We start from the raw sequence: 129,278 nt of genomic DNA, 5'->3' as shown, positions 1-129,278 counted from the left end.
GGCTACATGACGATGATTCTCGTACATCCGATACCACAATCACCTTGGTTATGCAAAATGTACAATAATTAATTATCAGTACATTTTGCATAACCAAGATGATTCTTGTTCATCCCACATCACATTATCAAATATAAACGCACTGTCCAGTACGACGTCGTCGATGTCCAACCAAGTTTTCCTTCATATCAGTGAGTGTGAGCTGGGAGCTGGGAGCTGAGCCAATAGCAACAGCCTGTGGCCGGTGGCCTACTTGCTACATGCAGCTGTGTAAACCTCGTTTCCGTTTTGGTTACCATTTTAACACGAGATTTCAAAATGTGTACTACGACAGAACTGGGCAATGCATCATGGGCGTTTTAGTTGTAACTGATTGGGGGACTCTAGCAAAACTTAATGTAATCATACAGACTATTGTAACATTAAATAAGGGTTTTTATGGTCTTTTATTATTTTTATTGTAACTTTTAAAAGTTCCTTTATAAGTCTTTGCGCAACCTATTATTAATACCAATACACACGGATGTAAAAGCATAAACGGTATGGACCATATACAATTTTTTTAAATACCTCGAGTATATTATCTTTGACTATTTCAGTATCCAATAGTCAATGATATTGACATTGACATTATATACTAATCACCGTAACGGTTGGTTTTGATGGTTCAATTTAAATCTTTGTATTACATGTTCATTATCTTACGAGTGACGTCATTTGTTTATGTTTATGAATTATGATCCATACCATTTCTGCCCTAATATTCGTGGATATTACCGATTGAAATGGAGACATGACTTCTAATACGCAAAGGACTTTTTAATCGGGAATAAAAATCAACCTACCCAGGCTATAGAGGGTTGGTAATATTTTAATTTATGGATATAAAACTAGACACCCATTTCCATTTTAAAGACATCCTGGTGGAAAATTGACGTCTGAGGCGTTTGGGCAAAAATCGGGAAAGTGTTGAAAAATATTTGCATACAGTAGTTTATTTGTGCCATCAACGGAGCCATTCTATAAATAAAATTTGAGTTTATAAATACAACATGCTTTCAAGTAATTAATTTCGTCAATGCCAACGTTTTCCTACGGCGATACACCTCTACACCTCCATCACACACTTCACCGGTCAAAGCACTTCAAAAGCACGCAAAAATAACCCCATTGACATCACTGGAGGCATCGCGGTGGAAAATTGACATAGGACCACAATGGGGCAATTAGGGGGCGGTAGGGAAATTTGCTGACGGGAGAGTGTGGGTTGGCAACCCTACAGTGGGAGGCGGGAGTCAGTCCGGGCGCTGAGGAGCTCAACAAGTGTTACAGTGGATCAGCGTTTCAGCGTTCAGCGCGTTGTGTGAGGTCAATAGTGTTAGCAGAGTTGAGTTGAGCTGTGAGTGTAGTGACAGTAGTGTGATGTGATAGTGTGAGCTAATGGGGCGACCCTAGGACCATGGGCTGCGGCCAGAGTCAGATAGGAATCATCTATCCCAGGAAATCGAAAAACAAGGAGGGAACCAAGATAAATGGTAAGTGACAGATTAGTTGTGACGCCGACACTCAGTGTTCTAATGAGAAGATATGAGTAATGATTGTAAAATGACAGTTTCTGTTACTGAGTAATCAGCTGATTTTTACCCAGAACCATTTGTTAAAATAACCAATGACTATTAAATCTCTATTACATTGTTGATAGCTACATTGTTAGATTTCCCCTTATTTTCGACGGCGAGACATTTTTATGCGAGAAAAAAATGTACAGTGTGTACTAAAATAACACTTTTATGGAAAGCGGCCCAAAACTCAAATGTGTTGTGTGTCGAGAATCTAAGACGCCCCTTGAATAATATATATTCATATTTACCCCTCCCTAATACATACCGGTACATTTATAACATTTATTTACATTTATCATTTTATTACATTTATATTTATTTATTGTAAGTGAACGTTGTTCAATTTCTCATGTAGGTATCAGATGATAGGTAAAATACCCATTTTACTGTAGACAAACTGCACAGGTGACAGACCTACTCCTTTGATTTTAATTTATTCAGCATCTAAAATTAGTTATTTAATCTTTAATCATGGATATAGCTAGTCACTCAATTCCTATTTTAACGTCACATTGACTTTAAATAATGCAAGTTGAATTATCCTATTGCAAAATGCGAAGATTTGTTTACAGTACGCGTGTTTGGCGTGCTAATTTCGACCACGTTCCTTTTTAGGGCTGTTTTTACAATATCTGCTTAACTTCCTGGTTACAATACCGTACGTAAAGCAATAGTTTATAATTAGACATTATTTTCGATTATTTGGTTGACATAATTTTAGTTTGTTGTTGTTTAGTTAGTGGTTATTTAGTTTGTACAGTAAAAAGTTGTTTGGCTGTTTACTTTGCAGTAGTTGTTTAGTTTTAGTTGGTTGACATTTTTTCACCAATTGCTAACACTGGGTAAGCAACAAGAAATAAGTCGTAAACAACAAGAAATAAGTCGTTAAAAAAACGGCGCCTAAAGATGATAAGGAGGACGAATGTTCAACCAATAGTTGGACCCAGTTTCCGAATGAAAACCAAAGCCAAAGAAACATCTTAGACAGTAACAGACTAGCCATTGCATTTCCTTCCTGCTTTCATATTTAGGGTAAAATACGTACACAAATTACGTCGATGTCTTTGAAAGTTATTAAAAGTAATTAATGTTAAGTGAACAGATTGAAATAGTTCGCTTGGAACTAACTACAGTATCAAATCCAACCATCAAAGTCAGCCCTAGTTGTGATAAGGGTTTGTAGCCTAACGGTGTACTACACCAATTATTAGCGTTATCACTACTATGCTGCGACCTTGTTTTGTGATAACTGGCAACTCACAAACTTGTGTCGATCATTCTCGCTGTCTAATGTGTGACTAAGACATGTCAAGGTTTTACGAAGAACATCTCAACATCGATTAGGATAATATTTAGGAGCTTGTTCATCTACCGCCCAGAAAACCAAAGTTATAGAAAACTTTCAGAACAACAAGAATAGTTGTTGTGAGGGGGTTTACTTTAGCGACACAAAATGTGTATCCTCTTCATAAATATGCACTATCCATTATGGGTGTCCATTTGTCTTTTCCGGGTGCTGGGGTGTCTAGGGGCTATTTCGTAGCCCCCAGACACCCCAGTAAAATACGAAAACCCCCCATAAAAGAGGGGGGATCCGGAAAATTTTTTAAATTTAGGTACACATTTGTCGATTTTACACATTTTTGTATCAACAATTTGTATATACAATATGTCAATACATTTTTTAAAAGTTTTTACAATTTTAAAACATATTGCTGTGGTACTCCAAGTGTTACTTGGCCTCCTCAACACAACGCCTCAATTTCATCTCTTGCCTCTTCCTTCCACTTCCCAGACTCCTTTTCCACTTGGTCCCACCATTTGTGGTTGACGTGGGGTCTTCGAACTGGCAACGTTGCAAAGTGGTGTTGTAACAGCTGTTTTGTTTGGAAGCAGCTAATGCTAATGGTATTTAGTGTATTTACGAAAGCTTGGTTACTGAACTATGACAATATTGACTCCGCGTAAAAATGTACAGATATAGATTTTAATTCATATTTGTTTCGGTTTTCAAATCTGTATGTTTTATTTTAAATATTTTAATAAATTTATGTTCATAAATTTAAATTTAAATCAATGAAGTGCGAATTGATGAGCTGATGTCACCTGTCTGCCATGTTATCTTATGGGACGTCCGTCACTGAACAACACCACTTGCGATGTTGCCAATTCTACCAGGCCGCGGCCTGTAGTTAAAGGCGGCCGTGGCTTTACCCCACTTGCTTGAAATGCACTCGCTAAAGGAGAAGATGAATAATTTCATTGCAGCATCTCTTTGGGGCTGCCCAAATTATAATTATTTCAGAAAAACACTCCTTTAAGAAACATTTAGAAAGAATGGCAACAACCTACAAGAAGCCCTAAAATCTGGAAATAATCGCATTTACAAGGAAATAAACAATTATTTGAAGGAAATAGGAAAAGCAATTTAAAAGAACAATGAAACACAAACACAGTTAGAATCACATTTATGTTGTCCACTCTTGGGTTTCTTAATCCGTGGCCCTGTTCCCCTCTTCTGCTTCTGGGTAGTTAGGTATGCCTGATGGGCCAATGGCAAAGAAGATAACCTATTTCTGCCATCCTTAAGAATCCCTTGAACCTTTAGATCATCCTATCTTTAAAAACATAATTAGGCACATTAACAAAAACAATGACAAAATATCAACATAAATCATTGATTGTGCACATTCATGTCCAATAACAATTTGTAAACTAACAAATAACCTTAATTGCAGGATGAATAATTGGAAGCAACCACAACTCAGTGTACATCGAGGCTGCCTATTAAACCGAAGCCTGCTAAGCAAACTAGAGGAAAAAAAAAACAACTTTGTTTATTTACATCGGTGACTTGGTGTGTTTTTGTACGTTTATCGTCGTTTTTAGTGGTAAAAGTAAAAATCAAATCACGTAAAAATGGACAGTAGTGATATACGTAATGCACTAAAAGAAGATAGGCCTATAAGTGAAAGTGATGTTGAAGGACTGGTTGATGTTGATGATCCGGAAGAAGTAGGCAGTGACATTGATGTGAATTATCCTTCAGATTCTGAGCTATCTTTGCTAGACTTTTCGTCAGGGAGTGGTGAAGAGGAGTATATTGTGCCCGATTTTAACTTTTTAGAGACGTCAGATACTGACGAAAATCTTGAAACAGAAAATGAACAACAAGACCCTAATGCAGGTAGGCCTAGGCTAATACCGGTACAGCAAAACATAGAACCTTGGATTAGGGTATATCCCCCCGAACCTCCGAAAGATGTCAGACCTCAGTTTCAAGTTAGGGCTACAGGACCCAAAGATTTACCTCCCAGAAATTCTTCCCCTATCAATTATTTGAACCTATTTTTGACAGCTGCCTTTTGGAATATCATTACTAAAGAGACAAATGCCTATGCTCAAACAGTAGATGAAAATAGAGATCATTTGAGTCCACAATCTAGGTTCAAAAAATGGTCCAATGTTTCCATTCAGGAAATGAAAAAGTTTTTTGCCATTCTAATCAATATGGGAATGACTGTTAGGAAAAACATCAAATCATATTGGGACACTAGAAAAACAGAACATATAGCATTTTATTCAAACACCATGGCGATAAATAGGTTTTTACTCATAAGCAGCTTCTTGCGTTTGACATCGGCCCGCGCTGTTGTGAGGGGTCAGCCTGGACATGACCATTGGATAAAAGTAAGGTGGTTGTTAGATCATCTGAATTCATGTTTCAAAAAACACTTTGTACCAAAACAGGAACTCTCCATCAACGAAAGTGTAGTAGGAACAAAGAACCAATGCATATTCATTCAATATAGGCCTATGCCGAATAAGAAACACAAACAATACAGAATTAAAAAGTTCGAACTTTGCGATAGTGCAACCAATTATGTTATGCACATAGAACTATGTGGAACTGATTACCTTGCTGAAGCTAATCTTGATAAAGAATTATTTACTGAGAGGGTAGTAAAGAACTTGATTGAAAAATCTTCATTGTTTGACAAAGGATATCATGTATTTGTGACAGACAATTTTTATACACAAATTCCATTGGCCGAAAACCTTCTTGAACGACAAACATTCATCACCGGAACCATAAACAAAAAGTCAAAATTTTTATCAAAAGGAATTAAAAATTACAACTTAGGAGAAAGGGAAACAGTATACTTTAGAAAGGGAAATCTGTTATTGGTTGGTTACCGTCAGAAACTGAGTAGGAAAATAGTGTATTTGATATCAACAGCATACCATGCAGAAGATCAAATTGTTACAAGTAAAAAGGGACTGAGAGGCATGAAACCGGTTTTGATTCACCATTACAACCAGTTTATGGGTGGTGTAGATGTAAACGATAAATCTGTGTACCATATGTTTTGCAACCGCACCACTTCCAAGTACTGGAAGAAGCTGTTCTTCAATTTTATTGATATTGCGCTCGTAAATGCTTACATTCTATACAAAGAGAACACTGACAAACCTGTATCAAGAAGAGATTTCCACATATCTATTGTAGAATCCCTCGTAGGCGAAGCAACCTGCGATGCCTTACCTGGACCAGTTCCTGGACCCCAGGGGGATTGCGGTGACCACCGACTAGAAAAACTGCATCAAGGAAAACTAAGATTGTGTATCGTTTGTGGTCACACCAAAACCAGAGGCAGAGGCAGGTCTTCATATTGGTGCCCCGGATGTAATGTGGGTGTTCACAAAGAGTGCTTCCACAAAATGCAGCACTTTTGGAGGCATAACAGTGGCAGAAAAAGGGCCAGAGTGACCCTAGACCAAAGTAGCGGAGAGGACTCTGATTAGGCCCATGTGTTAATTCTTCTGTACATAATATTTCTTTTCATAAGTGTTATTTTTTATTTACTAGTGTTGAAAACTATTGACAGCAACAACTTTGCAAGTTTTTTGTCTGACTTTTGTGACTTTATGTAAATATATTTTGGATACTTTGTAATTTATCAAGTTCAGCAAACTTCTTCAAGTTCTTCGAATTCTTCAAGTTCGGCACAGGATTCTGGCCCCATAATCAAGGTAAAACCATGCTGTATTTTTCTCATTTACTAGTAGGCTGATTTTGTACTAACTGTAAATAAAATTTCATACAACATGAAATACTCTGGTTGGTATATGTGTTTTTATGAAAGGTGTTGAGTCATTGGGCGATTTCGGTATTTTCTTTCAAACGCTCAAAACATGTTTTTCACTCATAACTTATTTATTTGATAACTTACCTCACTATATGATTATATATTTGTAATCCTCATTAAATTTAGAACAAAGTGGCTATTTTCAAATATTTATAGGCCTATAATTTATACAATTTCATTGAGCGCAAACTTATTTTTTTTTTTCAATTTTTCCAAAATAATTTTTTTTTACCTAAAAAATTTTTTTGAAACAAATATTCCATATGTTTTATGTATGATATTGAAGCCCATGATTTTCCAAACAAAATGGTATATAGAACATTAGAATTAACATTGTTTTAAGCTTCTCAGATCCGTTTTAATAAAACCTTGCAAATGCGCCAAAAATAGGTGGACATTAAGGCCTAAACTATGGACACTCGGAGGGCTATAAAACAGTATAATAAACAGTGTTTTTAAGCTTCTCAGATCCGTTTTAATAAAACCTTGCAAATTCGCAATAAATAGGCAAACATTAAGGCCTATACTATGGACACATGGAGGGTTAAAAAATTATAAAATTGAACTTGAGGCATTTATAATTTTATTTTATAAACAGAACTACAGCGCTGTTTACGGAGGAATTTTGAACTAAACTATGATGTCATCGATGCCTCATTCATACCTCCCCTAAATCAGACCCGAAAGATCATCTCTATCCTTATCGATTCTGATTCCTTTTCTTCATAACAATCACAACACAAACTCAACAAATTCAAAACAATTTAATTTCAATAATTTTGTGACTGAAATTTAGTTTAATTTCTCTTAAATATACTGTATTCCGAAATTCTGGTATCGAATTGTAATTACCGTAAGTTGATTGTTCTCAAAAACGCTCACAAACAATAAACTAGGCCTATAGTTAATCTACCTAATGATTTTTCCACTTTTTCTTTGGGACCTAATTCGTAGCTGATGTATTGATATTGAATTTCTGTAGACCAAGAACTGTAGTTTAAGAAGTTGAATCTATAAATAGGTATTTGTAGAAGAAGTGCTTAAATATATTTGATCTCTCAGGCTTGTGAACCAGCAGCAAATCTAGCTTTAGAAGATGTCAACAAGGCTAAAGATTTACTGCCAGGATACAAGCTCAAGCTGCACTGGAATGATAGTGAGGTGAGGAAATCGGCTAAACTAAGTTAATATAGTACTAGTGGAACCCCGTCGAAATCGACGGTTAATCTTGAGGTTTTATGTAAATTCAGCTAACTGCGTTGGATAGAGTGAAGTCATTAAAATCTTAGTTATATGAAGGGAGGATAAGCAATAATAAGTAGGCCTATGACGATTGTGTTCCCTAAAAAACGTGATTAATGAATTTGTTTAACACAATATTTCCTACCTTTCTTTTTATCGGCTTTAGGTTGCCCAAAAGGTTTTTTAGGAGTCTTATAATTGTTTGTTCATGAGTTTGTTTCATACCAAAGCCACTTTCACTATATGGGAGAATGAGTTCATATAATTAGTCTATCATGTTACGGAAAGAGTCAATATTTATTACTAACCACTAATTCCATCTGCTTTTGGAAAATCATTCAGGTTGTATCCGGATTTATCTTAAAAGATGTAAATCTTCATCTTTTTTTTATAAAAATATCTGATTCTCCAGAAAGCAGTAACATTCTTACTTCGATCTCAGCAATTTTAAATCCTTCTCTTGCCACATCGACCCATGTATGTAATCATCCTGTTCTTACTTGATAATTCATTAACTTATGGGGTAGTTTTGCCTTGGCCATATAGATCACATAAAGCTGTGCATGTATTTCGTGGATTGGAATGAACCATAATTGTAGGAAATTTTATCACAAATCTTGAACATTTGCGGAACCAAATCCATAACCTAGTCCAGCATTGGTAACAAATTATGCAAATGCGATGAGATGTGATGACACTGTTGTGTTTCCGAATGTTTTGTATGTAGTGAGGTTAAGATGCGTTGTTCAACCTAGCTACATGTGTACATCAAAGCAAAAACTGTGTACACATTTTTTTTAAATACCTGAATTGACATTAGTTCACCTACTTTACCAAAACCATAGACTCCGTAGTTAGTCTATTCCAAAACTTGAACACAGCTCTCATCCTCAACGTACTCATCTATGACACAATTTTCAACCCGATTATCAAAAACTGTTATACCAATAAATGAATCTCAGGTGTTCTTTCTTGAATTTAAAAATAAATGGTGATTGAAAGTAGGAAAAAAGGGAAGTGCCAACCTTACAATATGTATAAGCTACACACACTTATGCATACTATACACACAATATGGATAAGTCACACTTATTTCATAATTTAAAATTTTCTAAGAGCAATAAAGCATAGATTTTTGAACAAAACATTTCAAACGTATCATAAATTCATCATTTTGTTGAAACTATAAAAAACTTGCCATGCAGTGGAGAATCCATTTAAAATCATAAATAGTAATGTAAACATTTAATTTTGACAGTTTCAGTAGACCTTTGAATACAATTTTAATATTAACAGCTGGTTCATTAAAAGTAGTGTAAAATTATCCATATGGTTGAAATGTAAACAAAATTGCAGAGTGAACTTTAAAGGCCTCTGGGGCAGAGCCCCAAGGAAATTTACATCGTTTCTCTTTTGAGGGCTCACCTACAGACTAATACCTTTCTTTAGACACCCCTACCAAGTTTCTACGCCCAGCCGTGTTCTCAAATTAGCTGTGACAAAAACCTCGTTTTCCTCCATAAGAATAACATGGGATGGGAATTTAAAGGCCACTGGGGCAGAGCCCCGAGGGAATTCTTCATGTTTCTCTTTTGATGGCTCATCTACAGACCAGGACCTTTCTTTAGACACCTCTACCGAGTTTCTACGCCCAGCCGTTCTCTCAAAATAGCTGTTACAAAGAAAAACAGTTTCAAATTAATATATAGATTCCAAATCACCTTAATTATAAAGTTAGTTATAACATTTTTGTAATTGTTATACTTTATACTTTCTTATGAAATGGCGACCATACAATGTAGGTATTTTAAGCCAAGTATGAATGGAGATGAGTGGCGCGATCTTGTAGTCTTGTTAGTGACTAAGGCCGACATTGTTGGAGAAACCATATCCGTCTGGTGACTCCACTCCACCACCCTTTTGAGAATAAAATATGGGCCTAAGCTTAACTCAATAATGTATAAGACAGCTCTATATGCATCCAAATTAGTAATTAAATCTTTGTTATTTAAGTATCATTATAATTGACATACAGTAATGGATTTCAACTTCACAGGCAATGGCTTTCATCCGGGTATATTTCCGCAGAGAACCTGCGATATACTTACCGGATTTAACAAGTTATCAATATTTTCAGTTTTGATTCGGTTCGATATTAATACCGCATTAAATTTAATTTTACCATGAATAAGTTAAAAAGAATAACAAAAACATCAATAAAGTAGGCTAGGCTAGTTGGTTTATTTTATCCTTGGTAAGTTATTAAACTGTGTACGACTAAAAATTGAAGAAACTATAGTAGGCCTAATATTTGTTACTTACTATATTATGGTAAACTTAATTCATTGTTTGTTTTGTTAACATTAATTATAAAATAATTTATATATTTTTTGTTTTAAAAATAACTTAGGTAGGTACTTAGGCTAACTTAGTCTATTAATATATAAAAAAATCATAAGTTTACCTCAATTTGATAAAAAAATATAATAGGCCCTAGGTTCTTTAAAAGCCATCGATCATATTCAACCGAATCAAAATCATTTGATAATATCAATATTTAGGTAAGTTAAAAGCTAAAACCGATAATATCTCACAGGGGTAATTCTGAGCAATTACTTGGTCGACCCCAATTTTTTTCAATACTTTACTATGGTTATCAGGATGTTCTGCCCCGCAAGGTTAAGTTAGGTTAGGTTAGATTACGTTAGGTTGTGAATTAACCTAACCAAACATAACGTTACTGTGGCAACTGGCCTTAGAGATGTATGTGAAACTAAAAAAACATAATTCAGCCCCGGAAAGTTAATATATGTTATATAAAAATAAAAATTACGTCAGTAATCGCCGGGTTCAACGTCCTCATCCCAGTCTGCGGCAACTGGATCAGTGTTCTGTTGTGATGGTTCCCCGTTGTAAACTTCACGGATAGCCCGAAAAAAATGGTGTAGACTCAATTCTATTCCAACTTTTCCTGATCTTCACTTAGAACCGTGAAATTAAGTAACGTGTTATCACACCCGTCACATAGAAAAGGATTATCGGAGGAACCACTAGCCATAGCCATAACGGTACTGTCATAACTGGCCTTCTGCGCATCTCCCGCAAGCCACTGTTATCGCTTGAAATTTGAAAGTTCTTATCGCTCTGCAACCTGTACGATGGCCTTGCGGGGCTTAAATTATATGTTTCTTGTTTTCTAAGAACATCCTGATCACGTAGTGAAGTATAAAAAAATTGGGGTTGACCAAGTAATTGCTCAGAATTACCCTCACAGGTTTTCTGTGAAACTGAAGTCCTTTGCCAAAACAATCCAGTAATCCAATGCTCTATTTCAAGTCAAAATCTAGGATTTGTGTATAATTGACCACTAAAGGATCCCTTAACCCTATATATATCTGTCAATGTTGTATAGAGGATAGGGTCTAATTAATCAATTAAATGTACCTAACACCTCAAATGTCAAATCTTACCAATTAATTGCCATTGCTCTTCTTACGGTAATTGATTTAAGACATTTGACATGATGATGAAAAGTCTGTTTTTCCTTACAGTGTGACCCAGGCCTGGGGGCCTCAGTCATGTACAACTTGTTGTACAACAAACCGCAGAAGCTCATGTTACTGGCCGGCTGCAGCACAACATGCACTACGGTCGCAGAGGCCGCAAAGATGTGGAATCTTGTGGTGGTAAGTATTAGTGACTAATAAAATTAAAAAAAACCTGGATGAAGCGCTTTGAGGCTTTGGCCCATTCCTTATGCATAAAAGTCTGCATACACCGGAGCGGTGGCAGTATCTGCAAGTTTTTTTCATTTCCCCCATCCACCATCACCGCCGCGGCGGTATCGCTGGGGCGTTCACACCAGAGCGATTCCGCACCGCAGTGGTGACAGCAGTCTACAGTAATTTATCGTCCTCATTTATGACTGTGCAGTCAACAAGTGCGGTGTGTTGTTAGTTATAAATTTGTTTTCATCAGATAATGGGGAAGAAATCTTGCTATTGTTTGCTGTAGCTGAGGACAACGATCGCAAAAATAAGGAGTGGGTACATGACATCAACAAAAGGAGATTTGAGCATTGTGAATACCATACATTGATGCCTAAACTTAGAAAAGACAAGAAACCCAAATGCCAGGCTCGTCGCACAGGCTCTTCTGTCACCGCTGGGTGGTGAAATGGAACATGCTGTATCTCAGCGGTACCGTGGTACAGGTGGTAAACCGCACCGCTCGCACCGATCCTGTGTGGCATTTACTTCCATTGTACTAAATAACCGTGCGAATATCGCACCGCTACCGCTCTTCTGTTCCGCTCCGGTGTGTGCACCCCTTAAGATAGCAGAGAGTAAGCACAGTTAATTCTGTGCTTGAGAAACCTACCATAGTCCTGAAGGAGTAGAGTTATATACCAATTTTTTCTGATTAGCGATGGTTCAGTGGAGAGTGGGATCCAGAAGTTGGTTCAGAAATTTGAACATGTACATCATCCCTATATCTTTTTGATTCCAAATCTCCACTTCTTCCTTCACACACCTAAAGAACAAATAAAGTATCTGATACTTCAATATCCCGGTAATGTGTGTAATTATTCTAATTGGGTGACGATTGACTGACCACGACATTTTTCATGAACAAAAGGTCTCTGTTTGATATCGATCATTCCCTATTTACAATATTCACCAAGTACAAAACACCTTAACCAACCCATTGTTTGTTGCAGTTATGCTATGGAGCCAGTTCCCCAGCGTTGTCGGATCGTAACAGGTTCCCGACGCTGTTCAGAACTCACCCGTCGGCCACTGTACACAACCCTACACGCATCAAACTCATGGAGAAGTTTGGATGGTCCAGAGTGGCTATACTGCAACAGGCCGAGGAGGTCTTCATCTCGGTGAGTCTTCTTTTAACTTCTTTTAACTGTCTTCGCCAGTGGCACTCCGAAAATGGTTAAGGGGAACTGGTCAAAATTTCTGATCTTTTTTGTAACAATTTGTGAAAATTAAAATTGGCTAGGATAATAATTTAAGTATGAATTAATGAATTAGGCTAATGAATGAAATAATCAATGTTTATTTTACACAAATTTATTTTTTAGAAAACCAGCAGACATAGGCAAGCGCTGCCTGTGCGTCTGCTGGGTTGCTACCCTATTAAAAAAAAGTAAACAAAATCATATGAATAAACTGAACGTTGCCTAAACGAAACACCTAATCAGACCTCATTTTTTTAAAGTCAACCCCATTAAAATATTATATATATTTTTAAGAGGTTAATGAGATCTTTTAACCTTAAATTGAATTTTCCCTTCCACATGTGCGTGAAGCGTCCAAGCAATGCAAGGGATTTAAGCATATTCTGTCATAAATCTTACAAGCAGTAAGAAACATTCTTTTTAGAATACATTTTTATGTACAATCCAAGAGGAAAATAATTCCAAACAGTTTAACAATGTTTATATTTTCAGACCGTGGAGGACCTGGAAGCCCGTTGTAAGGAGAGTGGTATAGAGATTGTGACTCGTCAGAGTTTTCTGAGTGATCCAACTGACGCAGTCCGCAACCTGAGACGACAAGACGCTCGTATTATCGTGGGGTTGTTCTACGTTGTGGCAGCCAGGCGGGTTCTATGCGAGATGTTCAAGCAACAGCTCTACGGCAAATCTTATGTCTGGTTCTTTATAGGTGAGCATATGTTTAATTTTACAATAGTGCTTAGTTGTTAAAAAAAAGATTTTGATCCCATAATGTGATTGTTTTTTAATAATCCTATCTTAAAAACTAGGTCATCTGTTCATTTGCAAACTTTTAGAAAAACAAACATAGTCTCAAACATCATAGTTTAGCCTGTATGGAAAACCTGGATCAAAAGAGTTGATTATTCAAGAATCAAGAATTTATTTGACCATTCAATAGTTACATGCTATCAGTCTCGTCAAAGATTCTTAGTTCAGTACTGGAGAGTAGTTTATTTTTGTATCTTAATTGTCTTATCTGTGCAAGTAGAATTTTTCAACTTGTATTGTTTGTAAGAGAACAGTCCAAAACCTGGTCTGGTAACCTTAGATCAGATTTGAAGGCGGCCATAACCTCTCGGCTTTTGAAGGCGGCCATAACCACTCGGCTTACCCACACAATTTTTGAAGTAATTGAGTAGTGATGCTTCTAAGCTTAAATTACTACTGACAAACAATGTATGTGTCCTAAAAATGTTCTCTGACCTAAAAACTAGCTTGAGAATAATTAAGTTGAAGTTTTTTTTTTTAACTACAAGAGACTTACACTAAAACAATTCACCCCCTTCTTAGGGATGCTGAGACGTTTGGTCAGCATGGGACACAGGGTTTATGGTGTATTTAGACATGTTGAAAAGAACAATAATGAAATATCAGTACTCTGACCAAAGTAGAGATAATTTTTACTGTTGCTTCGAAAATGAGATGACCACAGTTAATGTGTAGAAACCACCAAATGCCCAGCGATACAGATCTTTTCCCACGGATTAAAACTTCATTTTATTTTGAGATATTTAAATTCACAGGCTGGTACGAGGACAACTGGTTCGAGGTGCAGATGGAGAAAGAACATATAGAGTGTAGCAAGGAGGATATGAGACGAGCAGCCGAGGGTCATATCACCACAGAGGCGCTCATGTGGAACCAGAACAATCAACGGACCATATCCGGCATGGTAGGTCGCCAGCAGAACGTTACCACACCAAAGTGTATACTTCGTTCACAAATTTAGGCGGTTTGAGGGCAAGCGATTCCATCCTCTGCATCTCATCCTAACTTGGAAATAAAAGCTGACAGCTGATAAGCTGGTAAATACCGGGTGCGGCAAAAGTCAGTATACCGCTGCAGGCCGGTGAGCGTCATTGTTTATCTCTCGCGCTATTATTATCTCAGTGTTATTCCTTATCTAATCTGACGTCTAGTCGTGGTTGATTTTGTCTTTGTTTATTCTTTATCGATGAATGTTTGTTTTGTTAGTATGCCACTAAGTGACAGTGAAGTTAAGTTGGTGAGTGTAGTGCTTGTATTATTAACTTCTATTATTGGTGTTTTTAATCATGAATCGTAAACTAACTTTAGAGCAACGAGTTTTTCTTTTAAAAATTGGTGGAAATTCGATCGTGATTATACGGATGTTAGATGTGTTTTTAGAGTTGGAAAACAGTCCCACTTTTGAACAGTTGCGTCGTCGTTCGATTATTTGCCAGCAAGACGGAGCACCTCCACACTATGGAATAAATGTTCGAGCATTTTTAAATGATAACTTCGATGAATGAATAGGACGTAGAGGAACTATTGAGTGGCCTGCTAGGTCCCCAGACCTAACTCCGTGTGATTTCAGTATGTGGGGTTTGTTAAAAGAACATGTGTTTTCGGAGAAACCTCAATGTTTAGAACATTTAAAAGAATTAATAACAAAACATTTTGATGTTTTATTCACACCACAACTATGCAACAAAATCTGTAAGTCAGTGTTGAAAAGGTGCTACAAGTGTATAGACAATGATGGTGGTCACTTTGAGCAGCTTCTCTAACAGGTATATTAAAATTATACTTTTATAGTTATGTTTAATGCTAGCTACAGTTTAACTGCTTTTTCGGTATACTGACTTTTGCCGCACCCTGTATATTAAGCTAAAAAAAGTGGAAACCCTGCAAACCTTCCCCTTAAACCACCTAAATTTTGTGAATGGACTATAGGCTACCATTGACGATTGATACCATTGACTTTTAGATACTAAAATAGACATCTCATCTATATGGACCAGCTGTGGATGGTTTTTATTAAACAATAACATAGCTGAATTAGCCACTCATAGAGTATGCTATGTGCAACAGTCCACTATTCTATTCGCTCTTATTTTTCTTACTTGATGTTCGACATGCTATAGTTTAGAATAAGCTATAACTAAGTAAATTTAGATTCTAAAAATTTCTACAGCTACAATATGGGACAGGAACGTCTACTTTTATTCATAATTTAACATTTGTTCCAGACCTCGGAAGATTTCAGAGTGCGCTTGAATGATGTTCTGCGGAAGGGAGGATATGATATTGACAACCTAAGGTATCCAGAGGGATATCAAGAAGCCCCCTTGGCTTACGACGCTGTGTGGTCAGTAGCGTTAGGTAAGTTTGTGCGTTGACCATGAATACTGCTTGTCATCCTATTGTAAAATTGTCATAACAGATGATTGCTGAATGAAAACATTCAGAATTTCTTGTATTTGTGACTTTACATGATCAGAAATCAGGAATCAAATCATATCAAATAATCATATGATCATATCAAATTATCTTGCATTTTTTTCCAGTGGTTATTCAATCACTGATAGAAGAAAAAGTTCTCTTCTCGACCATCAAGACCTTCTATATTCTCAAATAAATTTGAATCTCCACATACATACATTTACATACATTCTGCCACTGTGATTAGATTTTTCTATGAGCTTTTTAAGGGTGTTTTAAGGCTAAGTTACCTGGTTAGTAATCTAATTGCTTAGTGGAATTTACCCCTTCAATAGACCAAACATTTAGAAAATTATAACTCTTTAGAATAATTATTTTAATTTAGATTTTGTGTTTCATGAGGTTGTTACATTTCAGCTTTTAATAAAACAATGCAGAGATTGAGCAGAGTTGGGAAAACTCTGAAGAACTTTACGTACACTGATAAAGAGACTGCTGATGACATTTATTCTGCCATCAACTCAACTCAATTCCTTGGCGTATCTGTGAGTATTTATTTGATATATCGTATATAACAGATTCAATAAATTTGTAATGTAAGACCCAATTTCAAGATTTGAATCATTGATGTTTTTATTTTTTTGTTACCTTGATCCTGATGTTAGTTCTTATGTCTTTGAGCATTTTAAAGTGGTATCGGTAGCAACATCTTCTGGGTAATTGATAATATTGCTCTCCTTATGCAACGTAATGTACATATTTAATATTGGGGTAGTGTGTGTGTGTGATTCATCGTTTCACGGCTATTGCAAAGAGGTTTAATTTATGGAGTTGATTTTATTGATGTCCACCATCAACTATGTTTGCTATCAAGTAGGTTAATTAATTGTTAGTTTGAATTAGAGTTGATCTAGAGCTAAATATTTATGACTTTTCAGGATAAAAAAGTCTTCTGCTATTCGGTTAGAATTCTTTATAGGTATGTCAGAATTTTAAAAGTTATCTGACAATGGCTCCCGGCATCTGCCGATTGCTCCCAAAGTCTACCTATCACACCTGACTTCAACCGGTTGCACCTGATCTTGAATGATCGCTCTATACATCTGCCGATCACTCCTGATGACAACTGATTGAATACGACAACGATAAATGGAAACGAGAGACGTGCATAGATTTGGCTACTGTACTCTCAATTCCTTCTGACTTTTGACTAGAGCAATTAACATTTTTTTAATCATCCAAAGCTAGCCCCCCTGCACATATCTTCTGATCAGAAGGCTTTGATAGTAGAGTCAAAACACATTTACAGCAATGATAATTCAATTTTTTTACAGGGTTACGTGGCCTTCAGTTCCCAAGGTGACAGAATTGCTCTTACCCAGATAGAGCAAGTGATCAACGGAACTTACGTCAAGCTTGGCTACTACGACACTCAGGCAGACAATCTCACCTGGTTCAACCGAGAAAAGTGGAAAGGTCAGTGAGTTTAGTCCGACCAGCTGAACACTAAATATTACCTTTGAAAGATTGAGGTGTAATAATTTTACTAGTTTTTTGTTGAAAATGTAGATGCCAAATCGATAATGTGATAATTATGAGGAAATAGCGGGTGGTTCCAAGAAGTAATGCTTTAAAGTTAGTTTGGTCAAAAACATGACTTGTAGAGTAATAAAAACAATTGAATACTTATAAACTTCAATCTTAATAGAATGCATAATTACTAAAATTCAGGAGCAACTGAGAATTTTTGTAGCAATTTCAAATTCTTCTACTTAAAACAAGATGAACAGGATACTAGCAGATTTATTCTCTCTGACAACTTTTGGCAGCACTTGTGACTTTGTTGAAAAACAGAACACACAACTAAATTGTCTTCGCTATTTCCAGAATCACCAGTTACCAATATCTCTCACCGTAAACATACATCAGCTATTTGTTGTTTACTGTAGAATAAAGTACTATCAGTATAGTACTTACACTACAGTACTACTGTACTATACTATACTGCACAGTACAGTTACTGTGCTATTGAACATCTCTAACAAATACCTTATGTTGCAAAATCTAAATACAGCCGAGATAAATTTCTGGTAATTCCACTTAGCTAGGTCATCAGTAAGCTTTGCATTAGTCAAATCCTGATGTATCAGAAGAGAAGAGTGATAACAAATTGTTGATTTTAAATTATTAAAGTTATCTTTTTGCTTACCTGTTGCTGCATTTACTTAGAAACATAGATCATTCTAATCAATGACATACTGTACTTGTACACACAGAAATTGAACACAACCCCAAATATTGTATGGTTTTATTGTTGTCATGATTGTCGCTTATGACTATGTCCTATGTTGTATATGGCTACTTTTGCAGGTGGGAAGGTTCCCCAGGATAGAACAATAGTCAGGAGGGTCCTCAGAACCATATCGGTACCACTGTTTATCTGTATGTGGGCAATCTCTAGCATCGGAATTGTTGCTGCGATATGCCTCATCATCTTCAACATCTGCTATAGACATCGCAGGTGTGTTTGGTATAGTCAGCTGATTCATATTTTATCCCTAGAATATAGGCTAGGCATATTAGGAATATAAGTGACAGTTAGCGGAAAGTTTAGGTACAGTCCTAATCATCACTTTTCTTTATGTTTTTTGGGTCGCTGAACACGAATATGAGGTTTGCTGACAGATATTTTGCCCGGAACATTGGTTATTTTGTGAAAAACCTTAAAATTTGGGCACTTTTTTTTGTTTTTTCGGGAAAATCTCGTTAAGTATGGGTTTTTGAGAAAATCCTACTTTGTAAAATTAAAGATGACAAAATTTACTACAAGTTTCCTATATAATGTTTGTTTCTACGACGAACCGTTTCGCCACTAGAGCACACTAAAATAGGCCAGAAGTACAACAAATTAAAAACATTGCTAAATGCTACCGTGTTAAATTACGTTTCCATGGAAACAACCCATGTTACGATAATTTTAACCATTTATTCATGATAACAAACTGAAACACACTTAAAATACCCCCGCCGCAGCAAACCTGCAGACTAAGCGAATTTCTATTTCCCTGATTCGATTTACACTAAAATGTCTCCTTAAAATATCACATTTATTCCCTATTTAAATAAAAGTTTAATGAGTGTTTAATGAGGTTTGCTGCAACAGGGAGGGTAAAAAGGTGTTTTTTGTAAAATGTAATAATTTAGTATGAAATGAATGCATTTTCCAAATTTGATCAAAATTTGTTCATAAACAAGCAAACTACAACAGTCTACTTAGTCTCCATAAGAATAAAATGGTCATTTTAAATTTACAGATTTTTGGAATTTTCTCCGTAACCATTAGGAGCATAACAACGCTTTAATATACTAAACTATTGGTTTTTTTAAGCTCTACAAAATGGTATGAAAAGAAATCGCTAAATTTTAAGATTATAGGGTAAAAAATAGGAAAAACCAATTTTTACTCCATAAATCCCTGTTCCCATAGTACGATCATGCTGGGCAAAACCAAAAATGATAATAAACCCTAACCGTTTTGCAAAGGTTTTACATTGGGTTTCCATGGAAACAACCCATGTTACGATAATTTGAACTATTTATTCATGATAATGAACTGAAACACACTTGATAAATCTATGCCAAGATGTATGACTGACTGCTGGAACATTTCCCGTTCCCACAAAACCCCCATTTATTTTCTCAGCACAGGGATGTTGCTGGCCACAGGGTTGACTGCTATAGTGATTGAGAAAAAAGGATGAAATAAATTAGAAGAGTTGTAGATAACTTTTAACTTTGGTAACATCAAATTCAGGCGAGTAGACCGTGTCCAGCCACTTGCCATAGTAAATAACGCGATGAAAGTAGAGAATTCTTACCCGTAAACCACAACACATTGTTTCAACCTATCAGCATCGCTAAGAATTCTGATGAAGAACTAAAACACTTCTTGTCCTACGAAATGGGTCCAGACTCTTTCTCGTTGTTTGTTAATAATATTTTGCACAAAGAACCAAATCAAATCTTTAAAAGCCTAAAGCCCCTGTCCCCATTGAAATCAAGCACTTCCATGGTCAAGTGCAGTATGTTATTGATGGTGGGTTCCTACTACACAAAAGTTATGGCCAGAGCATCAACCTTTCAACCATAAAAAAACCAAGCATCAACCAAGAAAAACTTAATTGACAACATACTCACCACTCCTTGTCTTGCTATAAAGAAGAAAACTGTAGTAGGGAAAGCCGAGAATATTCAAAGATAAACTTGGTCCTCAGTTTCTTACCCTTGAGGAAGCCTTAGAAGCGAATGAGGATGTGGAAGAAGATGTTTTTTCTCTCATCTTGGGCCAATAAACAAAATGGATGGAATGCCAAACTTCAACCAAGTGACCAAAAACACCATCCGTTCAAATTCATATATGTGTCCGTTAGGGCGAAAACTCGAGCAAAAATCATCCGATTATGATGAAAATTGGGACAAACGTGTACCTACTACTACTGTCTATTCGAACGAGTTCGCGAACCAGCATGATCGGACTATATGGGAACAGGGATTTATGGGGTAAAAATTGGGTTTTCCTATTTTTGACCCTATAAACTTAAAATTTAGCGATTTCTTTTCATACCATTTTGTAGAGCTTAAAAAAACCAATAGTTTATTATATTAAAGCGTTGTTATGCTCCTAATGGTTACGGAGAAAATTCCAAAAATCTGTAAATTTAAAATGACCATTTTATTCTTATGGAGACTAAGTAGACTGTTGTAGTTTGCTTGTTTATGAACAAATTTTGATCAAATTTGGAAAATGCATTCATTTCATACTAAATTATTACATTTTACAAAAAAACACCTTTTTACCCTCCCTGTTGCAGCAAACCTAAGTACTCGTTAAACTTTTATTTAAATAGGGAATAAATGTGATATTTCTAAGGAGACATTTTAGTGTAAATCCAATCAGGGAAATGGAAATTCGCTTAGTCTGCAGGTTTGCTGCGGCGGGGGTATTTTTAAGTGTGTTTCAGTTTGTTATCATGAATAAATGGTTAAAATTATCGTAACATGGGTTGTTTCCATGGAAACGTAATGTAAAACGGCAGCATTTAGCAATGTTTTTAATTTGTTGTACTTCTGGCCTTTTTTAGTGTGCTCTAGTGGCGAAAAGGTTCGTCGTAGAAACAAACATTATATAGGAAACTTGTAGTAAATTTTGTCATCTTTAATTTTACAAAGTAGGATTTTCTCAAAAACCCATACTTACCGAGATTTGCCCGAAAAACCAAAATTTAGGACTGTACAAAGGATGTGTAGGATTAGGACTGTACCTAAACTTTCTGCTAACTTTCCTAATATGCCTAGACTAATACTGATATTATGACACAGGGGCAAAGGTGCTGGACCTTCATTGCTATCTCCCAAAATCAGGAAATACTAGCTTACAAATCCAAAGCAAAACAATGTTGTTAGCTAGAGTCCTGATGCTTTAAAACAACCATTGAGCTGGGAAAACACTATGTTGATTCTAAGTCACAATAAATCCCAATGACACTAAACCGTTTATTCAGCAATACTGAAGTGCATATTAGCTGATAATGAAGTAGAGTAAGCGAGCTGCCAACATTTGAGCTTGATTTGTCCCTTCACAGTGAACCACTGTAGTTTTAATTTGCGTTAAAAAAAACCTCCTATAGTTGTAAACAGGTAAAACAAACCTCTAAAAATGTTATGGTTTCCAAATCAAATGGAAACCCTACCATAGACCTCATTGAAATGTCTTCATCAAGTATTTGTCGTCTTCTGTTCACAGGGTGATCCAATCTTCCCATCCTGTTTGCAACACCATCATGCTTGTGGGAGTCATAATCTGTCTCTCGTCCGTGTTCTTGCTTGGACTTGACGGCCATTTTGTCTCTCCACTGGTCTACCCTCTCGTCTGCCAGGCTCGCGTATGGTTCCTCTCGCTTGGATTCACTCTCGCGTATGGAGCCATGTTCAGCAAGGTGTGGCGAGTGCATCGTCTCACTACCAAGGCGAAGTCCGACACTCTGGTAAGCATGTTTGACTTTTGGAATTTTTATTAGAAGTGTTTGGATGGGAAACAAACGTATTCCTTACTGTGTTGAATATTTTTGCAATGAGATGAGAACGAGAGTTAGTAGAGAAAATCTAATTAATGTGATTAATGAGATTAAATGAGAAATATAAATATTGTGGGACTGTTAATTAAGAGTTGCTCATATAGCCTAAGTAGAAAAAATTCACTGTCTAAGACAGCACACCTTTTTTTGTTCCTTAAAGGCGGGGACACACTTGTCATACACCCTTCCGATCCGACTCCGATCATACTGTGGTACGACTGTCGGAGAGGGGAATGGTACTTAACATTGAACGCGGTTGTTTACACCTCTCCGACACGCGTCACGTCATACTTCGATCCTACTCCGATTTTGACTCCGATCACGCACCGACACTGCAGTCTATTCGTTTGTCGGATGCAGGATGGGTTGTTTCTGAAAAATAACCTTTATTCTTAAGGTTTAGGAACAATGGTTTAAGATAAATATATGCCGATGCTTGATTTGAAATCTGTGCGTGCATACCTTCAATTTGAGACCTCAATCATGAAAATCGGACGGGTAGAAGAGCTAAACAAACTTGAGAGAGAAAAACCTATAATATAATGGGCACTTCTGCTTTCCTTCCATGCAGAATGGACCCAAATTCTCCGTTTTCCACTGCCCTCCAGAGATGTCTGACTTTCTTCCTCTTCATCTAGACAAACCGCCACCATGGCTAAATCCTGAATACCAAAGTTTTTGAACATAGGTACAGTATTTATCACCTTCTGCACGTGGTTTACGTTTACGAATCAGACTGGCGAGTGTTGATCTACCCGGTGGAGGAAATCGGAGATGGGTCGCCAGTTCGGAAGCGTGTATGACATGTGTGTTCACCCCCTCCGATCCCGCACCGATCCTTCTGGAATCCCGCAAATCGGATCGTAGTAGGATCGGTAGGGTGTATGACAAGTGTGTCCCCGCCTTAAATGTGAACAGCTGTTTCACTTTCAGCCCTATATATCAATGAGGTTAAAACACGATAAATATTTTTTTATCTCAAGTTGTACGTTAGATGATGCCCCTGAAATGTAGGGGCGTTCCAGTTATTTACTTCTATGGAATAAAATTATTGCTGTTGTAGATGGTGAAAAATATTAAATTCCATAAATACATTTTCATCCAAGAATGATTTTTTTCAGTAGCAAAGCTTAAAACTCCATTGTAACTTTGAACAATGTCAGTTTAGGATAGTTGAATTAATTTGCACAAAAGATAGATGCAAACAAAAGTTAATTTGGTTATTAATTTAATTTTTATAACTTTTTGGTAGCAGGACATACAATTTTTATTAGATTTACCTTTGTTGTTGTTGCCTGAGCTCTTGGTGGTTAGATGTTTGTGTCTCCCTGTACACTTAGCTGCCTTATGTAACATTTTCAACTTTTTGGAAATGGGATAGAAAAATATATTCAATTTTTGTGGAAGATGGTGGTTAAATTGTGGCAACTAACGTTACTGACAAAGTGACTAATATTAATATTACTACTATAACATTATAGAATATCTTATAGCATGAAAAAAGCAATCCTGAAATTACTCATGTGGTTTTAGGCTTTGAACAAATCTCTCTCAAAAATTATAAGTAGAAACGGAAAACTGAAGTTTGTGGTGAGTGAGTGTAAAAAGCATTTTTTTTCAATCTACAAATCACATTGTATCAATTTTTTTGATGAACCGCTTGGCTGGAATACTTGAGATATTACACAATGTATATAACACACATAGGTAAGAAATATGCTTTAGAGGTGTTAGTTTTTACTTTATTCATATAAAAACTGAAAGTGCATGGTTTATTGGTTTATGAAAAAAAAACTTAATATTTTATTCAGGATAAGCTGTTTTCCATTTTTTTCACCAACACTTTCAGCCTTCACTGCTAATGAAATAAGTTACACATTTCGTTCACATTCACATTTTTTAAGCAAATTGTATGAGTATATTTTTAGTATTTACATTTTAAAGTTTAAGCTGCCTTGATTGAATTCCCGATAGCACAATATGTAAACATTATTAAGATATTTGAATTAACATTTAATGTTTTGCCTTTTTCGTAAGGATTAAAAATACACTTAAAATATTATTATAACTAAATAATACTCATATTAAGAAAGAATATCTAGGGCTAACTCATTACCTCTTTTGTTTTTATTGACAGTTGTGAAATAAAATATTCTGAAGATGATATAAATATTCTCTTAACGTGTTTCTCTCTTTACCATCCATACACAATTCTTTATAACCTGGGATTTTGTTGAAATCAGTTTTTAAAACCTTAATTTCATAGAATGAAGTAGAAAGTAATGAAAAGTGGGCTGACATAGCTCAGTATATTAACCAATACTCAAATACTTTATTTAAAACATCAAACATCCCTGTAACCAACTACAGTAGACCCCCTCTTAACCGACCCTAATGGGACCGGACCTAGGTCGGATGACTCAAAAGGTCGGTTAAAACAGGCAATCCCTTAAATCATAACATAATGAAGTGCTATACATTTAGAATTATATAATCATTATTTTGAAGTCATACTTGCATTATTTATAAAATAAACTACTCTTTATCTCCTTTTTTTCGTCTTGATAGAAAAGTCACAAATAAACACAAAACACGGTTAAGTCAAATAGGCCTACTTTTAGTGGAATAGATTATAGTACTAGGCATAGAGTCAATAAAAATTCTTATTTTAATTACTTTAGGACTGTAATGTATTAATTGATGCTTTCCAAATCCATCGTAATACAGTACAGAACCTTTTGTCGAAATTAAAGATACAAGCAACCATTTTGTTACGAGACAGTATGTTCATTTATAGCCTCTCACTGGAGGCTCAGAGGCACAAAAACTATCTTGACCTTGGGGTTGTTAACCCCTCTTCCCTGCCCTCCCTACAAATTGCGTTGTTTGTTTACTCAAGTGATAAGATAATCAGTTCTCAAAATGGTAACCACAGATAACAAATCAGATCATATCTGCCCGCGCTACAAACAATGAAGACAAACTGACAATATGCTATATTTTTTGTGATCCATACAAAATAACTTATTCGTAGTCACATCCTGTGGAGTGGAGATAAGCGTATGGTTCGGTTCTCATCGCCCAGTGTGGGAGCGGAAATGCCGAGGTTCCTAGAAAGCGGCAGTTAAACTGAACTGCTCTCAAAGCAAGGTCGGTTAAAACAAACTGTAATATTTTACGATCGAAGGCGGATAATCCGATTATCGGTTAATACGAGGTCGGTTAAGAGAGGGTCTACTGTAGTTTGAACTAAAAGCTGAAGCCTTAACTATGGATAGAACTAAACATTCCATTCTCATGTTAGCGATATCCCCATGTAGGAAATAAGCTATTACTGAGTAGGTGTCATGGTAAGACCTGGTCCAGGGAACGATTTACTTTTAGTTTTGAGATCTCCAGAGGCCAAAGGCACCACCCTTTCAAATTCATAGGCCTATATGTATATGAGTCCATAACTGGAGCATAAATGATTTGATTTTGATGAGATTTGTTACAAACTTATGTTTATTTTGAAAGACGAAAGTGTTTGGCAACCAACATGATTGAACTAAGGGAAGTCCTTTAAAGGGGAACATTTTTTTCCCATATTTACACCACCAAAAAAATAAATTTTGCAATTCCTTTCTTCATTTTTAAGAACTTAAATAAACAAATAATTGACTATATAGGATATACTGATTTAAATGACTGATTTCCTTAAAATACGCCAACTTTTTAACTAAGCCAAAAAAGGACTACTTTATTACATCCATCTCAGTGAATGGATTATTCAACTATGTTCTGTTTCAATACAAAATGGCTGCAGCTGCTCCACAGATGTTATGTCTATTTCAGTACCTAAAAACCAATGCCTGAAGGCTAATTTTGCTATAGTCCGTTCACAAAATCTACACAGTTTGAGAAGAAGTTCCACTACTTATTTTGCTAAGTAATACTGTATAATGTAGCCAATCAACTTCAGCTCTTTAGCTATTGTTTTAAAGGTAGGCCTAGGATCGAGTGAGAGGATATTTTTCTTCCTCCAAAACCAACTGAATTTTGCGAACGTAGTATATTGGCATCACACTAAACAGAATAAATCATAATAAAGTAAATTTGTATGCAAGTAAGAAAGAGGCATTAAAAATACTAATCAAAATTTTAATGGTTTACAGTAACATTAAATCTAATTTTTTGGTGGATACAGACATAATTGTCAGTTAATCGTAAAATTTGTTGGAAGTTAAAATATAGTTTAGTTACCCAACAGATTTTACAAAACTACAACTACGTCCATCAGAAAAATTTTATAAGTAACAACCAAACTGCACCAGATGTCTCATTTTATGTCTGGGTATATTATTTTCTTTCATTAATAGAAAAAGATTGAACCGTGGAAGCTGTACACGATGGTGGGAGGTTTGCTCGTCATAGACCTTGTGTTCCTCCTCGCCTGGCAGATCTATGACCCGATGCAGCGGAGAATCGAAGTGTTTCCTCTGGAAGATCCGGTCAACACTGACGACGACATCAAGATCCGCCCGGAACTAGAACATTGCGAGAGCGACAGCAACAATGTGTGGCTTGGTAGGTGTTTGGTTGGTCGTTGCCATATCTAGTTTGTGTGTTAACCTAAAAATTATTCAACGGATCACTGATTGGACCTTTTTTTGTCCTAGGACGCTAGGTGCTTCATAGTCACACTCATGTTTCCGAAAAAGATGGCTTAGTAAAGTATATTGAGGAAGACAACGTCATTATGAATAATTGGTTGTATAAAGCGATTGGGTAGGACACTGTTTTATATTGTAAAATGTAGGGAAAAAAATTGTTTCTCCGTGTCATTTTCTCTCAGCCAATAAAAATGTCTATTCTTTTACTTAAAAGTGGAGCCAAGTCAACCTTTTTTTAAAAAAATATCTAGTTTAGCTAATTTTTTTGCTAACGTGGTTGTGAGAAGTGACAGGGAATGGAGGACCACAAAAGTCATCTATTTGCTAATAAGTTAAAACTTTTAGGAGCTGAAGATTTAGTTATGAATTTATATTTAGGGCATAAACCTGTGTCAACAACGTATTTACCATCACAATGTTTGCTTGCAGGTCTAGTCTATGGCTACAAAGGTCTAGTGTTGGTGTTTGGACTGTTCCTGGCCTATGAGACTCGCAGCATCAAGGTGAAGCAGATCAACGACAGTCGCTACGTCGGGATGTCCATCTACAACGTGGTGGTTCTCTGTCTCATCACAGCACCCGTCACTATGGTCATCGCCTCACAGCAAGACGCTAGTTTTGCCTTTGTTGCCCTGGCTCTGATTTTCTGCTGCTTTCTATCAATGGCCCTGATTTTCGTACCAAAGGTGTGTGAATTTTGTTTTCTGTTCTATGAGGTTTTCAAAGTGCGTCTCGTGAGTTGGAATTGGACGTCCCACTCGCCCCAAAAATAAAAAAAATGTCAAAATGCTAAAATACAGAACATAAAGTAGTTTTTACCACACAACAAATTTAATTTTCTTGGCTGAAGGTTTGTGGACTCTTCTCAGTTTTGGACGACTCCTGAAATCCCATATATAGGCCTATGCTATTTATTGGCTATCCATATAACAAATTATTCATGTTGGATTGATGTGTATGTCTTTTCCAGGTTATTGAGATCATTCGCCACCCGAGAGACAAAGCAGAGTCCAAATACAATCCAGACGTTGGTGTTTCCAAAGAAGATGAAGACAGATATCAAAAACTCCTCATTGAAAATGACGAACTGCAAAAGTTAATATCTCAGGTAAATCAATTATTTAAACTGTTGTGAACTGTAGTTATTGAATAAAAAGCATCCCCTTTGAGCTCTAAGATCTGATAGTGGAAAATAAAAAAAGTGACATAACCAAATTTCTACATCTGCTACGACCTCGGAGTCAACCTTAGAACTTTAAATTACTATGCTTTTGATTTTAGTTGACCAGTGTTGTTAGAGTAGTAGATCATCATGTCTAATCATGTCTGTTTGGAGAGAGGTTGTCTAGTGTAGAGTGCTTGATCGTGGAGGTCCTGGGCTCAAATCCGGACAATCATCATTTATCCATGTGATAATTCAAAGGTTCCTACATATCTATTCCACAATATCTAGGGGAAAAAACTGTATAATAAACATATCTCTAGCCCTGATAATAAACTGCCTGATAATATTAAATCATTAGAATCTTTTGAAAAATACAAAAAAAAGTTACCAAATTGCTGCTTAATAAAGGGTATTACAAAGTTAATGATTTTTTAAATGATGTATATATTTGATTTTTTAGCATATTGTATAGTTATTAGAGTTTTATGTATTTTAATTGTCCATGACCATTTCACCTGTTTCCCAGCTATGCTGGATCTGTAAAACGTTGTGTGAAAATAAATGATTGACTTGACTTGACTTGACAAAGGCAAAAATGTGGTTCGGATTCCACTATAAACTTTAGATCCCTTAGTTACCATTATAGCTGTATCCTATACTCTAATACGAGCAATGTTTGCTTGTATGTATGCTTGCTTGCTTGCTTGCTTGCTTGCTTGCTTGCAGAAAGATCTCAAAAACGGCTCCGACGATTTTCTTCAAATCTTGTAAATAGTTTATTTTTGGCCTAAAAAAACAAGTGTCATGCAGTTAGAACTGCCAACAAAAATCTAATTACGTAGAAAAACAAAACTGAAAGTCACATTTTTTTAACATTAGTCTTATGGGTTGCTAAGTAACCATGTTGGTTGAATTAAATAACAAGGAAAAGGTAAACAAAAGACTTGAAGTTGTAGCACGTGTTCATAATAAACCAACTACCCACAGTAATCAATCAATCAATCAATCAATCAATCAAATCACTTTATTTGTCCTTGTACATGTCATTACAAGAAATGGCGTCAAATATAAAACTAAAAAAACAATACAATTATAAATTAAAAAAAAAAAAACTATCACTACTGCTTCATAATTTTGTTGTATTCATAAAATTCCTCTATTGAGTACATGGGTTTGTTGATCAAATATATTTTCAATTTACATTTTAGTTTGTTATTGTTTTTTTCTGATCTTAGTTCATTCGGAAGTGCTTTAAAGAATTTATTGCCAATGTATGTCGTCTTTTTTTTAAAAAATTCCAATCTATGTTTTTCAAAATGTTTTTCGGTCTGTCTTCTTGTATTATATTGATGACCTATTGGTTGTACATAAGTTTTTGTTATAAAAAATAAGATACATTCAAAAATATACAGACCATACACAGTTAAAATTTTAAGATTTTTGAAGTGTTCTCTTGCGGAGTCATCATCTTCAAGTTTGAGCATACATCTAATTGCTTTTTTCTGTAGGTTTAGAATTGTATTCAGATTATTTATTGTTGTTGCACCATACAAGCCAATTCCATAAGAAATATTAGAGTGAATCAGAGCAAAATATATTTGTTTTAGTACAGGCAATGAGCATAGGCTGGCCATACGCCTTAAGGCGAATAAACCGGAGTTAATTTTTCTTGATATATGTTCGACATGTTTGTCCCAGCATAGGTTTTCATCAATATATAGACCTAAAAATTTAGCCTCATTCACTTGTTCAATAATTTCATCTTCAATCATTATATTTGGAGATATTTTTTTACGATTTTGCTTTGTGGAAAATGTAATAAATTTAGTTTTATTTGGATTTAACAAAAGACTATTATTATTGAAGTATTGCTTTATATTAGCTAGTTCTATAAAACTTAAATATTCAATTTCATTTTGGTTCTTTGCTGAGATTTTTAAATTTGCGTCGTCTGCATATAAACATAAATTACTATGGGGAACAGTCTGTAGCACTTCAGGAAGTCCGGTTATGTAACATAAGAACAGCAAAGGACCCAGAATCGATCCCTGTGGGACGCCACATGAGACCAAACATAAGTCCGATGCTGCGCCCGTGATCCTATTTGAAATGGTTTGGTTAATTTCAACATACTGATATCGGTCGGAAAGGTATGACTTAAACCAATTGTATGCAACTCCCTTGACACCAAAGTTCAATAATTTATCAAGTAATAGATGATGATTTACGCTTTCAAAAGCTTTTGTTAAATCCATAAATATGCCCACTACGTTCTCCCCTTTATCTATGGACTCTATGATGGATTCAATAAAAGGAACGGCTGCAGTGAAAACCGATTTTCCGGGCCGAAAACCGTGCTGGGACATATCTAGAATGTTTGAATTTTCTAAGAATTGGGATAATCTTCTGTACACAACTTTTTCATAAATTTTTGAAAAGGATGGCAGAATCGAAATTGGACGATAATTGGACATGTCTTTTGTAGAATCTTTTTTATGTATAGGTACAACTTTGGATAGGCTATTTTTAATTTTTTTGGAAAAATGCCAGATATTAAAGAAGAGTTAACCAGATGAACTAAGATTTTACATAGGTGTATTTTTGCAGATTTTATTATAGTTACAGGAATTTCATCAAACCCATATGATTGCTTATTTTTTAAAGAATCTAATATTTTAATAATTTCGTTTTCATCTGTGGGCTCACAGCGAAAAGTCTGATTATGAGGAGAGAAACTACTTGAAAGACTATTTTTCTGTACACTAGGTTCTATATCTGGTTTTGTTTGAAGATCTTTTATACAGTTTATAAAATAATTGTTTAACAAATTACTTATAACTAAAACATCAGATACATTCTTATTATCTACAGTCAATTCTAGATTTTGTTTGTTTTTGGGCAGAACTCCAACCTCAGTATTTACTATTTTCCAAGTTGTTTTAATGACATTTTCTGATTCATTTATCTGCTTATTATAAAAATTGGTTTTTGAATCTTTTAACATTTTCCTATATAACTTATTTTTCTCTTTAACACATTTCTTCAATTCTTTATTTTTTGTTACTCTAGCTTCTTTTTCTAAGTCAATAATATTGTTTCTTTGCTGTTTTATTTCTTCTGTGACCCAGGATTTTTGTTTATAATTTATCCTTTTAACTTTTTTAGGAAAAGCTAAGTTAAAATGATACATAAAAATATTGAGAAACTTATCATATTTGTCCTCCACACATGAAAAATAAACTTCATTCCAGTTTTCACTTTTAAGTGATTCAAGAAATAGGTTTACATTATCTTTTGAAAAGCATCTCTTATATTTTGTTTTATTTCCACCTTCCCAATGAGGTATATCAAATAAAAAATCTAAAATTTGACCATCCTGGTCAGAGAGATAAGTGATCACACCTTCTACTTTAGTTTGTGCTTTTGAAATAGATGTAAGGAAATTATCAATACATGTTTGACTTTTTTCACTTATTCTTGTGGGAAATGTAACTAAGTGAGACATACCATGACTACTCAACATATTGCATAGTGCTTTACAATCTTTTTCGTTATTAATAATATTTATATTTAGATCCCCAGCAATTATGAGATTACTACAAATAGGAAGTAGATTCATTATTAACTCGTTTAAAAGCTCTATAAATTCAAAAGGATTTGTGCTCGGGGAGCGATATATGCCTACTAGTACAAACATATTTTTATTAACTATGAATTTCACAGCACAAAACTCAAATTTTTTATCTACTCCTAGATTATGAATTTTGATTTCTACCACCTGCTTCCACTCAATAGATTTACTAGACAAAATAACGACACCTCCTTTTGTGGTGGTCTCTCTACAATAATAAGAATTGACACTAAAATTTTTTATATTAAGTCTGGCCATTTCATCATTTTTTAAATTATGTTCAGTTAATACTACGATATGGGGTTTTATTTCATCTAAAACTATTTCCAGCGAGTCAATCCGTGAAATTAAATTTTCAATATTCTGATGAAATATTCTTATATTTGAAATATTTTTACTTTTATTTTTTGAAGTTGATGGGAATTGACCTAAGTTGGAGTTTTTTCCATTTCTCCAAAACCGTTTAAAGAAGCAGGAGGTATGACATTATCGTTTTCCTTACAACTATCACTCTTTCCACTAATTTCTTCATCTTCCGTGTTATCACCGCTAGACACATTCAGCACTTCATCACTAGACACAGGGGTTGATCGGGTCGACAGCGGTGGATATTCCTCCATAGACATCAGGTTGGTTGTTATTGTGGAGTCAGGTTGATGAGGAGCTCCTATACTGGCTTCCATGGAGAGCTGTGAGGCTACCCCAGAGTCACTGGAACCAAGGGATGTCGGAGTCATGCTGTCCTCTCTAGTCAGGGGTGTAGCTGTTGTTAGGCTACTTGTCGCATCTGCCAGTTGAACATTTAGCAATGGGTCTTTGTGTTCATGGAAACTACTTTTTGAGTAGTATTCACTATAAAGCTTATTTACCAAAATCCTGTTAATGTAATTAATAAATGTAGTGTGTGAAAGTCCATTACGGAGGTTTTTCTTGGAGGTATCATCATAGGTCACAACAAGAACATCTGCTCCAGTGTATGATTTAAACTTTAATATATTTTCTACGAATTGGATTGGATGCACTCGGTCCCTAAGGCAACCCATGGCGGGACAGACTAGCATTCCCAGATTACGAGCTTTAAAATCTTTCATCAGATTAGTGAAAGCCATATCGTATGTATCCTTATAGTCTGAGAAATTGTTAGCATTTAGGTAGTATAGAGGTTTAGTCACCAGGCCATATACACTTGCTCCAGATGTTGTTTTCTGATAGGTTAAATGATCACTGCAATAATCTGTGCTTTTTGGCTTCCCAAATTTATCTCTAAATCTTGTTGCTACTCCTTGGGACATTTGCTTACTACTGTCCAGGTCGGCTGAGATGCAGTGTGCAAAAGCCACCTGCGCATCATTGCGGTACTGCTCTATGACCTCACTCATGTCTGCCACCTCTATGATCTGCACTGTTTTATGTGCAGAGACAATGGTTCTTCGCTTGTTAAATTCAAGGTTCAAGACATAATCTGCAATTCTGCGACTTAAAACTTGTTTACCTAGTTTGTTCAGGTGTTGGCCGTGCAAAGTAAAAAACCCCCTTTTGAAATCGCTTATATTAATCATATTGATATTTTGCTGTTTCAATTTATAATTTAATCTGTATATTTTTTTGTTGATTATATTATCCCATGCAAGGTCATGGCGATGTACTTGGGACACAAAGACAACATTGGTGTGTTCATTTGCTGACTTGAGATTCTTGTATAATTCAGGTATACAATCTTCAGGGTCTTGTCCAGTGTGACAAGTTTTACTGATGTCATTGGCTCCTGCTATTACCACTACTGTGTCATCTTTGGAGAAACCGTTTATTGTTTTCTTAGCCTCATTTATAACGTGGTTGGCTGTAGCCCCAGGACTACAATACACGAAAGTGTCTGTATTCCTTGGTAATAGGGATTGTATCAGACTGCTCAGATCTTTGCCATGGCTATCGGCAAACACATAGACTTTATTTTTGGTGCTATTATCGGTTAGTTTGCTTGTTTCTTGATGAGGTCTACTTTGCCCCCTCACAGGATTTGGTTTGGTGAGTTTTCCAACAGACCCTTGCTTTTTACTTCCTTGTTGTTTACTTTGATGTTTTTTTGAAATATTTGCTGTACAGTGTTCTTCATTATATTTTGTTATTATTGTCTCAGATTCATGAGGGGTTAAAGGTTTGAAACGATTAGACAGAGCAATTGCAAGTATTGCAAGTATACTAGCAAGTTAATTGCAAGTATACTAGCAAATTACAAATACAGTACAAAAGGAAAAACATCACTTGTTAATATTGAGCAAAGATTATACCAAAGATTGATTATACTTAAGATTACTCGAGACATTGTAGTCAAGGGTAGCAGTGCGAAGTCTAGGATCTGTTTATGACGAATACATTAAGGTATCTGCAATCCTAAAATGCTATGGGAAGGGAAGGAAACAGGTCCGTGACGTAGGAAGTAGTAAAGGCAATCATAAAATGCTATGGGAATAGAGGGAAACAGGTCCGTGACGTAGGAAGTGATGAAGGAAGTAGTAAATGCGAGCAGTCCGGAGTGTGGGGACTGTTTATGACGATAAGATTAGGGTATCTGCAATCCTAAAATGCTATGGGAAGGGAGGGAAACAGGTCCGTGACGTAGGAAGTGGTGAAGGAAGTAGTCAAGGCGAGCTGTCCGGAGTGTGGGAACTGTTTATGACGATTAGATAAGGGTATGGGCTATCCTAAAATGCTATGGGAAGGGAGGGAAACAGGTCCGTGACGTAGGAAGTGGTGACGGAAGTAGTCAAGGCGAGTTGTCCGGAGTGTGGGAACTGTTTATGACGATTAGATTAAGGTATCTGCAATCTTTAAATGCAATGGGAAGGGAGGGAAACAGGTCCGCGACGTAGGATGTGGTGAAGGAAGTAGTCAAGGCGAGCTGTCCGGAGTGTGGGAACTGTTTATGACGATTAGATTAATGTATCTGCAATCTTTAAATGCAATGGGAAGGGAGGGAAACATGTCTGCGACGTAGGAAGTGGTGAAGGAAGTAGTAAAGGCGATTAGTATGGAGTGTGGGAACTGTTTATGACGATTAGATTAACGTATCTGCAATTCTGAAATGCTATGGGAAGGGAGAAAAACAGGTCCGCTACGTTGGAAGTGGTGAAGGAAGTAGTCAAGGCGAGCTGTCCGGAGTGTGGGAACTGTTAATAACGATTAGATTAAGGTATCTACAATCTTAAAGTGCTATGGGAATGGAGGGAAACAGGTCCATGACAAGGAAATGGTGTAGGACGTTGTAAAGGCGAGCCGTGTGGAGTTTGGGAACAGATTTATGTATCTCCGATACTAAGACTGCTTTCAGAGTGAACTAATGATTTTCTCCGAGCAAAGCTCGGTCCCCAGGTACTGGGCTATTAATTAACAGCTGTGTCTAAAGAATATGTTTCTGTTTTAAAATTTAAATTATAATTGAATGTTGTGTTTAATCTTTATAGTCATTTTAATAACTTGTTACTGTTGATATTTAAATTTTAATACTTGTTATACTCATATTAAGTAGTTTTAGGTAAAATATTACAGTATTACTTGTATCGATCTTGTTACAGTTTTCTTTGCTCAACTATTTTTATGTTTCAATTTATAAGTTTATACTCATGTTATGTAATTGTTAAGTTTGTTGGTTCAAGCTTTGTTACTGTTTAGGAAGTGAAAACTATTAAATAATGGCTGACTCAACGAGATGCATGTAAAAGACATTTAAGTGAAGCGCCACTCATCCTACACTCATCTCCATTCATACTTGGCTTAAAATACCTACTTTGTATGGTTGCCATTTCATTAAAAAGTAATTAAGTACTACTATTCATATCACTATTCGTATCACTATTCAAACTTATAGTGAAAGCTTTAATCCGTGGTATGTAGATCTAATCTAATTTAATTCCCAGAAAGAAGAGAAGATCCGCCTACTGAAGCAGAGACTTACGGAGAAGGAGAAGGGCGGCGGAGGTGGAGGCGGAACTTTACCCGAGCAGACAGCCGGACTCCTGACGGTAAATAAAGACACTTTGATAGTAGCTGACTTCATCACAGACGCAGGAACGTCAGACTCAGCGTTTGGTGGAGGAGTATCCGTGTACACCCGTTCTTCCCGGGCCAGCGCCAGCGACTTTGAGTTTTCCGAATCTTACCTTTAACAATCTCCAGACCAAGCCATATTGTAGCCTCCTTTGATGTAGTAACGCTCCACTTCATTCTAAAAATGTTTCCCACTGTTTATGTTACGGGTTGAGGTAGAGTCGTAATGTAGCAGATTTTTTGTAGCACATCGGGTTGTGTGAGCTGAACAAATGAAGAGGGACCAATACAAGCCGAAATCTAGTGAAATGATATGCAGCAATCTACTTGTTATTTGTGTTTAGATGAATTAAAAACAATGTTTTTTTGTTTTACTTTTAAATTTGCTTATCTCTATATTTATCATATTTTATTATCACTTTTTTATCATAGGGTTTGAACACTACAAACAAGCAGTAATTTACTAATACTAGTCGACTTAACTTATCTTTATTTTTTACTAAGCACTAATTGATTACAACATTACCACTATAATAAATTAACAACTAACTATATTTATTTACACTTATAAAATGAATTCTCTGACCTTTGTAACAATAAAAATAAACAAATTCCTTTCAACAACCAAGGCATGAAGTTTTGAATTATTTATCAAGTAATATAATTACACTGTGTTTTCTTTTTTCACTGTTATTTTAATTATGTCTTGTTTTGTGGCTAGTCATCAAACATCTTGAAAACATAAAATAAATGACATAATTGTTTTATTTAAGTAAATCGCTGTTGTTGGTTTTTATCTATAAAAATATTTAACTACAGATTGGCTAAATAATTTAAGAGGCAATATTAAAAGGCACAAGAAATTAACACCACTCTTTTTTAACAGATAAAATACTGAAGGATTATATTAATTAAAACTGTTTGTAAACATTGGCTTGAAATGCAATCATTTCCACCCGCAAAAAAAATTATTTAAATTAATTTAGGAATGCAATTAAGAATTGTTACATAGTTATCTTTTAGAACTTACTTGTAGTCCATCACCATCCAATATTTTGGATAATATATGTTAGGAATCTACTGAACACTATGTCATGTTTTGAACCAAACATGCGACCAAACTTTATATATTTCAATAACTAAATGTAAAAAATAGTCTAAAATAGTCCAGCAAAGTATAAGACAATCAGGTTTACGAGTGTTTGTGGTTTTTTCGTTCAAGCAGAATTAACCTTGTGTTACATTTTTCTTGCTCAAGCAATCCGTTAACTACCAGATTTGTAAAAGAACACCTCAAATTGATCATAAAGTTTCAAATATTCCCATTTTCTCAAACACCCTTTCTACTTCTCCTGAATTGTTCCAGTTCTAAAAGTCTCTTGTACCAAAAGAAAGCACAAAACTGTTGAAGTTTCATATCTTTAAAAAAATTTAAATACGCAGGGAAGTTCAAGAAAGCTTTGAAACTTGTTTTTATAACCCCAATTTCATTTGGTGGGTGTTCTTTATGACACTGCAAAGTTTTGTTTGGAGCAGCATAAAGTTTTAAAATAGCGTTTCTATTATTTTCACATTACCTTAGCCCTTCTTTTCCAATCTCAGATTACATTGTTTCCTAAGTCAAACAATTTAACAGTCTTATTGTTATGATTGGTTCCAACAATCTAAAAATGAAATACAGTAAGACTCTGCTTATCCATTATCATGGTGGTAGGAGTTACCAAAATAACTATTTTTCTGGTAATTAATACTTGTTGAAAAAAGGTTGATCTTTAGGAGAAAACATTGTTTATTGCCCTTTTTCATTCTAGTAGTAAGTTACGTTAAGTTGAGTTTGAAATATGGTCTTAATGTGGTAAGATATTGGTAGTCTTGACTATCATAAGTCTTGACTCACGAATCTTATGAGTACAGACAGGCGGCCTAGGGGTTTGTCTCGACTTTCCCGCTATGGTATAGTCATGTTACACAAATTTTTTTATCTTCCGTTCGTATCAATCTAGGTTAAGTCTAGTTAATCGGATTTTCTCTGTAATCAGAAGTGTACTTAATAAAACAATGCTACAACAGAGAAGTAAGGAACAGAGGATACACTGCATAAGTGGTGTCTAGCACTAGTGCTGGTGACTAGGACAAAGTCCCGCACAACCCCCTCGCCTTCTTGTACTACAACGCTCATGGCGGAGAAGACCCTGAGCCGTATGCGATAGGAATTTCCGCAAAGTGCTCGCCATTCAGGTTCTTCATTGCTTGTCACAATTACATTTCCGCCTCAACATATCAGTACTAAAAGTGAACATACGGTTGTCCCATAATCTTGTTTCCTCTGTACCGTACTTCTCTGTGGCTACAATTTATTCCTACATTTTTAATAAGTGAATTTCCTCTACATTGAATTCAAGCTTCCTTTTCTCAACACGATTTCACAGATACAATGGTGCTTCTTTGTAATTTGTTACATTTATAAAAAAATGTTTTTGAATGTGAAAATGGTGTTGATCTCTTGCCTCACTTATTCTAATAAACAAAATTTATTATCTTAAACTACACAAGTCTTAACAAACTGTCAAAATATCTTAATTCTCTCAAACTAAATATAAATGTTGTTAAATTCTTTATTGTAAATAATGGTTCTTGCACTTGATTACTAACATGCACAAGTATATGCTGCTCAAACTTTTCATAAATATAATTGTAAATTTACAATTTCTTAATTGTTTCTACACTATTTTTGGTACAATTAACCTCTGCTTTAAGCTGACTCCATTTTACTTTAGTAATCATTGATGGATTTTGTAATAATATATATTTAATTGAAGCGTAAACATATTCAAAATTATGGATTGTTAAATTATTTTTCATTTGAGTGTGATTATTAAAGTAATGGTGAAATATAGATTTTTTCAACTTGGGGGTATAACATGTATTTAATAGAAACCAGGTTTTTAAATTCAATAATTTTGTCAATTGGGTAATTACATATCATACAGAATATTTTAATAGAGAACTACATAATTAATTTCAATAGATATAAAACTTTATATTTCTGAACATAGTATTTTATCACAAAATATCATAGCACTCACATTGTACAGCTAAACTTTTAAGGTAATAATGCACAAAACTATTAACTCTACTAACATTAACCCACATAAGAGATTTTAAACTGGTTTGATATTTTATTCTTGATTTGTGTTAATAAAATACATAATTTACCATTCAATATGTATTTAAAATGTTAAATATTTTCTATCCTTAATTTTTACATGTTTTCGAGGCTATTGACTCACAGCAGTGGTGGTTTTACAAATATTTCAAACTATAAACTTTTAAAACTGTTTAAACACATTCCGATTAGAACCAAGAGCAAGTTGGTTTCTTCCTTAAAGACAAACTTGTTTTCCTCTTTGACCCAGGCTAGGTTACAAATAAAATATAATCAACGATTTGTGTTATAGTGAGTGGTGCATGGAAATTTGTTCTAGTTTAAGAATTTAAATCTCGTTATAACAATGTGCCGATGTAGTGTTCTTTTCTCGGTTGTTTTGTTGTCTCAATTCTGTATCTTGTTGAAAAATGGAAAAAAATGACGGGGTCGTATATTGTTGTAACGAGATTTAGTAATCTTGTATTTTTCCTCCGTTCATACAATTCCTGTAGAGAACAAAATTACCGAACTTGTTTGTAATTATTTATCGATATTGGTTACCTTCTGTCGTAAATTTCAAGCAAAAAATGTTACTAGAAAGATTTAAAAATTGTCCGTCAAAAAAATTGGTATGTATGGAGGACTTTTAGAGATTTTTTAGTTTTGGGAAGCGAAATTGGTTGATTTTTGTCGTGATTGACGTTTTTTTTTTGTCATCAGGAGGGGGAGGGTGGAGATGCTGTGCTCTAAGTTCTACGTCTCGAATTTTCACCTCGAATTTTTCCCTCGACTGAAGATACAGAATTGACTCCAACAAAATTGATGTTGAAACATGATCTGTTGAAGTTTCAACATTCAGTTGTGGTTGTTTAAATCCGTAGCCTTATGGAATAGATTGTTTAGGGAATTTTTTTAGAGTTACAAATTATTTATGAACTGTTGTGGAATAGATTTTTTAAGTATTGTTTATACTGTACAAGATACAACTGTGTTTTTTCTTATTTTTTAAAATTTACAATAGGTTTTATTTGCTGGAATTGTAATACACAAAATGTTAAAAAGCCTCTGATTGTTAAAAACACTAAGGTTAAGTTTAAACTATTCATTGAAATTCTAAGGTGTATAGTATAAATAAATAGATAAAAGTTTACAAGAAACAAATTTTAAAAATTATTGTGCTTTTGTTAAAAGAGTACTTTTAACAAATAAATTAGACTAGGCCTACTCAAAACAATCAATTGTTTACTCAATTTTTTTCCAAAATATATTTTATCAAAAAATATATTAGTTTGTTAGTAGGATGTTGTATTATTTGTGCCAATTTTGTAGCATACTTGTTTTTGTATGTAGATGGATTGAGTAGTGTTGTTCTTATGTAGAAGATATGTTGCCAATAGTTGATATTCTAGATTCTTTTGTACTTGTTATAAATACCTGTTTATTTAAATAATATTTGTAAATAATTCATTGGGAATAAAAGATATTTTACCGAGACTTGTATTTTTCATACTCCATAGGCCTAATTTAGGTCTACATATTTCATTTATTTTGTGCAATTCCCTTTTTGTGGTTAAGGTCGTATTCCCTGGGTGCAAAATTTGGAAGCACAAAACTAATAAAAAAGTGTTTTCAAATTTTAAGAAACATTGCTTATTATAATTTGTTGGCAAGTATATGGGACAGTTTGTTAACACTTCACTCATGCTTGCTGAGTTTTCGCTCGATCCTTTGTCATTTTAATCTTGAGCCTAATATGTTTGTTAGGCGAGAATTGGTGCTATTGAGTACACCTGCGAACTCGCTTTACGATTTACAGGTCCTACTAGTTTATTATAACTGAGAATAAAGGTTAAAAAATTCAACTAAAATAAATTTCAGCCAAGTTAACTCCAGGCACAAGTCAAGTAAAATTGTTGGTAAGTAGTACTGTACTCCATCCTTCAATATATACCCAAAATATTACTGTAAACTGAAAGATGTATTTAGATGTATCAGTAAATACATTTGGATTTGTCATGAACATAATTCAGATCTGAATAAGAGCTATTATGGTTTTTGATTTGCTCAGAATACAGCAATAGTAGTGGTCAATCATGCTACAAACATAAAATTATAATCACAAACAGTACACCTTAAATTACAAAAATACCCCCGGCGCAGCAAACCTGCAGACTTAGCGAATTTTTATTTGCCTGATTGGATTTACACTAAAATGTCTCCTTAAAAATATCACATTTATTCCCTATTTAAAAAGAATTAGTTAAATGAGTACTTAGGTTTGCTACAACAGGGAGGGTTAAAAAGTTTTTTTTTAATGTAAAATGTTAAAAGGTACTGTAGTTTAGTAAGAAATTAATGTATTTTCCAAATTTGATCAAAATATGTTCATAAACAAGCAAACTACAACAGTTGACTTATTCTCCATAAGAATAACATGGGAATTTAAAATTAACATTTTTTTTTAAATTTTCTCCATAACAATTAGGTGCATAATAACGCTTCAATATACTAAATTATTTGTTTTTTTAAGCTCTACAAAATGGTTTAGAAAGAAATTGTGAAATTTTGTGTTTTTAGGGTCAAAAATGGGAAAAACCTATTTTTACCCCATAAAACCCCCCATAAACCCCCGTTAACGTAGTCCGATCATGCTGGTTTGCAGACTCATTCAAGTTTATCCTGCCTTACACCTTCAAACCAAATTTTACTAAAATCGGACAAAAATTACTCAAGTTATCGTGCGGATTGAGACACACATATATATATATATATATATCTATATATAGATATATAAAAATTTGAACGAATGGTGTTTCTGGCCTCTGGGGACATCAAAATGAAAAAGTAAATCGGTCACGGGCCTAGGTCTTACCATGAGACCTATGGTAATAGCTACTTCCCTATAGGGAAATTCGCTAACACAAAACAAACAAAAAAATATGAAAATGAATCCATTATATAGCACCTTTAAACTTAGTTCATCTACAAATTAGGTTTTATGAATGGCTGTATATTTTAGGAGAAATAAAAATAATACTTGAAACAAAATTTTAGAGGCACATTTTCCTAATAACTTTTTAAAAAAATAGATTAATTTTCAAATTTCCATAATTTATTTCACTTGCCCATAGGAACACTTTCTTTGAAAAATTACAACGTGTAAATATTTGTTGTTGTAATCTATATATCTAATTCTGTAAGCCCAAAATTTTACAATGAAATTGTGCGCGAACGGGAGGCCGTAGAAAGCTGGGAGGGGTCTCATTTTAAAGGTCTGGGCATGAAGTTTTGGGGAAAATTATTCATTTTTCTTAATAATGCACCAAAAGGTTATTATGGAATAAAAAATTCAAATTTAAAAAGCATAGGAATCCAGTTAATTACGGCTTTGTTTACTTTAAATCATGTGGTTTATCTTTATTTAAAAGCATATGGTAATATGCAATATGTATACGATTATAAAGCTGAAATATACTTTTTCCCAATTTAAGGGTCTGGATTAGTTAATAGAGTACGATTGGTTGTGTTAGGTATGTCTGAAAAAAGTGTAAACGTAGAACTAATTACTGGAGTAGGCAAAGGGATCATATTTTTCATGCCAAAAATTAAACTAACATCTACAGAGCCTAATATGCCATTTAAGTTTACAAGGATTCAATCCCACTTCGATTAGCTTTCGCTATTACTTATTATTAAAGCGCAAGGCCAAACCTTCACAAGTTTGCATTTATTTGAAGTGTTTGCCCATGGTCAACTTTATGTTGCTTTTAACCGCGTAAAGCGACCAGATGATGTTAAAATAATACTAGAATCAAATAAAGATCAAGGAATCGACCTAAATGGGTACTATACAACAAAATGTTGTTTTCAGAGAGATTTTGTTATAGAATTAGGATTTTACAATTTGGAGGATGACATTATATCTATGTGTTTTATTAAAGAAAGTTTATATTATAAACACTCCGCATAAACGGTAAAATTTTAAAATTAAAATTAAAATTCAAATTTTTATTTTAAACAGAGCAGACATCAAAATGCATTATGCAGGTATGTAATAACTGTTATAGATATTGTAATAAACAAAAATGTTTTAAATGATGATTCAAGGTAGGGTAACCCATTAGACTAATAAATTGTACAAAATAATAACTAGAATATATATATAGGGGCTATTGCCCCTACAAGCCACTAGTTTAACTTGTAATTTAACCGTGCAAAAACAGACACAAATACAAGAACAAGCATCTGAGATGGCTGCCTTCCAAAAGTACGCTTCTTGGATAATGTTGGTCTGGTGACTTTACATACACTAAACCGACTTCTGCCGCTATCTATTTACTTTCGGTACATTTAATTTTCTCTCAAACTTGGTTGTATTTCTGTCTAACTTTGTCCTCAATAACTTTTCAGCAAAATGTATTCTAGATGAAATTCATTTAGTATCACTGTTTCTCAAAGCCATCCTGGATTCTGGCCAATCTGAAGATAAACGAAAAACGAGGGGAAAATATTTTATACAGCTCTAGTTCCAGGGGTTGACTGGTTCTTAGGGTTATAGTGGAGAACCTCTGCACTGGAGGTCATGGGTTAAAATTCAATCAATCACCAGCAATAGTTTTTATGTAAGTTATAAAGCTGTGTATCTAAGAGGACAAGGAAATAATAAAAGAAAAGTTTTAAATTGAGGAGAAATGTCTGTGTTCTTGAGAACTCCTTCCTCTTAGAGTCCCACAATAAGGATACATACTTTAAGTCAGCGACCGATAAGATATAAGAAGACCGAATTTCCAGTTCAAAGTCTTCTGGTAAACATAAAACAACGCTGTTGTATTCATGGTTTTGTATTCCGTTGTAATTTTTTAAGATTGTTAAAAACCCTATGATTCATTTACAGTTACAATGAAGACTTTTACATAAGATTTTCATAAATGTCTTCGCTTGAGCCCCTCCAAGTCGTCAGCACTGCCACTGAAAGAATGTACTTTCATATCCTCTTTTCAACATGATTTCTAGTAAAATGTGAAATTATTATGTAAATTTACCAATCACTATGACAGCATGGAATTGTTTTTACAGTAAGTACGATACATCCGGTTCAGCATCACCAGCCGATGCCAGAATTTAAAAAAAAATTTTAAATTCGGTTGCCAGAATTTTACCGAATCACGGCACCATGTTTGATTTGCGTTCATGCAATATACAATAAAGTATTTTATTTATTCGATTTATTCATATCAACGGATACACCATTTAAAAAATAATATGTGTTTTAAGCACATGAGCAGAATGAAAAGATACAATAATTGCATTGGAAATAACAAGATAAGTACAACCATTGAACAAAACAGCATTGCAACAAAAAATAATAACAAGACAGCAACGTAAGAACAATAACATATAATGACATTAACAAAGTATTGTACAGATAATAACAAAACATATTTAATATTAATTTGAATTTCAGAAAAAGCATGTAGATTTTGAAAATACAACAGGTGCGTATTTTAACCCAAATATGAGTGAAGGATGAGTGTAGAATGGTGTGTGATGACCTGTGTAGCTTTTTGTTACTAAGATCAGCGATTTCATTAGTCAGGATGAACTAATCATATATAAAGTCATATATAAAGCCAAAAGTACCCATGAACTTTTGAGAAAACTACAAGTCACACCCCCATAATCTATATACTTAAAATGTTCGTCATGACGAGAAACCTTGCGCAAAATTATCCATTATTTCATAAATTGCCCTTTAAGGTCGTAATTCCTTTCTAAAGGGAACTTTTCATATACCTGATGTTAAAAATATCTCAGCTGTACTTATTTGTTTGTTATTCTTTCAATTTATTACCTTATTAAAATCAGGTGTGATTATTTGTTTCTTTTACTGTATTTTGTTTATTTCAGGTTAACTTAACCAATCAATAGTTTTATTAATACTTATGATGTCAAACGGGGCGAAGCCCGTGGGTAACAGCTAGTTTATTTAAAGCCCATGATCAGGAACAGCTGGGTCCAGTTTCGAACCATCAAAAAGCTACTGACTTTTCTCAGGATCGAGCCGGCGACCTATTACTAGGCGAGCACTATAACCACTCAGCTACCCAGCCAATCATAAACTAAGAATAAAAATATTTGTGTTTGAAATATTTCATCTTCGTTGCAGTTAACGGTTGGAAAAATTTATGAAATTGTAAGACTTTATAAACTATGATGACAATAACTTCTACGTGAAACATTAACAACAATAAATCTATGAACGAATAACAAGAATGAAATAGATTTTGGAACAAAACAAACATACATCAGCTAAAAAACAGGCATAACAAAGATAATGTTGGCATAGAGTATTCTCCAACATCAAACATAACCAGCAAACGAGAGGAATTCATAATATTAATTGTACATTATTCTCGTGCATCCGATACCACAATATGATAATTATTATGTACTATTGCAACACCAAGATGATTCTTGTTCATCCGACATCACATTCACTATCGACATATAAACGCACTGTCGTGGTCGTCCAGTATGATGTCCGTCTTCATATCAGTGGGATGGGAGCTGAGCCAATAGCAACAGCCTGTGGCCGGTGGCCTACTTGCTACATGCAGCTGTGTAAACCTCGTTTCCGTTTTGGTTACCATTTTAACACGAGATTTAAAAATGTGTACTACAACGGAACTGGGCAATGCATCGTGGGCGTTTTAGTTGTAACTGATTGGGGGACTCTAGCAAAACTTAATGTAATCATACAGACTATTGTAACATCAAAATAATGTTTTTTTTATTTAATTTTTATTGTAACTTTTAAAAGTTCCTTAATAAGTCTTTGCGCAACCTATTATTAATACCAATACACACGGATATAAAAGCAGAAACGGTATGGACCATGTACAATTTGTTTAAATACCTCGAGTATATTATCTTTGACTATTTCAGTATCCAATAGTCAATGATATTGACATTATATACTAATCAACGTAACGGTTGGTTTTGATGGTCCAATTTAAATCTTAGTAGGTATATTACATGTTCATTAGTTCATTATCTTACGAGTTACGTCATTTGTTTATGTTTATGAATTATGATCCATACCGTTTCTGTCCTAATATTCGTGGATATTACCGATTGAAATGGAGACACTACTTTTCTGATACTCTGAACATGGCACAAAGGACTTTTAATAGGGAATAAAAATCAACCTACCCAGGCTATAGAGGGTTGGTAATATTTTAATTTATGGATATAAAACTAGACACCCCATTTCCATTTTAAAGACATCCTGGTGGAAAATTGACGTCTGGGGTGTTTGGGCCAAAATCGGGTGGAAAGTGTTGAAAACATTTACATACAGTAGTTTATTTGTGCCATCAACTGAGCCATTTTATAAATCAAATTTGAGTTTATAAATACAACATGCTTTCAAGTAATTAATTTCGTCAATGCCAACGTTTTCCTACGGCGACACACCTCTACACCTCCATCACACACTTCACCGGTCAAAGCACTACAAAAGCACGCAAAAATAACCCCATTGAGATCACTGGAGGCATCGCGGTGGAAAATTGACATAGGACCACAATGGGGCAATTAGGGGGCGGTAGGGAAATTTGCTGCCGGGAGAGTGTGGGTTGGCAACCCTACAGTGGGAGGCGGGAGTCAGTCCGGGCGCTGAGGAGCTCAACAAGTGTTACAGTGGATCAGCGTTTCAGCGTTCAGCGCGTTGTGTGAGGTCAATAGTGTTAGCAGAGTTGAGTTGAGCAGTGAGTGCAGTGACAGTAGTGTGATGTGATAGTGTGAGCCAATGGGGCGACCCTAGGACCATGGGCTGCGGCCAGAGTCAGATAGGAATCATCTATCCCAGGAAATCGAAAAACAAGGAGGGAACCAAGAGAAATGGTAAGTGACAGATTAGTTGTGACGCCGACACTCAGTGTTCTAATGAGAAGTAATGAGTAATGATTGTAAAATGACAGTTTCTGTTACTGAGTAATCAGCTGATTTTTACCCAGAACCATTCGTTCAAATAACCAATGACTATTAAATCTCTATTACATTGTTGATAGCTACATTGTTAGTTTTCCCTTTATTTTCGTCAGCGAGACATTTTTATGCGGGAAAAAATGTACAGTGTGTACTGAAATAACACTTTTATGGAAAGCGGCCCAAAACTCAAATGTGTTGTGTGCCGAGAATCTAAGACGTTCCTTGAATAATATATATTCATATTTACCCCTCCCTAACACATTTATAGTTAGTGAACGTTGTTCAATTTCTCATGTAGGTATCAGATGATAAGTAAAATACCCATTTCACTGTAGACAGACTGCACAGGTGACAGACCTACTCCTTTGAAGTTATTCAGCATCTAAAATTATGTATTTAATCTTTAATCATGGATATAGTAATTCAATTCCTATTTTAACGTCGCATTGACTTTAAATAATGCAAGTTGAATTATCATATTGCAAAATCCGAAGATTTGTTTACAGTATGCGTGTTTGGCGTGCTAATTTCGACCACGTTCCTTTGTAGGGCTGTTTTTACAATATCTGCTTAAACTTTTTCGTTACAATACGGTACGTAAAGCAATAGTTTATAATTAGAAATTATTTCCGTTTATTTGGTTGACATAATTTTAGTTTGTTGTTTAGTTATTGGTTATTTGGTTAGTACAGTAAAAAGTTGTTTGGCTGTTTACTTTGCAGTAGTTGTTTAGTTTTAGTTGATTGACATTTTTTCACCAATTGCTAATACTGGTTAAACAACAAGAAATAAGTCGTAAACAACAAGAAATAAGACGTTAAAAAAATGGTACCTAAAGATGATAAGGAGGACGAATGTTCAACCAATGGTTGGACCCAGTTTCCGAATGAAAACCAAAGCCAAAGAAACATCTTAGACAGTAACAGAACCAAACAGACGACCCATTCCATTTCCTTCCTGCTTTCATATTTAGGGTAAAATACGTACACAAATTACGTCGATGTATTTTAAAGTTAAAAGTAATTAATGTTAAGTGAACATCTGATTGAAATCGTTCGCTTGAAACTAACTACAGTATCAAATCCAACCATCAAAGTCAGCCCTAGTTGTGATAAGGGTTTGTAACCTAACGGTGTACTACACCAATTATTAGCGTTATCACTACTATGCTGTGACCTTGTTTTGTGATAACTGGCAACTCACAAACTTGTGTCGAACATTCTCGCTGTCTAATGTGTGACTAAGACATGTCAAGGTTTTACGAAGAACATCTCAACATCGATTAGGATAATATTTAGGAGCTTGTTCATCTACCGCCCAGAAAACCAAAGTTATAGAAAACTTTCAGAACGAAATAGTTATTTGTGTAACTAGTGGTGAAAGTGGCACTTTGCTGCACACGAGAGCAATGTTTACGAGAGGAATGATCTCGAGTGCAGCAAAGGCCTTTTTCACTCGTGTTACACATTATATTTTTCCTACAGTCACTATAAAGCATATAAATAATTAGTCTTTCAAACACTATACAACACGTTTTTAGGTTCAGCTGGCAACACAAATGGTGCCCTAGAGAAAGTAGTACCCGCGGTCCGTATCACTCCGCTATTTTTCCTCGGCAAGAAATGTGCTCGGGGTTTTGAGAATATAGTTCCGTATGTTTTTGTAATTTGAAGTGGTTTCCGCGCCTTAAAAAAATGCTTTAAAGGTATTTTCTTGTTTATTAAGATCGTAGGAATGTTTTAAAAATGTTTAAAAGAAAAGTCCAGAAAGTTCAGAAATACCGAAACTTTAAACACGAAATGACAGGTTAAATCGTAGTTATAATAGTCAATCAGCTGCTCATAGTATAATTATCTTTAAGTGTTGCCAACCTATTTCCAAGCGTACACGGATTACTTGCATAATAGAACCACGCTGTTTTGTGTTGTTTCGTTGGAATCCTGATGTGCGGCAAAGTATAAACCTTACGACAAAGTATAAACCGCACGGCAAAGTATAAATATACAGCAATTAGCAGCTTTCTGTACTATAAACAGTACAAGGAAGCCAACTTTGTCGGGTGACTGTAGGAAAAGAATATTTGTTGTGAGGGAGTTTACTTTAGCGACACAAAATGTGTATCCTCTTCATAAATATGTACTATTCATTTATGGGTCTCCATCTCTCTTTTCCGGGTGCTGGGGTGTCTAGGGGCTATTTCGTAGCCCCCAGACACCCCAGTAAAATACGAAAACCCCCCATAAAAGAGGGGGGATCCGGAAATTTTTTAAAATTTAGGTACACAATTATCGATTTTACACATTTTTGTATCTACAATTTGTCAATACATTTTTTAAAAGTTTTTAAAATTTTAAAACATATCGCTGCGGTACCCCAAGTATTACTTGGCCTCCGCAACACAACGCCTCAATTTCATCTCTTGTCTCTTCTTTCCACTTCCCAGACTCCTTAGGTCCTTTTCCACTTGGTCCTACTATTTGTGTTTGACTTGGGGTCTCAAAGGGGGGGGGGGCATGACAGCTACATGACGGGTCTTCTTCTATTTCCCATTCCAACAACATTAGTTAGGGACCTTAGTGAGTTTACCCGTTGAGTATGGGGTTCTTAACGGTCGACCCCAAAGCAGAGCTACAGACTACATCGTGGTATTTCTATGAATTAATTTATTAATTTAATTTTCATTGGTGTTCATTGGTGATAAAAACACATAAACTAAAGCCAAATTGGACATTCCTACAAATGGGTCGACCGATTATGTTTCACATTAATTACGTTATGGTCTCTTTAACTATGAACAAAATGGTACAAACCCCAATTTTGTAAAAATTACGGTTAAATGGTTTTTGCAACCTTTGTGATCTACCCCCATAAAATATCATAGTTACAGTACTTCCAAGGTTGTTGACAAACTAACGAAAAAAGTATGTGTAACCGTTTACACCGATACCGTTTTAATTCATAATATTTCTTGTTAAAATTGACCTCTTCCAAACTAAAACAAGTAAACATGTTAAGCATTTAACTGAATGTATATCACGTTAAAAACCTTTAATCAAAACTAATTTGGAAATATAGGGGATTTAGTTTAAATTTAATATTATAAAAATGCCACTATGGCTTGAGAGTAAAATTGCCAAAACGCCCAGGGTTATTCATTTATCAACAATTAATTTATTGGTGTTTAACAACATGTTGAGAAACATAAATTACAAACTTTTGCCGATAATTTGATTAACGGCACCCTCTTTCCAATTCGTTTGTTTAACAGGAACTTCGAAAAGATTTTCAGAGTTAATAAAATTGCATTCGGAAAGTTTAAATGGTGTTTTAACAAATCCAAAAAGCATTGATTGAACATCTTATTTCAAACTAAAACCAGGCTATAAGTTTTTTTTTTCTAAATTGATGGTGTTTGGGTTGTAGAAAGTAGTAAGAAACCCATAAGTTAGTTTATAATGCTTCGAAAATGATTTTTTTAAAAATAAGTTTATATGATTAACTGCGGGAATTAATATTTGTTCTATGCCAATACTTCATAAATATCGGTAATGTATCTAGCATTATTTTACGTTTAAAAAAATTGATACTATTGTATTTTTCAAACGTATTTCCAATCTCTGAAATTCGAAAACAAAGCTGAACTTTTCTGAAAAATCCGCTGACGGATTTGATCAAATATTTACAGAAAGAAAGGTTCCCGTTAAATCTATACGTTTAATACTGGGACTGATTTTGTGATTGCATCTGTTCCAAGGTACAGTTTTTAATTGATAGAATTTTAGTTATTTTATGAATATCATTATGTATACTGTTTAACTTAATACAAATTATTTCCATTAGCGAGGCAGGGGAAGAAATCTAAAACTGTAATTTTGAATTTTGGTAGGGTAGATTTTTAAGTAAATTTACTTTCATAAATGTTATTGTAACAACAAGGCACCGGTATCAGATTTATTTATATATTTCATACTCCTTTTATGTATTTTTACAATGTAAAACGAATTCAAGCAAATTTTGGGGGAAATGGGTGAAACCATGTGAAACTACAGATTTAACACCCTGTAAAGTAGTTTTGATCAAGATAATTTTGAAATAAAATTGCTCAACAAAAAATAGGAAAAAAAACAAATAAATATACCAAATATAGCCAATTAAACAAATAAATTAATACATTTGATGGAAAAGCCATATTGAGTCAAGTAATTTGTGCCAATCCTTTGTAATTTTATCTTTAACAAACGAGAATGGTGTGGTAGGAACCAAATAATCCTTTACTAGCCTACTCATTTTTTAATGAATACAAATCCGACCGGATTGTTAAAGTAGAACGCGTCCATATTCACACGGCCTGGCCAATCGACACAAGTTCACACTGATATAGTTAGCAGAAGAAAGTGCTAACTAGAAGTGCTAAGTAAAGAGAAGGAAGGAATTCCTCCACATTAATATTAAATTTATATTCATCATAATGTTGTATGCATGAGTTTTTGTTTTGTTGTCAGTTGCTGTGTATGAATAATATTTCGTACCTAGGGACGAAAATGAGGGTTTGCCGGCTCGAGATAGTTGGAAAACCATTTCGGTCCGTGGTACGAACGCTATTTTTCACCACAGTCTACCCTATTACCACTTTTCACCACAATAATAATGCACACTGATAGTCAACACAACTACAACTTTAAGGTTATGTGAAGAAATAATTTGAGGAATTAGCAAAAATAATAATAAATAGTTGCTAGGTAGCGGTAACAATAAAACAATTAATTATATTGCAATGCTATGAATACTGATTGTGTATTTAATATGCATTCATGTTTAAGAAAGTAAGCGGGAAGCTGATTTTGCGGCTCTTGGGATGTAAAAACCTGCTCGGTCCCCAAATGAAGATGACAGCTGGCATGGCCAGCAAAACGTAACTTTCAGCCAATTAACGTATGTAAAAAAGCTAAAAACATTATGGTGTGGTGACAATTTTATTTTTGTGTTAATATTTCCTTTTCCATGCATTCCTATTTATTAAATTTATATTCGTTTCCAAACAGTTTGGATCAGGTGTAACTATATCAAACATTAATTCAACTACTCTCACACAGAATATTTAACTATAACCTGGTCGAGTTATTGTGTTTTTACATGTAAATACCCATCATGTTCGTCAGATGACATGTAACAATCAATCAAGCTCATGTAACATGTAGCCTGTGTGGACTCATCACGTGTCGCTATGTAGCTGTAAATAACATCATCCAGATATAGATACCTCGTGTATACAAAGTTAGTTGTCATGGTGGATGGAAAATACATACGTGTGCTATTAATTCCCCCCATAAGGTGACGTCACTTTGATTGCAAACACCATTTTACCATTTAGAACATTTTTAAAACCCATAACAATCAAATCAACACAACCATATACTTATATGGCAATACAATCAGCTGATTTGTTGTTTGAATTCTGGGTGACGTCATCATATGACGGGAATATCACACCTATGTATTTTCCTTCCACCATGGTTAGTTGTAATGGGCAAGTTGTAACAAGAACAATATAGTTTAAGTTCACTACAAGAGTGTTCTTGCATTCCTTAAAATTACGATGGATGTACCGGTTAGGTTTGTTTCGAAATAGTTTATAGTGGGTTAATTGATGAAAAATTCTAGATTGTTGTCGACTTTGGATACTGTGTGTTGAAATTTCGTCATATCGTATTATGTTTATCTATGGTAAAATCTAAGTTTGATGTGTTGTAGACTTTTTTAAGAGCTCTGAATTCGACTTAATGTTTACCTCTTTGTTAGGGTCGATTTTTGCACGACTCATTTATAAAATCACAGCACAAAAATTGGTTTACTGGGACCTGATTAAAAATAAACTACAAACTAATATTATTAGTAAATCAGCTGATCGCCCAATGCAAATCTAATGGAAATTACAAATTACAAGTAACAGCTTGTAACTTTTAGTTTATTATGAAACAGGCCCCAGATAGATTATTTTGCTTCATAATAATGTAGTCGAAAATAAAACAATAGTTAGTACCTTTAAAGTATCAAGCTACAAAAGAGTGGATATAAACATACCTAGAAATTGCCTCCTGATACTATACCATAAAGTGACATGGTCATGTAACATATGTGAGTGCATGTGCATAATATGGTTGTGAGTATATCGGTTATTTATCAACGATATCCTTCTAAGAAGTACGATTTTGTTCGCATTATTTATATTCTAAACATATGATTTATGATAAAAAGAAAAAAAATACGCTGTAAAACTCACAAGTAGAAAGAAAGTTTTGTACAAATAAGTGTGATAATGTTTTCGTCATTCGGAAAACAAGCTATAAAATAAAGTGGATTACTTAGCAAATATACTTTCACAACAATTCAGTTTTGTTTTTGGAGGCTGGACATTGTATATTCAAATGAAAAGACTGGCAAAGTTATATGAAGTAACATTGAGTTTGCCAAGTTTTAACGAAATCCGACTTGTTTTTGTGTATGAAGACTTGAATTTAACACAATTCTTTGTAATATCCTGAGTTTATGATTAAGTTGACCCTACTTTTCATACTAGTCCTAAAATTAGAACAGTTTCCCCATAAATTGAAATGATTATATTTTTCGATCAGTATTCAACATTATAGAAATATCAAACTAAAGATTAATAATAATATGTAAGAATAATAAAATTTTAAATTTAAATTTTATAGTGCACCTGATGTTTACATTGAAAATAGGGAGTTTATATTTAAAAAGTCTAAAATCAAATTTAACGTTTTGTAAAGTTATTTTTTATATGTAGGCCTATATATACAACAGATTGTTAAAAATATGAATTTGACTTTTAACTTGGTGTGTATTTCCACTATTATGTTAAAACATCTAGATGGGAAATGTTAATATACACCAAATTCCAACTACGAAACTTTCAAAATATCTTAGCATACGGGATCTAAAACTACAGTAATAGAAAGCCCCATCGTTTAAGAAAATTCTTAATCAAATCAAAATTAGATAATAATATAATATTATATTATTAGGGGGTAAAGTGACCCTTTACGACCCGAGCTAAAGTTTTTAAAGCTAAAGTCGATTAAAGTTTTTTTCCAACTCAGTTTGGTAATTAATTATGCAATATTACGAAACATATTTATATTGCATCACACGGGCAAAAATAGATTTCAAACCCTCTCTAAAGGTATTGTTTAGTGTTCACATATGTTACAAATTTGGCGAGGGCGTTTAATTTATTTCAAATTTCAACCCTTGCTCATTTTCCGACCTTGGCTTTGCCCTAGGGAGCAAAAATGTCAAAACACATTGACATGTTAATTAATGAAAAAAATTTGCTTTTGGTCTAGCTCCAACACATTTTTTAGATTTTAAAATATTAACATGTGCTTTTTGGATATTTTTTTGTTGTTTATGGGTTTTGTTCATGTTTAAGAAATATATAACTGTTGTACTCAATTCTACTCAATCTCTGTCTCTTGACTATTTTTAGTGGTGTTTTCCTCTGTCAAAGTATCCATCAAAGTTTTCCTCTCTTTTCACTCTAACTGTTCATAATAACTCTAAATTTCAAACCCGAAGACACCTCAAGATTTTTTCGAAGAAGAAAATATTTAAAGGTAAACACTTTTCCTAAACACATATCATTTGGAACAACAATGGCACAACCCAAGCCTGATGGTAAATTCTATTCTTAAATCTCTTATAGTTATCTATCTAATCATTTCATAACAAAAATTTGAAAACTTTATATAATTGGTTGAGCATACTCCGACTTATACTAGTATTTTTTTGTTTACTGACTAGCCTTTATGGTGGTTATGCGTATGTATACCGGTTCTTAAAAACTAACCGAGTTCGTCTAGTACACAAATAAATTAAACGCCCTCGCCAAATTCGTAACATGACTTAATGCAATGTGAACACTGAACAATATGAACAATACCTTTAGAGAGCGATTAAAGTTCAAAATAGCTTGCTTGCAACATCGGCCAGCCACTGACCTGTTTCAGGTGTTTACTAATAAGTGGAAGCCTGCCTCTTTGAGGTGAAGCTTTCAAACTACGCAGCCACAAAATAGCTCAAAGTTCCTAATCCACCTAAAATCACCAAGGTAGTGGTAAACGTTAACTTTAGTTACATTCTTTTACTAAAATGGGTTGAAAAAGAGTTTAGTGTGTTTTTACATTGGTTTTTTTAGTGTTAAAGATTTTTTTTCTTAACGAATTCTTTGTGCAATTTAAAGTTTTGTTTTGGAGAACGTAAATGATCTTTTTTAATTAGAAACGAGGCCAATAGTTGGATACTAAAATTTGGTGTGTGAATTGAAAAACTTTCTTACGGTAGTGATTGCAACAAAATTCAGGAATATATTACTCATGGGATGCTAATAGTAAAAAACAGCTTTTAGCTCTTTAATAACACATACTCTGATTTACTGAACTACCTTTAAGGATAGAATCAGACCAGACCATACTATAAATTTACCATAAAATGTAATAATACACTTTCTGTGTGTGAATGCTCAGCAGCCTAATCTTTAGTTTTGAGTTTCTAATTTACTCATTAAATAAAAAAACCGTAGATTTTTGTTTTTCAGATTTATCCGGTTAGTCTCTTTATTCTTGGCTATATCCGCCAACTATTTCGGCATATTACTTAATCAACTCCAGAGTCATCATGATTTGCATTTGTTTGAGAAAAAACAAAAAAAATTCAACCTGTTAGACCTTCCACAGACAATACTCAAACAATTTCGTTTACAAAACGTTCAACAACAATACAAACAGCTGATCTATGAGTATTTACATCCAGTGTTACCAACTCACTTTCACACCCTTTTTGAATTTTACGTGCTCAATATTTTACGTTAAAAATCTCGCCTACGAAAAAGTTAATTAAGTACAGCAAGCTGTAAAAGTGCAGGAAATAGCTAATTTAAAATCAGTGTTAAAATTACACCTTTATAAGTAGCTAGGAGGAAATAAATTGCTTGATTTTGATGCTTTAAATTAAAAAACAAGATAATAAACTCGTTTTCTAAAGATAAATATCTTGTCATCTTTACCATCAATATAACCAGATTTCTTAGTAAGATAAGTTTGTAATTGAAATCAGCCTTCAGAGCATCTGTTTAGTAATCTGAAGTTTATCACATTCAACCAATTATGTTTCTAGCTCATAGTTTTGTGGTTCTGTTTGGAGAATCAACAAACACGATGATTCAAGGTAGCCTTTGAACTACTTGTGCAAATAAGCAGCTCCAGCCTGAGAAACATGGAATAGTCAATGAGGTGGAATCTTTACTCAAAGGATGTACAAAGTAGTCTTTGCTATATGAGGTGTTGGGCACAGTAATTTAATATTTCTGAAACCCTGTAATTATAGAACTTTGAGCCTATATAAGGAAAAACCATCCATTTAAATTAATTTATATCTATGTATAATATGTATGTACAATATGTATGTATATGTGTGTCCGTTTGATCAATTACTTAAATAAATAATTTATAAATAAAAATACTTTTTAGTGGGGCACATGCTGATTTACAATTAACTTCACCTATTGAACTATTATGATCTATTGCATGCGCCCCACGTTTTTCGTTCTAAATCTTACAAGTATTTATTCTCTCAACATTTTATAAATTATTTTATACTTTTTAGTGCGTTTAAAAACGTGTTAGTTTTAAAAAGTATTTTTATTTATAAATTATTATCTAGTTTTTAGTCTTTAATGTGTAAATAAGTTAAATCTATTTTATATAGCCTCTTAATGCATAACCAAAACCCAAAACCATATTATCTGTAATCAGATGTTTTATCTTTACTTTGAAATGATTGTTTTATATTTTTAGAATATCTCAGAAGCAGAACCTGTACCTCTTAACCTCTGCTCTTCTAACTGTCATATTTAAGTATTTACAGCTGACTTAAATTGATTTATATGTTTACATTCTTTTAAAATGTAAACATGGAAAATTTGGAAGCCAAAGGGGCGTAGCCCAAGGGAAATATGAAAATTAAATGATATAATATTTGGTTGTCATCCATTTATGAGCTATGTTTCAAATTTCAAGTCTCTAGCTCATCGGGAAGTATCAAAATTTGCAAGAAAGCGATTTAATAAAAACAAGCCCATGGGGCGTAACCCAAGGGAAATATGAAAATTAAATGATATAATATTGCATTATCTTCCATTTGTGAGCTATGTTTCAAGTTTCAAGTCTCTAGCTCGTCGGGAAGTTAGTATAAAATTGATTTCAAAATTTGTACCGGACAAGAAAGTGAGCTAATAAAAACGTTCTAAAATGGTATGGTCCGATTTCGATGAAATTTTTGTTTACTGAGTTTATTTGGACGAGTTTGCATGATCGAACTATAAAAACGAGTTTTTTAGGGGTAGAAAAAAGGTTTTCTGATTGTTGACTCTCAAAAGCATAAAATTTACTAACATCCCTCCAAACTAATTTTTAGAATTTAAAATAAAAGTTGTTAGTATCTTATAGGGGAGCGAGCTAGTGTAGTGGTAGAGCATGGGATTTCGGATCCTGAGGTCCCGGGTTAAAATCCCGCCAAATTACCAATGGATTTCATCTAAGTGATGATGCCGCAACCCCTAGGTTTAGCCTGAAGTAATGTGAAATACAATCACGGGCTCGTGCCTAGCGTCCTAGGACAAAAAGTATCTTGAATTGTTTTCTCCCCTTGTAGCTGCAGGAGCAATCCTAAGCATGCAATAAATCAAAATTTATTTAAAAAGGGAATAACTCCGACATTCTATATTAGTTTCTTGGAAAACAATTTAGGCATATGAAAATTCTCTTTGCTGTGGCGGGGGTATTCTATTGCATACTAAAAGTTATTGCCTTTGACTACAGAGAAGCTTTTCTCTATTGTAAAAAGTTTTAATTGAGTTTTTATATTTTTGTTATCGTATTTGGATACTGAAGCTGACTTACGATGTACACAGACAAGTTTTAGCAATTTCTGTAAGGTACCCAAAAGAACATTACTAAAAATGAGCCTATCATAAACCGCGATACCATCGTACTTATAGTTCTATTTTATCCTTCAACTTCCTTACCATCGCTGATGGCGATAAGGCATCAAATTTGCAACAAGTGACAATTTTATTTTTGCACTATTTTAAGTCGGTATAAGGAAGAAAGAAGAAACAACATTGTAGCTCTTTGAGCCAAGTTTCTGCCATATGTACCATATACAACATAAACTAGATACAATTTCTTGGAAGTTTCAACTGTTCAACTAAACGTTGAGAAAGTAAATGTCAGAACTGACATATTTGTTTTACAAAACGATGGAAAATGTTTTACCCTCGCCTTCCTTTGCTGAACTTATCTCGCTTCTGATTCGCGAACGTCTTCTCTATGTAAACGAATGCGGTGCAATATGAATAAAACACTGTTTCGGTTACGTTTGATATGACAGAGAAACATGGAATTGACGAAACATGGAGCAACTTTGGAAGAATTGCGAGTGTGTTGTGATTATTAAAAAACAAGTAGCCTATGTTGATTTAAATTTATTACAGTGAGGGGACCCATGTGGAAATTTGTCATTTTATCAGTTCAAAACTTAATTCCAAGGTAAAACTAATAATGCAATACCACATTACTTTTCAAAGATCCAGATCTACAACGCAAAGACTGAAGAGAGGTTGCAATTAATTATCAACAAAGTAGCCTATTTAAAATCCATTCGTATAACCGGTTTAGTCTATCTCTTGTTTACAATCTGAGTTTTAAACATTCACCTGAAGGAACAGCTGTTAGATTACAATTCTTATAAGAAAGCTGGTCAGCAACACTGGATTCTTGAACTCTATAAATAATTTAAGCCCAAGGGGGCAAAGCCCTAAAAAAAATTACCTTTTCGTTACCATTTGCCGGGCGATGGATTACGAGCTTTAAAATGACACATCAATCGTGAAAATCGGGCAATAAAGACAGCTGGTAAAGAGATGTTTCAGAGAAAACCCTTATTTTAAAAATATACAGTAGACTATTGTAATGTAGCCTATAATATTACATGTATTATAGCAATTTTACCCTGCGGTAAGAGTCAATTCAAGTGGTTCATAGTCCTAAGTCCTACACTGGGCCTAAAGAATATGTTTTATTTGGGTTTTTAAAGTTCATAATAGGGTGCATTTCTATTTGAGTTATCGAACTTTTCCTACTTTAAGTGTTTTTAATACAAAAACAGGAGGTACATTTACCTTCCGAAATGTACTATTACTTTTGACTACCAATAAAACATCCAATAGTCAATGCTATTACATTAAAATTAGTAAATATTCTTAAATCTCACTCAAGCTATAGGTACTAATGGTGTTTTTGCACTATGCAAAATGTCAAAGTCAACCACTTTACTAATTCCACAGAGTGTGGCAATGAAGTTTAACCTTCATTCTGTGTTCATACTGAATGAAGACACTCTGATCCGTTGACATTATGATGAAGTAAAGGTTCGCGATATGACAAGACTGCTTGACAATTAGGCGGGATTAACTGCCAAGAACTCATTAAGCTCACTTTGTCTTCTTTACAAAACAATGTAAAGTCATACCTGAACTCTTCTACAGATTATCTTAAGGGGACAGAACATTTGGAGATATGTGTTTGTTTGAAATACATTGAAAATATTATATGCTTAATGTAAATTTGTGTACACATTTTATATTGTTTGTGGCTGAACTGGTATGCTCGTGTATCCTGAATTGTGATATCAAAAATTGTAAATTTTCGTTTGATTTAAGTGAGTGGACCTAGTGGTTCGGATCCCACATTCAGAAAGCACACCTAATAGCTGAATGGCAACAGTGCTTGAGTTATCAAATGGTTGACACCATCAAAAGCTACTGACTTTACTCAGGATCAAATCGGTGACAAATTATTACTCCTTGTTATTAAATTGTGTAATATTTTTAGACGTGAAAGTTAATTTCTACCGTGGAAAGTCCCGTATTGTTGGAAGTTAATAATTGTTTTCCATCACGATGTTAAAGGCGAAGGCGGGGCTGTTACATTTCGAGCAAGTGAAGGAGATAATCATCTGTTCACAGACCGAGTAACATCAAACACCCGACTCTGAGCTTGGAAAATGCTGCCCTTAGTGTTTTAAAATCTAATACATTTATTAGTTAGTATAGTTTGTTTTCCTAATTAAATACTCTTAAGTTTTAGTCATTTTGTGCCTGGATAAAGTTTGTCTGAATTTTGTTCAGTATTCGTACAAAGATTTTCTGTTAAAGCTAACTGTATATTTGTGACAAGGGTGGTTTTATGTAACACCTAATACAAGTGTATATTCTTGTATGGTCTGGTAAGTGATTTACAAAAACTTAGGTGACTTATGTAAAATTGTACGATACGTGTGTAAAATGGACGATGTTGGTTTGTTAGGTAATGTAATCCATTTTAATCTGGTCTACGAATCTTTTGTACTTATTTGTACTTATAGCTTCGACTATTAGACATTCCATTCCTAGGTGGCGTTCCCATCTCAACGATTGATTGATTGATTGATTGATATGATAAACTTGTCGCCAGTTTTAAAATAAAATTCGTCGTAGTTGGTGTGATCCACCGACAGATTGCGCTGATCTAAATCACTGATTTCTGTCATTCTGTCGAATTCACGAAGTTTTTTTACGAAGTCAAACTGATGGAAAGACTTATTATGTTCTATAGTTTATGAACCATAAACTATGTCAGAAAAAAAATAAGGTAGAACATTCGGTGAGTGGGTCACACAACTACATTCTTTTTAACAATAAAAAAAATGGCTACAGCTGGTCTATTTAGATGGGATATCTACTTCATAACCTAATAGCATAGACAAAAAGATTCAATATAGACTGTCAGTCGTGCTGTCGTTACCATGGTTACCATAGGTTCTGGCGCACACCGCTGGGAGTGCTGTGTTGTTACGTAACTACATGGCGCTTCCAGTGGTGTGCGCCAGAACCTATGGTAACCGCAGCACAGCTGACGGCCTACATTTAATTATTTTTGTCTATGCTAATAGTCAATGCTTATAGGGTACACTTACGATGTCTATGGGTTATAGGGTTAGAGCGCAGGCCACATTTTTTAGGGATTCAAACACTGCTAAACACCAATGGGTTTTATCTATGTAGTAATGAACATCATCAACATGAGACATGGGCTGTTTCATACAAAACTATTCTAAATTTGAATTTGTCTGAGTTCTAAGGTAGTTCCAATATATCTTAAGAATCGACAAATAACTATCTGTTTTGGAGTGCTACCGAAAAAATCTGATATGTTTCGTACACTGAAACAAAAAGTTGTATGACATTATGTTGCGATTCTAACTAGTATAAGTTCTGTCTGTGTGAAATATTATGACAGATGTTAACGTGTGGGAGAGTAATTTGGAACTCAAAACATCCAACTTGTAAAGTTTGCGGAAACAACAATAACGCCGTTCCCTCGAGAACTTGGTACCATCGCTGTTACTTTAATTAAATACATATTACCGAGAGACATGTGGGTTTCCTTTGCGATAAATTTAATACTTTACCCAATGTAAAACATTTGACGGATGTTAAAATTTTTGAAAATGAAAATAATTAACGTACTGTCACTGGTTATTGGAGGAGCGCGCTGGTCTAGTGGATAGAGCGCAGGACTTCGGTGCCTGAGGTCCCGGGTCCAAATCCTGCCAAATCACCAATGGATTTTATCTAAGTGATAATGTCGCAACCACTAGGTGTAGCCTGAAGTACTGTGAAAACAATCCCGGGCTCGTGCATAGCGTCCTAGGAAAAAAATTACGAATCGATGAATTCGGTACCGTATGGAAAGTTATTAAAATATTAGTTGTACCACCTTTAAGCAAATTACATTTTTCCTCATTTATTCATTGACCATAACACAATTAACTAAACTGTGCCAAAATTCTAAAGACTATATGTACTGTCAGAAGAGGATACAGAGTAGGTGTAACATCGGCAAGACGTAAATGAAGTATCTGGAAGCAAATTAACGTTGTCAGAGTAATATTAGGTTACATGCACAGTGAAATTTCCTTCCTCTTGTCTTTGATTCGTCCACTTTCATTACAAAACAAAGAGTCACTAAGTTCCTGAGAAACGAATAATTAAAAGTGTTAAACCTGAACAGCAGTTTGGAATGTGTTCATGCAAGTGCAGATTAAAGTGAGATGAGCATTGAAGTTAAACTTCGTTTATTTGTCATAAATTAATTCTTACTCATGAAATTATTTGTAAATGAGTTTATTCTTAATGAGCTTTCTGAGTACAGTTTCAATAGTCAAATAAAAATATCATTTACTTCGCCAAAAATATTTACAAAATAACTTGTACATAATTTTAACTATGTACAAAATATATAAAAAAATAACAGTTTTATGAAAAAGCTTTTTACATTAGTCTTAGCGAAATATCTTCCACAAAGAAGAAATACTCCTGTGGAAGAGAGTCTTTGTTTTTTTAAGATTTTTGAAAACATTTAGAGATGAAAAAGGATTTTAGAACAATTTAAAGTGACGCTGACAGGATATTTATGTCAAAACCTTAGAATAATTTAGAAACATTTTATATATAAACTTTATGTTTGTCCTGAAAATCATATTTCAAGCTGGAAAGTAGCCTATATAGTATATTAAAAGAATGGCAAGAAAAACACATGTATTGGCAATTTATTGGCCATAACATGCACTATGCCCAATAACTTTCTTGAAGCGAATGGACAATAACCAATGGAAGTTTGCTAAGTACATACTGTACGGATATAGGTTGTATTAAAGACAAAAAGAATTAAATATAGACCGTCAGCTGTACTGCAGTTACCATGGTTACAATAGGTTCTGGCGGACACCGCAGGAAGCGCCATGTATTTACGCCTCGCGCTACGTAACTACACGGCGCTCCAAGCCTGCTTTTAAAAAAGAAAATAATTCAGTGTATCAAAGTGTTTTTGTACGGTTATTAGTTACGGATAAAAAAAAAATGTAATTTTGAAATTCCCGTGTTATTCTTATGGAGAATATTGTAACAAGTTGTAGTTTGCTTGGTTATGGATATATTTAGATCAAACATGGCAAGTTTATTTATTTTATACTAAACTACTAATATTTTACCAAAAAACATACTTAATTAGTTTCACTGTAGCAGCAAACCTAGGTACTCGTTAAACCTAATATTATTTAAATATATTTAATTAAAAATCAATTCAGGCAAATGGCAATTTGCATAAATGGCAGGTTTGCTGTGGTGGGGGTGTTGTTTAGTACAAGTTTACCGAAAATTAGTCTAAAACCGTTGATGCTACTTCTGGTAAATCTATTATGAGTTCAGAGTTAGTTTGTAAACAGGGGTCGAAACTAAGCTTGGTCTGTAAACACAATTTCTAATTATAGCTCCTAAGATTATCTCTTGGTACAGACCTATTAGTTATTGAATTACCAGACATACTTTTGGGCCAGATTAAGTTTAATTATTGCCTGAGTACCTAAGTTTTAGTGCTCAGCTTCCAAACTGGAGGTTTTTAGTTCAATCCCCAACCTAATTTAATCCAGACCCAGGTTATATTCGTCATTCAAAAATAATTATGATGCTATCAAGGTGTGTGATAGAAATCAGACCAGGGTATAGGACCTTTCCCTTTAATAAACCTTTAAAAAATCTCTATTAGGTTAATTTAGGTATTTAGGTATTTTTAGGCAATTGAATTGCTAACACCTTGAACGATGTTGCTGCACTTTCAACCAATACCACCACCAAAGCACTTATGAATTGTTTACATTTAATACTCAATGTACAATTTAAACCAAGGTGGGAGAAGTGCCGTTTCGAGACATTAATATAACATTTTCGACGGAGGCAGTAAGCCTTGCCTCTTGTGTTGTTAATATTACATGAGGGACTTTTGTCGGATTTTCTAACCTTTTCGTGATTTATTTAACATTTTATGGGTTAAGAAATTTGAATATGTAAATTTTTTGTTTTATGAATGAAATGGACAATTGTTAAATTTTATTTTAAGAGTTTGACGTTATACAGGTGTTTAAGATTACATAGTTTGATTTTGAGAACTCTTACGGTTTAGAATAGTACGAGCATAGATGAAGTAATACGAGCAAGTAACAATAGAACATTTATAAATTCGAGTAAGTAACAATAGAACATTTATAGGTTCGAGTAAGTAACAACAGAACATTTATAGTTTCGAGTAAGTAACAATAGAATATTTATAGGTTGGAGTAAGTAACAATAGAACATTTTTAGGTTCGAGTAAGTAACAATAGCGCATTAATAGGTTCGAGTAAGTAACAATAGAACATTTATAGGTTCGAGTAAGTAACAATAGAACATTTATAGGTTCGAGTAAGTAACAATAGAACATTTATAGGTTCAAGTAAGTAACAACAGAACATTTATAGGTTCGAGTAAGTAACAACAGAACATTTATAGGTTCGAGTAAGTAACAATAGAACAATTATAGGTTCGAGTGAGTAACAATAGAACATTTATAGGTTAGTTAGGGTGTGTAATTTTTCGAAAGTTAAAGTTTTTTTATCTTTTATTTGCATTTTAGAAGACTGGCAACATAGTGACAATGTGCTCGGTTTCCAGTGTTCATTCAGTCCTAATCCTGGGAATATCCAGGTTCTCGTACCATTGTTGAAGGTCAAATAATCTCATAATCCGCCACCATTGTTGAGCTAATGAGAGAGAGCGTGTACACACTTTGTCTCTTTCTAGACAATAAATTTGTAATTAGCTTTCTTCCAGCTTAGTCGAAATTTGGTAAAATTATAGTTATATTGTAACTACAGAGTTTAATCTTGTTCAGTTTATGCCAACGTTTACATCCATCTATTACTCCAGGTATACAAAAGGCCAAAATAACTGAACGATTTTTTTGTTTAAATCACTTTGTAAACTATTGTTTTTCACAGATAACCTATTTTCGGTTTTCACTGATGAAATAGTTATTTGTGTAACTAGTGGTGAAAGTGGCACTTTGCTGCACACGAGAGCAATGTTTACGCACGAGCCGCAGGCGAGTGTGGAATGATCTCGAGTGCAGCAAAGGCCTTTTTCACTCGTGTTACACATTATATTTTTCCTACAGTCACTATAAAGCATATAAATAATTAGTCTTTCAAACACTATACAACACGTTTTTAGGTTCAGCTGGCAACACAAATGGTGCCTTGAGAAAGTAGTACCCGCGGTCCGTATCACTCCGCTATTTTTCCTCGGCAAGAAATGTGCTCCGCGTTTTGAGAATATAGTTCCGTATGTTTTTGTAATTTGAAGTGGTTTCCGCCAATAAAAAAAATGCTTTAAAGGTATTTTCTTGTTTATGAAGATCGTAGGAATGTTTTAAAAACGTTTAAAAGAAAAGTTCAGAAAGTTCAGAAATACCGAAACTATAAACACTAAATGACAGGTTAAATCGTAGTTATAATAGTCAATCAGCTGCTCATAGTATTATTATCTTTAAGTGTTGCCAACCTAGGAAGCCAACTTTGTCGGGTGACTGTAGGAAAAATATTTTCTTTCGGTGATTGTTGAGATACAAAGTGAAATTTTAGTTAATTTTAATTGTTGGGTTTTATAACATATTTTTCCTACAGTCACCCGACAAAGTTGGCTTCCTTGTACTGTTTATAGTACAGAAAGCTGCTAATTGCTGCATATTTATACTTTGCCGTACGGTTTATACTTTGCCGTACGGTTTATACTTTGCCGCACATCAGGATTCCAACGAAACAACACAAAAAAGCGTGGTTCTATTATGCACGTAATACCTGTACGCTTGGAAATAGGTTGGTAACACTTAAAGATAATAATACTATGAGCAGCTGATTGACTATTATAACTACGATTTAACCTGTCATTTCGTGTTTATAGTTTCGGTATTTCTGAACTTTCTGGTCGTTTCTTTTACACGTTTTTAAAACATTCCTACGATCTTAATAAACAAGAAAATACCTTTAAAGTATATTTTTAGGCGCGGAAATCACTTCAAATTACAAAAACATACGGAACTATATTCTCAAAACGCGGAGCACATTTCTTGCCGAGGAAAAATAGCGGAGTGATACGGACCGCGGGTACTACTTTCTCAAGGCACCATTTGTGTTGCCAGCTGAACCTAAAAACGTGTTGTATAGTGTTTGAAAGACTAATTATTTATATGCTTTATAGTGACTGTAGGAAAAATATAATGTGTAACACGAGTGAAAAAGGCCTTTGCTGCACTCGAGATCATTCCACACTCGCCTGCGGCTCGTGCGTAAACATTGCTCTCGTGTGCAGCAAAGTGCCACTTTCACCACTAGTTACACAAATAACTATTTACGTTTAATCAATTTTGATATTAAGACGCAGTAATTAAAAACTCGTTTTCTCAAGACGAATGATTTAAAATGTACATTTTGATATAGTGAGTAAATTAAAATAGGCCTAATACTAGCAATTAAACAAAATCACTGTCAAATTTATTGTCTTTGTTGCGAGTATTACATGAAATGAATATTAAGGGGACATTAATATTAAGAACTGAGGTACAATTGGGTTGGCATTTCATTAGCACACGATAGAAATCATTTCAAGACTCAATCAAGCCAATTATGTAAATTAATATGATTTCCAATACAGTTATTATCACGCTCTACCTCTGGTTTACATCTAGTCTGTTTCTGTTATGTATTTTTAGATCAAGGAGATCATCTAAATCCATCTGTTTAGTTGATGTAATTTGTATGATTATTGAATATTTTTATTTGTTTTAATATATTTTATGATTACTGTATTTCATAATTATTTAGCCTAATAGTTCGTAATCAAAGTAATACAACGAAATGCAATTTGCATATGGATTGATAGCATTTTATGACATACTAAGACATTCTTTTTATCATATTAAATATACATTTTTGGAATGATTTTTAGATTTCAAAGATAAATTATTAGTATTATTACTTTAAATGTAAAGTTCGCACTCGATTATCCAACACTCTGGGCAACCCGACGCCGCGTTAAATCAGTCATCGGCGGAGGTGTGATCTTAAGTTTTATTTATGTTTTTTTATTTAAAAATGTTTTTTTTATTGATGTTTAAAAAGGTTAAGATGTACTCATTATCGCCAAAAGGCTACAATAAGGGATTGTAAGTTGATGATTATCGGTTTCTACGTAAATTTGAGCTTACATGATTTAATTTGATTATTTTATCAAACTGCTTTAATTTTAAGAAATTTTACGTGATCGTTGGACTATAGAGAATCTAATGGTTCTTTGTAACAAAATAAGAAATAAAGTTACGATGTATTTAAACAAAAAATGAATACAATTTTGATAATTTTTAACTTGTTAGTTCGAAAGATATTTTTCTTTAAGAAACTTATCGTGGTGATGTATTTTGTTTGTAAAAAAATCGTTTTGTACATTATTTCCCTAGCCTTATTGCGTAACACAGTTGAGGACTTAAGATCTAATAAACCATCTTTCACTTGATGATGGAATGAGATCTTATCCTCTCTACTCTGCATTTTACATTATTACTTTTCTGTCTCTTCGGGACATACTTTCCATGTGGCAATTTATTTTCAAAAATACATTTTAAGCGAGAATTCTTCTTCCGTTAGTATTAAGTATTTTTAAAAGGTCATCACAATTTGGCTACACTCATGTATTTAAGATTATTTTCAACTTAAAATGTATTGATAGTAATGATGGGATGATGTATCATTAAATACAGTTAAACTACCATGTAAGTACACATCAATCAAATTTGAGAAACACTTATAAACCTATATCTTACAGCAGATTTCCCCCTGAATTTGCGAATGTATTTGTCAACGTATTTAGTGTTAGCTTTCTATACACATAACTTTGCCATCAACCGAGAATTCTTGTCCTAAACGAACAAATACAGGAAATGTTTAAAATTGGGAAGAACATTATGTATAACGAATAAAATAACCTTTGTCTCAATTTGTTAAGGGTTTTGATTAAACAAACAACGTTTATACGAAGTTCTTTAGGAAACAGCAATTGTTCCCGCTTAAAACTTAACAAGTTGGAGGATGTTCTGAGCTGTGAAGTTATCTTGCACACTTCCACATTTGTGATAGAATCAGTGTATAAAACACTAGCAAAATTTGCTCTAACTACAATATAAATATTGAAGTTTTAGATCCAATTTAAGTGATTTAGTTTCCGTGATAACAAACAGAAAAATATTACTTGTATTAAAAAGCTTTCCTATGCAGAAGATTTTATCCCTGACAAAAAAGTAGGCCTATTCTTTTTTTTAAAATAAAAAAAATAAAAAATTCTAAAAACATTCAATAAAAAAATGTAGGTCTATTCTTTACTTAAAAATTAAAAAATCAAAAATTCTAAAAACTTACATAATCTAACAACATTCAATTTTATTTGAAGCATTTCTATATGCAAGTGTATGTTATAAATTGTTCAGTAATTATTTTATAATTAAAATCCTTTAATTTTCCTTTAAAACTTATTGTTTCCAGATGTTTATATAAATATTAATTACCAGAAGTTTAATGGTTAGGTAGCTAAGTGGTTATAGTGTTCACACAACTATCAAATGTTTCGATCCTGAGTAAAGTCAGTAGCTTTTTTGATGTTTCAAAACAGTACCCAGCTGTTCCTTACCATCGGGCTTTAAATACTGGTGGTCATGACTAATGAAACAGATAACCTCACTCCATTTTACATTCATCCTTCACTCATACTTGGGTTAAAATACGCACCTATGTGGCGCCCCATATCAATGATTGATAATTGATTGTTTATTTATTAGTTTGTTCTCACGTATTAACAGTCAACTAAATAGATTAACACACATAAATAATAGCAAGGAATTCACTATTTTAAAAAAGTTGTAAAATACTCTGAAATTCTGTTTAGAGTACTGTCATTATTATAACAGCCTCACACGACACATAATTGTTTATAAAAACCAAATCTGTAAGAACTAATACGTTTGAAAGTGCTATATATTATGTTTATACTTTTATATTTCTGTAATTATACTACCTATTCAAATTTTAGTATAAGCATACACTTCACTAGTCTAGATTATTACTTCACCAAATATCAGTATCACTGGAAACATTGACCTTAGCGTGTTTTTAACAATCACTAACATTGATTGTACGTTGTGTGTGTTTTGTACCAGCATTACGCACATACCACGAGGGAATGACCTACTTTGTATCCTATAATTGACCCTAGCTTACATATAGAAGGAGTGAAGACGTCAAAATTGAGTTTCAGTCATTTTTCAAATATTTTCTCAATTATAGAACCACAATGGAAACCACAAGTAAAACCTTTTTCTGTCCTGAACGGAAATTTAGCAGTAGAATCGAGATTTTGAAGAATTACCACGGCGTTGGTGCAATTCTAGTATAAGCGATTATTTTTGGTCAATTATTTTTTTTACAATGTACTGAAGTAAGTTAGAATACAGTTAGAAGTTAGAAGTGAGAATACATGATCACAGTGTACATAGTTTTGTGAAAGCGTTATGCACACTTAAATTTAAATAAGATTCAGAACTCAATGCACTCAGAGAAAGAAAATCAGAGGCAGAATCGAAATTTCAGATTTGACCAAATACTGCTCTTCCATTTGTTATCGGTTGATTGACATCCCTTAGCCTGTCGACGCCCTAGATGACCTAGGCCGAGTAAACGACGAACAACATTCGATCAAATCTTCATTCATACATTAAATACAATTTGATTTGCCTTTCTTTAATTGTATTGGAATATATTTCTATTATTTAATTTTTCGCAAAAAAACATTCAAATAAACCTTAAAAGTTTGACTTCCCAAAGAGCACATTCCTCTTTCCATTTGTATTTTAGGAAGATACTAAAAATAAATAATAGTTTAATAATGACGATAAGTTAACAATATGATTTATCATTGACTATACACCTCTACAGAGAGATGTATAGTAGAGTTGTATACTTGTATAGCCAATGGTTTTATCAGCCAGATAGAGATGTATTAATTGCCGTGGTATTCTAGACGCTGGCTTAAATTTCCTGATTGATAGCTTCACTTGAGATGTATGGATCATGTCTACATGATACTAACTACTAAGTTATCTTAGCTGAAGGAGTTATATTTCAAACAGTAGTCAAATCCGAAAGTATCGTTGTTGGAACGTTTTTTTTATCACACAATCGATATATTTTTTCGTAAGGTTTGTAATAGTAGCCTACGCAACGATCGCGAACAATATTTACGTGAGTTGCGTCGTTAGTTTTAATTACTAAAAATCACTACTCATAACTTCTAAGAGAGGTTATGTTTTTGTTTATAACCTCTAATTGCCACTGACATTGAGGCAACGAAACATTGTATCAAACACTAATTGCACCAATCAACAATTAAATTGGCCTGAACAGCTGATATTGTACCCGAAACTAGTCATCCATTGACTAAAATAAGACTGAAGACGGACCAAGGAACGTAACCTATTATATATTCGAATATAGTCTTGGTGGCAAAGATGTTTAAATTCGAATCATTACAATTTTGCTTCTCCTCTCTCAATCCTTGAACCTCATTGGTCCGTTATCCATGTTGTTATGAGTAAAACCATAGATAAAACATACTCCCTTAAACATACTCCCTTAGTAGATTTCTCATCCTAATGGAACAGCTGAAGACAATTTTATTGTTAGTTCTGTACGGTTTATGTTAGAGGTCGTGTTTTGTTTACAATTTGTTTCCCGTTAATACAGTCATTTAAAACCTCGTTTAACCAAATGATACGATCTAATCATAAACAATAAATTGTCCCCTAGTTATTTAACCAAACAGTAAAGCACAAATCAAGAAATTAGCCCTAAAATAATATAAACAAAATTTCGTCGACACTAGCGCCCAGTGTGGCGTACATGAACTAGACATGAAAAACGAGCTTCAAAATTTACAATGGGATGAGAAGTCTACTTGTGTTGGTTAGTCTATGGTAAAACTGTGATGTTATGAAAGTAAACAATGCTGTTATGAGATACTTTTCAATCCTAAGAACTGAACTGAAATGGCTAATTTAAAAAACGGCCGCAGGTAAAAACATTAAGCAAATAGTTTTGCAGTTCCTGTACTCAACAGAACAAATAAGGTTATTCGGTTTGATCCAATCCATTTTATGAACTTTCTTTACATACACACTTTTACGTGATGCCATGTTGTTGGGAAATGTGGGCAAACAATTTCCATAAGTAAATATTGTCACAGAAGTACCAATAAGGCTAATGGTTCGAAATTGTGTACATATTACTGTTGTGTGACATGCTCGTAACCAGTATATCGCAACTTCCAAGTCTGGTCATTGACTTTAGATTGTACAAGATCACTATTTATTCTTGCAAAATTTTACGAATATCCTGATTTGTAGTCGAATATGAATATCAAATATTGTAGTGAATATTGTAGTTAATATTGTAGTGAATATTGTAGTGAATATCCTGTAGTTGACAAAATCTTTATCTTTTATTTTAAAATGAGTTTAAAGTGTACGATTTACATTTTCACGATATAAGTCAAGCAAAAATGTTTATATAAAAAATTATATAAAAAAGGTTAGATTGTTCATACGACCGAAATAGTTTGAAGTAGATAAAGTAGCAAGTAATAAATAGTTGGGATGACAATTAAATACCAGATACTGACTAGAAATTACTTTAAAATATTTAACTAATCCATAACGCTCTAACTAAAACATTAAGATTTAAGTTTCAACATTTAAAAATAAGAAAAATAAAATTTTCTATCTACAAAAATCTTCTAGCCTAATTTCTAGTCTAATTTTCTAGCACGTCACCCTCCTTTCATTCTAATCTTACGACAAATAAATGTACACAATGGTAAGTAAAGGTTGTATTCCTCATTTAAAGTTTGTTGTAACTCACCTATAAAATAAAATGTAAGAACAAAGAAAGTGACATATTTATATTCCATAATGGTGTTTTGTCATTACATCAAGGTGCAATTATATTCTACCCTAGGCTAACCGATGTCATTTTGAATGAATAAACCTCTGCTAACTGTTCATCGCACTGTGTACCACTCATAGTTATTTTTAACATTAAATTAACTGTAAATATTTTTTTTTCTGGGTAACAACGGGGTTGTAATCCAAACCCACATGACTCAAAATTGATAATTGGTTTTCACCATACTCTGATGTTTAAGCTGTTTTACATCCGTTAATTGGTGGCTGAAAGTAAAGTTTTGCTGGCCATGCCAGCTGTCATCGTCATTTGGGGACCGAGCAGGTTTTTACATCCCTAGGGCCGTAAAATCAGCTGCCCGCTTACTTTCTTAAAACATTATTACATTACAAAATCAGTGTAGCATTGCAATAGAATTGTTTTACTGTCACTGCTGCCTAGCAACTGTTTATTATTATTTTTGCTCATTCCTCAAATTATTTCTTCACAAGTTGTAGTTGTGTTGACTATCAGTGTGCATTATTATTGTGGTGAATAGTGGTAATAGGGTATAGTGTGTTGAAAAATAGCGTTCGTATCACGGACCGAAATGGTTTTCGACCCTGGGTATGAAATATTAACAGCTATATTTTACGCATAGACAATGGCGGTTAATATAGGTTTATTTCCTGCGGATCACTCTTTTATTTTAAAGTGTTTTAAGTTAAAATTTAGTGCTGCAATTGTTCTGTTGTAAAAATAAAATTAAGTACAATATTGCAATGTTGAATTGAGTTTTTATTTTAAATCTGTTTGGTAATATTTATTGAACATTTGTGCTAAAATTACTGTGACAATAAACATGATTTGATTTGACTACTCGAATCGACAAACGTAAAACAAGCTATATAATAATTTAAAAACGACAGTTGCTGTGAAGGATCGTTACTGTTTCCGTTTGTAGTTCACGTTCAATGCAATGCATCAGCAAACATTGGTTCAAAGTAACCATTCATTAGGAAATTGATAGGGTTATCGTCTGTTGTCTTCCGATCTGGAATAGACTCTTGTAAAGTATAGATTTAGGTACCCATGGTTAAAGAGGAATTGTTATATGTATTCAACACTATATGTATATTCAACATATGTATATTCTATATGTATACTATATGTATATATATATATGTACTATATATGTATACCATATGTATATTCAACACTAAATAACGTAATTGGCTAGATATATTAATCGAACACAGTAAACCTAACTTTTAATTACAATTGATAATAATTGTTATTATAAGGTAAAAAGTGGTCTATTTTGAAATAACATTTTTGATGAAAGATAATAATAGTAATCTATAAACTTAATACGGAGAAATTTCCCTGTTACGTCCCTTTCCAGCTGCCCAACATAACAGATTTTTACGATTGAGGTGTCATTTTAAAGCGTATGATATGGTATGATCTAGTGCACCTGCGAATTTTAATCAAAAAATTATTTTTCTATTAAGGCTTCACCCCCCTCACGTTTAATTAATTTCTAGAGTATATTTTCAAAGATCCAGCTACGCTAACCTTCTTTCTTTATAACGGTTCAAACGAAAATTGTAACAGCTGTTTCTTCAGTTGAATATTTAACCACAGATTGTAAAACAAGAGACTAAACATTTTATAATTATGTATTTTTAAAAAGTTACTTTTATGACAACTGTGACCTGATGGAGGTAGGAAAATCACTCTTTATAGTGTAGATCTAAAATAAACTAATGTATTGTAAATTATTAGTTATACGTACCTAATAAGTGTCTTAAAAAACAGGATCTTTAAAAGGTAAATCGATACTGTACTGGACTAATTTTGCCTCAGAAATAAGTTTTGTATCCTAAACTGAGCATTTTGCGCTCAGGTCCCCTCGAATATTAGGAATTTATACGAATAACTAGCATTAGCTTTTGAAAACTAAGTCAAATAGTAGTTTTCATCTTTAGGAGCGAAAGTGGCTCTTTTTGGTTCACAATCGTGTTTTACAAGCGAGGAAATACGATTAAGTACCAAAAAGACACTTTCGCCCCGTGTGATGAACCACTATTTTCATAATTCTGTGGAAATAACCTCATAATTGTTACAAAATTAGACCGCATAATTTGAGGTTATACAAAATCATAATCAATGTTTACATTTCGGTTGTTTACAAACATAATTTAAATATCGTTGTGTAATCCATTCATCTCCATGGTGATTAGCAGCGTTTTCATAATGCACTGATAAAAGTTTGAGGTTAGCGAATCGAAAAATTTACCTTGTTTATTCTGTTCCCCATTTGAAGTTACCCAAAAATCATGATTTTGCGGACGATTTAGAGAACTAAAAACGGCTGTTTTCCGGACAGTATGATAAAAAAGAAATTGCCTATTGTGTATTTTTCTGCAGTTAACACACGTTATTATTTTCTATATTCAACAAGTAAGGTCAAGGTTCCTCCCTTTTTAAAAAACGGGTCTCTCCTCTCTGAGATGTAGTGATACATATGAAAAAAACAATATTCAACCCTTGTAATCTACGATGTTTATACTATTTTGATTATACAGAGAGATAAGGAAAATAAATAATAATAAGTGAAATTATTTATGATAAAAATCAAAGCAAAAATATTTTCAAATTAACGGTTACAGGTTGACATAATACGTTAGTCATGCGATATGCTCATATAGATGATCAGATAAATATTACAACCGCTTTCTCATCAACCTGTATTGTTGAAACAATCAATCGATTATTGGGGATGGCTTTTTGACTTTTTAAGTATAATTGACATTGGTCTGTAATTCAATAGGTAAATATACATATTTTGTAGTTCTTACAATCGACATTGAATATTAGACTGTTTATACTATCGTATGAAGCATGATTTGATTTTGTATTTATGTTGGTGACAAATTAATCCACAGCTTTTGGGCAAGATTTTTTGATTTGTGATTTTTTATGAGGGTAGAATGTGAATTTTCAATTAGTGAAACTGTACTGTTTCTAATAAATACTACAAGAGTATAAAAAATACATACTGTAAATGTATTGTTCAAAATTGTATCGATTACTACGAGCATTGCTTGGATATTTTTAAAGAGATGTATTTAAGTTATTTTTTTTATTTTCTATTAGACCCAAAAAGCGTAGAACGTGATTTCAAATAATGTTATAATTCCAATGTTGTAATATGCAATAATTTCAAATTCGCACTGTTTAAAATATATTTAAATTAAGTAAATCTTCTATTGATTATTTTGAGGATCGAGTGTAAATGTTAAATCAGTGATATTTTATTGTTTTATTCTATTAATTGAATACAACGATCGTAGAAATTCTTATTTAAGTTATAGATTTGTGTTTTATAAAATATTATACTTGAAAGTGGAAAAAACTTGTTTAAATATACTACTAGGTGATACAATAGTTAAACGCGTTCTTCTATCATGTTTTTTTAGTTTTCTATTTCTATTGATATTGCTGTTTAACGCATTCTATTGGAGAACACGATTATAGAACCTGGCATTGTTATTAAGGGATAATTGAATGTTTAAGATTGCCCGTTTCTAGTGTAGAAGGTGTGATTTCAATTGGTGTTACAGTGTAGCGAGTGCCATTTTGTGAGTTTATTCACGAGTTTAGACATTACAAGTCAAACAGAGAGGAGAAAACTCCATCGTCTCAACCCACGCAACACCTTCAGTCTGACACTAACAGTAAAACTGGATATTTTATAAAATAAATAACACTCGGGTTTATCAATAAAAATATAAGATATGCAACAATTATAACTTGAAAACAAATCATGATATACATTACTATTACTACTAATTGAGATGACATTGAGATTGAGGTTGGAGGGAGCGAGCTGGTCTAGTGGTTAGAGCGCGGGACTCCGGTTCCAAGGGTCCCGGGTTCAAATCCTGCCAAATCACCAATGGATTTTATCTAAGTAATAAAGCCATAACACCTAGGTCTAGCCTAAAGTAATATGAAAAACAATTCCGGGCTCGTGCCTAGCGTCCTAGGAAAAAAATAATAATAAACAAACAAAAAACTACTAATTGAGATGGGGACGCCACATAGTGAGTGAACCCACATGAGTGAAGGATGAGTGTAGAATGTTGAGATGAACACATAGATCATCTCAACATTACATTACAAAGCTACATAAGCATTGTTACTGACTACGATCAGCTGTTTCATCAGTCAGGACCATTTATTTAAAACCTAATAATCAGGAAAAGCTGGGTCTAGTTTCGAACCTTCTTAAAGCTACTGCCTTTCTCAGAACCGAATCTGCGACCAAAAATTGATTGTTATGCGAAAACAGCTACAAAGGCAGTAATGGCACATTCAAAAATATTGCCTTAATCAGTGAGAAATCTATGCAATCCGTTTGAAGTAAAATAGACAGTATTAAAGCGAAAGTATAGACAGACCAAAATAAAATAAAATACAAAATACGTAAAAAATCATCACATCCCGGATATACATTGACAAAACGAAATACAAAATACCGATAAAAAGTACTATAATGCCCAACAAAATTTGAATACTACAAATATTATCATCTGATCCAATTGCTACTCACCAATAAGACCTGATATGGTATCTAAATGCCATAGCACGTCCCTACCATACTGGTTCGGAATTGAAAAAAAATGAACACTTACTTATAATCTATTCGTCTTCATATTTAAATTAGCCTAAGATGTCCTCCCACTTGAACCTAATGATATATAGATACAGTATTCCCAGTAAAAACGAAATACAAATGAAAGAAAAAGATGTAAAATATGTCTTTTATATTGAAGAGAGGGAAATATCCAAATCAAGTATGGGATCAAGGTGCCTGAAGGGGATATGTAGATTTGTATTTATTACTGAGACACCTCTGGGGTGGATAGCGATTTACGTTAAAGATAAAATATTTAAAGGTAATTTGTAGGGTTGGTATATATCTGGATATAACGAGCAATTGATTGCAATTAACTGCAATAGTTTGTAGTCTTACAAACATTTAGATTAACGTCCATACTGTGAAAAGTTCTTAAGAATAAGATACTAAAATCATATCGAATTTAGGTTCAATTAACTAGTTTTTCAGCCTTAACTTTAAAATCAAAACTACGCTATTGGAATTTAGGTTTTATAGGTTCCTTAAAGTTGCAATGTTATTTAATGGATATATGCGTAGAAGAGATAAGTGGAGATGAAGTTATTGAAAAGTGACAAATATGTTTAATAAGTGATTGTCTGTAATCATGATTTATTTTAATTGACTTTCGACTCACTCTAGTTTTGTTATTGTCCCCTGAAATGTATTTATTGTATACTTTGGTGATAACATAGCTTTACAACACTACTCTCTAAATATAGTTAAATTACCATCAAATACACATCTGCAATCACATGCTATTGCTAAATTATTTTGTAATTTGAATTAATTTGTTAAATTATTCTATTACAAGGTAAGTGTAATATTTTTTTTGTAGCCGTGAATAAATACGTCGCGTCTGGATTAAACTGAATAATTGCCTCTATTTGTGATTGGCTTCATAACCTGAATATCCGATGGCTCGTGTGCTAAATATCGCAATCAACACATATCGCTAAATGATTGTGTGTATAACATGGGAGATGTATACGATTGGATGAGGAACTATGTGGAAAGACCATAAAAGTAATATTTGTAATGATTGATATTTTGAGTGGCATTATAAGCTGAGTGTTTTTACATAAATTGTATGTTTAACATATAACAAGGTGGGAGACGTATTAAGGTTGGCTGTAGAACTAGAATGACGTAGTAATAAGTATTACATGATTCTTATTTTATACGATTAACATGAGCTGAGTGATTTTACATATATTATTATGTTTACAACCCGATTGGGAGTGTCATGTACAAGTACACTCTGACGATGATTGATTGTAGCACCTCTCTGTCACGTATTTGTGTTCTAAAATTGGCTTGTTGCTGAATTCGCTACTACGACGTTTATGTTTACACAAAGAAACTAACCTATAAAGTCATTGTAGTTTTCATCAATTTACATGATGTTTTAGAAGTATGTACTCTATGTTACTCTTTTCCAATTCCACATTGAAAAATTAAAATAAAAAGCCTATCCTGTAAGAGTGGATCAATCTGTTAGAATCAAGAATGTTTAAAAAACGTAGTCTACATCGGGGAAGTGAATCTTATGAATTTGCAATTTTTCCATGCTTGGTAAACTTATGGTTAGTTAGTTACAAAGTAATAGTTATTTGTGTAACTAGTGTGCGAAGTGGCACTTTGCATTCGCTTTGCTTATTATATTTTCCTACAGTTACTATGAAGTATATAAATAATTATTCTTTCGAACACTATACAATACGTTTTTAGGTTAAGTTAAATCTAAGCATTGTACGAAATGGGAAACGCTGCATCAGCTGATCGTATTCGTAGTATCTTTAAGTGTTACCAAACTCATTTTCAAGCGTTCACGTATTACGTTTCTAATAAAATCACACAGTTTTGTATTGTTTGGTTGGAATACTGGAATGCGGAAAAAAAGATTGCGACAAAAGTAAATAAATGCAGAAATTAGCTACTTGGCTTGCTATAATCAGTGCAAAGAAGCCCACTTTGTCAGGTAACTGTAGGAAATAATATTAGTCACGGAGAAAAAAATCGTTATGAAGCGAGTTTTGGTCTAAGCACATATAATAGAACACAAAGATTTTAATTTTATTCTGGTTTAAGTAAATTTCTAATTCATCGCCATTTCTCATGATCGTTTTGCAGGCTTTCATAAACACGACTATTACCCTGACGCTTGAGAATTGCCATTGACAATATTATAAACCAGTACTCTCCCACCCATATGGATCACTCAGGGACAAGTTTTCAAATCAAAATAGAATATAGTCCAATAGTTCTCTTCACTAGTGAGCTACTATCAAAATAAAATTATTCTTCTTAGTTTTTGATAGTATGATAGATTGTATCGTTTAGCAAATAATGTGGTTTTCTCTATGAATTGTTTCAGTCCCTTTAATTACACTCGGTGAAAAGTTGTTGTGAACCATATAGATCGGTAATCAACAAAATCATGCCCTGTTGAAGGCTCAGGTCAACTCTTAATTTTGTTCTCAAACTGGATACAATTCAACTTGAATGTCTGGTCACTTAAGTATTTGAAGGCATTACGTACATCAACATTGAAGAAGAAAGTAGTAATTAATGTTATTCTCAATATTTTGGAATAACGTATGTAATTTAATATCGTGTGACATTGGAGACAACAAAAGTGTGCTTTCCAGTCGATAGAAGTACTAAACTTTTGTAGCTTAAGGACTTTTTGTCTTGAACAATAACAAGCCCCTTTTAAACTACTTATCCCTTAAATCCAGAGGGGGTTTATTGAGTTCTTGTTTGGCCAAATACTGCAAATGTTGGTAAATTCAACGTTGCTATATCTATTTAGGTAGAGCAAGTTGGTCTAGTGGTAGAGCGCTGGGCTTCGTGCCCGAGGTCCCGAGTTCAAATCCCGCAAATCATTAATGGATTTATCCATGTGATATTTTGACCCGTAGCCATTTAGTCATAGGCTAAAGTGTGCAACGCGGTTTTTGAGCATTCTAAGATGTAAATAAAGCTAAAAACTATTTAAACACAGTTTGTCTTCCGGATAGTACGAGTAGTTGGAATTTGGGAATAAAACACCTCAGGCACGATTGAAGGTATAAAACTCCTATTGTATTGTCCACCACTGATACAGACAGTAGTTTGATAAGGAGATACTAAGCAATGACCACGTCTGGGCTTGACAGATGATTTAGCTTAGAATATTGAACCGAGTTAGATAGTTACGATCCTATTGCACAACTAATAACACACAACAGTTTGAATGCCGTTACCATTTAAAGAATTATACATTTTCTGTTGCACTATATAAAAAAATCTTGAGGGCCAAAAAGTAAATTCAGTGCATCCCAGTGTTTTCAGTGATAGTTACTTCATTTTTTAAACTATTATAATCTCAGTTTGTCAAATTCCAAATTCTATTTAATCAAACGCATACACAATTAATTATTTAGAATTGGTATATTTTGTTTGATCTAATGAAACTTTTGACATAGGTAGTGCAACAACATAAATTTATTATTTTTGCCTAATTATGCTGACATTTGTTCTTTAAATTATCGTAAAACAATGACTTTATAGAAGATTAATATAAAATACTGTTCACAATGCCTCAAGCGAAATTGTTTTTATTCCGCACTGAGACAGTGTAAATTATGTCTGAGTTTTTAAATTATGTAGGTACTAAAATTTAAAAAACACACAATTTTACCGGGTGAAAAAAGTATGAAAATAAAACATGCCTGTGTATGAGAAATTTTCAAAATCTGTTTTAAATTAACTTTACATTTTGAATGTAGTTTACAAGCGTGTTAACTACTACATAAAGTAATTAATTTTGATAAAACAAAATATGTTCTTTGCGTAAGATAATATAGTTAACGAAACCATGGTTTACAATCCATGTTCTTAATTAAAATTGTCCAATACCAATATTTTCCAAATTTGTTGTTACGTTACATTTAATTAAAACCTTAACAAACTGTAAACATGTTTCCCTTTCATGTTTTTAGTCACTGCGGGTGGAAAGATTATTTTCTTTTGGGTTTGGCATTTAGAGCTTGGACTTCTAAATTGCAATCAATTCAGTTTGCAATGAAAGGAACTGTCTCTAAAACTATTGTGATGGTAAATGACGGTAAGCAAAATTATTTTTGTAAGTTAGTCTTCTATAGGATAAGGGTAACATATTTTAATTGGAATGAAAATTTTACTACAAATGAGCAAAGTATCACTTTTCTTAAAATGGGAGAAAAATGTAAAAAATTCTGGGTAAAAATCACCTTAATGACTGACTTTACACTATGTTTTGTCTACAGATGATAGAAAAACTAAACTTAACCAAAAACAAAAAACTATTTGTGCTTAATAAATTAACATAGAGGTTAGTATTTTTGTGGCGACGTGATAAACAAAGTCATCGCTAACCTCAACATTCAGCCAATAAAAATACCTATTAATCATATTCATGACTTTAACTTTGTTCTAAAGAAAAACTTTGTTTTTATGGTTATCATTAATGAATTAATTTAATCTAGCTTACTTCCGTTTGGTTGTTACAAAATTGAAGTTATCCAACCTATTTTTTTAGGTGTAATTTTGGTAGGAAAAAAATAGAGAGCAAAGTAAAATTGTAACTTAGCCGACTACTTTACCTCACTCCGGGTGATAAATGAACAAAACAATGCCAGGAAAGTGAGAATAGTAACATATTGAGAAATCAAACAATTATTTTGCAAACTTATTTTAGTGGATAAAACACAACGTCATGTAACAACTTCAGACAAAACAAATTAATTAATTCGTTAATCCAATTTACTGATTTTAATTATTTTTTAATGTGTGGAGTACAGTTTTAATGTGTTGTAAAATCACGTTCCTTTTAAATATACTAATATTTGTAAATGATTTAATATTGTTGATTGTGCTATATACAGTGAAAGGATAGACCAATATAAAAAAGCACATGTCTTAGGGGAATGACGATAACTCTTTAAAAGACAAAATTGGATAAATGTAAGAATAGGTTAAAATTTCTGTGAATTTTAACTAAAAATCACGTTTGACTTAAATGAACAAATCACATTAAAATATAATGATGGAATATTTTATTTTATGAATCGTTTTACTGGTTGTAAACGGTTATATTTGAGATGTATACGGTATAATTCATCGTAGTGACAAATTAGAACGTATTAAATTAAAGAGTGGATCTACTCTTTAATCTATAGTAAAACTAAACAATATGATTTAATTGTCTTTCTGCTGTGATTTAATTATCTCTATTTCTTTAAGTTTGAAGTCAACAGAGTTTATCGGAATGTCAAAAAATAAAGACAGATTTATCTTGACATTCAAGTTGTATTGCTTCAAACAATAGGACACCTTTCCTTTGTTCGCCTTCTCTCTTATATGCTTGAAGATGTCACATTATTTGATACACTCCAGATGCTTTGTTGAACCAAAAATTACATCAACAATGTGGGTTCGGATCCTGATCACTACCATAATAGCTATTTACCTTACAAGTGTAGTAAGAGCGTTTTTACATCACGCAGGTGAAGGTTGTGCAACGAGCGGAAGCGAGTTGCATAATTTACCTAAGTGATGTAAACACGCTCTTGCGTAACGTGTAACGTACAAGATTTTACCTGACCCGACAATATTTTTCATTATCCATTTCACTGATCTTCTATCAGTAACGTTCTTTTAGTAACAAAATTGTAAAAGCTAGGTTAGGAAAATACTTTTAAGCATAACAATAACATTCAAGCGCACAGCTGATTTCTAGCGTTGAACGTCGTTGGCTCCATAGAGTTATATTTTTTCCTACAGTCACCCGACAAAGTTGGCTTCCTTGTACTGTTTATAGTACAGAAAGCTGCTAATTGGTGCATATTTATACTTTGCTGTACGGTTTATACTTTGCCGTACGGTTTATACTTTGCCGCACATCAGGATTCCAACGAAACAACACAAAACAGCGTGGTTCTATTATGCACGTAATCCGTGTACGCTTGGAAATAGGTTGGCAACACTTTAAGATAATAATACCATGAGCAGCTGATTGACTATTATAACTACGATTTAACCTGTCATTTCGTGTTTATAGTTTCGGTATTTCTGAACTTTCTGGACTTTTCTTTTCAACGTTTTTAAAACATTCCTACGATCTTAATAAACAAGAAAATACCTTTAAAGCATTCTTTTTAGGCGCGGAAACCACTTCAAATTACAAAAACATACGGAACTATATTCTCAAATCGCGGAGCACATTACTTGCCGAGGAAAAATAGCGGAGTGATACGGACCGCGGGTACTACTTTCTCTAGGGCACCATTTGTGTTGCCAGCTGAACCTAAAAGCGTGTTGTATAGTGTTTGAAAGACTAATTATTTATATGCTTTATAGTGACTGTAGGAAAAATATAATGTGTAACACGAGTGAAAAAGGCCTTGCTGCACTCGAGATCATTCCGCACTCGCCTGCGGCTCGTGCGTAAACATTGCTCTCGTGTGCAGCAAAGTGCCACTTTCACCACTAGTTACACAAATAACTATTTAAGTTAAGCACTCAATGTTATTTAAATGGGTTTCTTTACATCACCGAGTGAGTTTTTGATACTTTACATCACTCGAGAAGTAAGGAAGTTGTATACATCACGCTTGGGATAGGGAAGTTTAACATGGCGGGTTAGGTAAACATTTTATCAGTCCAGCTCACCTTCGTACTGTACCGGCTTACCCCTTGCTTTGCTGTATAGTTCCACCATTATAAAATCAATTGTTCCACGCACGGGCAGTTAGTCTATGTGGATGGGCAAATGCAAGGTTAAAAGAGGTCGCCAAACTCTTAAAAAAAACTTTTAAATTATATGGCAAGGTCCGTCGTGCGGGGGACACTGCAATTAGTATGAAAGATAAAAAAAATGGCAATTGCATGAAAATAATATTCAAAATATTAGCGGTTTGGACCATGTGATATCCTATCCCATGCAACGTACGAGGGGATTTATATAATTAGGGGTTTTTCATTAAACATTGTAATTCAGAACACTTGCTTGAAATTCATATTTTTTATGGACTTAATTGTTACTATTCTGAGATAATGTATAAAATTTTAAATGCAAATCTATTTTTACTTTTTCAAATAATACAGTTTGTGGAAAATTTAAATTTTTTACATTTTCAACCTCTACACTTCAAGCATTTAATTTTATTTTTAGATAGTTCATTTTAAAACAAAAAAAATTGTTGATTTCCTCATGCTTAAAGTCTAAACATGTACTTGTCATGTGTACTGTGTAGTTTTAAGTTTTACCAATCTAAAGGGAGAGAATAGTGGGGTTTCTGTGAACGGTTTAGTTAGAGTTGAACGCCCCCCTCTCTCCATCCCTCTAGACGTCACTAATGTTAAATGTCCTCTGTGGCAGACAACCCCCCCCCCCTCCTTCGGTCTGTCTCTCCCAGTTACAGGGTGTACACAAAACATAAGTACAATTCCCTGCTTAAGCTATACTGTTACTTTTGAAAGAAGTATTCTGTCTGTGTTAGTTGTATTGGTCATTCTACAGGGTGAATAAAAAGTCAAGACCCCCCCCCTCTAATATTTTTCCAGGTAAATATATACAGAGATATCCTTTTGGTGGTCAAGCAATCTTAGCAGGAAGTTTTATTTTATTATTTTGAAATTTTTGAGTGTCACCCCAAAAGGGGGGATTCGGGGGCAACTCAAATATTTTAAATGTAAACCCCCTTCAAGTGACACCTCATTTTGAAGTGTTTACAATAACTTAAAGAATGGTGAAAACTAGAGGTCGCTATCCCTTCTCAATCCAAAACGGTAGCCCGTCAAATGTTGTGGAAAATCAATGGTAAAATTGTTAATATTGGCTGCCATTTTGGATAGAGAAGAGATAACGAGCTCTGGTTTTCACCATTCTTTAATTTTTTGTAAACACTTCAAAATGAGGTGTCACTTAAAGGGGGTTTACATTTAAAATATTTTAGTTGCCCCCCGAATCCCCCCTTTTGGGGTGACACTCAAAAATTTCAAAATGATAATATAAAACTTCCTGCTAAGATTGCTCGACCACTAAAAGGATATCTCTGTATATATTTACCTGGAAAAATATTAGAGGGGGGTCATATTGTCATATTGTCTTGACTTTTTATTCACCCTGTATAGTTAGGTTTTACTCATAGTTGTTGCCGAGCTTGTTAATCAAAAATGGTTCTGTGGCCTGAAAAAAATATTTTGACTGACATTTAATGAACAAGGTAAAAAATAAGTAGTTGTGATTTATTTCCATTGGGTTATTTAAAAGTCAGAATCTACCGTATTAAACACTACGGTAAATACTAAGAGACAAATATAGGACATTTCTCCAGGATTTCAACAAAAAAACAAAAAAAAACAAAATGAATTTCATATCACCCATGGATTGAGGGAATTGGAATTAAGATGGAATCATCGTAGTGAAAGACGTCCATTCTTGTCCCTCTTAGTTCATCAACTGAGATGTTTGCCCGTTATTTTATGTCCTATATTCGTCCTATAAGAATAAATCACACAGGGTGGAGTCGGGAAAACAAGGAAGCATATAGAACAATCCCAAACATTAAATCTGTCAATTTTATGACACCGAATCTATTCATATGAATAATAGGTATAAATTTTGAGTAAAATTATGCTACACATTATAATACGGCCAATACAATCAATTATCTAAAAAGCTAAGAAACTAAATCTTTCTTTGAAAAATATCATTATGACTAACTATTGTCATTGACTATATATACCTACTGTAGGTATATATAGTCAATGCTATTGTGTACAGTTGTAGTAATAATTTGTGGACACCCTGTATACTACCATTACCACGACATATAACCCAATATTGCTACGCTACGAATACTGTGTGTTATTTCTTCAGTCATAATTTATCTTTCTTTATTTCAATAATTCAATAACTCATTTATTTAGCTAGATAACATTACAAATGCGGTTCATGGTGTCTCTGAAAGTCAACTTAAACATTGTAATACATTGAAACACAGATAGCCTGTCCTACTATCGTGCTATAACGAATTACCTTCCAGAACTGAATATTAACACGACATGTGGAATGGATCATCAACAATATCGTCAGAACTGTTGATTCGTCAAACAATAGGTTGTGTGGTTGTCTTCATCGGGCTTCAACAGAGCACACAAAAACTGCTGCCATTGTTATTCGAACTTGATTAAGTCAGAACAAATTTCTACCACATTTTTTTGCATCAAAATTCTTTATTCGTTTATGTATTCTTTTAAATATTTGAGAAACATTAGCATATTTAATGTTATGTAAATAAACTAGAAAGCAATTGTTAACCGCGTTTTTGTAGGTGGATACTGCTTTAGTTGTGGACAATTTTATATTAAATACATTGTTTAAGTTTATTTCGGGCTCAGTTATGTTTGTAAACTTAATCCTAATACACTGTGTTGGTTACGTATAATTGTATCACTGGAACTGTTTTACATAAGATTTTATGGATACCATCAATAAAATGCCGGCTACTTGTAATAATTTAATAACATTCTGTTTGTATCCTTGTAATTTATTGTCCCTAATCCCTAGCCATAGTTGCCACTTATAGTTGGTCTAGTAGTTGTGATAAGATTGTATTATGAAAACATACTGTTCCTCACAAAACCGTTTCTGGCTGGAAAGAAAACAAATTAAATATTTTCTCGATATAGAATTAGCGAAAAGCTTACTGTACCGGTTCTATGTCTATAAATCTGCAAAATATTTCATTGCAGTGTGTTAAAGAAATTGGTCAGATGAAAATTGTATTTTTTCAAATTAAAGTAACCATAAAAATATTTTGTAGCGCTAGAAATCGCTAAATTAAACTATTGATCATGTACAAGCCATTTGTCATCTGCTGGTAATTAATTTTACTTGCCTTGTAATACCCGGGCTTAGGAAACATGAAAAGTAATAAATTATACTTCAAACACTGCATTAGAGTAATTAGTTTAATAATTAGTAGCGAAGCACTATTTTCATTATTAATCAATATTAATTCAAATTAGTATTATTACTAATTAGTAGTAGTATTTTAAAATCTTCAAACAATAGAAATATTACTTTTTCAACAATTTAGCTAAATATTGCACTAAACTAAAATCCAGATAATTGATTTTCAAAATAAGTAAACCCCGGAGAACCCCCGTCCGAAGCTCCGTAACTGAGGCCATTTACCGGTTTTTAATACTCATCCTTTACTCCAATTTAAGTTTAAATACGCATAATTGTGTCCCTATTTAAGCTGAATGATAATCAAAGTTAGTAGTGTTAGCCAGTTCGCAAAACTTTTAACTAAGTTACCTTATGTTTTGTTGTTTGTCTTGAGTTCTTGCAGTTCAATTGATAATGTATTTCGCCACAGGGTGTAGCATCTTCTGAGTTGCACTAAATGTATTGGTGATAATTGCTATGAAAAAAAAAACAGTGACTTAGAAAACTGTCGAATTGGTTTTCTGACACGGCCAGGTTGAAATATCCAGTCCGAATTGGCTTCGTGTCAGAGTTCCAAACCCTCGCTCGCGTCGCTATTGAGGGTCAACCCCTTGGCAAAACCAGTCGGAGTGGAAATTAAAATCTGAGTCAGAGAACCAACATGACCCAGAAACCATTGTTAATAGTAGAATGCAGCTTTATAGTTTTAGTTAAACTCCGAAGATTCCACACCCTGTGGCCAAAATCGACAGTGTATTTATAAAACTTCAAGAACCTAAGGTAAACATTAAAACAAACGGTAGATTAATAATAATCAATTTGGATATGACATTCAAATTGAGTGGCAGTACAGTAATCAATGTGTTGTGTGTGTGTTCAAAGTGTGTGTAGTAGACTACACAATCAGGCCTATAATAAGTATTTGAACAGTTCATATTTTTCCACGAATAACATCGTTCATAAGTGTATTTCTTCACCAAGCTTCTCGGTTCTTACTGTACACGTCAGGAGGCACAGTCGCCAGACTCAAAGGAAGAATATCGTTTGATCATGGAAAGGTTGATTGGCTGCATTAGATTCTACAGACTGCGCCTTCGAAACCCTACTTTGGCAACATCCTGTTAAAAGTTTCGGGGAAGACATTTTGTATTTTTGAACAATCATAAAAATCTTTCTATTGGCATACTTGACAATGTATTGGTTTTTACAAGAATATTACCGGTTTATTAGCTTTTGCTCAAAACAATTCAGTTGATGTGAGTCGTTTTGAGTTCAAGCTTGTTATAGGATTTTGAAATCTATATCTATAAAAGAGGAACTATGTATGTATGTATGTATGTGTGTGTGTGTGTGTATACGTTATGGACTCCGAAACCGCTCGACAGATTGTAATGAAACTTTCAGGCATTATTAAGCATCTTTCAAGGATGGTTCGAGTGAAGTTTGGTGCAGATCCGTCAAAAGGGCTCTGCCCCAGAGGGTTTTAAGTGGGCCAATGTCAGACTTTTTGATCTACAATGTTTACAAATAAATATAATTTAAAAGCAGATGTTTACTTTCACCAACTGTTTTGTAGGTTTGAATAATCACAACATTCTGTATTAGCATTAGTCATGATTTGAAATAGTGCCACAGTGTTACTACAGAGTGCAGCACAGAGAACTATTTTACTTTTTAATAAGTCCAAATGTATTAAACCCCAATCGCAGCACACCTGTGCAGTCAACAACGTTTAAATTCTCCAATGTAAAAACCTTAAATTAAAACATAAAAACCTTTAGCAAACAATTTATGACAACCGCTAATTTGCAACCAAAAGGTGAGTGAGCGTAGCGAACGAACATCAACCTGGAGGCGAGTAAGCGTAGCGAACGAGCTAACCTGAAAACATGTGAGCGCAGCGAACGATTTCCAACCTGAAGTTGAGTGAGCGTAGCGAACGAACTTCAACCAGGACGTGATTGAGCCATGCGAATACTTATGAAGTTAAGCGGGGCAAAGCCCGCGGGTACAGCTAGTACATTATAAGTAAGATATCCATATTGTGAAACATATTTACCTGACTAATAATTTAACATAATCTTTTGACATGTGTAGATAAATCGCGAGCCTTTTGTACAGGCGTCCCTGGTTCAAATCCATCCAAACACCAAAGACTTTTAGTTAAGCCAAAATGCATTTTACCTGGTTGTTTAGAACCTAACTTAAAGCCTTTGGTCTACATATCTTGAAAAAAATATTGATAACTGTTGAACAACGAAGAAGGTAAGTTACATTTAAAACTCTCTCAACTTTTAAAAGCCTTATTATTGTAGAAACTTATTTTAAGCTAGTTATTTTATCTACGATCGTTTTTAACTCGCCTTTTCAATTCAGTTCTTAAAATTTGTAAAGATTCACTTAATGTTATTATTTACTTACCTAACAGCATTTACAGAGCTTTACACTAAAAGTTTGGACCAATGATGTTCAAGGATTAAGAGAAAAAAAATAAAATTGTAACGCTTCAAACACTATCAGCTGTTAAGGCCAATTTAATTAATTATACAATGAGTGCTGTAGGGACAATGAGTCGTTGAATCATAATCAGTGGCAATGAGAGGATAAAAATGGAAACGTAACCTCTTAGACGTTATCAGTAATGATTATTAGTATAAAAAAACATTCGTAGGTAAAGTAGTGTACGCAACTTTCGTAATTAGCTTTTAAGACACTTGTACAAATACACTTTAGGACACTTGTTTAAAAATACTCGTGTTTTCAAAACTATCATTACGCGATCGTTGCGTAAACTACTACTATATTAATTTTATAAAATTTTAAACACTTGGAGATACCAAATCGGATTATAATTAACTGAAAGGATGAACAAATTTGTTTTAAGTAAATAAATTAACTATAATTATATTCCTGTCATGGTTTAGCTTTTGTATGGTGCCCTGTTGGTTGTTCATGGATAAAAGATAATGTTTGAATGAACAAAAATATTAATTTCTATGTAATAAAACTTATTTTTCATCTATGTTAAGCGGTTTTTCCAACCTGCTGAAGCTACATAAAGTATTCCGGCCAGTCGTCTCTAGAGAGAAGTAAAGGCTAAGTGATGCCATCGAATTGCAATGAAACGTTTTACTACCTATATTTAGTTTACGCAGAAATATACGTTAAGAGGATTGAAGGCAAAATACGTTTATATGCATGTTTATATGTGTAGTTGATTGTAGTGCTTCAAATCCGAGTTAGATTCCAAGTCGATTTAGATGCCATTTGTCGTTGGGCTGTAAGTTAATTTTGCATCTAACAAAAGGTCAAAGTTTGGTGGTTTCACAAGTTTTTCCATAATTAGAAATGCCAATTGTTTTAAATACCCTCGTCTCAGCAAACCTGCAGACTTAGCGAATTTCCATTTACCTGGCTGGATTTCAACAAAAATATTCCCTGAAAATTGTCAGATTTTGTCATATTTAAAAACATCAATTTTAATGAGTACCTAGGTTTGCTGCTACAAAGAAGGTAGGTGTGTTTTATATTGAAATGTTGATAGCTTAGTATGAAATAAACAAAATTGCCAAATTTGATTAAAATATGTTCATAAACAAGCAAACTAAAACAGTTTGAAATAAAATAACATGGGAATTTTATTTTAAAGGTGTTTTTTTAATTATCTTCGTAACCATTAGGCATACAACAACACTTCAATATATAAAATTATTTATTTTTAAGCTCTACCAAATGGTTTGCAAATAAATTGTGAAATTTTACGTGTTTTTGGGGTCAAAAATGCGAAAACCCTATTTTTACCCCATAAAACCCCCCATATACCCCCGTTCCTATGTCCGATCATGCTGGTTCTATAACTCGTTCGAATAAATAAAGTAAATAAATAAAGTAGGTTTACACCAAATGTAATCAAAATCGGAATTTATATATATATATATGAATTTGGACGGATGGTGTTTTTGGCCTCTAGGAACCTCAAAACGAAAAAGTAAATCGGTCCCGGGTCCAGGTCTTACCATGAGTACTACTATAGCTTATTCCCTATATGGGAAATTCGCTAATACATACAATGCTCTTTGGTCTTGCAAAAACACCAGATTGAGTCTTATCCACAATTACCTGTAATACTACAAAAAAACAATGCAACAATGCATATAAGGTGTTAGGCAATGAAGTAGGCCCAAAGGATACAGGAATACAAACTTAAGAGCTTCTTTTGTCCTCAATCAGTTTCTCTTGGTTCTTGTAATGTGGTTTTCGTAAAAAGATTCCTGTATTATGTACGCTTTAACTCTACGTTAACAATACTTCTAAATACAGTCAATACTAAGATAGCTAATAGCACAAAAATTCGACTCAAAAGTGTAACTGTGTTTTCATGAAACAGATACAATACGAACACTTTGACAACAGTGTGTGGGCGGGCAGACCAACAATGGTACCTGTCAATCAATCAAATGGTTTACACTGTATTAGTTAGTGTCAGAGCGTCCTTATATGCATCTACACCGGCCCTTAGTAGAATATGATACAGATATGCCAGATAAACAACTGTCATTGCCAAAGGTTATAGTTTCTACAGCTAGGCATAGTAGAATCAGGTGGTCCTGAGTGCAAACTGCGCAATTTTAGAGTTCAAAACTTGCAGTTCCCTTTAACTTCAAATGTTATATTTAAGATTACTGGGTGTATAAAACCAAAAAGGAAGTTCAATAAAATTATAATTTTATTACTAAAAGTAGTTTTAATTATTTAAAATCCATTTTAATGAACTGTTACGCCTCTTGTTTACTATATTAGTGTGGTTTAACATTCAAATGAAGAATCAGCTGTTATTTGGTTATGAGTCAAATTTGCAACCGTTATAAATAAAATTGGTCAGCTGACTGGATTGTTGAGAGCAAACTAATCAAACGTTAGGGGCGAAGCCCTAAATAAAACATACAATTCGTCCCTCCGCTAGTTTATAAGCTTTACAATGGAACCTCAGTCGTAAAAATCGGGACAGTGGGACGAGCGAAAAAGGAATTTTTCTCAGAAAACTCTTGATTTAAGCATATAGATGAAAAAACGTATCAGTTAGTTTACCATTGACTATTCACCAGAATAGACGTGCTATCTGTGGACGAGCTGTAGTAAAATCTTTATCCAATTAGATTATGAATGAACAACCCTCTGCACAATGTATAAACAGCAGATAAATAACTCATTCTGTTGTTGGCTCAATTCTAACCCATGTTAATTTTTATTCTAATAGCAGCTGCATCTTAAACAAGGAAATAACATCTATTTCTATTTATATATTTAGTTGAAGATTTTGCAATGTATACAATTTTTTGTGGCAGTTAAAATTAATAGAAACAAAACTAGAGATATAAATTTGTTTTGATATTAACGAAACCTTTTTGTACTTTTAAAACGTATTAATAGAATAAAGTTATGTGAATCACTTTTTGAATACCTTGAGACTGTGTGGGGCACCCATTGTGTTGTATTTTACTAATAACAAATTAAAAATTCCTCGTGGTTAACAATATTTAGCAAATAAATTATTTACCACAAATAATTCTTGACAGGTTATTTATACTACTGTACTTTAATAGTGTATGTACTGTTCTAACAGTATTTTACATTGGACAAATTTTATTCTTTGTAAATAGTTTAAATTTAGGAAATTCAATTTAGATGATTATAACAGTTAATCTACGATGAAAATTGTAAAAAAATATGAATTTACGTAATAAAAAGTAGCACAAAGCACTGCGCTGAGAGTTTGTCTCTTGAAACATTTGTAATCATAACATCTGTCTTCCAGAAATGCTGGGTGGAATGTATTAGAGTTTAAACATCCACGTTTAGTTCTCTCTCATTAATTAAAACCAAACACTTGTTTTATTTGATTAAATCAGCAGACATAGGCAAGTGTGCTGCTAGTGCGTTTTCTGGGTTGCTATTGAAAAATTAAGTAAACCAAATCATAATGGAAATATTTGAAAATTAAATAAATTAAAATTAACACTAATTTAACAAATTATTTTAAGGTAAATATTGATATTGGCTGCACTTAAAATACAATAAACAAAAATAAAATAAATACAGTTTTGATCAGGTGGGGACTATACCTGTGTCTGTTACCAGTAACTATAACCATTAACTGTGTTCGTTTTTTTTTTATAAAGATTCGTTGTGGATTCTGAATTTTACAAATTATTAACTATTGTTTTGCATGTTTATTTTTACTAATAAGAAGAAAATGTATTGTTTCCTAAATCAAACTCGTTATGACAAAATGAAAGTTTGTTCAACATACATTTAAAAAAAATCTACCGTGTTTTCTTCTTGTCCCAAAATTGGGTGATTGTACCTTAGTGGTTTTCCTGCCTATATCGAAAACGTCATGATTAGAGGAAGGAAGGAAGAAGAGGAAGCAACAGGTACAATCAATAGGGGAGGGGGAGGTCACGTTGTTCTCTCACTGAAGAAATTATCCTGGGGACATATATGGGTATGTAATACTTAAATGGTAGTCCTATCACCAGAAATGTAGCTTTATGTGATGTCGAGTTACTGTATATTGAAATTTTCGGCCTCTCCCCCTATTCGTCGAATATAATAACAATAGTCTTCAAACACGATTTAGTTGAGGGTTTTTATTAAATTCAGTATAAACATGTGTTTATTCCAATGAAAAAATTAGTTTTTACAATTTTTAATACCACAAAATTCTTTTAACAGTTTCTTCCCAACAATTTTGTAGAGCTAAAAAGCAAATTAAATACACATTGTGTAAATTAAGAATGGATACAAATATGTATTTTCAAACCCGAAATAGATAGAAATATTCTGTTTATGGGATTGATTGTTGAAAAAGGTTCCGCAATATTTTACATACAAAATTTAAACAGAATATTTCTATATATTTTGTTTTTGAAAATACAGGTTTTTCCATACTTAATTTACACTTTGTATTGAAACGTCATTGTACGTATAATGGTCACGGAAAAGATTTAAAAAACTTAATTTTAAATTTCTTTTGTTAATCTTGGAGATTAAGTGAAGAGTTGTAGTTTTTCATAGTAAGCTATTAAAAAAAACAAACTGTATAAAAATTACTAATGGTAGCAAACCTAAGTACTCTAATAGATCTAATGTAATTTAAATGAGGAATAAATAAAATGCGTTTAAGTTAATATTTCAGTAGAAATCAGATCAGGCAAATTGACATCTCTTAGTTAGCAAGTGCCCTCTGGTGGGAATATTTTATATTAATATTGACAAAGTTAATAGTGAATAAATAAAAACTGCAAACGATTAACCCAAGTGTCTGTACAACACTGATGGTTTTAAATACTTTTTGCTTTATATTTTCATGACTTCAAAATTATTCCGCTAATCTAAAAAATATTTTAAACAAATATAAAAAATAATTAATAATATTCCAAGTGGCCTTGATATATTGTGGCCGATATTATTGTGTTTTATGCAATAATTAATTACCTTGGCAGTGTTTGAAAATATTGTTTTTAACACTTTTTTTTACCATGCTGTACATATTTATAACTTCTTTAAAATCAGCATCAGCTTAGATCGTTTATAAACGGCACATTGTTTCACGTTTGCCAAATTTACACGAACACACAAACTAAACGAAATATTTCAAATTAACGCAATAACTCGTCAAAAATGCACGCGGCCTGTCCAAAATTTGAAGCCTGCCTTACAAAATTGCATTAAGTGATTCTTGGAAAGATTAAGGAATTTGTGTATAAATTATTTAGGTACAGACTAAATATTTTTTTTTTGTATATATAGCCTACTGATTTTTACACACACAGTACCGGTAACGTTTTCCAGTTAGGTAGCATCGCTTGGTCCCTACTTACCTCTAGAGACGACAGACCGGAATACTTTATTAGAATTCAACAGGTTGGGTACATCCGTTTATCCGAGTTTAACACGATCTTTCAGAATTCAAGGTGTTTTCATTTTACCTTTATAACATCAGATGTGTCTTTTTCCTACTACTACTTGATATGATAAGGCCATTTATTTATGCCTCAACTTAGTTTTTTTGGCATTTAAATTAGTTTCTCCAAGTTATTCGGACCTATGGGCTCTTTTAAAGAATTAAAGATAAATAATTTAAAGTTGCTGGAAATTCCCAAGTGGGATATCATTCGTACAGCATGCAAATAAATGGCCAACACTTAGTATACTAGTAAGAAAATACTATTTTGGTAATCACTGGGCAGAAAGTGTAAAATTTGAAAATCTACTTTTTTTACAGTATTTATTTGTGTGTATGCAAAATTGGATTTTAAATTCAGTTGAAATTGGCATTTAAACCGACTTATACATGTAAACTCAATTCAAATAATGTTTAATGTTATTCGCAAAATTATTTTATCCAGAGAAAATTGGGTATTGATAAACTCGGTGTTCCCTCCAATGCTTTTAAAAACTTATTTAACTACAATTTAAAGTGGTTAAGGCTTGAAAAAATCTGTTGTAGCCTCTAGTTTTGTCTCAATTTTATGCTAACTACATTGTCAAACATTAGTCAATTTCGTTTATCATGAAAGGTATATAAAATTGCAGCGATATTATTTTGCAATAAAAAAGTAGGTTTAGGATTACTTGGTATTTTCTAACATATTAAAAAAATAATTTTCTTAAACTATCCTAAATTAATACTTTCTTAAACCATCAAATATTCTCAACCTAAAAATTTTACTCTATGACTAGATCATGAACAAGTTTAAAAAATATAACACTATAGTTCGGCCGCTTAGAAAACGACCTGCGCGCTAATGCTAAACCAATGCTGGAGGAGGTCGCTTTCTAAGCGGCCGAACTATACATTAGATGTATATTATTTAAACCATTTATGAATTATCAATCATTGAGATGGGGACGCCACCTAGGTGCGTATTTTAACCCAAATATGAGTGAAGGATGAGTGTAGAATGGTGTGAGATGAACTGTGTAGCTTTGTTACTGACTAAGATCATCTTATATGTTTTGCACGTTAAATCATTAGTGTTTAACCAATTACTACACTTGGAACTAAAACAAAACTATCCTCAAGAACGTATGCATAGTTGAAACAGAAAATTGACCAAGCATTTAGCTTAACAGTAGGCCTAATCAAGTGATCAAAACAGTTTTTAAAAGAAAGAAAAACTTTTATTCATCTGCAACAGGTTAGTAAAAGAATCAGACGAAAAGTATATAATTTCCAAAAGTAGTTTGCAAAGCTTTAATGCCACCAATGAAACCTTGTGTGATCAAAAGGCGAATTTCTTTTGTATCTCATCCTATCTTTGTTGAGACTGGAAGGATAAACATGTATAGGTAAAACTGCATTTGAGTAAATATAGACAAGGAAAAATATATGCTCTGCTCTCAACTTTGTTGACCAGTGATTTTGTTATAACATTACTTACTTTTAAACTGTGGATATAGCTAAAATTTAATACGATATATCTTTCTATTATAATCCATTTCTATTAAACTAAATGAACATCTTTATTTGGGAAACATAATTTTTGACCAGTTTAAGCTAAGTTTTTATCTAAAGAGAACAAAAAGAATGAAATGAAATAATGAAGAATGAAGAGAAAGAAACTACTGAATTAATATTTTCCTTTTATTGTATGTTAGTCTCTTTTGGACTTAACATCTGTTATGGTATATAATTTGCTGCCAGTTCGGCGTGGCATTATTGAACAATCGGATAAAAATAAAATCGTATTTTATAATACAGGTAAAAATCTCAATCCTAACCATTTTTAAACTGTACACAACAATAACATAGGAATGATGTGTCTAATGAATGCCATTTTAGCCACAGCATCCAAAATTAATATTTGCAGGGAATTCTGAAACGAAAATGAATTCTAGAACATTATCAATATAAATTGTGTGATAAATTAGTGAATTATTGTTTTAGTGACCTAATAAAATTTTTCATCATAATTAGTGTTAATGTATCCTAAAACCTGGATTCACACGACAAGTAAGATTAATTATCAACCGATGAATAATGAATAATGAATGGAGTGCAGGAATAGTGGATTGGTTCAATTTGCAGACTAAAACTGTGAAAAACCTTGTTTGGGTCAATGAAATAAATTATTATGTAAGAAATACCATAACAAGCACAAATAATTCTATAAAATAAAGAGCGATGGTCAAACCATAATATGTAGATACCATACATTTTTAAATTAATTGTTTACATTATCTCTTGAGATTCGGTAGTTAAATTTTCCCAATTTTAAGTTCCAAACTGTTTTTGTACAAACTTGTATGTTAATATTTTTTACATTGTCATTTTTACGCCAAAACAAAAAATATATATATAAAATCCAATGTATGTATGTTTGTTTGTCCTTTATGGACTCCGAAACCGCTTGACAGATTGAAATGAAACTTTCAGTCTTGAATTGCAACCTAAAGGTGAGTGAGCGTAGCGAACGAACTTCAACCAGGACGTGATTGAGCCATGCGAACGAGCTCATCTTGAAAATGAACGAGCATTTGACATAAAACCACATTAGGACAGGACGACGTCTGTCGGGCCAGCTAGTATGTTTATAAAACAAAAACTGGTAATATTGTTATCCCCCCCCCCTCTAAACCTGATACGCAAAATGGTGAAACATCTGACCGAGCTTGTAAATACTGAACTGAACAATTTACAGTTTGAGAGAAAATTCCCCACGCATGTTGAGGTTCAGGTGTAATCCAAGAGTGCTTCAAATGTAATATTTGAAATAGAGTTATTGTTTCAAATACCCACTCTGGAAATCAATCAGTTTCCCCACAAACCAATGCAGTTTTCATATTACCCAGTCCTCCTATGGATTGGTCGTTGATTAAATTCTTGATTGGCGAGATTGACGGCAAATCTAAAAACACTCTTAGGTAGGTTTCAATTAAGTAGATTTTAAGTACAAAAATATAAAATAATGCATTAACTTATCAATAGTAAGCTCGTGCATATGTAGCTGAAAACTCAAAACTATTTGAAGGTCACATGTTTGATCCTGAGAAAAGTCAGTCACTTTTTGACAGATCAAATGTAGACTAACTGACCTATTTTTAGTCCCACCTTCACATCCTAGGACGCTAGGTTCTAGCCCGGAACTGTTTACACATTTACACAGGCGAGTCCTAAAGGATTGCGGCATTATCACATGGATAAAATGCATTGGTGATGGGCGGGATTTGAACCTGGGAACTCGGGCTCCGAGGCCCTGCACCCTACCACAGTACCAGCCCAACTGACCTTGGGGATTATGCTTTAACAAAGGTACAGTATTTGCTAAAGTCATAAAAAGGCACACAGGCCATCGCATTTGTCCGACATTCATCTTCTATGTGTATTTGGATTAATATTTACCTAAATTGCCCCTCACTTTACGATAGTAATATGGTGTGTTAAAGAAAACTAAATAAATAAGGAATAAGAAAACTCACATATCTTTATCTTATTTTTGAGAGAACTGTGTTTAACAATACCTTTTACATTTAAAACCATATTATAATTTCAATTAATATAATTGTTTGATTTAAAAACGTTTTCACTTCCTAGCTACAGTAACAGAAAGAACGAAAATAAAATAAAAATACAACATAACTGCTGCACATAAATAAACTAATTATAATTTAACATCAAAATATATAATTTTTATTTGTAAATTATGATTTTAAATTAAAATCTTCGTATGTTTACCATTTACAGATGGACCTAAAATCAAAACCTAGTTATATCATAACACTTACAAAACTCTTATTGTCAACTAATCTCAAAAGAACTGGCTGGGGTATGACCACATGTTTGTAAAAATAAGATGCAAAAAGCTTTCTCAAACCACGACAGTTTTTAATGTAGTCTTACTGTAATAGCTTCTGCAAGGGGACGCATATCGAAACACTCTGCCGAGTTCTTCCCGTAGATGGAATATAGGAATATTACTTTTGGGAATTCGTTCTTGTTTTAAACGCTACCAAATACATACACTTGAACTCCAATTTCTTTTAGTGATTTCAAACGTATTTATAAATACTAACTCATGTGGGAAAATATTAAAATTGATTTATCGTGTAGTAAATTAGTAACTAATTATTGTTCTATGATAATATTAGCAATTAGTAATAGCTAAGAGTTTTAATGGAGAAAGTTCCCCGAGGCTCTACCAGCTGATTAGGGTAAGTACTAATCTGCGGAATACGACATTAACATGGGTAAATTCATTTAGGACCGTAAGGGTTCAATGTCGGGCAAGGGTTTCCTGAGTTAGAACTCTCTATTTAAGCCACTAGTCAAGCATAACAATGAAAATATATTAGCGAATTTCCCCATAGTGGTATAGCTATTACCGTAGGTGGTATGGTAAGACCTGGGCCCGGGACCGATTTACTTTTTCATTTCGATGGCCCTTTCCATTTCGATACCAAAAACACAAGTCGTTCAAACGCGATATCTTGAATAATTTTTGGCTAATTTTATTCAATTTGGCTTGAAGGTGTAAGGCGGGATAAACATGAATGTGTTCGCGAACCAGCGTGTTCGGACCATAGGAACAGGGTTTTATGGGATGATTGATGGGGTAAAAATTGGGTTTTCTCATTGTTAACCTTTAAGGGTTAAATATAAAATTTTATGTTGAAAACAAAATTTCCCATTTCTCTTTAACGCATTTAAATAGGTTAAAAACAATAATTTAGTATATTTAGTATAGTGACTTCTTAAGGTTATTTGTTACGGAGGGTATTAAAAAGATTTTTTATTGAAAATTCTCATGTTATTCTTACGGAGAATAAGTTAACCGTTGAAGTTACCTGTTTGTACATATATTTTGATCAATTTGGCAAATTTATTTTATATTAGATGATTTTGATATTTTGCTAAAAAACACACACTTTTTACCATCCCTTTGGCAGCAAACCTATTCACTTGTTAATCCTAATGTTATTTAAATGGATTTAATTTAAATCCAATGAGGTAAAATTTGCTTAGTGTGAAGGTTTGCTGCGTCGGGGGTATTTTTAAAATTGTAGTTGAAAATCATTTCAAATGTAAACGAAATCATTTTACGTTTTATATAGTGAAAAGGAATTTCATCGTGGTACAATTTACATCAAAATACAATCGAAGATGCCTTGATTGTTAACAAATATAATACAAAATTAAAAACATTTATTGTGTCTGATAAAAAACAGCCCTAGACAACAGCGATTACTTCTTCAGATGTTTAACATGTTTTCTAATTTGTGAAAGCAATGCAAAATATAATAACAAAATCTTCAAATTTCTATTCTTTTTCGAATTTTTTTATCAAATTCACTGAATTACATAGGCAGCAGTTTTTGTGTGCACAGTTAATGCCCAAGAGCTACAACCACACAACATATTGTTTGACGAATCAACAGTTCTGACGATATTGTTGGCTGTTGTTGTTTCATTTATATATTGTTTTATTTATATTCCGAAATCATATGTATTCCTAAACATCTTGGAAATCAATTTGTTGCTTGGTCATGTGCAAACTGTATATAACTTCAAAATGTACTTATTATGTAAATGTTGATAGCGAAATGACATTCTGGTGCAATTGTATTACGACCTTATATAAATTAGCCTAATAGATTTAAGAGAGATAGACGCAGTTGTGGTGAAATTATGTATAGTCTGTAGTAGGATTTGAATGAAAGAGCCTTTCATGGCAATTTTGATTAAATATCATCACTTAAAAAACTATCCCTACGCACTACGTGCAATATCAAAATTCAAAATTTTCAGGTATTGAAGAAGAATTAATTTTTGTATTCATACAGTTTAGGTAAGAATATTCAAGATGTATAATCTTGATGTTTACGTTCAATATGTTTGCGAATACGTTTTATTTCTAAAAATCATTCATTTAAATTAAAATTCAAGAAAAGACTACGAGACATGGCGATCAAATAAAATAAGATTGACCTCAAAGTTCTTTGAAAGGAAGCCTTCAAACCCCGAGGTAACACCAGACTGAAATAAATTAATAAGACAATTAAAACTTGTCTGCCCTCCAAGAAAATTAAATCCTCAGGAGAATTTGCTGTTTGATAATTCGTGTTGTGATTTAGGTTATCTTAGACACATTTAGTAGATATTTTTTATTTTATGTTGTAAAATTGCTTTCGAAAAACACATATTTCACCGTGACTGTAAACACATTTACATCGTTATATTTAGCTCACTTTAACACAGTGATAGGGGTTGTAAGGGACAGTCATAGGGGTTAAAGAGAATGTCTGCCACAGCGGAAGTTTAATATTTCCAACTTATGGGGAAGAAGCGTTGAACCCAACCAACCCATCACTCTTAGAAAATAATTTTATTCATACCGGTACATTAATACGTACTGAAATAAGGATATAACCATATAATATACATTGTATGTTATCTATGAATTGAAATTATCTTATCGCAATACATAAACATAAGAATGAGATGACTCTAAATGAGTCGCTTAACATGTTAGTCATAGTAGTGTTTATTTTGACAAATTATACATACACTAGCAGCAAAACCCGGATTTGCCCAGGTAAAATTATACAATGTACAATAAGTGGTTATACATTAAATTTTGTTCTGTTTTCATAGATGTACACATGAATCTATCTATCTTGGTACTATTAAATCTAGAAATATGTTAAATATTCTTTGAAGCACACGTTTCCTTAAATTGCAACTAAAATTCAACAGCAATTAAATTATCCAGCTGATCATAATGTAAACAAATATGTGTTTTCATAAGGATAGCATGGGAACTTTAAAAGCCACTGGGGCAGATCCCAAGGGACTTTAAAAAAGTAAGGTCAGTTTGCAAATTCGACACATAGACGAACATTATGGTATATAAAATGTGGGGTTATAAACAAATAATTTATAAATAAAAAAAAATTAAGCAAAACGTTTCTAAACGCACTAAAAAGTAGAAAATAATTTATAAATATGTGGAGAGTATAAATAATTGTAAGATTTAAAACGAAAAACGTGGGGTGCATGCTGCAATAGATAATTTACAACTACCTTCACCTATTGAACTAATGTATTATTAATGTATTATTAAAAATCAGTACTCACCACATGTAGGCAGTTTGATCAAAATAAATTATTGATAGGCTATCTCGACTGAAATACACAAAATAATAGTTTGAACTTTTGTTGAACTATTGAGGAAGAAGAAAAGTAAACAAAGGAAAAGTTTTCCATTGTTTGCAACAATGGCTGGGATGTTTAGATTAAACTGTTCCTTATTTTCAAAATTCTACAGCATTCTGAGTTTATTTTATATTCCAAACTTTATCACACAGATTCTTAAACCAAACAGCTAAAAGATTATTGTTCTATGAGTTCCACCTTTCGGTAATAATAAATCCACGAAGATAAGAAATATAATTGGAAACAGTTTACAAGTTACAGGTTACAAGTTTACAATGTATAATATCATAGACAAATAGGATTATTAAGTTCTATTTGTCTATGATATTATTTAGATACATACTAGCACTGACCGGATAAAATTAGCAATACTATTGGTTGACTTTTAAAGGTGATATTTAAAACTTAGAAATCCATATTTACATAATTCATGTATTTAAAGGTATAAGACCTAGGCTACTAGAGTGAAAGATTCTACTTAAACTATAATGATTTTATAATTTTTTTCAATGGCGGCCAATTTACAAATCATGCAACATGCAGTGATGGTTTACAGACATGTGTAACTAGGATTATAATGCATAGGCCCAAGATGACATTAACAAGAATACATAGATTAATTTATTTCTTTAATAATGTTACCAAACATCTATTTTCTTGAGTATATGTTTTTGATCAAACACTTAAAAACTACAGCTAGCGTTAAATTAGATAGAAAAAACAGTTTTCTGTTTCACTACCACATATACTCAATAAGTTAAGTTTTCACGGAGAAATTCTGTATTTTCCATGTGAAAATGGTAAATATAAATAAATAACGTAATAATTATATTATACTAGCTGTAACCCGCGGGCTTTGCCCCGTTTAACTTCTTAATTTTCAAGATTATCTCGTTCGCATGGCTCAATCACGTCCTGGTTGAAGTTTGTTCGCTACGCTCACTCCCCTTTAGGTTGGAGCTCGTTCGCTACGCTCACTCACCTTTAGGTTGGAGCTCGTTCGCTGCGCTCACTTGCCTTCAGGTTAGCTCGTTCGCTACGCTAACTCGCCTCCAGGTTGAAGTTCGTTCGCTACGCTCACTCACCTTTTGGTTGCAAATTAGCTGTTGTCATAAATTATGTAAATGTAAAAGAAATAATAGTGCTGCACCCTGTTGGTAATCCTTGTAACTTTAATGCTATTGAACATCATAGAACAGAACCAACTTGTTTAATTGAAACAGCTGTTAAGATTCAATAATTCCATTTCTCATAAGGTTAACATGGGAAACTCCAGAGCCACTGGGGCGGAGCCCGAAAGGATTTTTGAAATAAGAATATGCCTATATGTTAATCGGGAATGTGAGCTATCATCATGCCAAATTTCAGCCCAATCCGACCAGTATTTTTCGCGTTCACTTGTCACAAACATACATCCATACATCCATACATCCATACATCCAAACTTTCTCATTTATAATATTAGTAGGATAATAACTAAAGGTATTGTCAATTTCCTATGTATTTTCTCACGCAGTCGTAGGGAATTCCATGATAAATAATTAACCAGAAAATGGATGATTTCAAAGTAAATTGTAATGCCTATTTGGAGGAAATCTATAACAATTCATTGTGAACTCTGTTTTACTCTAGTTTTAGAACCTTTCCTTTCAAAACAACTTAATTGACTACACTTAATTCAAAGTTCGGTCTCAATAGGACAATTGAAAGCAAGAATTGTTCTACCGTCATTGCTTTGAAACAGAAACAATTCTTAAAATGTGGCAATAACAATAAAATAAAAATTACCGTGCAATAGCTTTTGACTTAGATCACACTACATTATAAAATATATTTCTTTGTTGTTTTGAAATATTTTTTGAAGGGTCTATTATATTTTTATAACTAATACATAGAGAATCTATATTTTATGAGTAATCATGATTCTTACTTATCATTTAGATATCGTAACCTAAAGTATAAAGCTACAAATACATTTCAAACATGTCAATAAATTGAAAAACCATCTCCAATACATGTATTCGTTCCGTACGACCTCTACATTTGTTCAACGGTATGTTTTAAAAGCACTCGATAACCCGATGGAATAACAAAGCAGTAAAACATATACATTCTTGATCAAGGGACTAACTGGCTTACTCCATAAGTTGTGCTTCATTTAATATAATTTTTTTAACTCAATAATGATTTGCAATACCTATAAGCTCTATTTAACAATTGGAGCAAAAGTGATTGGAACTTCGGTAAATAAAGTTTATGCGGAAATTAGTAATACTACATTAAAATACACCAATTATTTAAGAGAAACCTCCAACGTTTGCTTGTGATGGTTTTAAACATAGGCTCTTTCAATGGCAACCAATTTCACAACCCTTTCAATTTTACTTAATTCAAAGACCAAGCTCAATAGGCTTTGCTGAAAAGAAAATTATAATTCTTTGAATTTACGCACGACAGAACCAAGAAAAATGTTTGGATTTATTAATAATTTTAACATTTTGTAATATGTTTGTATTAGAGTAAATTAATGACTAATATGAGGTACATACCTTTACGTCAACAGTTCAATTTTGTAGTAAGTAAACTCACAACATGTTTCGCCTATTCAGGCATCGTCAGGTGGTATCCTATGAATTTTAATTTAAATTAATGATCAGTAAACATTAGTTGTAGCCTACGTTAGCGTATTTATCTACCGATATCCTGACGAAAATCTTCAGTAAATTATAAAATTTAAACTCTATAAAATTTAACTTTTACACAGGATAAAACTGTCTCAATTAACTTTTCATCTTAAATTTTTTAGAAAATTATACTTTTTTCGACAGTTTTCGTTCGAAGTATTACAGAATCTGTCTTGTGATAGTATCAGCAGTTCATAATCCTCCTCGCTCCAATACTCCGATCTGAGGTCATCTGTCATAACCAGATAAAGCCATTCAGTATCATCCAATCAATTGATGCTGTCTGTATCAATGCTGCGAAATGGAAGATTTATAAATGTAGACTTTTAAATAGATTTGATTAAGAGGCATTTTGGTTTGTGCTATTGATTGAAAATTAACTGTCTTTAAGCATACAAATTTACAGTTCATTATTTTCAATCGCTGTAATATTACAACCATACAAACCTCAATAATACATTACTTTTACATATTTTATCTGTAACGTAAATCACTATTCAGCCCAGAGGTGGCTCAGTAATAAATACAAATCTACACATCCCCTTCAGGTACTTGATTTTGAATCTTTCCCTCTTTTATGTGAACTTATATAGAAAAGAGATTTGTCCCTTAACCGACATTTGAAAATATGTCAAATATGTCCGTCAATTGGACGGATTTAATGTCATAAGTTACCCAAATGGCAGTTATTATACCAACCACACCGATAAATCGACTACCAAATAATATTTTAATTATTAAAAAAATCTTCCTAGCCTAACCTAAAACATAGTCCACCCTTAGGTTATAGTTAGTCCACCCTTAGGTTATAGTTATTAGGTTATTTAGATTATAACTATTAGTCGGTATACTACCAAAGCACCAAACAAATACTACTATTTAGATATTAAATTTTGTAATTTTTATTGAACATACTGATTGAAACGAATCAAATCAAATAATTCAATAATTGATTTGATTTGACAATCCTACAGAATGAAAAATCCCATGGTTAAAATGTTTAAAGCTATTACCTTAAACAACTCGCCGTTCTTTTCTATTAAATACAGCTCAATAAAAGAAAAGACGAAAAGGTTTTGAAAGCAAAACTGAAATCAAATCAAGCCAATCAGCCTCACTACGGTCAAAGTTCCTTTGTGTCAGAAGTTGATTGTGAGAATCAACTTGTAGAGAGATCTGTGCAGTTGAGTTGATGTTGATAATCAGGTGAACATAAGTAACACAATCAACACTTTACATAATATGATAAATGTTCTCTCTTTATTAACAAAGTATTAACTCCATTATAATGAATTCTATCCTCCTGACCGTATTCAAATACAGTACTTCAATTTGTGTAAAATACCTAAAATGCGATCTAATGTTGGGCATAGCAACTAGTTTCGATTCCCACATCTAAGGAGGACTCGTATGTGAGTAGGTAGAATCTAGTTGCCGCACCGCAACATACAGATCATATAGATGCAGGTATTCACAAATTATAAAGTACTAACATACATTAAACGATTGTAAACTTTAATTATATACAGGGCGAATCTCGTAAGTTGTCTAGTATTTATTTCTGAAACCGATGGTCCTATATTGATTAAATGAATTTCCCAAAACAACCGATGCATTTCGTGATAAGAGTAAAAAGAAAGTTATTACAGCATGAGACCATATGTTTCAAGTGCAAGATTTGGTCGAGAATTTGTAGTGATCAATTTTCTATCCTATTTTGAACGACGCTTTTTACTTTACTCTACAAAGACTAATTATTTTTTTGATGAAAAATAGAAATTGGAATATTTCTTTATTACATTTAGGAAAATTTAAAAAATAACACAATTTCTTTTGTTAGACCTTCTATTTAAAGTTCATATTTACATTGGTTGTACAGTTTTGGATGTTGCAAATTGAAACAGTTTGTGGAACAATAACAAATGTTTGTTTGTTTACGTCGACAAAATTAAAAATTCAGTTCTTTTGCATAGTAAACATCCATTTTGCGATTAATTTTCACAGGTGATAAACATATAATTTCTTAGTAGTGTAGCGAAACACTACTTTTCGTTACATGCTTATCACCTGCGACAATTTATCATTACATTGTTTACTACAGCAAAAGAGTGTTTACTATGCGAAAGTGATGGTTACTATCTTTTTTGGATTTTTCCGACGTAAACAAACAAAGAATTGATATTGTTTTGTCAACTTTTTAAATTTTTGAGAACCAAAACGGTACAACAAAAGTAAATATTAACTGTTTGTTTGATGTTGATGTTATAACCTTAAAAATGCTATGAGTATTGAAATGTTAAAGAAAATAATTAGTCTTTGTAATGTCGCGAAAAGTAATGTTCAAAACACGAGTGAAAGTGGGTCTATACATATTCTCGACCATTTAAAGTGCTCGATAAATCTCGCACTTCAAATATGGTCTCAAATATGTAAAGAATCACTTTCTACTCTTGTTATGTAATATACTATTTGGCCTAATGTTTTTTTTTTTATATAGGATGGTCCGAAAACTGAAGTTTGCCTGCTGATTATAAAGTGAAATTTGAATCTCACTACTCTTAAATACAACTATACATAGTTATAAATATCCATTTTATATAAATATGTTAATATAACTACAATTATATAACTTTAATTTTTTTTATTGACTGCTTTTGTTTGAGGGAAATTTTAATTTTTTTGAATACACTGTTTTTTTATGCAGATATCTCCACTCCGATTAAAATAAGACAATGGTACTATGAATTGCTTGCTGTTTTCTGAAGTACTAAATGTACGATATAAGCTGTAAACAATAGGACTACTTGGGACGGATTACTCGTTTTAAGTTTCATCTCCGTGCAGTGAATGTAAAATTATATTGAGTTGCATTTTTACATAACTTTATATGACTATATGTGTATAAATTCATATGAAAATAGGGCATAAAATATTCAACATTGTAACAGGTTATTTCGTGAAGTCCTCAATCGTTTGTGTTGATTCAATTATAACACAAGAAATTTTTGATTTCAATTTAATTTCCTGAAAATATCCTATTATGTCGCCCTACAACTGTAAATATAAAGTACCCCCACCGCATAAACCTACAGACCAAGCGAATATCCATTTGTATTATTAGACTTCCACAAAATGTTACCATAAATAAGTCTTATTTATACTCTATTTAAATAACATTAAATTTAATAAGTACTCGATTTGCTTCTAGGAAAAAGGGGAAAAAGATTCTTTAATAATTTTAGTAGTATATGATAAATTTATTTATAAATTTTCACATAAGAAATATCCACACACAAGTTAAATACAACAGTTAACTTTTTCTCCACAAGAATAACATAGGAATTTGAAATGTACAGTTCTTTGGATTTTCTTCATAACCTTTAATTGCACATCAACGATTCATCATAAAAATTATTTGTTTATTTAGCTCTACATGGTGGCTGTAATTAAAATTTGTAACTATTACGTTTTCAGGGCAAAAATTAAACCAATTTTTTAACATTTCGAAACCTATAACCCCCATTCCCGTGACCCGATCTTGCTGGTTCACGAACTCATTAAATTTTATCTGTCCCTACATATTCATACCAAGTTTTGCGAAAAACAGACCAAAAATTTGTAAATGAATAATGTTTTTGACCTCTTAGGACATCGACTTGAAAATTGAAATTGACAATGTAATCTAGGAAAATCCTCACTACGGTAATAGCTTTTTCCATGTATAGGAAATTTACTAAAGGCTTCCTCTAAAATATTATGTCAAAGGCTACATAAAACAAACTATTATGTACACAATATGACTGTCAATTGAGAAACTAGGATAAATGATCTACATGAAGCTAAAGGGTAGTTTCTCCCGGGATATTTTATCGGAAGTGTCAGGGGTGAGGGTGAGAATACAGTTTTATTGACACCCCGTGACATCACAGCGTATCTGCGACTCAGACATTTACATTTTTATGTTTCATCGTCAAACTACGTAGAATTCGTCGTGATAAGTAGCTTGATTGTGTTGGAAATAATTCAGTAGTGCCATATTTAAAGAAATAAATATTTGAAAATAAATTGTAGGCCTACTAGTTAGTATATGTATACATTTAAATAAATTATCAATCATTGACGCCACCTAGATGCGTATTTTAACCCAAATCCCAAATATGAGTGAAGAATGAGTGTAGAATAGTGTGTGATAACCTGTGTAGCTCAATTTAAATAGAAAAAATATTTTATAGAAAAAAAAAACCCGGCACTGATTGAAATTTGTCTGTTATGGTCCTTTAATTCTAAACAAAATGGTGCTAACCCTCATTTCTTTAAAAACTACGGTTCAAAAGTTAATGCAAGTTTTGTTATTTTACCTGTTAAATATCTTACTCTCATCGCTTACCAATAAAGGTTATTGGCAAGGTTATGGGCGAAAGTGTGTGTCAGATTGCTGATACATTTTATTTATAATACGATAGAACTAAGTTTGCACGTTAAGCTTTTATAAACAATATAATATATAATATATATATATTATATATATTATATATTATATATATAATATATATAAATATTCACTTTTATAAACGCCTACATCGACCTAACCCTGACCCCCTAATGATCCTTGTTAAATATACGTTATAAAAAAAATATAAATTAAGTTACAACCAAATTATAAATGTGCCCAAAGTACGTATTATTCAGTTCTTACAGCCTGTACATTATTTGTTTGATGTTGCGTGAACTTATCTATTTTTGGGGAAAACCCCCAAAAAGGTTAAAAAAGACTGTGTAAATAGTAGGTTTTTACTTTACCATTAATTTGTTCTAATAAACTAAGTCAAGATTTCTTCAGAAAATAAAGTCCCTGCTAAGTTTTGTTTTTTAAAGTTGGTAAAAACGGTTAACACTGTTACTATTACAACACGATTGCAAGATTACACATTTGCAAAATTGAAACTAAACCAAAAACATTTTATTAATACTACCATTGACTATACTACCTAAATAAAGTTATAATAAATAAAAACTAAATTAAATTAAAATCAATCATTTCAAATTTAAATAGCTGAAAAATAAAAAAGAATTTTAAATTTTGTATCAAAATGAAATATAACTAACCTTACATATGAAGTTCCAGATACAAAAAACGAACAAATCATCACAAATAGGTAGTTAACTCATACAAAATTTTTCTAATAAATATTTGTCATGACTTCAACATAAAACATTAAGTGCTTTGCTAACACAAAAAACATGCCAAAATACAAACTAAAACCACAGGAATAATTTATCTTGTATTCATTCTGTTACAAAAGAAAGCCAAGTGCCAATCCGGTCTGGGGAAATGCAATGGAAATCCTCCCATTCAATTACGGACTTTTTCCGCTCGAATCTCGTCATGGACTCGTAGATGTTCTCAGCTACGATATCAACCCTTCAATCTGATTTGTACATTATATTTACCTAAAATATTATATTTTGTTGGCTGAGCAAATTGGATCACTTTCTAATTTTTGAGAATAATAAAGATGATTAATAAGACAAAAAATTAAAGGTGATGGTTTAATTGAAATTTACTTTGGAAAACAGCTTTCGGAACCAAAATCGTTGCAGTATTTTCCTAAAACCAAAAGGAAAAGGTTAAAGAATATTGAGAAGGTACTCAAAACATAACCAGTATCGTTATTATCATAATCATTATTTTTCCTAAAGTCACCCGACAAAGTTGGCTTCCTTGTTCTGTTTATAGTACAGAAAGCTGCTATTTGCTGCATATTTATACTTTGCCGTACGGTTTATACTTTGTCGTACGGTTTATACTTTGCCGCACATCAGGATTCCAACGAAACAACACAAAACAGCGTGGTTCTATTATGCACGTAATCAGTGTACGCTTGGAAATAGGTTGGTAACACTTAAAGATAATCATACAATGAGCAGCTGATTGACTATTATAACTACGATTTAACCTGTCATTTTGTGTTTATCGTTTCGGTATTTCTGAACTTTCTGGACTTTTCTTTTAAACGTTTTTAAAACATTCCTACGATCTAAATAAACAAGAAAATACCTTAAAAGTTTTTTTTTAGGCGCGGAAACCACTTCAAATTACAAAAACATACGGAACTATATTCTCATGTGGCGGAGCACATTTCTTGCCGAGGAAAAATAGCGGAGTGATACGGACCAGGTACTACTTTCTCTAGGGCACCTATTTGTGTTGCCAGCTGAACCTAAAAACGTGTTGTATAGTGTTTGAAAGACTAATTATTTATATGCTTTATAGTGACTGTAGGAAAAATATAATGTGTAACACGAGTGCAAAAGGCCTTTGCTGCACTAGAGTTCATTCTGCACAAGCCGTAGGCGAGTAAACATTGCTCTCGTGTACAGCAAAGTGCCACTTTGCCCACTAGTTACACAAATAACTATTGAGATAAGGACCAGCCTATGTGCGTATTTTGACCCAAATATGAGTGAAGGATGAGTGTAATAGCTATTTACCTTACAAGTGTAGTAAGAGCGTTTTTACATTACGCAGGTGAATGTTGTGCAACGAGCGGAAGCGAGTTGCATAATTTACCTAAGTGATGTAAACACGCACTTGCGTAACGTGTAACGTACAAGATTTTACCTGACCCGACAATATACAGGAGGTTACGAACAATATTTTTCATTATCCATTTCACCATCTTCTAACAGTAACCTTCATTTACAAACAAAAACTAGGTTTAGGTTAGGAAAATTCTTCAAAACATAACAATAAAACTCAAGCGCACAGCTGATTTCTATCGTTGAACGTCGTTGGCTCCATAGAGGTATATTTTTTAAGTTAAGCACTCAATGTTATTTAAATGGGTTTCATTACCTCACCGAGTGAGTTTTTCTCAACTTTACATCACTCGAGAAGTAAAGAAGTTGCATACATCACGCTTGGGATAGGGAAGTTTAACATGGCGGGTTAGGTAAAATAATAGAATGGTGTGTGATGACCTGTGTAGCTTAGTTGCTCACTAATCAGCTGTTTCATTAGTCAGGACCATTTATTAAAAGTCCAAATGATCAAGAACAGCTGGGTCCAGTTTTAAACCATCAAAAAGCTACAGACTTTTCTCTGGATCGAATCGGCAACCTTTCGATTACTAGGTGTGCACTATAACTACAGACCGAGCCTTATTTGAGGGTCAGATTCCATATCCAGAAATATTTTTACAAATTGTTGGTACTAATATTGATGTAAAATGACCCAAATAATGCCTGAATATGCATAAAAAAATCATCACTATAAAATACACTTCAAGAGTTCGGTTTTTCCTCTGTTTTTACTTGTACTTAGGACTACCATCACATATACTAATAATAGTACTAATATAAACACTTCTCAGGATATCGAAGACTGATGGAAAGCTTGAACGAATTGTAAACCAATTCAACATTCAAGGAAGTGTTTTAGTCAAGAGTGATCTAATTGAAGGATTATGTTAACCACATGTCGTCCTTCCGACCCCTGGGGCAGCACTTCACCCCATCCAATTCCTTCCTTTCTGTTAGAAGTGTTTCTCGTTTCTGATATTTAAATCACTTTCAAATACATATAGCAATGCAGTTTTTCTAAACATGGGTACACTTTGTCTTTAATAATTACGTGCTTTCAACGGTTCGTGAAAAGGAGGAGATAATATTATAGAAACAACAGCTATATAAAGGTGTATTTCTAAAATCTAAACCATTATTGAAATGATTTTTGATAAGGTTTAAGTTGTTGTTTATTTGATATTGAACTATCACCACCAGTCAAATTTGAGTTAGTGAATTTATAAGTCAAACATGTTCAACATGGCCTTTTGCTCTGTTGAAAATATTATTAGACTTAAATTAAACACCAATGGACTTCTAGAATCCCCATTCAACACATGTTCAATGGTATCGTCGGACGGAAATTAGTATGGAAAATTTTAATAATTGTAGACGAAAGACTAAGACTAAACTTTGAGGACGAAGACACCAAACTCAAACCTTAAATGCGTTGTCATGCACAATTATCCTATACGTTAAGTCTACTCTAAAATTAGTATACAACTTTCAAGAGCAACTCCCAAACAAACAGCAAGTGTTTTTATGGGGAGAATAAATTGTCATAAGTCCTGTGCTTACATCCATCAAACCATCCCTTATTTTTTCCCCACAAGGTAATTTGTCCCATATCCAATACCTCAAGTGGCAACACTGATTGCATTCATCATTTCTTCACCCAGGTGTTTCTGAGGCAAGATGGTTAATTCTGAGTCTGGAGGCGCGCCAGTCTGTCCAAGCATTAATGGACAATCGTGTAAAAATACCACCACATCCATCAAGCTGCTAAATATACCCGTGACAAAGAAGGGAACTGACCGCTTGGAATAATTGTTATGGATAATACTTTTAAGTGTTTTTATGGGGTTTTAGTGCGAAATAGTGGGGCAGGGAAGTATCCCTAATTTTTTAAGAACATTTAAAGACAACCAAAAATGTTAGAACCAAACTTTTTATTGAGATTAAAAGGTCACGTCTGGAAATTTATTTTAATACAACTTAACTTGGTTTTAAACAGCATATCCTGCAAGTGGTGTCCCTAGTCTTAAATGCATTGCTGTATTCTGGTTCTGGAGTTCATAATAACTTTGTGAAGCATTTGTTGTGGAATGCGGCAAAATTCAAGGTGAATTGCATTCTTTAAGGCATCTAGGGTCTTCCCTTGAATTACCCTAGGCTTAGCATCACTCCAATATAGCACATTATGCTTATTTACCGCTCCAGAAATATGGAAGTTTGCCTCGTCACTAAACAAAACCCGAGCAGCATGAGATAGTCCCGCAATTAAGATTTCACATGCCTGCATTCGTTTGTTGCCAGTCCCGTTGTGTGAAATCATGAGCAACTACCCTCTTGGTGATGGAGGTGTAGGTAGGTCATCATGGAGAATACGAGGCACAGTATGACTAGAAAACGCCAGTGCCGATGCATGCTTACAAGCAGAACTTTGAGGAGACTGCTAAATCAATCTTCTGACAAGGTCAATGTTTTCAGGACCCCGGACGGTTCTTTCAGCTCCAAATATCCTTCGCAATACCCCCAAAAAACACGAAAGTAATTCACCCACACCAAATTGTAACAGCTTTGCGACAGGCCACCCGATAACAAGTTTGCAGCCAACGGTAGCTGCACAGCAACAATAGACAGATTTTCGAAAAAATACATCTCGAGTGCAAAAGCACATTGCTCACTCGAAGAAGCCATGTCTACTACTGAAAGTGATATTCTTAGAAATTCCCAAAACAAAAGCTTCATTTGAGTCTAACCCCATTCCTCCAGCACACCCCCACTACTCACAGTGCCATCTTAAAAGTAGGGATATTTCCCTGCCCCACCCTGTAGTTTTCTGGTATGGATAAAGTGCTTATTGGCTGAGAGAACTTGTTTTTGCTAGATAGTTGGCATGGCTTAAGAAGGGACTCTAAACATCAGGTAAAAGATATTATGACTTTGCTAAAATATTGAAGATTGCCGGGATTTTAAACCTAAACCCCAGAAAGTTTCAACACTGTAAAACCCCCCTTCCTTTTTGATCAGAAGTAAATATTTAATTTAGAAGTTTTCGATTTTATTTAATTGGGTGTTGCAAAACAAGTAACAATACAATAACGTTTTTACTACACTACAAAGAAAGTAATTGGTTTAATAAATACTCTTTGTAAACAAGAAAGTTGTTGTTTACAGAAAGTAAACAGCTGGTAATCAGCTGAAGTATTCTCAATTCACCAATCACTCTCACATGCACATGACACTTTGTGTGTGGGGGGGGGGGTTGTATAGATCTACAGACCGATTCGGATAAAATTTGGTATTTGGGTACCAAATCACGGTACCCAAAGCCAAAAAGTTCGGTACCGTTGTACCGAATGTGGAATTTAAGAACTTAACTTCTTTTCCATCTGAGATACATGTACGGTATCTCAAGGACTTTTTAATTTTGTAAGTTTAGATTTTCATGTGTGATTTTCCTAAAAATCCCTTAGGATAACGGAAAAAGTTTTAATGTGCACGAAATCTGCTCTTAAATGATTTTTAATAACATTTAGGACGTCAGCCCCTTTACCACTTAACAAAAGAGTACCATCCCCAAATTCCCCATTACTGAAATTACTGTACTCAAATTCGATCAACTTATGTGATTTCCCATAAAACTCCATAAAATCACTTAAAATCTGATTACAAAAAAAGCGACTACCGATTTTGTTTAGTATGTTATGGTCCTGGCGGATAAACGAAATTATACAAATCCCACTAATTTACACCTTATGGTTTAAAAGTTATTACAACTTTGGGATTTTTCCATAAAATAAAACCCCATAAGTTAACATAACGATCGGATTAAAACAAAACTGCTCGACCGGGTTTTATTCAAATTCAGTACGTTATGGTCGTTGTAACTCTAAACAAAATGGTACAACCTCTAATACTGTAAACATTACGGTACAAAAGGTATTGCAACTTTTGTAATTTTACCCATCAAAATACCGTTAGTTAGGCCTATTCTACCACTTGTTCATGATAAGTGTTGTTGTTGGCAAATGGGAGAAATTATGTGTCATTTTGCTGATACTGTAGATTTAAGGTATAATCATACATAAAATAGCTGGGATACTGTATTGTTGAAATAGTGCTTATCCAATGATCAAAAGGTCACCAGTTAGTTTCTATAAAAAGTCAACAGCTTTTTCAAGGTTCGAAACTGGACTCAGATGTTCTAGTTCATTCGGCTTTTAATAAATGGTCCCAGCTAAAGAAGCGTATGGTATGAAGAAGCTTACTCCATCCTACACTCACATTTCATTCATCTTACGGTGAAAAATCGCGCAGTTCGGTTCTAATATAATTATCAATAAAAAATTTAGGCCTAAAAAAGTTTAGTTTCGACAGTCCAAAGAGCTTAATCGACAGCGGTACAAAACAGTTTTTATCGCTATTTTTCAGTATGACGGATTCAAAAAATTAAATTAGAAAAGTATATTTCTATAGTTTTTAGTGAAAAGTGGTTTTGACAATTTCCACCAAGTTGGTTACCTGTTACGGCTAATTTCCGTTAGACATTTCTATTTCCGGTGCGGCTGTCTTTGCGGTCTGTTGATTTGGCAGGTGACCGCGTTTGTATAAATAACAGCGACGAAATTTCCCCATTTAAGTAGTAAAGTTGAAGTTCTTGCCGAAGTTTTGTCGATGCTATGCTAATGAAAGATAATTGAAATACTTTCAGTTCATGCTAAGTGGAGATTCTTTCTAATTCTCGCCTCTCAAGATGATTCCAATATTCATAGCCACAGCCTGATTGATTTCAACATTTTAAATTAGTGTAACCCCAACTGATCAATATTAATAAACACATTATAAAAAATACTATTGTTTAAATAATATCTATTAATTCCCAAATCCAAAAGCTTTACACTCACTCTAGATAGCCATGTTTATTTATTTGTTTTGCCATGTAACCATTTAGAGTATTGATCGTGTGAAAAAATATGCAAGATTTGGAGAAAACTATATTTTTAAGTCAGAATTTTCAAGTTAGAATAATAGTAAAGTGAATATGTACACACTTCTGGGCTTCGTTCCATGATCGCACGAAATAAAACTAATATTATTAACATTCTATAGTCTTTTATATATTTTCCACTAGCTTTGTATCATCTCCATTTTACTACAAATTAATTACGCAGCTTTCCTAAAAGAAAACGACAAAATGGGTTTTCATTTTTTTTTTTTAATCAGGTGATAGATTATAGGGTAATAGACAATATAGATAACTAATAGATTTGTTAATACTAACTAATAGATCTTATTAAGTATTTTAGTAGTAAACACAAGAGTATGTTTTAATACTAAACTCGCATTGATCCGGACTAATTGGGAATCCTAAAACGACAAACACATTGCTTCTTATAATTTATAATTATAATTATAATTATAATTTTTAATTATAATGGCACCTGCGGTACCATGAGCCGCCTAGTGGTAGAGTGCGGTGCGCGGTTTGAAAGTTCCAAACCATAGTTAGTACTAATGAAAGTTGTTATTAGTTTTAAGAAGGCACAAACTTGACCAAGAGACCGTTTTTGTTTAAGATTATAAATTTTTATCAGTTCGCTTTATTTCGGTTATCTGCATATGAAGGAACCTCCAAACAGACTTTGCCTTGGAGGCCCTAGATTTTCTCCAGTATAGTTATTGATCTTATTTGTTTTAATTACAATAGTAACAACAAAACTAAGTAGTGTAGTTGATATAACTTTAGTTGTGTTTTACATATTTAGTATGACATTGTAAAATGATGGACTTTATTTTTTTGATCAAATGGAACTAGTAATACCATATATTTTGTTGTTGTTTACTTAAAACACTGTCAATGACTAATTGTAAATATTTTATACTGTATTTTTTGGAGAAAATAAAATATTCTTATTCTTATTTAAAATAAAAACTATCAATACTGAAGCACTATACTTGCTGAATGTATAGTCTGCTAACTACGGTAACATAGCTGCTGGGGCTTAGCACAGAAAATATACTACTATTGGGGTTTAGTAGTATGTGTTCTGTGGGTTTAGCGAGGTACTTGTTGATAACGGATTAATATTATCCAGGTGACACAATTTCATAATAATTTATCAATTGCAATTTTTCCACTTCTATTATAAAAGTAGTATTTGTGGCAACGGTATTGTTTTAGGTTAAAAAACAAAATGGGAAGAGAAAGGAATGATCTTATAAAGGGCGACATTTTAAAGGGGTGGTGGAGTAAATGTCAGACGTTCCACCCTGCAAATCTGACTGTCAATCTCTTCTAGTGCAGTCTCATGAAATAACATACAATCTCGTGAAGCGTCTAAGATGAATTAAATGAACTGCTATCTCAGAATGCAACCAATTTTGCATTTAAACTGTCAACTGACAGTTACAGTACTGACAGTACAGGCGACGATGGAATCTTTTATTTGCATGACTTGTTGGCTTGATTTTTTTTATTTTTTGAGTTTTAAAAAAAACTTTAAATATAAATATTAAGTCTTTAAGTATAATTCTTATTTTATTTTTTAATCCGTAGTGTATTTATAAGTGTTTTATATTAGGTAACGTTAGAATGCACTGATGTCGACTTAATGCTTTTATCTTATTTTAAAGGGTCCTTTGCAGGGTGCAATTGCATATTTGGTTGAAATGCTGGAACATACACAATATTTCATCAGTATATAGTTTTTACTTAAAATTATTTAAAGTTCGAGAAGTTGAAAACTTTAAGGCTGTATTAACTGGTCGGAAATATATCTGAATTTTTTCTACAGTTAATTAATTCCGGTGACAAATACAGTATAAGGGGTTGTAATGAATCTAAATTTATCATATTTCTCAACTAAATTATTTACACAGTATCTGAAAAATAAATCTATTTTAACCTACCTTTTTACTCTATAGCTATTACAGGATGTAAAATCTATATTGCAATCGAACAATCTTTGAATTGAAATTAACAACAAGGCAATTTTTCAATTTCTTGCTTCTGGTCGGCAGAGGTAATTTTAATAAATCTTTGTTTAATGTGTTTTAATTAACATTTCCACTTTCTAGGATAATAAAAAGATTCTATCTTAAGTAAATAATTGTCAACATTTACGTAATAAATAAATAGACTCGGTCTTTAAGTGTTGAACAATAATTTGAAAGATCAACTTCAAACATAAATTGAATAGTGAAAAATACGAATGATAACGCTTTTGACACTATATTTTTGTGTTCCAATATGTCCTTTGTAAGTACATGATATCTTTTTAAGGTAAATATAATGAGATTGAACACTACGATTGCCGATTAAACACAGACTTAAGTGAACGACGAGAGGAGCGAGCTGGTCTAGTGGTAGGAGTGCAGGACTTCGGTCCTTGAGGTCCCGGGTTCAAATCTCGCCAATCACCAATGGATATTATCGAAGAGAAAATGTCCCCTAGCTCTAGACCTATCCAATCATAATCTCTTCGATTAATCCGCATACATGAAGAATGTACCAGTGTACAAAAACGTCTTAGTTTTACTGCTAGATAGTAATCTTTACTTGAGAGCTGTAACTTTGTTTTTAAGTGGGAATTAAAGTTTCTCTTGTCTGCTCCATATGTGTCTGTTGTTCACTACTGGTTCACCCCACCCCCCATTTCCAACCCCTACTCCACCCAAATGCCAAAAGGGTCATCGCCCCATTACATTATGGCTAGAATTTGTTATGGTAATTTTACAAATTGTTAATAGGTTATTATGAATTGTGCATAAGGTGTACAGGTAAAAACTATGTTAAAGCACAAAATGGATATTTCTACAATTTCTATCTTTGGAAAAAAATTTATATTAGCTGTTACCGAAGGTCTTATTGTAAGGCCTAGACCCGGGACAGATTTACTTTTTAAGTTTTAAGGTCCACGGGGGGCAAAAATCTCCATCCTTCTAGATTCATGTGTATGTACTTTAGCACGATGACTCAGACAAAATCATACGAAACTTGGGAATCTCTCGAGTAATTGTATTTGTATTACTTTATTTTTTTTTTTTAAATAATAACACCCCAATGTCCTTCAGCAGAGCACAAGTAAAGTTATTATTTAAAAATAAATAAGGTATTTACAAAATACTTTACTCCAAAATTTACCACATCTATATTATTAGCTACATGAAACTTTGTGAACAATAAGGCTTTTTTCTTGTAAGATTTAACCCCACATATTATACACCAAAATGTTCGTATATGTGTGTAGATTTGCAAACTGACCTTACATTTTTGAAAAAGTCCCTTGGGCTCTGCCCCAGTGGCTTTTAAAATTCCCATGTTATCCTTTTGAAGAACATATTTGTTTACATTATGATCAGCTGGATAATTAAATTGCTGTTAATATTTTAGCTGCAATTTAAGGAGACGTGCTACAAAAACTCACTGAATTGGTTGAAATGAAATATTGACTATTTGAATTTGGGGTGGCGTAAATAATATTACGATGGAAAGAAGCGAGAAAGCCTGGACAATTTGATATACTAAAAAGAAAACTGAATTAACACCGGATGTGCTGCATTTCTGGAGCAATCATTGAAAGTGCTGATTTGCAAACTATGGAAACATAGGAAAGTCATAGGACACCATCAAGTAGAAGAAATAGAAATAACGGTTTTTAAAATTTATAATCGTTATTATGTACAACCTAATGTGGCTATGAGTAAGACACATTAGTAGAAAGCACTAAAAACAAGATCATATTTGGAAAAAATGATAAGATATTTACAAGAAATGTTGATTATATCGAACTGATATGTACATTGTGAGTATTTCCATAATCTTTGAGTCGGCTGTTTTAAAGTCATTGGAAATTATGACTGTTAATTCGAATTTAAAATAACGCCTGTAATACTTCACTATTGCTCGAACTTTAGCAACAAGTACACTTGTACACTAGTAATACTTAACTAATTTCATCACAGACAGTTTTTGTTTTGTCATCTTCGTCTACCGAAATCATTTATTACCGAGTATAACGTTGAAGGGGCTCAGATGTGGGGTTGTGCAGCGAATACCCAGCCTTCATTTATCTTTACCACAGTATGTCTTGATTTGTCTCTTGTAATTCAGTGACAGACCTTTTGCAGGAAAAGTAATAAAGATCGCCCCTTAAGCTTTGTGTACTACAGTATTGTCATTTAGTCAAGGATGTATTTTCTGATATTTGGTTGTGCAGATGTGTTAGGAGGGCTATGGCATTTATGATTAATAAATTGTTATTAATAAGATAATTGTACTGTATACTTCTGGATAACTTTTACAGAAGCTCACTCTTCGAGTAGCTTATTCAATTATGTTTTATTTAATTTATTTTAAATAGCTTCTTGATTTTTCATGTTATTAAATTTACGGAATGTAAATATGAAATACGTCTAATAATACCTTAAAAATATATTTACACTTATACTGTTAACTTATAGGATCGTAAATATACATAAAAGATAGTAAGTGACACGGATACTAGAAAAATACCGGTATGGATCATAAACATAAACAAATGACGTTTTTGGCCCAAAAATAAACATTATTTAACATTGCTTAAATGGAACTGCCATTTATTTATTATTATTATTCATTATTTATTTATTTATTTATTTGTTTATTTATTATAGGATTCGGGCCAACAACGTCATTTGTTTATGTTTATGATCCATACCGGAATTTTTCTAGTATTCGTGGTAAGAGGTGATCGATAACGATTGCACACTCTAATCTTCATCAGACCCAATAGGCAAATCGCGATCAATACAATCGAAATCATTACCACTTGCCATCTTTTTTGTATATTTACCGTCTTGTTAGTTAAGGGTGTAGTTAAATATAAACAAATATGTTTAAATTGTTATTAGACACCTTAGACGTATCTTACTTACTTTCCGTTGCATTTTAAAAATTACCTAATTTCTAGCACAGACTAACCAAAACAAGTAGTCTTCTCATCCATTGTAAATTTTGAAGCTCGTTTTTCGTGACTAGTTCAAGTCCGGTTCATGATAGCTATTACCGATGACATTTGGTTTCTATTATTTTGTGGTAATTTAATTATTTGTGCTTTACTGTTTGGTGAAATAACTAGATACCGAGTTATTGTTTACAATTTGATCGGTTAATTCGGTTAAACGAGCTTTTAAATGGCTGAAATAACAAGAAACAAACTATAAACCAAACACGACCTCTACAGTGCATCAGACAGAACTAACAATAAAATTGGCTTCAGATGATCCATAAAAATGAGAAATATGTTTCTGGTCTATCCTACATTTGGAATGAATCTAAAGCCAATGGTGATAGTGAAAGGGAGCTGCTGTAGTTTTCCCACTGTAACGTATATCATATGGTTGTGACAACCGCCAAATTCACAGCTGTCTCCTGCACAGGGTTGTTGTTGTCATTTGTTTATCATTGGACATTTACATGTTAGCACAGCTTCTGGTGAATTTACACATCCTCCTGCACTAGAAGTAGTACAACAATCATATTATGTTGGAAAACGTTAAAATAAACACTTAACGAGGTGCAATCTTAGATTAAATATAAATTTTTATTGATCTATCACTGGTGATGAACTAAAGAGAATTTTAATGCTTGCTAGTATTCGCAATTCATGTTTTAGATTTACAATCATCAAGAAGTACAACTAAACTAAAATAAACAGTGCACCAACATCAGAGCTGCGGTTAGCATATGTTCTGGCGTCCACCGCTAGGAGTGCCGTGTAGTTACGGCGCACACCGCTATAGCGTCTGCTGGTAGCATACGTCGAGGAGCCGACGCTGGCAGCGAATCGAACACCGAGCAAACTCTAGCTGAACATCGCGGGACCTTCCTTTGACATACTATATTTATTCTATTTGTCTATGGTATAAACTGAAACCATGTGTGGATGTTAATCACCGGATTTTTGGAAAAACAATGACAAGCAGTCATAGTACGTCTGGTTTGTAAAACTAAAAATTATTACTCGTGAGCCGATCTCTCTTAAAATGATATTGTAGGATATAAAGATAAAAGCTGCTTTGCAAAATAGTGCACTTGCTATTTATACATAACATCAGCCGTTCTTAGTAATTCAATTTTAATTTAATGGCCAGGATTTTGAAACAAAAAATATATTTACTACGTCATTGTTAACTCGTTTTCATCGTTCCAGGTGAAGGGTCAGAAAACGAAGAAGACGAAAAGGATGGAGAGAGCGACGCGGACAGCGAGGAGGCACAATTGAGAGCTGCGCGGCTCAAGCAGATAGTGCAGATAGCACCAGGTCCACTGCTGGCTCAGGCGTGAGTATCTGAACAGTCTGTACAGGTTTATCTGCATTAGAACCTCGATAACAAGGGTAATTTCAAATACCCTTGATTTTACCTTTATCGTATGCTAACTCGAATAGAAGTCACCCTTGATAACAAGTGTAGTTTTCACCTCTAGTCCGGACGTATTTCAACCTTGTCCGGTAACCTGAGGACCCAGTCAAACTCAGGGAACATATAAATTTGCAGTTGGTGTATGTAATAAATGCACCAACGTGATTGGTTGTACGACGATATATAGAACCTCAAATAAGCATTCATAACATTTTTTATTATTATTAACAAAAATGTTGACAAGTTACTTTTTCGGTGGTCTAAATTTTAAAACGTTACCTATAACACTCTAGGAAGCCCTTCTTGATCAGCTGACAATGTGATTGAACGATCATATCAATGTGTAGTCCACTTCATCGACTTGGTAGTCTCAAGGACGTGTTTGATGATGTTCTCCACAACCTGTGAGCTTGTAGCGTCCCCTCCAAGGTCAGGCGTGTGGATCTTGTCGACGTTAACAGTCTGATTGATGGCTTCTGACAGAATGTTTGCGTGTGTCTGATGTTCAAGATGCTCCAACATATCAACCGCCGCATTCAACATCGCGACCGGGTTGGCGACGTTCTTCCCAGCAATAGCACTACTGGTACTTCTAGTACCGGGTTCAAAAATGGCGTAAAGGTCTCCGTAATTTCTTCCAGAGTGGAGTCCCGCGCCGCCGACTAAGCCGCAGACGACGTTGGACACGACGGTTCCGTAAAGATTGGTCATGAGCATCGCGTCGAACTGATGGGGATTTGACACTAACTGCATGCAGCAGTTATCGATGATCATGTCTTCAGTCACAACATTCTGATAGTCCTTCCCAACTTCGCGTGCGATCTCCAGGAACAAACCGTCGGAGAGTTTCATAATGTTAGCTTTATGCACAATCGTCATCTTCTTCCGCCCAGTTTTCACCGCTAAGTCAAAAGCGAACCGTGCAACTCGTTCAGAGTTCTCTCGAGTCACGACCTTCATACTTTCCACAACGCCGCTGATACTCTCGTGTTCCAGCATCGCGTACTCTCCCTCTGTGTTTTGACGTACGATGCAGACGTCGACGTTTTTCTGCCTCGCCACAACGCCGTCGTAGGACTTGCAAGTCAGAACGTTCACGTAGAGATCAAGCTCGTTTCTCAACGCTACATTATGACTGATGACGTCAGTGAACACACTTGTCTCTATGCTCCCTTTGATCGCCACTCCGTTGCGTTTGATCGACGTGATCGCATGCTCCAAGTCTTCGTTGTCACTTTTAGAGTCGATCTGTATTGTTTCGAAGTCCACGGGGATCCCGCCGTATCTGAAGACCTCTTTGACGTAGTTCATCAATTCTGGGCCGATCCCCCCACCTGGTAACATGGTCACCGTATGTCGCCCACCATACTGAGCCCTAGGCAAGGTCAATGTCTTCCTCTTTGAAGTCCTGTGCTGCCGGAGTAAAGCTGCCACAGTCGTGACATTTCTTACAAAACGGGCGCTAGCGTTAACCAATCGGGATGAAGTCAGAGGAATGCTGATACATTTACTTACCTGGCAAGTCATTTCAATAATCCATCGTTGAAGTCGGCGTAATGTGGCGATATACTGTCCAAATCTTCACCAATAACAGAACTTAGGTACTCAATTCTTGACCAAATAGTTATTCTTTTGTCAATGATACCATTGTAACTGCAACAGTAATAATACTTTTTGGGTATTTATTCGTGTTTACATGATTTGTAAAAGGAGAAGTAAGTGAACAAAACTACTTTTTTAATAAAAGAAAAACTGACAAAACTAAAGTTTATAGCCTACATAATGGTTTTCTTCTTGTTACAGGGAACTGTCTACAAGTCAAAGTGATTTTTTCAAAATGCTGGACGATAAAATAGAAAACGTAAGTAAAATTTTACAGGGTACAAACATTGACTAATCAAAGATACAGGGTACTTACAGATCAATTACGTACAGTATCTACTTTTACGGGTTATCTATTAATTGGAATTCCTGTGGGGGAAAACTATTTAGTAATACATCAGCGACAAAAATACTTCACATCCCATTGCACGAAAGGCAATTTTTTTGTTAACTCATTAAGATATGAGTTTTCAAGTTTAACAATTTCAGACAGATGGTTAGGTCCATTACCACCTTCAATGACAATAAGCATTGAAGGTGGTAATGGACCTAACCATCTGTCTATCTTACAAATCACACAACACAAATTACCTGGATATTTTACCATTGGAATTATATTTACTTATATTTTCAACCGATTCTTTCCAAAGACCACACTAATACTCCTTCGTAAGAGTACATCTAACTTTAACTCGTTCTCTGCCTAATCCCCGTCTAAACTTTAAATTTACCTTTAGGAACGTTTTCCAACTATCCATTTGCACCCGTTTCGTTCCAGGCTCCACACCTCGACTCCTACGGAAGAGTGCCTCTTCCTCTACCTCTTCCATATCCTTCCCCTCTCACCCATCCTCTAACCCTAAATCTGCTCCTACTATCTCTACCTCATCCTCTAGCTATGCAACTATCCTTAAATTTGCACCCGGTTCGTTCCAGGGTCCAGACTACGACTCGACGTGCGAGTACGAGATAGCCATGGAGCATGCTCGACTCTGCAGACTCCTACAGGACTGGGAGATGGCCAAGATCAGGTCTCGGAACCGTCTGATGACGATGACCAAGCCTGTCCGCTACCCCAGCCTTCAACCCAACGGCAACCTTCCGCGCCAGAGGTACTCGCTGGCCAACTCTGTCGTGACGTACGACCAGAGAGGAGGATACTACACGGAACTGGCGTGACACACGTTCAGTTCTCGATAACTTACCTGTGATTCTTAGGCTAAGGGAAGTAACTGTCCTCATCAGTATAATGGTTTTGAATAACTACTGAACAAATTCAAGCACATAACCTCTAATAATCCGAGTGACAAACACAACAAACTATAACACGTGTTTTGTGGCATAACGCAATCAGCTGTTTACATATTTATCATGAGATAAATACTGTAAGGTTAATTAACATTAGAGTTTATTACCATTGATTTTTGGGTGAAGTAGGCATCTAATCACTACATGGTGATATAGATCTAACATTACCAGAATGATGTAGCCAAAATACCAATTTACTAAAAAAATAACGAAATTTAATTATTCACTCACAAAGTTTACCAATGTCAAAATTCTATATTACAAGTAAACAAAAACTTTTATGAAGAAACAGCTTTTAATTGCATCGGCCTGTTTATAATTTATTTACTTAAATAATAAAACTTCGGCATTTTTTCATACAATTACTTTGCTCTGCAAATCTACACACTTAACGCTTCATTTAGCGATCAGTGTCACCGGACATGAACTAGACACTAAAAACGAGCTTCAAAATTTATAATGGAATGAGAAGTCTATGGTCAAAGTAACTATCTTTAACTGGTTGATGAAAGTACAAATCCTATTTCCATGAGTTGTAGGTGGTTGTAGCCACAAATATTGCAACTGTTCTAAAATTCGTGGTTGTGACATTGACTTTGAGCGCAAGTAGACTATTTACCATCGTATGAAGTCCGTTTTGAATGAAGCTTCGTTTGTGATGTGTGAGTGTGCTGATGTTGAGTAAACGTTTCATCAAATATGACGGTATAATTCTTGTAGTACTACAAATATTTTATCCTTAAATTTGTGACTCGGGGCAGAGGCTAAAATTTCAATTATTGTTTCTCTTTCATTTTAGGGATATTTTACGATTTAGGCTCTAGTCTTTGGCTATAGTGACGGAGAAAAATCGTGTACAAATAGTAAGCAACAACAAGAATCTTAACGTAAACTGGACCAAAAAACTTGTAAATGAAACTATTGATTACGAGTGTGTTCATAGATGTGCAAACTATTTTACTTTTGAGGGTAGTTAAAATAAACATTATAAATCTTTATCCATACTATGTACTTCCAAATACATAAATTGTATTTCTATGAAATATGAAACTAACTACTGTAATATATGTTGATAAAATATATGGTGTTTGAAGTGTAGATAGACTGACCAAAAAAATGTATTATTAACTTAAGATTATTGTTGAGTGTCATCGGTTATTAATTATTATGATAAGTTTAATCATGTACTTCTAATACTGCACTTAGGCTTCTAATGCTATTGTAAAATCTAAAGCCTATATGTACCCTACACTGGTTTTCACTACCGATTATGCTTAAACACTCTAAGGTCAAATGAAAATTCCTCTTCTATTCAAAAGACAATTTTACAGTGAGGTGTATGCTCTTTGTTTTACCACGGAGCAAGCAACAGCTTACGAATTGTTATTTAGTTGTATTGTAATAGAATAGATTTAATGTCAAAACAACAATGAGTGAATAGAATAATATAAAAACAATGTATTATGCTAGGATGGAGCTTAAAATTGTATTGTATACAGCTTGGATATAAAGAAAAAAATCCATTCGAGAGTATGTTTAATCTATGGTTAATTTGTTGTTATTAATCAGTATGCAGTTTAAAAACGCCAAGCTTTTAAAAAACTACAGATAAAGCCTTTTTTCTATAACACAAAAACAAAACTGGCATAACATGTTTTTGAAGTATTTTGTACAGGTTAACAGGCCTACCTACTTAAGATATGATTTTCGTTAATCTTGTGAAAAATTATTATATATTAGCAGTATGGGATAGCTCCTAAAACATTGATTTTACCTGGCGTTTAGGGGCACGCCCATATTGCTAAGGGTCTACATCGTTTTTATAAGAGTTTTAATTTATTTTTTAGTCTTCGTAAAACACTTATTTTTTTGTACCATTAATTAAATTAAAAAGTCAGTCAATGATCAGTCAATAATATAATCAGTCAATGGTTATACCATTATCCTTTAGATACTAAGGCGTCCCATATACATAGCCCAGCTGTAGCTTATTTTTCATTAAAAAATAACATAGTTGCTTTAGCTGCTCACACACTAGAGCATATAATCTTTCCTTTAGTTTTTGTTACTGAAATATTTGGTGTGACAAGAACAATTCTATAGCTTCACGTCGACCTGTCAGTTTAATTTGGTTAACAATTTGGCGTATTCGTCAGATATCTTCAGTTAATAGTTCAAATTCAACAACGCCAATTTTTAAACTTAACTGGTCACTAAATTAATGATTCCTTTTTTATGATTCAAACCAAAACTAAATTCTTTTTATACATGAAACAGAATAGCTTGGCAGCATTTTTTTATAGTAAAATGTTCTGTAGGATTTTATTTTAGTAATTAAGTTGTTATTCAATTATAAATGTTTGTTGTAACTTATTTCATAAAGTATTCTAACTAATGTATTGGTTTTAAAATGTTGAGATTTTACAAAGAAGAAAGAATGTTTATGTATCTTTATAAAGTAATCCCTATGTAGTTAGTTCGTTTTTTTAATAGCCGTTTCAGTTCAGTTCTTAGAATTGAAAGTTTCACATAACAGCATTGTTTACTTTAATAACAGCTTCTGTTATGAAAGTAAGTAGGTAATTAAAGTAAAAACTATGAGTTTTTCTTAACATCACGGCTAAGGGACCAATGAGGTTCAAGGACTGAGAGAGAAGAAGTAAAATTGTAATGATTCGAACCTCAACTAATCAGCTGTTCAGGCCAATTTAATTGTTGAGTGGTGCAATTAGTGTTTAGTACATGTTTCATTGCATCACTGTCAGCGGCAAAGAGAGGTTATAAACGAAAACATAACCTCTCTAAGAAGTTATGAGTAGTGATTTTGGTAATTAAAACACTGTCGTAGGTAAAGTAGTGTACGCAACTCGCGTAAATGGTATTAACGACACCCGTAGAAGTTTTAAAGGCATTCGCAAAAGCTCCTACCTTAAATTTTCTACTCGTGTCGTTAACACTATCTTTACGAAATCGTTGCGTAAACTAATGCAACAACCGAAACTAAAAACTTATTACGTAATCCGAATATAGGATGATTTAGAATGGAGCAAGATTACTTTTACTTGTGCTTTGTTACTAAGATTAGCTGTTTGTTAGGAATATTAAATATTTAAAAAACTTTGAAAAACTTATGCCAGCCAGCCAAACAGAAAATCCAAACAAATTCCAATCTCATGTTTTATTAACAGTGTAGGGTGAAAATAGATACGTCTGTACATTATATATTTTTGGTCTAGTTTTCAGCAACTTGACGACCTATATGAACCAATATAAAAATAAACTTTTCTTATGGGGATTTAACATCAGGGCTAATTTTTAAGCTTACGAACGTTGGACGAGCTACTGGGCCGATTTATTCGTGGTTGGTACCAAATGAAAGGTATTGACTAAAAGCAGAAATACAATTGTACAATTGAATTGTATAATTGAATAGTTGTATAATTGAATTGAATTGAATAGTTGTATGATTGAATTGAATTGAATTGTATAATTTAATTTGAGTTGTGTTGAATAATTGTAACGATTAATAATTGTATGAAACAATTAATTATCCCTTTGACCATCCAATGATCTTACAGACCAAGTAGTTTTTCCTTCTCATAAAATGGTGTTTCGCCTTAATGTTACGAGTACTACTGTAATATAAAATACTGTTTGTAAATAATGCATGGCACATTTTATCCATCTGACATATTAATGGCTAGTTTTTATACCTCAATCAAAATGCATTTTACTCAAATATTGCAACTCAATACTCCAAAACAATAGTAAAGCATAATAATCCCTATGTGCCCACTGTGTTTAGAAACTTAGAAT

The 129,278-nt window shown here is 33.5% G+C and overlaps 3 protein-coding genes across 3 annotated transcripts; 2 read left to right on the top strand and 1 right to left on the bottom strand.

Annotated features, from left to right (window-relative positions):
* The first annotated feature begins 4,541 nt into the window (after window positions 1-4,541).
* LOC128992784 (gamma-aminobutyric acid type B receptor subunit 1-like) lies at window positions 4,542-36,499 on the top strand. Its single transcript, XM_054416524.1, has 17 exons — window positions 4,542-4,809; window positions 5,863-6,309; window positions 6,589-6,656; window positions 7,835-7,933; window positions 11,566-11,700; window positions 12,735-12,905; window positions 13,479-13,695; window positions 14,552-14,700; window positions 16,022-16,154; window positions 16,632-16,759; window positions 17,549-17,690; window positions 18,585-18,735; window positions 22,018-22,258; window positions 26,707-26,914; window positions 27,430-27,686; window positions 27,971-28,108; window positions 35,711-36,499. The coding sequence occupies exons 1-17, from the start codon at window positions 4,542-4,544 to the stop codon at window positions 35,957-35,959; spliced, it is 3,201 nt and encodes a 1,066-aa protein (XP_054272499.1). The 3' UTR covers window positions 35,960-36,499.
* A 10,200-nt stretch (window positions 36,500-46,699) lies between these two features.
* Window positions 46,700-125,697, top strand: LOC128992103 (uncharacterized). The gene is made up of 4 exons (XM_054415515.1): window positions 46,700-46,893; window positions 122,342-122,471; window positions 124,356-124,413; window positions 125,091-125,697. Exons 1-4 carry the CDS (start codon window positions 46,818-46,820, stop codon window positions 125,331-125,333), a joined length of 507 nt encoding a protein of 168 aa, XP_054271490.1. The 5' UTR covers window positions 46,700-46,817; the 3' UTR covers window positions 125,334-125,697.
* Window positions 122,816-124,172, bottom strand: LOC128992102 (isocitrate dehydrogenase [NAD] subunit gamma, mitochondrial-like). Its single transcript, XM_054415513.1, has one exon. The coding sequence runs from the start codon at window positions 124,077-124,079 to the stop codon at window positions 122,889-122,891; it is 1,191 nt and encodes a 396-aa protein (XP_054271488.1). The 5' UTR covers window positions 124,080-124,172; the 3' UTR covers window positions 122,816-122,888.
* Window positions 125,698-129,278: the final 3,581 nt, after the last annotated feature.

The sequence above is a fragment of the Macrosteles quadrilineatus genome, unplaced genomic scaffold, assembly GCF_028750875.1.
Source record: "Macrosteles quadrilineatus isolate MER2022 unplaced genomic scaffold, UCM_ALF_1.0 Scaffold_4__1_contigs__length_99947679, whole genome shotgun sequence".
NCBI lineage: Eukaryota > Metazoa > Arthropoda > Insecta > Hemiptera > Cicadellidae > Macrosteles > Macrosteles quadrilineatus.
Note: the sequence above shows the minus strand (reverse complement) of the source record. Positions and strands in the feature narration are given on the sequence as shown.

Bases quoted from the DNA above. Each gene is read 5' to 3' on its own strand.
- LOC128992784 (XM_054416524.1), top strand. From the start codon at position 4,542: ATGGACAGTAGTGATATACGTAATGCACTAAAAGAAGATAGGCCTATA. The intron at 6,657-7,834 runs GTAAAACCATGC...TTGATCTCTCAG, and splicing joins ATTCTGGCCCCATAATCAAG to GCTTGTGAACCAGCAGCAAA. The intron at 11,701-12,734 runs GTAAGTATTAGT...TGTTTGTTGCAG, and splicing joins AGATGTGGAATCTTGTGGTG to TTATGCTATGGAGCCAGTTC.
- LOC128992103 (XM_054415515.1), top strand. From the start codon at position 46,818: ATGGGCTGCGGCCAGAGTCAGATAGGAATCATCTATCCCAGGAAATCG. The intron at 46,894-122,341 runs GTAAGTGACAGA...TCATCGTTCCAG, and splicing joins GGAGGGAACCAAGAGAAATG to GTGAAGGGTCAGAAAACGAA. The intron at 124,414-125,090 runs GTAAGTAAAATT...GGTTCGTTCCAG, and splicing joins TGGACGATAAAATAGAAAAC to GGTCCAGACTACGACTCGAC.
- LOC128992102 (XM_054415513.1), bottom strand. From the start codon at position 124,079: ATGACTTGCCAGGTAAGTAAATGTATCAGCATTCCTCTGACTTCATCC.